A 124,012-nucleotide genomic window follows, 5' to 3' on the forward strand; every position below is an offset into this window, starting at 1 on the left:
TATCTTTATAATATTAGTCCCCTGAAGGCAAGATCATTCAAATCACCAAATCAAGTGTTAGATAAGTGATTCCGATTATACCTAAAGAAGGTAATCCGTCACTCACTACCAAGATTACTAATAATCTTCGGCCTAACTAGAATTCAACTTACAGATATAGATGCCGAGTGTACCCCTTAAACAAAGAATACGAGACTGGAACATTAATAAAATGGTATAAGACGAATCCTCGAGTACACGTTGGGTATTTAGTTGGGTATATCCCTGGCATACGGATCTACCGCATCTGGATACCAATGCTCGATTGGGTTATTGTCTTTCGGAATGTTGTTTTTGATAAAATGTTTATTTATAAACAGGATTACTTTAGTTAACAGGTTAATGCTATGCCTGCGAATTAGCTGAGGCGGTTAGCTAGACTGTTGAATATTATTAATCATATAGATATGGATGGAATCCTTATCGAAAACAATAATAACAATACAGATATCTTTACCATATTGGTAGGCCAACTATCATCCCTAGACTTATTTATTGCGTGCACTTCAGATAATCAATCATCTTCTTTATACTCTGAGAATTCTGAAAAAAATAATCATTTGGGGGGTGGAAAGCAGAAAGTGGGCGAAACACTAAGCGAAGGGAAGTTCATCCAATTGTTCCCCGGATCATCAAACAGCTCTCCGGTATCAGGAGATAGTGGGGACTCATAGCCACATATTACTCCGATGTCAGGAGATGTGGATAAAAAACCGGCTTTTACTACTTCTACGGATTACAACACCCAAGTGCGGATAGAACATAGCGAGTCCGTAAATTTAGCTACTCAGAAACAGAAGGTAACGGTACCTGATCCTGGGAGTTTCATCGAAGAAGGTAATAATAGTTTGGAAGCAATAAACGTAGAGGACATAGGGGTTCCGATTGTAGTACTCAGAGCGAAATATGAAAATAACCCTGGCTCTCCATTGACTAATCATTCACCCCACACCCGATATTGTACAAAGCCTTCTCGAAAGGTAGTAGACTGGAATCCAAACCCAGAATATACTATAAAGGAGCTTGAGTTACCAAAGCGATCATTTAATCAAAAAGCAATCAAGCAATCAAAAGAAGTTTCAATCTTTCAGAATAATTATTTCTAAAAGAGAGTTTGCAATATAATAATAAAGATTCCTAAAGTTAATTTGGACTTATCTCAATATCAGTCATTCACAGATAATTAGCTAGACTAAGCATGATTGAGTTCTTCTCGGAAGAGATACAGGCGGAATAGTATATTCTATACCAACATTTCTGAATTTGTTCACTCAAGAATCAATCCTGGAAATTATAGCAGGATGTACAAATCCCTATATAATTTCCATTTTACCTTTTAGCCTAATCTTGAGGAGATTAAGAATTAAGAGAAGAAACATTTCTTCATAACAATATATAATATGATCGTTGCAATAATTACAACAAAGAATATTCAGCTATCCAATCCAATGATTCTAAACTCAGAAGATAATTCATATATTCATCTCTCTCAAACACCCAAATACCCAAGTCGATATCAATAGCTTGACAAGTATATCCTAGGACCGTAATTCAAGGCTGATTGTCAAAAGGAGATTGATAATCTGCATTCAAGGGAAACATAGCATAAATAGATTTTGGATCAGAGTCTACCAAACCTATTCCACTAGTTTAGATATTCAACTACAAAAGTAATAATCAGAGCTTTATTATTCGATACCAATCACATCTTATAATAAAAGGAGATTTATAGGAGAAAACTATAATCGAAAGTATATATACAACAATACTTGCAAGTCAATCGTTTCATATTGTAATATCTCTAGTTGCGAAGTATAATCTTGAGATTAAGCAATATAATATAGTTAACGCTTTTGTGAATACATGGCGCAATCCAACTGGCAATCCTGTAGTATACTTACTACCTGATGGATTCAAGAAACCAGGAAAGGATGTAATCATTGATAAAGCTTTGTATGGGCTTCATGATTCACTATCCATTTGGTTTAAGGATTTCACATCAACCCTGAGATCAATTGGAATGATCGGATACACAAAAAAACCGTGCATTTATTTCAACAAGAAGTACACCATACTAATTCTTTTCTTTGTCGATAACTTCCAGATCATATATTATAAGAACAACGAACCTAGTATTACAAAGATCACTAATCAGATCAAGTCAGCTTACAAGCTTAAGGATCTAGGTGATACTAAGTGGTTTCTGAAGATTAGAGTTCTGAAAAACAGATCTGCAAAGAAACTTTGACTAGCACACAACACCTATATTGAAAAGATCACTAAGAAATTTAAACTCAATAAAGGTAGTGTATATACACCACTACCAATTATCGAATTTATCAAATTTGATAAAATAGCTATCATATCAGTAATCAAGGAATACCAAGAAAAGATAGGATTAGTACTGTACACAGCAATCACAATCCGCCTTGATATTGCATTTACAGCCTCTCAACTAAATCATTTCCTTACCAATCCATCTCCTAATCATATGAAAGCTGTTGATTATTGTATCATATATTTATAGAACACTCGCTTTTTATCCATAGAATACAGTTTCCAGCTAATCCCTCAACTTCTAGTATTCTCAGACGCATTGTTTGCAGACGATAAGGAAACCAGAAGATTATCTCAAGGGTATATCATGTCACTCTTCGGGGGACCAGTTTCTTGGAAAGCATTACATTAATCTACTGTGATCACTTCTACAACCAAAGCAGAATTGTTAGATGTGAAACGAACAGTAAAAGAAACAATGGCCACTCTACATCTTTTGAAAGAGATTGATCTTATGATTTAAGAATCAGTAACCATTTTCTATAATAACGCACAATCAATACACCTAATAATCGGGGAGAACAAACGGATCACTACTAAACTCAGGCATGTTGATATACAGAATATATGGTTACATCAAGAATACACTAAAAGAAGTTTCAATATCACCTACTTACCCACTGCCGATATGACAGCAAACGGATTAACCAAGAATCTATCTCAACAGAAATTCGAGCGCTTTCGATTAATGCTCAATCTACAGGATATTAGTGTGCGGATCAAAGAGTTAAATTAAGAGGCTAGCTAAAAATACATTCATCTCTTCCTTTTAACCAGAGATTGAACTTTTTCAATTGACCCAGCACGCTTCCTGGCCTTTTCCTTTTTCAAAAGCAAATCGAGTTCGCGCTGTTTGTCCTCGGCAAGCCTCTTCACTTCACAAGCCTCGTTCTCAAGATGTTGAATGAGGGCTAGCGATTTATCTTTGTCCACAGAAGCCTTCGGAACCGAATCCTTAGAAACATACTTCTTGATGAAAGAATCCTTTCTCGTAAGATCGATTGTAATGGTTTTACAATTAGCAGACTTGTAAGCCTCAGACTCTACTAGAAGCTCTCGAAGAGTTCTGCAAAGCTTTTCCAATCTCTAGCTTGGCTATCAACACCATAATCGATTGGGAGTGAAAGTAAGTACATACCTTTTTATCCTGTACCTTATAAATATCGGCATAAAGTTTTTTTACAAAGATTATAACATCCGAAGCAATTTTACACACATATGTTTTACAACTCCAACAACAAGTACTCTTAGTGCAACCGAGATTCTTGTGGCAATCACCTAAAGTCTTCGTTTACCCAAAGACTAAGGACTTTATACAGTCAAGACACAGACAATCATTTACTAGCCCTTTGATAAACTCGTCAGATTGTAAGAATCGAGCTTTGGCAGATACCCTTGACGGATCACTTTCAATTCTTATATACTGAAGATCTATAAAAGACAAGTTATTATCAGAATCACTATTGGAAATACAGAGATTGTAAAACCTATGCTCATTAGAACTGTTGTACAAAGAAAAAGGAATACAAAAGTAACTATCCGGATTGCGAGAAGGATAATATTTAACAAACACAACAGTAATCAACCCAGATCAGCCATCAAGAGGATTAGAGATTCCGAAATTATCTGGATCCTTATATTTGATTTTGATTAATTAACAATCTTCCCTTAATCCTACAAGAATTACAATAATCTTTTGAGAATTAAGAACAATTACTCCTTCCAAGCTATAAAAAGAACACAATTCAGGATTGTTACAACAAACTCTCAGGGTAATATCACACAAGACATGCTTTCAAGCAGACCATATCTAGTTTCAAATCAGCACATAATCAACCCAGAGGCAATAACAATACCTACTTCTAATAGGGCTACAAACAGAGATCCTTATTATATAGTAACAGAAACAGGAACAGGGGGAGTAACAACAATAGGGGCAAAAGGAAATACAGGGTTAATAGTACTTCCTAGTAGAGAGTGTTGGTAGGCTTAATACATCCAAGCAAGGAAAGCAGCATAGTTGGGATTGGCAAGGCTATCATTCGACAGCAGAGCAGAAGGGAGCAGTTGAGGAAAACCAATCGAGGGATTTCTAGAAAGGTTTTCGGGAAAAAATGGCTATTAAATCAACAGTCAATCAGCAGCAGAGCTCACAGTAGTAGGGACAGGATCAACAATAATAAGATTACTCGAACAAGCAGTCAATAGTATTGCTGGAGGATTAGTCATTGTTGGAGCAGGAGACCTTGGAAATAGAAGTAAACTATATTCAAATGTAGATTCAGAAAAGAACTCATTATAAATAAAAAGAGAAAAAGGAACAGCAAAGGGATGCTTTCTTGGCCAATCACGGCGCCCTGTCTTTTCAGGGTTTTTGGGCCGACCAGAACCATATTTGTCAGAAGACAGGTGATCCATTCGAAAGGAAATAAAACATAATGGTATTGATATCTAGAAAAAGAAGAGTTCGAAGGAAAGGGCATATATTATAGATCACATCTGCCCTGCACATAGACAAGATCATTTGATCAAAGATTGCCTGAACCTTTTGAATGTTTCTGACAACCTAACGCTACCATTATTATAATTATCAATTCAATTACCCTATCCGGATAACAATACTGACATTGCAATATACATTCACGGATATAAGAATCAGAATCTGTATTTTCTGTTTGTAACGGCAGATCAGTAGGTATACATAGCGAAGTGAGGCTTTAAGAAAGCATTTACTTGCAATCCTTTGAAAATTTTCAGGCAATATAATGGAAAATGAGAGATATCACCCTATAATGCCTGAATCAAACGACTTACCGACAACTAGGGGCACGTCAAAATTTCCTTTGTATTATACTCTTATACCGATTATATAGGGAATAGATATCAAAGCCCTGCTATGATAGGGATAAGATGATTTCATTGTATGATCTAGACCACATTGAGGCTCCAACAAGACGCAACTGTATTAATTTCCTTTGTTTGTTTATACAGATCATTGTAATCTGGGGGGTATATAATGGAAACAGTATTGTAAACCATATGGATTAGATTATGTAATGGTTAGGTATTCATTATATAGAATACTCTGGAGCGGAATAATAATAACCGGATCGGCTGCAGGACCGATCACCGCTTCTGTGATTGGTATCCGAAGATCACTCAGTATATAATCCGATCTCTTCTCTACGAGAAGAGATCAGTTCTAACTGTAGATGAGGAGATATACACATTCTTATACTTATACTATTATTGTTCAATCATTCCCCTCCATCGTGATATGCTATTGTCCTGTACGATAAATATTAAACTGTAATAACTCTTTATTAACTACAGCTTATCTTATTCATTTAGTATCCCTTAACAATCTCTATAAATAATTCAGTATAGAGATTGGACTTTTCCCATATAATTATTAATTGGAAATATTAATATATTATAGGATAAAGTGTTAAATATACTTTCTGAAAATACTAAAGACTTGATTTCAATAAATCCCTAAAACATATTTAATTATTGCTTAGGATAAAATGTAGTATGGACATTATTATTATTACTATAATTATCTTAAGAACTGTATTTCTAGAAATCATTTCGATTATAAGATCCATCTCGATTATTAGGGTATTGATTAGAGTATTGATTGCCTCGATTAGTGGGAATACCTTGATATAAGTTATAGTTATCGAAACCTTTTTGGGAACCTATAAATCCAGGGCCTTCTTTAATTGCTCATTATATATCCATTTGTTTTTTTTAGTATTATAATTTTATACTGAATAATCAAACAAAAAGACCATTGTTCTCCGTAAGGAGTGGCTGGCTCAGTGGTAAAGTGATTGGTGCCCACTTCTGCTCAGAGCCATATCCCGATCGATATCTGTCTTTTCGAAGCCTAGTCACCTACGAAACCACAGCTCATCATCCGCATACGATCAAAGAAGGGCGTCGTGCCCCCTTCCCGATCCTCTAGCCCCGACATGGAGGAGCCTCCGCTCCACCGCCACCCCACCTCCCCACCAAAAAGTGGTTCCACCCGCACCCGAGCGGGCACAACATACCTCCCTCTCTCGACAATAATGATCGCCTGCTTACAGCAGCCTACGATCACCTCGGCCTTCAACAGTCCGATCACTCCGGCCTTTACCAGCCTATAATCACCCCAGCCCTTACCGGCTGACAACCCCTGCCTTTTCACAAAGGCCCCGAACAACCCCTGGACTACTCAGCATGAAGTGAGTTGGACAGCCCGAACTTGCAAGTTGGAATGAAGTGGAGCGGCGAGAGCGCTTGTAGCGCGGCCGCCCCGCTCGCCACTAGCATCACAGCCGTAGAAGAACGGAACGCTTGGCTATGCCGGCAATTGTATGTATATAGAATTGTTAGTTTAGTCCATCCCTAGTACCCCCTGGGAGGTCGTGGCGAGCCCCTGTGGCTTGCCCCCCGGATGTAAATTAATATAAATAAATAAAAATAAATAAATACTGAATAATCAGATTTCTTGTAATAATAATAGAGATCAAGTTAATATTCCTCTTCTCATTATTAATCTTATGTTTTGAAAGTATTAAGATCTATAGAATCAAATAATATTAATATAGTAGATAATATATTAATCAGGGATATATAGAGTTATATAAAGTTCGAATTCATTTTTGATTTCAAAAGATACTTATTCTTTTGTAAATTCTAATTCCAAATTTTAAACTTTTGTTTTTAATTATTGATATCAATAAAAGAATAAGGATTGAAATCTTATATAAATAGTTATTAAAGGTTATAAAAAACTTTTGTTTTTATTGCTATAATTATTTTATATAATTACTTATGATATACTATATTGAGATATTCTAATTGAATATAAAAAGTCGAAAAAGATATTTTATTAATTATCTTGAATTTATTAAATCGAATTGAGGTTTTGTATGCTATATCAATTAAAATGTAAAGCCTATCAAACTTATTGAAAAAGGAATCGCTAATAGTATAAATTAAGATTTTATTAATAATATGTCACGAGAGAATTAGCCTATATAAACCCAATTAGCTTAATGCTATCGGTGATATCACTTTTAGCGTGATAGTTATGAGCCCGGTATGCGTTTATAGCGCAGTGGCATAATTCTTCACTTTACCGTGCTCTCTTGTAGTGGTTTTTCGTGGGCCCACTTATAAGAGGGTATTTCAACAGACCCACATTAGTCATCTGATCTTGGCCTATTGGAGCTAATGTGAGGACCCTGCTCTGTTGCCCCACTATCTCCGCTCAGCCTATTAGATGTATCCAGAGAGAACCTAATACTAGTTGTATCCAATCAAAAGAGAACCTAGATTTGGCATCACATGGAAATAGGAAGAGATTTGCGCATTTATGACTCAATGAGGCTAGTACAGAGATTACTGCCTATACCCAGCTAGTCAGCAATCTCGGGGGTGTGTCACGAGAGAATTAGCCTATATAAACCCAATTAGCTTAATGCTATCGGTGATATCACTTTTAGCGTGATATAATATCATTTATATCAATCAATCTCTCTTAATATATATAGCCATCAATAAGAAAAACTAAATATAAAAACTTCTTTTTTTCTATATCAAAAATAATCGGATTGATTATCCAATAAATTTGTAAGTCTTGTTTTCAGATAGTATATTCTTTTTATTGAAATATCAATCCTATCTTCTTTTTTCAAAAGAATTCAGAATTCTTCGAAATTTATTGTTAGTTAGTTTTATCTTGAGTAGAAGTATTTGATAGGTTTTATACGAATTGAAATTATAGCAATTGATTTAATTGAAATTAAATGCTTAATTGATTATCTATAATAATTTTGAGGAGACACTTTATAATCAAATCTTATTTAAATATTTATTGAATAATAAAAAGTAAATCGAGTGTATAATTTGTCACGGGATCACTTCTGGGAGTATTCAGAAGCTTTACCGCTGAGCTAAACGCCCAAAAGACTAGGAGGTAGAACTGGAAGTTCTACCTTACTCTCACATATATAGCAGGACAGGACAGGACAGGACAGGACAGAAAGGGCTTAGTGTCACCCCGTGACACCACCCCCCTCCTTAAGGTATGGTCTCCATACCATCACCTACTAGGAGGTTTCAGGATTCTGGATTCTAATGCCTCAGGCATTCAGACAGGCAGACAGGATCTATATATGCTAGCCCCCAAACCAATGAAGGCTTGTAAGCTATAAGTGGGCCCCCCACACAGCTCCACTTATAACCAAGGGTAGTTCTACCTAATGTCACGGGATCACTTCTGGGAGTATTCAGAAGCTTTACCGCTGAGCTAAACGCCCAAAAGACTAGGAGGTAGAACTGGAAGTTCTACCTTACTCTCACATATATAGCAGGACAGGACAGGACAGGACAGGACAGAAAGGGCTTAGTGTCACCCCGTGACATAATTAATAATATTATATAAATAATTAAAGTAATTCTATTAATTTTATATTAATATCAATAAAGGAAGGAGACTGTAAAGTTTATGATTCTAAAGGCTAGATAGTTTTTTTATAATCTATTATTATTGATTAAAAGTATTATTAATTTCAGTTCTAAATGTTTTAGGTAAAACAAATAGTAGTAAATTAATACTCGAAGTATTTGATATATTAATTATAATAGGAAAAGAGAATAAAATAAAGATAAAAATAAGAATGAAAATAAAAACAAAAATGAAAATAAAAGCAAAAATAAAAACAAATAAGTATAAAAGGTATAAAAGATTGTGAAAACTATAAAAAGATTTATCTTGAATAAATAAAAACAAAAACAAAGAATTTCTTTTCAAAATCAGATTATTTTTATTATAATAAGATTCTTTTGTAAAGTAAAATATATTATTATAATATAAAAGATAGATATTAAATAAGATATATAATATTCTATAAGGAGTAAAGAAGGAGGTGGAGAGACGCCGACTATATGGAGGGCGGATGCCTAAGGCATCCATATAACTACGTATTGAACCTGTGACACTGGGGGCTAGGTTTTGTAGGTCGCGAGGACTTTGTGGCAGTGCACGATATGCTCGGGGGATTTGTATGTGCTACATGAGCAATGGATTGTTGCTTCCTTGTATTTAAATCGTCGGTGATAGCTTTCGAAATCGCTGGAAACTTAATAATATCAAGACTTTTCTATCAACTTATATATAATCTTTTAACAGGTTATGAGCCCGGATTTGTATGGTGTTAGGATTAGTTTTCTGGAATTACTTGATTAATACTATAACAGATAATAACAACTTCATCAAATCCGGAGGCTGTTGTCTTTATAAATATAATCAAATCCAAAAGACATTCAGGTGGTATCTAGTCCAATACGATTGAGCGATTAAGGAAGCATGGCTTTACTTGACGAATGAATCTAGCTTTAATATTATTGTAAGATTCCGGTATTTTATATAATGTTGTAAAGTGCGCGGTGTTATTACAATAGAGATTGTAATAAATACTCAGGTATACAGTACTATAACAATCCAATCTACAGGGTTGAAGATGGTGGAGACTATATGAAATACTCAGGTGCATAACACTATAATGATCCAATTTATGGGGTTGAAGAGAGCGATAAAGCTCTGATAGACAACTGCTATCTATTCTTATCTTCTTTCGACAACTCGAGAATTCTAGTTACAATATAATTCCCTCGATTTCCCATTTTTCGATTCTTTTCTTTGTTTCGATTCTTATAAGCTTTATATCAATAATAACAATACAATATAAACAATCAATAATGCTTTACAAATCGATTAAATTTTATATAGTTGAGGATTATTTATAGAAAACCTTGAAATTGAGAATGCTTTGGATATAATTTATAGGGAAGCTACAAAAACCTATCTGATTTAATAAAGATTTTCTTCATCTTAGAAATGTTTCCATTATCCCCTCCCATTTCTTTGATAATTTTCCGATTATCTATATTTATAATCTAATGAATGTAATGATTATTGAATTATTATTTTATTTAATATTAGTTTTTATAATATTTAATTTATTTCGCTTACCAATTCCACTATTTTATAATATCTCAGCTTTAATCTTATTTCTTTTCAACTTCGATATTTTTTTATTTATTTATAGTTCATATAATATACCTTATTTTAACAGATCAATATATATTACTAAACATAGATTAATTATCTTTCTTTTCAATTACTGTTTTTATACGATTTTGATTTCGATTTTCTATATCGATAATAACTATACTAGCAATCAAGGGGGAGGAAAAGTATATAAGGAGCCGGAGGGTTTGTAGAGACCCGAAGGTATTGAGTATAGGAAACTGAAGGTTCTAAAAGGAATCGGAGGCAATCCGAAATTATATATAAAGAAGGAGCAGATAATTATAGTAATAAGAAAATATATATTATTATATTTGGATAGAAGATAATAGAATTATCTCCTATATTCCTTATAATAGAAATTAGTAAGATTAAGGTGATCAAGGATATTACTATTAGTCTTGTATTCCTTTTTGAATATATTCAAAAGGAAAAGAAAAAGTTATAGGATATACTCTATAAGAGAATATTCTAATATTTTATTATATAAAAGAGATATACAATATCTCCTATACCCTTATAGAGGAAAATAAGAATTAAAAGATTCTATATAATCAGAGTAATTATATAAAAAACTGTATCCCAGCTTTTCTACTAAGAAGAAAGAACTATAAAAGTATAGGTTCTATAAGTCAATAGGTATCATACCACTAATACAATTCCTATACCCTTAGAAAAATATCTATATTAGATATTGAATAATCCTAAAGAAAAGGTTTTTCTTTAAAAAATTAATTAAAAATATTAGTTCTTAAAAGAATATATAAGATCTAATTTATTAATCCCATAGCGATTTTAATAATTATAATTTCAAAGTGTTTTCTAGTATCCATTGGAATCAACTCGCTAGCTCCAAAGCACTTGTTAGCAATCCTCAAGATTTATCGAATGAGAGTGATCAAATGCTATACATATATCTATACGATATAGATTATATTATTTAGCTTAATTAAGATCAATTATAGCCTCAACTTACGATATAATGTCCTATAGCTTTCGATAGGCTATATAGCTTTAGATATGCGATATCAGTATAAGGGAGTATTAGAAAAGGTGCTTATACTGTATATTATGCTATATTGTATTGAGATTAGCCTGCATGTGATTCTATCGAGTCTATATATATATATTGTATCTCTATGTAGAACTTAATAATATCAAGGCTTTTCCATCAATTCATATATAATCTTTTAACAGTTTCAATAATATTCTAATCATTTTCAAATAAGTTTGAAAAAGGATTAGTATTTTCGTTGCTAATCCGCGCTCTTTTCGAAGCAATAATTAAGGAGCGGTTATCGAGATTGATTGGGAAATCTGTTATCTCTATAGGTGACGGCTGGTTCTCCGGCTCTTTCTGATTCTGCTGCGATAGCATTCTCGAGCCAAACAGCTTGGAGCGCTATAGCGATCGCGCTGGTATGTATTATATAATGTGATTTCGGGATATCTGTAGATATGGTTGTTATAAACTCGTGTGTATATTCTATAGTATATATATTATATTATATTTATTAATTAGTATTTTATTATCATTATTGAATAATCTCTATATATATAAAAATATATTAATTTTGTTCTTCAAATATATAGTTTTCTTTTCAATATTGAATCTGATATATATTATTATAGTATTTTCAGTAATCGAGAAGACTTCAATACTATCGATCTCCATTCCAGGTTTTCCGATCTTCATATAATCCTGAAGTATAAATTCAATTATATAAAACCAATCTTTTCCTTTCAATTATATTTTTATTTATTGAAATCATTTCTTATAAATCTTTTGAATAAAAGTTAGAATATATTTGACTTACTTCTTGATATTATTTATTTTGATATCTATATAGAGAATTTGCAGAGTTTTTCTTTTTTCTTTCCTTTTTCTGTATAAATAATACTATACAGATTTGTAATTATAAATATATAAATATAGATAATATTATATATTCTTCAACTTTATCAATTGATAGTATTGATTAATTATAATACTATATACTAATTGTAAGATAATATTATACACTCTTCAACTTTATAAATTAAATATAAGATAGTACTATATTTATTTATTTATTTATTTATTTATTAATTTATTAATTTATATACAGAGTATAGGCTGAAGGCCTATCATAATCTTCCAGGGGGTATTAAGGATAGACTATATTATTAATTCTATTTATATATAATTATCAATATAACTAAGCATTTCGTTTTTTTATAGTTATAATATTGATAATAAGCGAGCAACTGTGTTATATATACTCTTACTATTTTACTTCTGCTTATAAATTCGATATTATTCAATTCACTTTATATTAAATAGTTTTAGGGGTTATTTGGAATCTTATACAAAATAGGATTTAGAATTAATAAAAGCAGGTTTTTTCGGATTATAAAGGTATTGAATAGAAAGTTATTTTTAGAGAAAAAGTAAAATAGAGTTTGGGGATTATTGATAATTATTATGAATAGAAATAATTAAGGTTATTGAGGTTTATTAAAGGTAAAACGATTTAGTAATTGTTAGAAACAAAAGCGATTGATTATTTATTTATTTATTTATTTATTTATTTATAGTGATTAACGTCTAATATCTGACCTCCCAAGGGGTATTCTAGACGTACTAAGGAGCGGGCCTACAGGCCGCTAGCGTTCCAGCCGCTTATAGTAGTGTAATGTTAGCTAATCAGGGGCTTGTTGCCTTTGGTATTCCCCCGCTCAGTACCGCTCATAGCAATCCTGCGGCTGTTCTGTCTAAGGGTTTGTAGTTCTATTCTAGAGAACCTTGTTTCGTATATCGTCCGAATGTCGGCAGATGATCGGATCGACCGCTATCAATCGGGAAAGCGCTCGGAGCGTTTATGGCTGGTCGGTGCGGGTCTTAGGTTGATTGGGGTGGAGAGTTTGTCCTTGGGATACTGGAGCAGGTTGGTATCTATGTGATTATATATAGTTTGAGTATATCCTAATATAGAATCTGGATCTAATGAGAAGGTCAGTAAAGCTATATTGTGATTGCAGGATGCAATTAATATATACTATCGCATCCTATTCGAATTGTAATCGGTTTGATACAAGTAGTCAGTTGTTATATGTCTGATTATTGATTGGATATCGAAAGAAGTATAATGGGTTTTTCTTGATCTTGTATATATAAATATTTATACTATTTTTGTAATTGAATTTAGTATAATAGATTACAAAGTCATTGTATTTGGTTTGTATTGTTATAAGTCTGTATAGTATTCTGTGGGGAAGCTTAAGGTTCCCTGACTTCGAGATGTTATATATCGGTTTTCATATATTATATATTTCGGAGATCAGATCTTTTTTTGTATTCTATTATTTATTCTTTAAATACTAACATTTGGTATATAGAATAAAACAGGAATTGCTGATAGTGGGGAGGTACGATAAGCCAGAATCAAGTGATTCAGTTGTACTCTGATCAGCAAGGCAATCGGCTGTCTCGTTGCCCTCTATCTCAGTATACCCAGAGGACTACTTAACTGCAACATTATAATATCATATTGCTTGATGGTATTTATAATAAACCTATTAGAAGAAATCAGCAGCACTCTTTTGTATTCCCCAGATCACTAAGGTGCTATCAATATATAGCCATATTCAACCTTGATAAAAACATTTGATAATATTCAGGAAGCACTCCAATCCCTGCCACACGCCGATCGCCTCAGCATCAAAGACATGCGACTGTTTGCGTACGCGGCCGTAGCCGCTGTCGACCTGTTGCTTACCGCGGTAAAAAAGCGATTGATTATATAAAGCTTTATTTAGGGATGAGGTAATCAGCGATTATTAGAAGCGAGTGATCAGGTATTGAGATTTTAAGAGAGAAAAAAGTATATTGTGATTGCTTGGATATAATTAGAATTATTTAAATAAAATAGAAAGATATAGTAATAGTGAAGTAAAGCTTTTCTTATTGAGATTAAAGGGAAAAAAAGGGATTACGATTCTTTTATATAATTGTAATCGGTAATATAGCTTGTGAATTTATAGGTCTTATTTTATAGATTCAATAAAATAGGGATTAGCTTATATATATAAAGATATTTCATTAAGTATATTATTCGAAATAATTAATAAAAAGTAGGTACAAATCACTTTACTATTAAATCAGTCACTTCTTACAGAGAACAATGGTCTTTTGGTTATTATTTATAAATTAATAAAAAAAAAATTAAATCAAAAATATAAAAATTTAATTTTTTTTTTTAAAAAAATACATTTCATATTAATTTTATAATATTGTAATTAGATTTTTTTTAATTTTTATTAAAAATAAATTCTTCTGATTGAAATATATTATAAAATTTAAAAATTTATAATTTCTTTTAGAAAACATTATTTTAAATTAACAAATGAATTTGAATAATATTAGATTTTTCTTTCAATTTTTTATTAAAGCAAATTATATAATTTAGCGATTAAAAATTTATTTCGAGATTTGTGTCACGGGGTTGACACTAGCTCATTCTGATCACCTGATTCCTGTCCTGTCCTGCTATATATGCGAGAGCAAGGTAGAATTTCCAGTTCTACCTCCTAGTCTTTTGGCTTTGTGGCCTAGCGGTAAAGCTTCTGAATGCTCCCAGAGGTGCCTGTGACAATTTGTTATCTAACCCCTGAGCCAACATCAATATAAAATCCTCTACTCACACCACAACACATCATGTTATCATAAAATAAAATAAACAGAGATCTGTTGAATCTCACTTGTTATTTCACTTCACTTCGATTCGATTCGATTCGATTTATCGTTTACACACATATGTATATACTCCCATCCCCATCTGTCTATCAATCGATCGATCTATCCCTTTCAATACACTATATACCCACTCACTCACTCTCCTCACTCCTCACTCGCCACCCCCAACCCCCAATCTATCAACTATAAAATTTATCATAAAAACGGTGGTGAAAAGACAAACAGGTAAAAAGTAATCGCTCAACGCCATAAGCTATGCAAACATATATCCACCTCTCACTGCATTTTTCTCCCTCCCTTTCCTTTCCTTCCTTCCTTCCTTCCCTCCCTCCTATAACACACCAATAAACAAATACAAGCAAGAAGGAAATATATCCTCATCTCATTCCCCTCATATTACAACAAAGTGAACAAGTGAACGAGGAAAACAAGATCCAAGTCCATCTATCTTCAATTCCGATTCCAATAAAACTCCTCCCTCCATACGCCTCTCATCCCCAACCAGAGTACCTATATATCCAATGCCTAACTCATTTAGACCCTTCTCTTTTCCTTTTGATTCGCTTAAGCCCGCAACTCCATACATAATCCTTTACAGTGTATGTGTTCTCCTTCTCCTCAATAATACATAAACACTCCTCACAACCCCTAATTCCCACCTTTACTACTTCTCCTTGTAGTGAAACTCCTCCTGATACTCTCTCCCCATGCTGAATTATCCAACACTTCCAAGACGTTCTCCGCAGATACCGCACTATTCCTTCTACTGCTTGCCGTACTATTAATTGCACTCCCATCACTAGCTCCTACACCCACCCCTTCAAACGAAAATGCCGATCCACGCGGTCCATGCGCTTTCAGCGGACTCAAAGTTGGACTCACTGCAGAGCTTACTGAAGGGAGCGAAGTATTCAAACCCAGTCCGATATCCGCATCCGTTCCTCTTCTCTGTCTAAGTGGTGCCCCATCAAGTCCATGGGTAATAAACGAATTTCTCGAATCCGTAATATCTGTTGGTGAAAGTAAAGCCCCGCTTCCTGAAGCAGTTGATTTATGTTTCTGGGTAGATGAATCTTCGTCGTCGACGTAAACTTCGGGACCTAATTGAGGAATATCCGTCATTCGGCCAGACCTTTTCCTTTCCATGTGTTTGCGGAATCTTCGGGACCAGTACCTATGTTGGTTAGTAAATTAAAACATATGCACGAATAGAAATTTCAAAAACTTACATAGTATCGAAGAATCCAACCACAATTCGTCTTCGGACTTCTTCTTCCACTCTTTGAAGACGTGCGCGGCGACGTAAAAATTCTTCAAGTCTATATCAATCATTAGCTAAGTACCAAAAATCACCCAAATAACTTACTTCAAGCTCTTATTGTCACTAATAACATTATAGTGAGCTAAAACCATCAATACTGTCGTAAAAGAAATACCCCGATCAGGATCCGCCGAGACTAAAACCTCTTCATAGAAAAGATTAAATCTCGCTCTGTCTCTTCTGACTCTACCGGCATCAATTTGAGAAATTCTTTCATTCAATCTCTTCAAATCAATACCATTAGAAGCGCTGGGGCTTGAAATAGAATTCATTCTACCACTGCTTGGTTCCGTTTGTATATCTTCGAGAATTCTGCGAACCGAATCTTCATGTGAATATACACGCATCTCAAAGACACCAGAGAGTTCACCCAGAAGTCTTGGGAAATGTTCCTTTTCGATAAATCCTGTACCATCCGGATCTAACGTAGCCCAAGCCTCTTTGAAGCGTCTGATCTCATCACGACTAACTTTAGATAAGCCATTGGATCGTTGGAAGACATAACTGAAACTCTCGTAGATGAGCGACACAAATAAACTAGTGAAGATATACATGCTCACGATGTTCCACGAAATGAATAATACTCGAGCCCATGTAGGGCTTCCGCAGTCGCTATCAAAGAAATCGTCACCTTGAGTACAGAATGGAGGTGTGATAGTCGCATAGTCTTCCATGATTTGATTCCAACCCTCTCCACAAGACATACGAAATAGCATCATAAGCGTTTTCGGTACTGTTCGCATGTTGAGATTGTCGGTTTCTTGTTCACCAAATCGAGTGAGTCCAAAGGTTTGAGTCATAGCGATGGCAAAGACCATAAACAGGACAAACCAAGTTGCCAACAAATTTCCAATGGCTGTCAAACTAGCAGCTGCAGTTTTGAATAGCTGATCCAGAGCATCATTTCGGGGAATTAAGAGTAGAACGATAGAAACAAGAAACAATTTGTGTAGTTGAACGTAAACTCGAGATTTGAAGTTGGTGAGAAGGAGGATTGTCGTGACCAGTGTACCGAAGACTGCAAGAATCGAGAAAACATCCCATGAACTTCGTTGAAATCGAGCCCAGCTCAGACCAGTTATACGGACAAAAATGTTGAGAATATAGAAAACTGTGCAAGCCAAGAATATATAATCTCTAGTTCTATCCCACCATAGTGGCTCGGGGTAAAATTCCACTAACAATAGGATAAGATGGAAGACAAGAGTTAAGGTCATAGCTGAATGCCACTTTCCATGCTTTCGAGTGGCTCTCTTGTAACACCAGTCTTTCCACCGACGTGGATCTTTCTGGGAAGGTCGTTTAGATGGAGAAACCTGCCTTAAAAGTTTACGCAATTCCACCCAAGATCTCTGATCAGATGTCAAAAATGCGATTCCCGTTTGTTCCGTGTAATTTCGCATGAACACAGAGATGAACAAAGTAAGGATGAAGACCGTGGCAAGAAGGTTGAAAAGGACGAAGAAGACTGCATTGAACTCGCGCGATGTAGGATCACCCGGATTAAGACCACGGCCAGTAATGGACATTGACTGAAACATTACGTCGACCCAACCTTCTTGGGATACGATTTGAAAAAGGATGAATAAGGAGCCTCCGAAATTATCGAAATCGTACCAGGGGTTTCCAACTTGTCTAGGTGAAACAATGTTCCAATCACCACTAAACGGCTGATTGTAGAATTCACCAGAACAATCGGTCAAATTAGTGATGTCGCCATCATTGCACGCCTCCAACTGGCCGTTGAAAAGGTTTACCCCATAAATTGCAAAAGGAATTAAGAGGGACATGGAAACGAAGGCCGCCTATTAGCATGTTAGCAGAAGCATTAAACAATATGGAAACAGATTCCGTACCGAAAGAACTTTAAATCCACCGACAAGAATCACAGAGTGGAATGTATTTCTTGCACTATCACTGACATTGAGCAATCGGAGAGCTCGCAAGGCTTTGAAAGCTCCAACTGCTCGTGCAATTGCTCCATCGTCCATCAATGAAGTGATGACATTGATCCACAAGGTGATAAGCACTAGACCATCTATGAGACCCCATGTACTTCTGTAGTATGCGTTTGGAGTCCAGAAGAATCCATCTGCAATGACTTTTATGAGAGCTTCGACGGTGAAAATGATCCCAAAGATGAAATCGCAAAAGACGAACCAATTATTCCCGGTTGATTTCTCAGGATTGGCCATGAAGTATTCTCTTTGGTATAGAGGTGTGGTTATACATGCCAACAAGACCATTGCGACAATGCAGAGGTACAGGAATGCCGAAAAGCCATACCAAATGGTCAAATCAGGCTCAACACCATCAAAACGTTCACTTCCACGCCCAGGCCCTACGCATCTTTGACAAAGCCTTCTGATAGGGCTATTAGGTTTAAAAACGAACAAGGAATTATTGTAAGATGGGTGTTTTGCCAAGTATTCACGTTGGGCTTTCTTGCGCTGAGATGAGGCTGAGACGGCTTCTTTCGCCATTGCCCTGGTACCTTTAGAGTCATCGGTCTTGAGAGAAAACGATATGTTGGAATAAAAGGGATTTGGTTCCCTGTTCCAGATTTTAGACACGAAATTACCCCAGACGGAGGATAAGTATCCAGGCTTTACACCAGCTGCCTCTGCAGCAGCATTTTCCGCATTGTGTTCGTGCTGTCCCGGAACAATTTCATCATCGAGAAAGTCCTTAACAACCGCATCTTTCAATAGCATCTCCATGGTTGCCGGCCCATAATCGAGGGGGTCTTTTTTCGCTTTGGAGCGACCAAATCGAACGATAGACGATAATGCGAGATTGCTAGAAGAGGTATCGACCTCTTTCCTGGTCAGGAAAGCCTTCACTTGTTGCATGCGTTTTTCGTCCTCTGAAACATCGAAATTTTCTTGAATGACAGCTATGAACATATTTACCAGAATAGAGTTGGCGAGAATAAACCACCCAATGAAGAATGCTGCACCGATCCAAGCAGTGTTTCGTGACTTATCAATGCCGGTAACATTATAAAGAAGTGTGGTCCAATTCTCGCTCGATAGAATTTGATACAAACCCAAGAAAGAATTGAAAATCGTAGAGAAATTGACTTGTATATATTCTCCAGAGTCATCATGTGAGGGGATCTCGCCGCGAAACAGCTGGACTGCGAATATCGCAACCAAGAAAGTGATGAGAAAGACGAAGAGTACAAGGTTTCCAATACCACTTGCATTTCCCAACACCAACATGATCAAGGATCGCGTGATCTCGACACCCATGACAACCCGATAGATTCTGAGAATCTGGAATGCGGTAAGCCAAGCATAAGGTTGACCTGAATTTCGAATGGGTGGCAATAAAATCACCGTGGTAATGATCGCAAGTCCCAAGTCAAATAAATTTCTCTTGTGCTTGTGGAAATCCCGCCAATCGGAGGCAAATCGCAAACCGATGTCGATTAACAACAAGAATGTTACCGCCACTTCCGAAAGATCGATGAATCTTGAGCGAGAATCCGTCATATCGGAACTCCGGAAAGCTTGAGCTATGAGATCATAGACAATAATAGCGATCCAGAGCCAATATGTTTTATCGTACATCTGTCTTAGCTTGCTCACCTGTCGTGGCATGTTTACATTTGGATCGGGATGATCATCATCAGCATGGGCAGCGAATGCACTTGTTTTGCCTTCTCCTCTGATAACCTGAAAAGATGAAGTAATGACGGCTATCAGCAAGTTCATAAGCCAAAGCATCATAATAACAATTCCTCCTGCGAAGAAGATTGCGGCGGCGAGATAGTCTGAATCTGTGGTGTAATACATGAGATCTGTAAACGTGTTACCTGTCATAATAACGAACACGAGTTCCAAAGACTGTGCAATGTTATCAAAACTGACAGTTCCATTGAAAGGAAGTTGATCAGGAGGCAGTTGAAGACAATAAGATCCCTCGGGGCACAAGTAACCTTTGGACGAAGTGGCTCCAAAGTCTAAAGGGTAGAAAGGATTGTTCACGTCGGTTGATTTCATCCAGGGATCATGAGACGAGTTGTCCTTGTTGAACTGTCCTCCGCAGTATTGGTTGCTATTGACGAATGCTGTATTTTGCGCATTTTGGATGTCGTCAGGGTCGATCCATACGCATTGACGATCAAGACTTCCTTTGAAACTTTGTATACCGATGATGGCAAACAACAGCCAGAAGAATCCAATAAGAAAGGAAACATTGAGTAGCAATGGAGTCGCTTTTTTCAAACTTCGAAGAATTATCTAGATGCTATGTTAGAAGTGCACATGAAAGCGAGAGCAATGTAAGGCTTACAGCAGTACCGTTTGTAAGGGCAAGTAATCGAAGAATACGTAAACAGCTTAACATGCGAAATAGGTAAAGATGATAGCCATGCTCTACTCCAAGAAAACTGATGGCAAACGCTGCCCAGTAAGATACGACTGCGACGAAATCGAGTCGATTGAAAGAATGTCTGAGAAAAGCTCTCCTAGCTAGTTGCAATCGCTGGGCTTGCTCGACAGTGCTGGTCATTGCTTGCATTTGAGCGAAGGTATTGACGATAGGCATTTGTGTATTGGTGGTTTCCTCGGAAGATGATGTTTGGGCTCTTCTGACAGATGATTTTCGCTGAGGTGCAAATATCGATCGGTACTTGTCCACGATTGCTGCCCTGGCTCCACGTTGCCGGTCTATTGTACTGTATTCGGCTGCATTAATAATGAAACCGGACACAATAACACGTGCAATCACTTCCAGCGTGAAAATTATAAAGAGGCCCAGTAAAGCCCAGTCGGTTTTAGAGCCCCATCCAGGGCGCCGAGGGTGAGTATAAACAGAAGGAGCCGCATCTATCGCAAGGAGAATTGTTTGTATGACAATCAATATGAGAATTGCTGGTTCAGTGATAGGATAAACCAGAAAATCGCAAAGTTTTCGCCGAAGCTTGTTTTCCGGTGAAAAAATTCCTAGTGTTTTTCCTCTGAGAGGGTTAGGAGGATTCTGTGCCTGCCATTGATCCGTTCCAGGTCCATCCAAAGTCCTTGACGGGGGTTTCTCAAATGGAGGAAACATCGTATTCGGCCGGTAAGCTGTATCTTCGACATTCGGTTCGTATGATCTCCGCGAAGGGAAAAATGGTTCCTCAATACTGTGCGCTTGTCTCCTAGCGCTTTCTTCGATGACCTCGGCTTCACCACTCAGATTAACCACACGTTGCGACATAGCCCTCACCATCGACCCAGCTCTGGATAGAGCCCCCACAGTAGATGGAGATCTAGATCTGCGTCCACTGGGTGACAGGTTAGCTCCATAACTTTGCGACCTTGACCTTGTACCATATGATGAGTAACCTGCTTCCGCATTAGGAAGATCATCACCTAGTCTAGACCCTCTGTAGTTTGAACTTGGTGAGTTGAAATTGATAGATTGAAAGCTAGACCTATCATGTCGCTGCCCATCTGGAGTAGTGGGTTGTGTCCCGCCCATGGGCTGCAGATGGTTCGAATCCGTCAAAGGTATCTGGTCAGAATCGGAGGGAAAATATGAATTGTCGTTATCTCCCATGTCCCCATAAGAGTGCGCATAAGGTGTGAGAGAGTGCTGAGATCCAAAAGACATGGACCTTTCTCGCGGAGCATGAGATAAACTGATATCCGGTACATTTAGACCAGCGAATCCCATTGCTGCTTGAAAATCTGCAGGGTTTCCCACAGGCGATGTAGGGGTTTCTATTTCATTTTCGTGCCTTTCCCCAATAGTAGATTGTAGTGTCAGAGGTATCGCTGAGCTACCTGTTCGATCCGGTCTCCCTCCTGGACTGGGAGAAGAATCCCCTAGCCTTTCATACCCAGTACCAGCATTTAGACTTCCCGTCGGACGAAGACCTCCCCCTGCCAAAAGACTCCTCCCTCGTGTGTGCCGCCGCGATCCATCTCCCAAATCTGCAGAATCAGGTGGCCGTGTTAGATCTCGTAAAGGTATCGATTGAGGAGGGCTCGATAAATTATTGGAACCATTGGTGTTATTTGGAGGCATTCTGCCTAATCTCCGTGTTCAGAAAGCCAGCCAATTATCCCTATATATTTTCGAGTGTGCCGTTGCAAAAATCTGTAATCGCAATCGCAACGTAGTAGTTCGCAAGATTTCCCCAGGGACCAACGCGTGGAGCGGATCGTTTTAATTTTCAAGTCGTTATCATAATCGCTAGGATCGTATCGCTTTTCTTTCAATTCGTTGGCAATCTGAAAGACCTTAGATTCCGTGTTCCTCGATTACGTCGTATACTTTGAATTATTCTGTTTTTCTTGAATATCAAAGATTGCGGTTGACTTTTTGAAATGGCTTCTGTAACCAATTCCTTACACGAGCTTCAGTTGCACTTATACTACAAACGGTAAGATTCGGAAGCGACAGGGGTAAGATGCTATTTTAAAACAAGGCTATTGTGGCTGATAAAGGTACGGGGCTGAGAGGGGAGGGGTGGTTGTGCATGGATTTGAGAGAAAGTGCGGACTTCCTCTTGTTCCCAAAGTCAGAATAAGATTATAATAAAGAGACAACTCGTATTAGAATATTCGGAGTTTATAGAAGAATGAAGAGAAGGATATCGTCGTATCATCCATCGTATTCATATTGCAGGCTGGACCAACCCGACTACTTTGAAACATATGAGACAATGTTACAAGTGATATCTGTCCAGCAAATATACGGCACAGACTTCCAGATAATGCACATGGATTCTCCATACCTAGTACCAGTTTGGAGATAGACGCAAAGGTGTATATGCAAATGAACCAAAATGAACCAATGTTGCTCGACTTGAACGGCATTCGGCAACACATGAATATTAAATGCAGTGAAAGTGGCTAATGCAAATGGAAAGAACGGTAACTTTATGGTCACGTGGGGAACTTGAGACATGATCGTCGCTACTAAATTTCGGTTCCTCCGGCACATGTCAGAAGTATTATTTTATTTACATAAACCTCATCAGCTTTTCAGCCTTATTTCGCCCCATATTTCATATATTGACAGTATAATGTGTGAGAATCATTCTGACGTGTTATGAAACGATGGAATGAATGCACATCGAGCTACATTAGACGAACTTGCATGTGTATCCCATCAATTGGTCTCCCTTCTTCTTTCACCACCTTCCTCCTTAACGCTCCTTTGCTTTGCGGATACCCAATTGCTCCCTCTCTTCAATTCCACATTAACGACAAAGTCAAGAACTGCGCCGCCGTAAACCCAATCAGAATCTTCATTTGCAGATCATATCCCTGTCCAAACCCCTCCAGAGGAGAAATTGCTGAAGTAGATGACAAAACACTGTTAAGTCGGGCGTTGTTGAGAACCTTAGGAAGATAGATGATTAATGAGAGCTGTGGTTACGGATGCTAAACCGAGTGTGCTTCTTGTTATGCGACATCATTGCGCCAGAAGTTGATACCTTTAATCATCGTCTCAATATTATCTACCGACCTCTTGATTCTCAATTACCTCAAGCCACTGTGTTTACGACTAGGAAATCCTCCATGCCGAGAGTAGTACTGAATCTACCTTGATGACTTATCTTTATGCCTTCCATCTCTACAGTTCAACATTATTAGCAATCATCTCATCAGGGTGGGGATCTAATACGAAGCTTGCCCAGACTCTAATTGGTATGCAGTAGCGAAATCTTTTTGCAGGTCTTGAATAAACACGGCTGATGATAGCCCATACTCAGTATTGTTTGCCATTCTCATCAAACGGTTTCCAAAAGGTTTACAATATGCCACCTTAATACTAGTCAGATCCCCCATCAAGCTTATCTTTTCACTTGGCGTGTGGCCACTCTTCAAAGTCAATAAGCAAGAATGGATAGTAAGAAGTTTCATACTGTTCGATATGGATGACGAGACTTCTGAGTATATTTTCTTTTATCCTTGCTGGCTTGGGGACAAGTGCCTCCGACAACTCAAAGATGGACACGGAAAAATAAATTTCCAGTTTGAGATCTAGAATCTACTCGTATGCATAACTACTGTTGTATCCGTTCATCTATTCTGGGGATATTCTACTTTATAGAAGTGCGATTGCCAGTCACCAATTGCGCTTAATCTTTAGCATTTTCTGATGCCCATCATTACAACAATGGTCCTATAAATTTCAGAAGCCCTATAAGGCCCTGCTCTTACATTCCCCCTTCTCCATCATCCATCCACCCCACAACTTAAGCAATCCCTCCACCCGTTCCATTAGCCCACTTCTCCGCCCACCCCTTTACATCCTCGAAACTCCTACAAACCCTCTCACTCCCCCACCCCGTTGTATCATCCGTAACTGGATCAACATATTCCAAGTTCGTATCTGCAGCACACATTATCGCACGTCGCAAATAATCAAAACAATGTTTTTGATGCGCAGTCTCTATATGCGTATGCGCGGCCTTTTGCTCAAGAAATGGATCGATGGGTCCCCCGGCTGCGCGCGCAATTTGATAGTGTAGATCGTAGTAGGAGGTACGGAGGCCGTGCTAAAGAAGTGTCAATCTAGTTATGCGATTGAGATAGGGGTAGAAAAGAGAGGAACGGAGAAGGAGGAAAAGGGAAGGGAAAAATACCAGACAATGCAATTGATGGAATACTGAGACACTTTTTACAATCGGTGCTATCTCAGGTCGATATATAAATCCTCTGCCCACTACAAAGTTATTAGTGTAATTCAAACGAATGCTGATAAAACATGTATATAGAAACTAACCTGGCATTAAAGATCCCCAAGCGGCTTCCGATTCCGGCGTCGGTTTCATGGAAAACGTAGTATTAGGATACCAAGTTTCTTTTATCGATCCTGGAGGTGCTATATCTCTCATCAGCAAATTTTCAGTCTCTAAACTCCAGTCTACTCATCCACTCATTCAGTTCCCACGCTTAACCAACAGCAAAACCTAAGCCCAGCCGTCATTACAAAACTGAAAAAACTTACCCAACATCCCCCACTTCCTGTCTCCCCTCGGAAACCTCCTTCCAACCGCTGTCCCCATCCCAAAAAATATCAGAGACAAAAATGCAACGATAAGTATCTGCACCCATCCACGATTGCGCAGTGGGGTTCGACTCGTCTCTCCTCTTTTCATTGGCATGTGAGTGTCATTTTTATCACTATCATTATAGGTATTAAACCCCTTTTTCCCCGGGCGTATTTCTTCGTAGCCGGCAGGACTGCGTGGCATTTTTTCTCTTTGGTTTCTGGCGTACTGCCCTGGTTTATGTTGGATTTTGGTTTCAAGGGGAGGTAATTTGGTTTGTATTTCTGATCTTGGGATAGGATAGTGATTTCTTGCTTAAGTTTAGCAGTTCGATGTGCGGTTGATTTCGGATTTTCAGTGGCGGCTTCAATATCTCATTCCAGCTTCGACCTACAAGTCCAGGTCGTGATGTTGTGATGGGAGGATGGGAGCTTGGCAAGTAGAGTACTAGGTGTAGTATATTGTAAATGATACATGAGGATTTTCTTGGCAAGTGTAGGGAATAGAGATAAAGAGTTGTTTTTCGGTGGGTAGATTACTTGTTGATGGATTTTAATTCTCACAAAGGGAGATTTGGTATTATTTCCTAATGGAGGGATCAATAGGATTCTGGAGTGAAGGATAGACTTGTTTAGTGGGGTGGGGATTATTAGTATAATGTTTGCGATGGCGGTTTGATGCTAGGTCATGATAAGACAGATTATTGTGATTGGGGTAACCGTTGGTTGGGCTCGGTAATATTAATATGGGGAAAGGGGTAACAATCTCGTGCTACTTTACTATCGTCAGCAGAACGACCAATTTATCCACGTATTATGACCTGAGGTTTTAACAAAGATTAGTATTACATACATACAGGTTGCGCCAAATTTTCATAACCGAGTCAAATTAAAATACCATGATATGGTTCCAAACACAAAAAATCTCATGCAAAAACATCTGCAATGTAAAGTATATGTAACGAACGCATGTAGCACAACCCAAGAAAATTCCGCGTACCATCTAGAACTCTCGTATCGCTATTAATCACTACAGTAGCTGATATTTACCAGAACATCTCTCTTTATCCATCCATCCATGCTCGAGATATACCAACATGGACGACTCATGCAAATTCCACTATCCAGATCTCCTCGCATCGCCAATCTTCCTACCAAACTCCAAATATACCACTTGCACGTACTCCACCTCGTTCTCCCGATAGACTCCCTATCTTTTCTTTATCCAATTTTCATCTCAACCCAGTGACTTCTTCTTACCACCAATCTAATTGGCCTGTCCCCCCATTCCGAAACAAAGAATCACAAGCCCAGAAACTGTTTTGTTGCATATCTGAAATTTCCGCGGATTCGCAAACATGGGATCCCTATGATATCCAGCGACTTTTCTTGACCATCAATCTAATTGGTCTCCCAGCATTTCCAAAACAAAGAACCAGGAGTTGGAAAAAAAGTTTTGTTGCATATCTGAATTGACCGCGGATTCGCAAACATGGAGATAGACAAAGACATAGATAGATGTACAACATGTATGTATCTAATCCACGCCGTATTAATCGCCTCAACTAGCACTTCACCGTACCTAGGTATTATTCATCACGATATGTGTAGGTATCTGGTGAAGATATCCATTTCGCCTCTTGATCATCTAGAGCATTTGCAGATTGCGCAGTTCACGATTGTAGTTCACAAACTACGATCTGGAAAAACATACCACAACGGAAAATTCCACAATCTACTCCTCATCCCATCCCCACTCACAAAGAAAATATTATCTGTATTTCCCAAAATAGCCGTAACATACCTACTTCCTTCCCTGCCCAAACTAAAAGACGGTAAACTCCACTACCAATCCTCGCCTACTCCACCCTCTAACCACGCGCATCACGCTTCTTTGTTCCGCCCCCGCTACTGACAAGAACGACAGCAGTTCCTGACGCTAGAACACGATTACTCTATCCATTTCATCTCATCTCTTGTTGTATATCGATCTTTTCGCGCTTGATATCTATCATGTGTGTTTTGACTTGGCATATGAATGTCACTGGCAGTTGCTCCGTAGCCGTGGGAGAGTCCAAATCTCTTGGTATATCTTTACCCATCAAATCAAGGTGCGGCAGATACATCTTTTTTTGCTAATGCAAATCACTTAAATGCATCTCGACCTCATTCCAGCAAGCTCATCCATTGCATTCATGAAATAAACAAAATATCAGTAATCACCTCTTGTTCTTTCGCCCTTCCTCGACCTAATCCAAGGTCCACATTCCGCAAAAAGCAGGAAACAGATTTTGACTTCACTATCTCTCCAGCTCGGCGACTAGAAATCAAGGCAGATATGGACTTCTATTTCTTTGTTACCTAGTTGCTTCAAGGTCAGCTGCTAGGAAGATAATTAGATATTGCTCGTTTTTTAACATCAACGCTGATGCAAAATGATGTGGATGTGGTTTCAACCACGGGTACTGTTTATTTGTAAGTTTGAATATCATCCGAACGCGGCATGAAGCTGAGATAGATGTATGTTGATTTCGGTATCCGTAGTTTTTGATTTGTTATAGATGATGGTGGTAATGCCCAAACCAGATATCTCACCGCGTCCCTGGCAAAATCTGCAATCTTCAACCTTCAATCGTCATGTATCATGTATCATGTATCATGTATCTCTCCTCATCATCGATTCCAATCCAGTTATACACAGACATAGACACAGCTACATTTTTATCATCTTGATATCGAAATGCGATATTGAAATACGAATGCGGTCCCCGTAACCTCTAGAGTCATCTATCATTCCAAACTTTCCTCTTCTCTCTTCCCCCCCTCACACATCTTCTTTTTCTCTTGGCGCAAAGTCTCTTTGTCGTGTAACTTGTAACTACTACTCGTTTGTCAGCTACTCCGTCTGCTCTCCTCCTGGTATACCGTTAGCATACCATACCGCGCTCACAAGATATCGCCTTACTATCCGTGAGCCCCTTTACTTCTCTCTCATCTCATCACCAAATCTATCCCGTCATACCAGTGCTTCCCTTTACTTCTCCCCAACTCATCTCTCCACAACTCCTCTCTCCCCACTCAATGCAAAACGAAACAGTAAAGCGACAGTCAAGATCTTCCCAAGCAAATAATATCCAATGATTCCCGCAAATCTACCTCCCATCTCCATCTGAGTAGCACTGCGCATCTTGGTAAATCATATCGCACCCTCAAAATTACTCCCCAGTCCACCACCATCCACTCACATATACACACACACACACAACAATCCACTCACCCATCTCGTTAAATCTCTCCTCTCCATCCTTTTCCTCTTTACTCTCCGCACCCAAACAAACCACCTCCCTCTCCTTCTCCCTCTCAACCTCACTGTCATCCCCAACCGGAGAAACCCGGAAGCGAAATAACCTTATTTGAGACACCACGTTCCATCCGCTCGGTGAGTTTCAACGAATATCCAATTCCAGGAAGAACCGTGTAGAACAGATACTTTTCCAACTACAAGCCAATCCATCCATTACTCAATCAGACATTCTTCAATCAGCCATCTATTCATCAATCCGTCAGCCATGATCCATAATAGTTGGGCATGAAAATTATCATGGTCCGTGAATGTGGATGTGGATGTAAAACAGGAGTGAACAGAGACGAAGCACGCACCAACCTATACGTGTGGTATTATTACGACAATCTGCAGCGACAACAATTTATCCCTACCTAGGTATATTGAGGAGGAAATATTTATTCAATGAATGAATGAATGGATAGATGCCCAGGTGGATAGATGAACGTTTAATAAATTTATGAATGAAACTCCTCCTTTCATTCACGAAATTCCAAAAGACATCCATACTACAAGAGAAAAAGAAAAGAAAGAGGAAATGGCTAAAGATAAACAAACCCCCTTCATTCTATCATTCAATCATCCATTCATTCATCCGAAGTTTGTTTCCCCAACCCATCAAAAACAGACCCAAAAATCAAAAGAGCATTCATTCATTCATTCATTCATCCCCTTCAAATATTTCCTTAAATAATTCCATCTTTATAGACCGACAGACTACAATCAATCAATCAAACAAACCCATCCCAATCCTCTCTTCCCCAGTCTACCCAAGCAACCGAACCGAGCCGAAGTTCGAACCGGAAGTACAGTAAGTACCTACCTACCTAGTAATACTGAATAAACGAAACAATCCCTCACCAAACAAGTATCCCGAATGAAAATGAAAATGAAAATGAAATAAAATGAAATGAAACCAATGCAGCCACCCGATAGCGATAGCCGCGAACCAATCTTTCACTACGTAGGTAGGTGGTAACCTTATTTACGGGTACGTAGATACATACATACATACATACATACACATAGTAGCTATTCTTCTCTATCTGTGTATCCACTTGCTATCTAGCTACCTGCCTACTTACCTATTGCCCCGTGGAATCATTACTACTATTCAGCATTGAGATTATATACTGTAGATTTCAAACTGTAAACTGTAAACTGTAGACTGTAAACTGTAGACTATAGACTGTAGAAAGATCGAAACGAATAATCAAAAATAGATGAACGAAGTACTTCAAGGCCGACACGCTCTACACATATAGATACATACATACATCACAACACAACACTTTCTATACTCAAATATCAACCCAACTATAGTATACTAGGTATTAGTCACCGAGAAGAAGTTCCATTATCCATCTCATCACAGAACGTATCAAACTTCCATCCGTCATTCATCCATTATTCTTATGACTGCTTTCCCTCAAGAATCATTATTGACAGTCAGTCAGCCAGTCATTCATTCAGTCAATCAATCTAAACCGCGTTCCAAAACTAACTTCCCCCTCCCAGAGAAAAAAAATATATAAATTCAAATCTCCATCCATCTTCAACATTATCCACACCCTCACCCACACCCTCACCCTCATCCCCACCCCATCCCCCACAATCCAGCTGAATAAAGAACTCCAACTCCACTAACCACTAGCCACAAACCGCTAATCTACTAACCCCAAACCCAAAACCCACTAACCCCAAACCTCCATTCCACATTCCACACCACATTCCATCTCCCTCTCCCTCTTCCTCCCCCCCTCATCCCCAAACCAAACCAACCCACCATTTCGTGTAACCAATCCAATCCAATCCAATCCAAGCTACCTCCTACCTCCTACCTGCTACCCACACCCAGATCCAGGCCCTAGACTCTACCCACAACATTACATTCCTCGCAACTTACCGCCACTCCCCGCATCTTGAATCCCGTATCCAAACTACCGCGCTACTAACCTTACTACTGAGAAACACAGAAACCTATTGTGTAATTCCATTCCATTCCACCTACCTAAGTATTTGAAGTTAAAGTTGCTTTGCTTGCCGCTGGAATATGTACTTACTACTTATTACTAGCTTGGCAATCGATCCATCTATCCATCTATTCGCGATTACGAAAATGTCATTTACCTACTGTGTACCTACATGTGCATGAACTGGTGGGGAAGTGCACTTACCATTTGTTCGTGAAATTAATCAATGTCTCCGTAAGAGGTTTGTTTGTATGGTTTACCTCGATATGCAATCTGCAATCTTTTTATTATTTGTAAATGTGATGGGTATAATTGAATAATTGAATTGAGCATTTGGTAGCGTGGTAAAAATCAAAGGTCACATCATGATACAACATCCATGACATAAATTTCCGAGACAAATACAACCATAATATCATGCTTATTTTCCTTTTCAACGAATTTAGAGAAGAGACACTCTAACAATTGAATGCAATTCATGATGGAAAAAATTAAGATGTGCTTCTGGAAGGTTTGTAGAGAGTCCTCATGAAAATGTATGAAAATATACAAAGTGATCGAAAGCAGTGATTGGCTGAAAACGGTTCTTTACTCAATTTCTTCACTAGCTTTCATCAACACCCATCTCTCGAATACATAAAGACCGGATCAAATCCTTTCTCTTCATTTAATCCTTTCAAAACAAAGACTCTTGCACGGCTGGATTATCGTGTTGTATGGTGCTCAGATTTCATTGCTTACTTCAACAACAACTCAGCACAGCTGCAGCAACATCAAGACAAAGAAAATAATATTTTTTTTGATACCATAGCAACATTAGAGCCTCTGCATTGCTATCAGGGGTACTCATCACTGGACACCTACATCTAATTTGCTTGACACCACGGTTCCAGAACATAAGCCTCCGAAGGGAAGACGGCGCGGTCTGCAGGAAGCCACAGGTTCATCCCAAACTTTTTGATACTGCACGGTCCTGAGAGAAAAGAGAAAAAGGTCCCACTTGAATCAATTTCTCAGACCTCAACCTAGCATTGGAACTTCAGATGAACCATTTACTCTCCAAAGAACTTCTTTGGAATTTCCAGAACTTTGAAAAGGAACACCTTTTGGGTCTCACTTGCTTCTTACAATCCTTCTCCGTCCGAGGTTGGGGAGACATCCATCATCAACAAAAGCAAAAGTAACAGCAGGTAATTCATATATCTCATCACAGAGCCACAGACACAAGTCGAAAGCGGGGCTCCAACAATCCGACAAATATTGTCGAAAACAGATTGGAGAAGAATTCACCTCACTTGAATTGTCATAGAGTCTGTGAAGTCGGGCCTTTCACCTTCAATAATAAGCTGATCTATGGTGAATATTCTACACTGGTAGAAAGCCCTTTATAAGCCGGTGGCCCTACTTCTCCGAAGTACAACTACCTCTTTCACCAAAAGTTCCAAATTTCCTATCAGCAAAAACCATGACCTTATCACCACCACCATCAAGGAATAGCGAAATGTTCCAACACGATCTTCATCATTTGGTAGCGCACAACGCCAATACATCTTATCCGCAACCAAAATACGACCCAGATGAAGGTATTCACATGCAGACACATTACGATTCACCCATTTCGCATGAAGATCAATACATGCGCAGACCGCAACAGACTAGCTATCCATATCTGCATCAACACCAAGACTCTGGATTAGGAATTCAATATGTGAGTTGCTGAACAACTTGTGTCTGCCTTCCTAAGCTAATAGTGGAATTAGGAGTATCATGATTTTCAGGGACCCGTGTATCAGGATCAATACAGCACACCAGCCAGTTCGCCCACTCCTCCATCCCAAGATATGATAAGAACGAGAAGTGGCCTTACAATTCAACGAGGTGGACATCAAATTTTGAGACCCATGCCTGAGGGACGTCATCGAGCAGAGAAATCGCCAAAAATGAAGAAGGCTAAGAAGGAGAAGGTGAAGGCCGAGAAGAAGGTGGCAAAATTGGATAAACCGTTGAGTGAGCTCACCAAAGATTGGAAACATGTTCCAGTTGCCGATATCGAAACATACGTGAATAGGTCGGCCGACGAGAGACGACGGGAGGTAGATGAGGGCAAAGTTCCAGGGAAAGTCAAGAGACCAATGAACTCCTTCATGCTCTATCGCAAAGCGTATCAGAACCGAACGAAAGATTGGTGCCTACAAAATAACCATCAAGTTGTTTCTCAAGTCTGTGGTGATAGTTGGCCGTTGGAACCCGATGCTGTAAAAGAGCAGTTTAGTGAATGGGCCAGGATTGAACGAATCAATCATCAGAACGCGCATCCGGGATACAAGTTCTCTCCAACAAAACCTGGTGCTGGTAAAGCCGCTAAGAGGAAGATGTCTGAAGACATTGCTTCTGATGATTCTGATTTGACTGATTTCGATTGGCAAGGAGGAGGTCAGTCAAAGAAGAGACGGAATCTTCGCAACCAACAGAGACCCATGCAGCAACAGCCCGTTTTGTATCCTACGACCAGGTCTGCTTACCACTACTCTTCGCGCGAACATTCTATGGAGCCAAATTATGCCAACTATAACAAATCCTCGTATCAAATTGCGAATCCGGGAAAGCAGCCTCCCGCTCAGTACAATCAAGCAGGTATGCAACCTGGAGAATACTATCAGCAGACCATTCAAAGTAACCCCTTAGTAGCCGGCGTCGAAGATGTCATCATCAAAAAGACCCCAGCTCCAGGTGTTCATTCGTATCAAGTTAGTATTCCGGGAGGACAGGATTTCGATATCATGCACCCTCAACCGCACTATACACCCTCGCCTCAGCCAGATTTCAGAATAGATCCTTCTTTGATGACTCAAGACCACGGTCATTACGAGAATAACAACTATCATGAAGGTCATCCTGATGGAGTGTATTTTGATAGTAATCATGATTCAGAGCAAGCATGGCAAGCTGGGTACGGAATGAATGATAGGGAGATGGATCCTGCTCTTCAATATCTCCCCGAACAGCATGCCGACAAAGGACAAATCCATGATCAACAGATGGATGTTTTGCGAGGACATCAAGAAGGATGGCAGATTGAAACACTGGATAGTGGTCGAGAGTTTGATAACTGGATGGGAGCTGGTGAGGAATAGAATGATCTAATGAGTTGATGGAGTTTGGGTGGTCGCTCGTGTACAGGATGGATTCGTTCAATGCATTTGGTATGGAGAAGGAGGTTTTCGTTATGTGCATTTCCCGGAGTACTGGTGTGGTTCAATCTTCTGTCAATTTCCTTCTGTATGGAAAAGTTCGGCGATTGCTGAGAACATAAATCTGCCCCATGATGTATGTAGATAGGATTGGACGTTGCATCTCATAGCCAGCCAAATTTATGTAGAGCTGGTATGAGGCATGTCCTATTTAATAGCTCTTCCCGTGAAACTTTCACGAACCAATGTAGTTATTAGTCATGTCTTGCTGTGTTGTATATGTTTGAGGATATAATCGTGGACAAGGGGTTTGTCTAATAAGGAGGGCAGTCGAGCCTTAACAAAGGCATTGTATCATGCAAATTGCCGTTCCAGTACCAACTTTGTGTCACTCTATTGTGATGTACCTTGAATACCAGACATGAATATATACCTAATCAAAAACTTCTCATTGGTACGGCTCAGTTATTCATTGGTAATTATTGCCTAATAGTACGACCATGAAAATGGTGAAAATATGAAATGAAGGAGAAAGTCCATTTGAACTTTGAAGTTCCAAGGTAAAACTAATTTAGCCATCATGGCCCACTTTTTTCTACCGTAACTTTGGAGGGGTCAATTGGTTCATTTTGCTCTACGCGACTTCAAATATGTGATACGCGATACTGAGGACATGATACTCAAGTAAACTCAGGGCGAGATCTAGGGTGAGATTTGATACACAACTAAACAAGGCAGATCATTGAGAATGTACGGAGATATAGGGAATAAATTGGTCAGTCAATCCACTGTCACCTATGAATCATTCTTCTAATCAATGATCAGGTTCAACATGCCAAAAGAACTCAAAAGCTCGAACATCTTCCTCCATATCAGACTGAAATGGTTCGCGCCGTCACTAGGGAGGTTAGAGACTTAGACAAAGACGCATCGAATATTTTACAATCCATCGGTGGCTCGTTTGATCCATCTGCCGACCCTGCGACAGCATGCACTCTCCTCGTTGATCACCTGTGTATGCGAAGGAACAAACGATGTCTCCTCGCATATCATCGTACACGAACCGACAAGCTTGAAGAAATGGCATGGAATGGCAGTGATGTTTTGGATCTCGCTGCACAACAACATCGCATCACAAGTGAGGGGCAGAACGGAGGGTCTGATTTAGGAAATGGTGAGGGAAATACCAGTAGTTTAAGCCCGGAAGAGGAAGAATACGTCAGGCAATATAGCGATTTACTCGCTGCGTTCAAAGGACATTGGACCGATATTGATCTGACTGGTAGTCTTGAACCTCCCAGAGATTTGTTCATTGATGTTCGGGTCCTCAAGGATGCCGGAGAAATCCAGACAGAATATGGGTAAGTAATAGCACACCAATTAGATGGAGGTTCGTTGACATGATCATAATGCAGTACCATCAACCTTACCAAAAATTCGCAATTTTATGTCCGCCAAGGGGACGTTGAACGTTTGATCGCACAAGGATACCTTCAAAAACTCAGCTAATTACGAGCTCCAACCACAGCAACAATTGTGGACTTAATAATAACGGCGGAGTTGATGGAAACTCGTCAAATTGACGGAGGGGAACATCCATGAGACATTTACGGACGGTGAACGGAGCCACCGTCAGTTGAAGACATGAGGTCCAGAAGCACATACTCTCCACACAGGAACAACGCGGCTTTGTGTTCTGCCACGAAACCCAGTCCACGGAGAGGAGACCCGGTGCAGCCGGTCCCGGAAAGATGTGGATTTGTGGGGGCCCCTATTCTCATTCGGACCAGAAATGGCGATAGTCGTAAGAAAAGACGACGAGGACTGTGCAATTGGAACGAAAATATCTTGTTATTTCTATTACTACATAAATACCACGCGGGGAATTGATGTACCATTGTAGAGGATCAGGTGAGATACAAGACCAAAACTTTCGGTGACCAAGCTTTTCGCGGGGTAACTTGAATGGAAGGGGTTTTTTGAATGTATCAGTCTGGCAGGAGATATTCGTATTGAATGATTAAGTTCATGGCCGGATGATGCATGCCTCGAGTTGAATTGGAGGGTTCTATTGGTCTTGATGAAAATTTTCAATGGCACGGTGGCTCTTGAGGGGAATAATTTTCATCGGGTCGTACAATGCTATGATTTATTACTTGCTGCAGTCACACTGTAGATTGATTATCCGGCCTGCATCGGTTTGACAGGTCGATGGTCGTCTCCAGATTATGATTCCATATCTTGGCTTTACCTAAAGATGATTTGGCATTGGAACGCTGATTTTTACGTTGGGGATTTTATACTGGGGACACTACTGCTTTGAGCTGTCGTATAATGATAATAAGATTACTAGATGCTTATTCAGGAGGGGGAGACGTAGATGGGGTGCTTAGAATGGACCCTTATGTGAATTGAATTGATTAATGATGGATATGTCAGTTTGTGGTGGGGTGGAATGTATGGAGTATGTACTCGAGTAGTTAGTGAATGGATGAATGGATGGATAGATGGATAGATGTTGATTAATCTGTATTTAGTTTCGAGTACCCTTTCAACTAAAATATATGGAGACAGGAATCGTGAAACCGAAAGCGAACAGAAGAACATGGCGAGCATGGTCCAAAACTTGGCTGTGGTTTGTGGCGTAAAAGAAGCCGTTTTCGCACCACCGTCACCATACCACACTGGCATGCAAATGAAGGGGTAATAGCGACGGGAGCAGTCACATGATATTTGAGTTGAGTGAAGATAGATAGTAGGTAGTAAATGATGAGGGATAATTGTAAGATGATTGATCGATCGATCGAATGGACATCTCGAGGAGTATATGGGTAGGTAGGTATAAATGAACCGGTAGTAGACAGATAGGAGAGATCGAGAAGTGTGTGAATTAGATATAAATTCTTCTAATAACAATATACATCGTAAAACACTTTCTCTCTCTCGTACCTGCAACACTTGAATCCATACACATAACATGATTGGTGAAAAAGGGATACCGAATTCAGAATCCTGGTTCAATATGTCAAAGGCGAAAGTGGTAACATAAAGGCCAAAGGCAAACATTCCGGTAGTGACGTTGACCCCACCTTCTAACCCTTTTGGGCCACGGATGGTGATTGATCAGATAATTTTCATCAGGAGGAGAAATTTCAACAGGGGAGGGGTTGACGACAAGGTGTTTTGGAGACTGGAGAAAGAATGAGAGGACTTGCTGGATAGCTGGATAGCTGAACGGCGTGAACGGCTTCACGGACTTGTTACCTGCGTCTATGTGGTCAAGGTATAAGTGGAGAATATCAACTGTCATTGGCTTACTCTCCTCCTTTATATGCAAACTATAATAGTGCAATGCGTCCGAGGCATCCCCAGTCTTCAAGATCCAGGAAAAGCTATCTTCCCCTAGCAAGAAAAAAAGAAAGTCTTGTAATGAGAGATAGGTGAGCACGCAAACATGCACATTTACATTTACATATCTACATACATTTCTTGATACCATCTTCTCATTTTGTCATTCTTCTCAATGTCTTCTTAGGAAAACCTTCATTTATACTATTAGGTAGATTTTTCAACTATTACCTCTATTCAATGTATTATAGCATGTTATATTCCTGCTCTAAATTTAACATCCAGATTCCTCACAAACTAACAATAAACTTTCGTTTGTTCACTCAATTTGATATCTCCACTCCACCTCCAACCCAATTATTCTCATACAAGGGAAGTCCCAGATTTTCCACCCATCAATCTACAATTGCACTAGGGGAAACTAAAAATTTAGTAGCAAACATCTTATCTAGACTTTCCAATCTTTTCCATATTTCATTTTCATTCGTCAAATTCCATTTACATCATTATATTATTCTTCCCCGTACTCTTTGCTTGGGCGCTCTGCGTGCGTGAGGCAGATACGGATTGGGAATATAGCTTACCATACAACATACAACATACACATACACACACATACATATACATATACATATACACCTACCTTCCATCCCTTTACACTTTAGCTTGTACATAGCAATTGGAATTGGAAATAATGTCATTCCCCTCACCGGCCTCTGCGCCATCCCGGCGTCGTGGAGATTCCGTTTCATCATACTCAAGTCCCCGTCTGATCCCTCATGCTTCAGCTTCGCAAGATGGTCTCTCGAACCTGCCATCCGATTTGAATCACGGTTCCTTTCGAGGCCAATCTGCACAGCAGAATTCACACACTAATACTTCCGGCGCTTCACACCAATACCAACCTACACGTTCTTTCGTTCATCTTTCCTATCGTGGAGATCCAGGTAAGTACTACCGGATAGATTCCGATGGGCTTATCCAAAGTGAATCTGATCTGATATCGTCATAGTCCTCGTAGACAGCGCACAGTATGCCCGCAGCGTTAGAGAAGATACGGCCGAACTTGCGTCATATGCCCTGTCCGACACACCAGCCCCAGGTCCTCCCTCCCCGACCCGAACCCGCACAAACCATCAGATGCACCTCGAATCATACTTCAATGGAGGTGAAGACGAGTCAAGATCAAATCGAGATATCGAACAACCACGTCACGAAACGATAGAAGAAGTGTCTGAGCCAGTTACCCCAGAAGAGGGCTCCACAAGCAGCCTTCCACATAGCGCATCTGCCATAACGAACATGCTGAGAACTTCTCCTCCTAGTACATTACTGCAGAATGAAAATGGAACGCTGGGCTATGGGGCCATTGAAAGTGAACAATGCGATTCCAATTCGAGAGACGGCCGCCTCATAATTACATCGCAGGGCGTCAAGATGGACTCGTCAGAACGTACACCCTTGTTGTCCAAAGTCTCATCTTCACATTCTCACCCCGATTGGATAAGGGGGGATCATGATATTGAAAGTTTAAAGACGTCAAGAAATCCAACTTGGCCAAAGCTACGGAATGTCCTGAAATCAACCAGGGAACGAGGCACAGTCGTTGTCGAAACTGCTTTCAACCCCAAGCGCTGGGATAGAATGGCGATATGGCAGAACTGTTTTATTGCACCCGCTCAATCTCTTCCATCAGTACTTTTGGGAATGTTGCTTAATATTCTGGATGCATTATCATATGGGATGGTATGTTTTTTTTTACTTTTCATCACAGTTTTGTCGCGATTCCGAGACATGGTGACGTGGGCTCCAATTTTGGAGTTCGCTTCCGGCCATTACTCGCACCTATCATTCTACCTGCATCGCAAATTCTTCCTCCATAAATTCCGAAAACCTTTATTAAGATCAAAAGTATTATATGCTAATATTCCTTTGCTATAGATCTTATTTCCTCTAGGACAACCAATTTTCGAAAAACTTGGTGCAGCCGGCATCTCTATATTCTACGTGAGTACAATAATTTCGCAATTGGTGTTCTCATGCGGCATGAGTACATTCAAAGGAGGTATTGGTAGTGAAATGATAGAAGTTGTGCCATTTTTTCATAAAATGGCGTTTACGATAATGGAAGTGGTTGGCGAAGATAATCCCGAAGCCGTCATCGCGACAACTATCACGTCATATGCGATTAGTTCCATTTTAACAGGTATTGTATTCTTCTTTATGGGAACTTGTGGCTTTGGTTACATCGTTGGATTTATTCCTAGACATATACTCATTGGATGCATTGGTGGGGTTGGTTGGTTCCTCATTGCTACTGGATTTGAGGTTACAGCACGCCTTGATGGAAATTTGAATTATGACATGAGCACTCTACACAAGATGTTCGAGCCAGATACAATTGCCCTATGGGTCATTCCTTTCTCCATTGCTCTTTTCATTGTCTGGTCGCAAACTAAAATTACCTCGAAATTTTATTTGTCCGCCGTTATCATGACTATTCCAGCAGTATTCTACTTTTTTGTCCTTTCATTGGATGAACTCGAAGTACCCAATTTACGTCGAAATGGCTGGATTTTTGAAGGTCCTGAAGCTGATGAACCATGGTGGTATTTCTGGACCTTGTACAAGTTCCACCTCGTTCGTTGGGATGCTATTCTCGAAACGGTCCCTGCTATGTTTGCTTTGACATTTTTTGGACTTTTGCATGTTCCTATCAATGTTCCAGCATTGGCCATCAACGTTGGCGAGGATCATCTTAACTTGGATCGAGAACTAATTGCACATGGCATCTCCAATATGCTATCTGGATTTGCAGGAAGTGTTCAGAATTATTTGGTCTATACCAACTCCATCCTATTTATGAGATCAGGTGGTAATCGTTTAGCTGGTATTCTACTTGCTGCTGCTACTTTTGGAATTTTGATGTATGGACTGATTTTAATCGGCTACATTCCGGTTATGATGGTTGGGGCTCTCATCTTTGTGCTTGGTTTCGAACTTTTGGTTGAGGCTGTGTGGGTACCAAGGAAGAAGTTGAAGCCCCTTGAGTATTTGACAGTAAGTTTAGACATTCTTCGGGTTCTCATTACATTTGAGTCTGCCACTTTCAGATGAAAAGCTAACTCCTTTTAGGTATGCATAATAGTTATTACCATGGGTATCTATGATTTCGTTGCTGGAATCTTCCTTGGTATTGGTCTTGCGTTTGTATCCTTGGTAGTCCAGACATCTAGAATCCCCGCAGTGAGAGCGTCTTACTCAGGTGAGATAGCTGGATCTACTGTTCGTAGGAACGCTACTCAGTCTCGCTACCTTCGAGACGTGGGCCAGCAAATTCATGTCACAAAGTTAGCTGGATATCTTTTCTTTGGTACCATCGTCAGTGTCGAGGAACGTATTCGTGCTTTGGTTGAGGATGAAGCATTTACCGAAAGACCAATACGTTTCTTGATATTTGATCTCTACCATGTTACAGGAATTGATTATTCCGCTGCCGAGGCCTTTTTACGATTGAATCGAATCTTCAGCAAGAAGGGTGTCACTTTATCTCTTAGCGGTGTGGATCCCGAAGGTCCTATAGGGAGTCATCTTAGATCCGTTGGTCTTGGCCAAGGTCTAGCGATTGATGATGGTAACGAAGTGACCTTATTTCAAGATCTTAATTCTGCATTGGAGAGTTGCGAAAACGAATTATTGAAAACACTTTACGCCAGTCAACAAGCTCGCGCCAACCGCAATGGCGCAACTGATCATCTAGAAGTGCCCTCAAGTCGAAGCCGCGGCAAATCATTCTCACATTCTTTCGATACTCAATTCAGTTCTCCAAGACGCAGTCAACTTTTCCGAATGGCTACTAATGCTTTGGAAGAAACTACCGCACCTGATATTAAAATATTCTAATTTCAAGAACCCCTTCGCTTAATCCGTCAAACTTTCCAAGGTCTCACCAATAAAAATGAAGATTTCTGGTTCCGTGTCATTACGTTCTTCACTCGTAAAGAATATCTCGCAGGCACAATACTTTACCGTCGTGGCGAACCTGCAAAGGGTTTCTATCTCCTTGAAGAAGGTATCCTTCGTGCTGATTATGAATTACCTCAAGGTCGCTACTTTGAAAGTATAGTTGCTGGAACGACATGTGGAGAATTACCATTTTTCTCGGAAACTGATCGTACGGCTACCGTTATGGCGGAAAGAGATTGCGTGGCATGGTTGATGGATAAAAAGGACTGGGAGGACCTGCAAGAAAAGGATAAGGAAGTTGCTCAGGAGTTATTGAGGATTGGATTAAAGTTGACAAGTGAGAGGATGAGTGCTATTACAAGTTATGTCTTGACTACAGCTGGATAGCGAGTGAGGATTTGATTACGAGGGTATTGAAGTGGAATGAAGGATTTCTTGCTTTAGATGGGTGGATGATGGAATGCTATTTCTATTGTTGCATTGGGCTACGAGATGGTGGTTGTATTTAATGGACGAATGGATGGATGCGTATTATATTTATGTATGTATGCATTTATGAAGGAGATTTATCGGTCTACAGTACATTTATATTTTATTTTGAATTACCTAGTAGTAAGTATAGTGGAAGAACTTCGATATAGTTAATTTGATTGGCTGGTGTGGTGGGGGTGGTGGTGGGGTGTGGTCTTTTTGCTTTATGGCGTTTGGAATGGGGAAATGGGAAAATGGGACAAATGTATAGGAAAATAGGGGGGAATAAAAGATGGAATTTTGGGGGAGGTATTAGTGTTGGGTTGAGTTGGGTTGTGGTGAGGGGGTGGGTTGTGGTTAGGGGGTAGGTGTGGAGATGTTGGTAATAGATTGGAGTGTGGGAAAGAATGTTGGAAGGGAGAAGGAGGGGGAGAAGGAGAAGGAGGGGGAGGGGAATGTAGAGCAGATTGTAGAATTGCATAATTTAAGAGATTTTGATGTGGTGATTTTTATCTTTTTGGGTATTTGGGTATCTTGGTGTTCGTGAATTCTACATACCTAGGTAGTTGTAGTGATGTATAGGGGGTGAGATTAGTAAAGTGGCAGGATGAGGAGGTGAGATGAGATATAGAGGAGTGAAGTAAAAGTGAGTGAAGTAAAGTGAGTGAAGTAAAGTGAGTGAAGTAAAGTGGAGGGATGAGATGAGGTGAGGTGAGGTTTGGAGGGGTGAAGTTTGAAGAGAGATATGAAGAGTTGAGGTTTGTAGTAAGATGAGCTGTAATCATACGATTATAAAGAAAACATATTCCCAAAAGTGATTGGTCCAGCTCTGTCACATGATACCAACAATATGTCACCTCAGGGCATCTTTCCAAAATCACGCTTTGCTGGCATTCATATCCATCTTGTGGTACCGCTGCGCTCGGAGAGAAATTTGCAACCTATGATCAGTAGCCTTCGACTATCCAACTTACTTTCCATATTACATGCATTTTATACAAGTAATTCAGAGACTACATCGTACTTTAGATGACGGCCCAAGCAGATCAAGATCACTCACCACCTACTTACTCATCATGAGCGAAACGCTGACGACATGTGCAACATGTGAACGAATTTTCGAATTCTCCAACACAGGTATTAGACAACAAATTGCCATATGAGGAAACTGTTTCCTCACTCATCGACACGGAATGTCCACACGGAAGATGGATCACAAAATTCGACGCAGACGGCCCTGCGATCCAAAACTTCTCCAAGTGGAAAATTGGCATGTCCAAAAGGGCATCGTCCACAGTGCTCAGATCGAGTAAGTAGGGGACAGCTTCATTAGGCCGTCGCTTTGAATTCGTTCGTGAGAAGAATGATGAATATCCACATTCGAGACGTGCGCGTATTCTTGATCCTATGTGGATTGATGAGGGGGTTATTCTGAATCGGAAAGATTTGTGTGATAAACATCATGGAACTGCATGTGAGTATCCTGAGAAACTCACACGAATGGACGCAATCCAGCCGACGTGGTTGATTGATACTGTGGCTGCATGTCTTGTACCTGGTCGTGAGCATTCGAGATTTGTTACATTGAGCTATGTTCGGGGGAAAACTGTGCCTTTCTACAGCGAGAAAGGTAACATCGCTCGGCTTTCAAGAAGTGGGAGTTTTATCGAAAGAATCTGTGGCAGATCAGTTACCTATGACGATCAGAAATGCTATTGACGTTGTTCGACTCATTGGAGAGCGATACTTGTGGGTTGATACATTATGCATTGTTCAAGATGATCCGGAGACTTTGCAAGCCTAGTTGAATTCTATGGCTAGAATATACACTACTTCTTGTGAGTTTGATTCTTTTGATCGGAGATCCTACCTCGGTGGTTCAAATTTAGCTTTACTCCATTCAGGTATCACAATCGTAGCTACCGATGGCATTGACGCCAACCATGGACTTCGAGGATTCAAGGGAATCACTTCCCAACGAGACTTCAAACAAAACGTAATGTCTATGGGACCACCAATAAAGTTGATCAACCACAGAAGCAGAATTGAAAAGACTAATCGTGTATATCATTCACGGGCTTGGACTCACCAAGAGTATCTTTGCGCCAAACGACGTCTTATCTTTGAAAATGGAACTGTTTATTGGGAATGCAGCGCGTCTACTTGGAGTGAGGAATTGATCCCCGATATAAAACCATACAAGCCGCGAACAATCGATCCACTTTTACCTCCAGAACTATTTGCAGATCCCACTTTTCCAGATATGAAGAACATGAACTATCTATTACGGGAGTTCAATCAGAAAGATCTTACATTTCCTGATGATGCCTTAGCGGCCTTTTCTGGTATTCAATGGGGACTCAGCCAGATATTTGAAGGCGGTTTGTTGTATGGTATTCCTGAACTCTTCTTTGAGATTGGTTTGATGTGGAATCCAATTGGTTTTGGAGAGAGACGGCACTCAACTAAGAAAGAGATATCACAGCTTTCCGAGCTGGTCGTTTCTTGGATGGCAAGTAGGCGCCGGGTTTACAGATGATTGCGAATTTGAAGCTTCTTCGTGGAAGAGAGCTGAATATATAAAAGGTGTTCATAAACCTCTTACCACATGGTACACAATGAACCATCCCAAATCGACAAATAGACGAAAAATTGCGTCGACTTGGTACAAGTACAAAGTTCTAGCCGAAGACATCACACAAACGCCTCCCAAAGGATGGATGCGCACTCGATTTGGCTGGGATTGTGGTAACCCTGAGCATCTAAACACATTTGCGTATTCGGGTGACGGGCAAGAATATGCCTATTGGCATTCAAACTCTTCTGACAAATGGTACAAATATCCAGTTCCGGTTCTAGACTCGAAAAAACAGCACCCTGTACAGATGCAGACGCAATTCCTTTACTGTCAGACCTCGCGAACATTCATACATAGGGTTCCAGATATTTATACGAAAGCAGAAAAGCGGTCTTCATCTTCGCCTGAACTGAAAGATGATGAAAATTTCACAGACGTCAAGCTTCAAGATTCGAACGGAGAAGTTGTCAGTTTCCTAACGCTCATGTGTGAAAGTGATAGAGCTCATTTTACGCAAAACGCAACGACCAGGACTCTCGTTGAATTTGTTGCCATTTCTCAAGGATGGTTTGGCGTCAACACGAAGAGTGGCGAGGAGGAGAAAGAAGTCAAAGATTGGTTTCCTGACCATACGACGCGTCAAGATTGTTATCATGTGTTATGGGTGGAGTGGGAAAATGGTATTGCGTATCGAAGGGGTAATGGGTGCGTAGTGAAAGAGGTGTGGGAAAGGGAAAGGGAAAGAGAGGAAGAATTGTTGGATTTGGTTTTGGGGTGAGAGAAGAGAAAGTTTCTCTTTGATTTGATCTGATAAGATGAATTTGTGACACAGTAGAAGACTGTACTATTCTGCTACGTATGAGGTGTGAGGGTCACTCGGTACGAGCCTTCATACTTTCGAACTCACAAACCACACCTACCTCATATTCACACACACATAGCATCTCAGGCTCCTTGGACGGCTATATCTAAATAATAAGCAGATCCGAAGGACAATCTCGCCCTCAGATCCAGAGATGATAAATCTAGCCAACCATCAGCTCACACTCGCATACCTTCCAACTTCTAATTTCCGACTCCGAACTAAATTCCAACCTATAACATGTCAACACCCCATCAGGAGGAAAAATAACAGCACCTCACCTAGATACAAACAACATATCACAATCACAGCAACCACCAAAGCTTCAACGTCGCATAATATTCAATAGATAAGTATACAAAAATACCAAATCATCGACTAACATCGCCAACAGCTATTTCATCACACCCCCATATCTAAACTTTTAGATTTATCAACAGAGAAATCAACCGAATAAATCATATTAATAATTGCATAGAAAGAAAGAAAGAATCAAAGAAAGAGTATAATTCAAGAGGAGTAGAGTAATACAATACAATATAGGTAATCTACGAAATTCTCGAGAAATAGAGATTCAGATTATCCGAGTAGATTTAAGTTTAATTTTTTTATTTTTTAATCTTTGTCTTTATCTTTATCTTTATCTTATGGTCATCTATTATACATAGTATAATATATCAGATTTAATCTTCAGATGAACTTGTAAAGCGGGAGCTTATCTCATCTCATCTCATCTCGTTGAACGATATATAAGCTCACTATAGGAGCAGGAGGTGTAGATGATAATATGATATAATACAATATAATATAATAGCTATAGATATAGATAGATAGAAAGATATAGATTTAATTAATGAATCGAGAAATGAATATAAGATTTTATATAAAAGAAGAGAGATAAGAGATAAGAAATAAGAAATAAGAGAAGAGAGTAATAAAAATTCAAGAAAAAAAAGAAAAGAGGAGAGAGGGGAGAATGTAGTTATAATATTTTCTCTACATACCTAGGTAGGTACCTAGATAGGTAGGTAGGTATCTATCTACATTGAAATCTCATCTTCTGAAAATTGAAATAGTGATAGGTATCGCTCTATACCCTCCACCCTCTACCCTCTATTCCTCATCTCTCTCTCTCTCCTAGCGAAGGAGATAGGAGATACTGTATCAGATATTCAAAAAGCCTGAAGAATTTAGCGCTAGTGGTGATAATAATAATAACAACCATAATAATACATACCTAGGTAGGTACTTATACATACATACCTACATCTATCACGTTAAAAGATTAAAAGTCTATATAGCAACCTAGATAGGTAGGTATAGATAACTATCTAATACTCACCTACTACTCGATAAAGACCCCCAAGGCTACCTACCTACCTACATTCTTCACATCCATTCAGGCTGCCATGAACTCCAATACTGATTAATCACCCAGACGCGTAAATATTAGACAAGTTGTAACTTACCTCTACCTAGACACAATTCAATACTCGTAGATGCACCAGGAGACAAAATGGAACAGAATCAGAAATGCTCTCTCTACCCAGGGAATCATATATATATTATTCATCTCGTACTACCTACTGACTTACTGACCATTTGCATATCCTTCTACTCATGAATCAATGAATACCTTTCTTTCCTTTACTCAACTATCATATCATATCATAGCAGATCATACGTAGCCAAACAGACAAAGTCCCAACGCCATACACATCATCTTCATCAATGCATCTACCCACACCACCCGTCCATTCCTAGTCTAAGATTGACCCGTAACCCTCCTAATACTTCTTCTCGGCCCTTCACCAAGAATCATAACCTTCCCTTCTAATTCCAAGCCCCTAACCGCCTCTCCAAATTCCGCCGCATCGACTTGTAAACTACTTTGTTCCCCAAGTTTCCTCACCACCTCTGTCCATCTAGCATTTCCACCTGGTCCCGTCATTTCATCCACTACTCCCAATACCGCATTTTTCAAATCTCCCTTTCTTCTCCTCTCACTTGCGGATGTTCCTTCTGTCAAAAGACTCATATCAATCAATCCCGTTCTCGCATCCGTAGCTGCTTGTTTGAGCGCACTCTTAATTAATCGAACTGCTTCTTGAACATCTTCTTTGGTGACGATTTCAGAAAGACGCATTTTGGCGTGAGCTTCGGAAAGACGAATCATGGATTCGAGTTGACGAGTAGTGGCTGTGATACGACGTTCAGCGGCACGAATATCTTCACCCAGTTTACGCATTTCAACATAAGCGGAAACAAGTTCCGTAGATGCTTCTTGACTGATGCGTGGCTGACACTTTGCACGAGCGTATGAGATATAGGAAGTGAGGAACTCGATGGGCTGAATTTGTTAGCTTTATACTTGTGCATGGTTGAGAAAGATGTGCTTACCAAAATTTCCATTCCTCCCGAAGCACTCTGTGGCTTATCATCTAGGTACATACTGAGAAGATGACGAGCCAATCTACGATCAGCAGTCTCGTCAATACGATCTAAAACCAAGTAGACAAGATCAAATCTGGAAAGTAAAGTAGGTGGTAGATCGATGTTTTGAGGTACTGGTAAGTTTGGATTGTATTTGCTTCCAATTGGATTTGCAGAGGCCAGAATACTTGTTCTGGCATTCAAAGTAGTGATGATTCCTGCCTTAGCAATAGAGACAGTTTGTTGTTCCATGACTTCGTGTAAAACTGATCGTGTAGCATCGGACATTTTATCGAACTCATCGATACAGCAAACACCACCATCCGACAAAACGAGAGCTCCGGATTCAAGAACAAGTTGGCGCGTTTCTGGGTCTCGAGTGACGTATGCTGTTAAACCAACTGCCGAAGATCCTTTACCACTAGTATATACACCACGAGGAGCGATTTTATGCACGTATTGAAGAATCTGAGATTTCGCAGTAGAAGGATCACCACACAAAAGAATGTTGATATCTCCTCTGTATTTTGGACTTCCTCCTTTTTCGAAAGACTTGTTAGTTCCACCAAATAACTGAAGCAAGATGCCCTTCTTAACATCATCCATCTCAAAAATACTAGGCGCAAGGGATCGAGAAAGAAGTTCGTAAATATCAGGTCTTGCAGCTGTTTCTCTGATCTTTTCTTCCTCCTCCTCGGAAACCTTTCTAGTTTCTTCAATGTTGCCTGTTAATTGATCGGATATTTCTTGCTCAACGGTCGAAGCATCAATTCCCATTCTCTTCTTGTCAACCTTTTGAATATGTAAAACATCAATGTATGTTTTATAAATACTCTTAAGAGTTCGTTGGCGAGGATTGACACGAACTGGACTAGCCTTGAAGATACCAGTAATCTCAACTCTGTCACCAGCTTTGCAAAGATCCACCAACTCATCATATGCGCACATTGAGACGGAATGGGGTGTTTGACCAGCAGGAACGGAATCCGGAGTTTCTTGAAGTTTAATAACTTGCTTGTCCATGAATCCAGACCTGTTGTGTACAATTTGCATGGAATTTGGAGATTTACAAACCGGACGAGGACATTCTGTAGGCTCGGCAATCTTACCACGGTCAATATCAACCTTGACAGTATGATTGCAAACAGAACATTTGAAGAATGCATCTTTCATGTCTGGAATGATTGGCGTAGTTCGAATAACGAGACCCTTGATAGCAATAATCTTATCGACGTCAGATGGATCAAGTTCTCTCATATTAATAGTCTTGTCCAATCCAAATGGTCGAACTCTATATGATCTTTTTTGTACCTCCGCACACAAGTCCACTTCATTAGAATCTTGTGCTCGTGGTGTTGCAGCTTCTGGCTCGCTTCTCTCAGAACTAGGAACAGGGGGTTCTGAACTTTGAATCCTGCTTCTTCCGGACGCCTGTCCAGCGGAGCTTTGTGATTGCCTTTGAACTGCCATTTGATTTTCCGCGATCTCATACATCACATCTTTAATACCTTGATCCATAAGAGTGACAATATCTTGAGGGTAATCCTGTGCTTGTTGCCAAAGTTTCTTGGTTGGAGGGTAAGCCTTGAGATTGCCAAAATCTAAATTGAGACTTGTGATTCCAAGAGTTAACATATTTTGCATCATCTCCAAGTATTCCTTTGAATTCGATTCTGGATCAGCTTGGGTGTCTTCCTCTGACATTCCTTCACCCCACATTCGGTATTTTTTGGTATAGTTTCGAAGGAAGTCCTTGAATGTGGACAACGTATCGTTTATAGAAACATTCGTACCCCAGATACAAAGTGTTGAATTTCCTCCCATTGCTTGCGCATCTGAAGTTGTTGGATCGAGGTTCGAGAACGATGGAGCTTCCGCATCTTCAGGTGGAACATCTCTTACAATTCGACCACTTTCATCCATGAAAATACGTCTTCTCGCACGGGGTGTGTTAAGGTTGTCAGAAGTAATATCTCCTCTTCGCGAATTATTAACCGCAGACCCAGGACCTTGGGAACGAGAAGAGCGAACGAAAAGACCACTGCTATCACTTGGAATATTGGTTTGAGGATCATTGGCATATGCTCTACCAGGACTAGAACTTGCTTCATATCTGATGGGTGAAGAGTCTATTGTTGTCAGCCGGTATCAATTAATTTGTAAACGCAGTACCTACCACCGATGAGTGCGCTAGCACCAGCTCTTGGAGTACGATCGCCATCTTCTGTTGTCTGGGTGTTTGTCATTTGTCTCAGGGGTGAGCTGATTTCTCTATTGAATCGTGCAGCATCTGCCGGAGAAGATCGATAATTCATAGGCGACGACGATGGAATAATACCCCGCCGAGGAGTACCTGTAACGCCTTGTGACGAGGCTGCTTCATTTTGAAGTTGAGCAGCAGCGGGATCTGGTGGACTACTTGGTACAGCTTGTGAATTTCTCGCTGATGTACGCCTAGGAGTCGCAGATTGAGAATTGCGCTGCCGACGACCGGCAGGGGACGACATTTTGAGTTCTAATTAATGACGCTATGCAAGTCCAATGCCAAAAGAATTTGATTGTTGCGGTGGATCTGACTTTGACCTGGTACGGAAGTGTAAACAACGGAGTAAAAAAGAAAAGTGGATAGAATACAAACAGCCGCAACCACTAGGTACCTGATGTCGCGTTCACGTCCCATTTTACGCGTAAAGTGGTTTTTTGAGCAAAGTGGCTGATTGTGGCTGAGAGACTAGCCAATTAAACGACTTTTTAGCTTCGTTTGGGTTCCTGACTTCCCTCCCTATTAGTCTTTATGACTATCACACGAGTGCGTACACTCAAGCAAAACATTCGAAACTCGGACATCTCCCATACTTCATCTAATCTATGTTTTTCCTCTTCATGAACATCGCGAAGGTTATAAATCCTTTGGCCGGTCGTAATCCTGCCATCTTCACAAGGTTATATCTCTGAATATTTCTTAGCTATCTCACCTAGGTGACTTTTGAATTTCCACATATATTACCCTTCAATTCTGATGAGGTAAAAGAGAGACAAACCTATGTTCACTGATTGGTTAAATACTATCTTGTCATGTTCGTTATTTGTAGCGATCCTAACTACCACCTGGTCGCAGCCAAGTTACAATCAATTCGCATTTCCATTTTTCTACCTCAGATATCAATCATTTTACGATTCCTAGACTCCAACACCCCTGATTACCTTCTCAATGCTAATGTACTTTCTCCGCTACTCGATCCCCATGGTCCCTCTCCCAGACAATGAAACCTCCTTCTCAGGTTTCACCTCCTCAATAACCTGAATCATTTTCTCTCCTACCATAATTCCTATCTCCTTATATCCTTCCTCTGTGAAATGCAACCCATCGTCCCAGAGACGTTCTCGTTTCTCCAATTCCATGTTGTGGTAGGGCATCGCACCGCGGAGATCAAATGTGCTACTATTAATTTGAGGGTGATTAGCATATAGTATGTTACACCCGTCCTTATCGTATCTTGCCGATCGTTCTAGAACTCATTTGAACGTAGAAGAATGCAGTATTGGGAGGAGAGAGTGGGGGGAGAGGACTAGAGCTGACGTGGAAGAGGAAAACATACACGTTATCCTTTCTCCCCAAACTATAAACCAACATATCGTTTAACTCCTCTCTCTTCTCGTCTAAAACCTTAGACCTCACATGACATTCAGGAACCGTCATAATCAAAACTTTTGAAGAGTTGCTAAGGGGTGTAAATACGAGTGTCTCGAAAACAGCGTAGAGGGTTTGGACGGGTCTGTTGTATGCTAAATCGTTGGTACCGCCGAGAAGAATTGTGTGAGTTACTGGGGGGTTAGATGGGACTTTGAGAAAGGTCGTCAGTAAAACTGATTGATGAATATAGATTCAGATGTGAGAAATGTGGGTCAGATCTAAATTAAGTATGAAGCTTGTTGAGACGGACCCTAGGACTTGAAACGTCCCGTGATGCCAATAGAAGAGTACATGAAATCAATGAATGACCAGATTCAGTCTAAACTACGAAGCTTGGCCTTAAATTCATCACTCGATGATCTGATCCCTTCTCCTTCCTTCAGTGTTCCAAGATGTCTTCACTCAGTCTTCCCAGCCCACAAACAAAGATAAAAACCTACAATGCCTCTCCATTCTTCTTTTAAATCCTCCGGGCGGAGTAACTAGATCTCCGCTGACTCCATCTGTGATAACCTCAATTGCTCTATCAGGCCATTTTGCCACCAAAACTTCTTTCATCCATTTGCTATACGGGGAGAATTTAGTTCCAAATTGCGAATATCCTTCTGTAAGAGAGTCGCCCAGGCATAAGATCCTGAGCGGCGAAAGTTTGGAGGCAGTCATGGGAGCATTGGATGGCTGGACTGGATAAGGTTCAGAGATCATACTGAAGATTTACTATGTGGGTAGTGAGAGAAAACACACGGGTATCAAGAAAACGTGGAGACTAAAGAGTGTGGAGAGTACAAAAGTACAAAGTCATTGTAGCATTGGTGCCTGCGACACGTGGGGTACATATGTCAAGCGGCTATGTAGGTGCTTTGTCAGCCGAATTCATGATTTGTGGAATGCAGAATGGAAACAATAATTCAAAGAATGTAGCTGGTCAGTATTGGGTATGTATCGTATTACTCTGAATATACTATAATGACCACCAAAAAAACCTCATCCCTAAGAATGGCATGGAAATTCGATCAGAATTTAATCTGTCTTCCTTTAACATAAACCTCGACAATATTTCGATCGTCTCCGCTCATCAAAAATTTCTCGAAAAGAACCGGAAGTGTGTCTTTGTCATCAACCATAGTCATTGCTCCATCCTTTTCTGTGTCAATAATCAAAGCATCAAATTGCTTTCCATTGGAAAAGTCGCCAATCTCATGATCCAGACAACAAACTCGAGCACCACCAAGCGTAGCAAGATAGAAACATTCAGCCAGTGACAATCTTGGATCAGCACCTTTAGTGAGGAAATCTTTCGCATTAGATACTATGAAAGCTTGTCGCATAGCATCCAAGATTGAGGAAGAGAATCCACCACCACTGTCAGTTCCTAGACCAACCTTGATACCACGACGAAGATATTCGCGAATTGGTGCTGCCATGAATCCACCACCAACCGTGGTATTAGAAATTGGACAATGTGCTACCCCACAATCAAGTGCAGCAATACGCTCTATCTCGTAGTCTGTCATTATGGTACAGTGTGCAAGAATGGAACGCTTAGAGAGCAGGTTGAAACTTTCATATAGATCCGCTTCGTTTGTAAACGATGGAAACAGAGATAACGTAGTAGATTTTTCGGACTCCGCCTCGCAAAAATGAGTTTGGATGGGTAATGTAGGATTGGCTTTCGCTATCTGTCCAATGCCCGCAAGAAGTTCATCGGTACAAGAAATTGCAAATCGAGGAGTAAGAACAGGGCTGACCAAATCAAAATTGGGATCAATGTGTCGAACGTAGGAGATAAAGTCCCTTGTAACTTCAAGAGAGGATTCAGCGGATGCATCTGTGTAATAAGGAGGTGAATTGCGGTTCATATTGCATTTCCCTACGAAAGCTCGTTGTCCTTTTTCGAAACAAATATTTGCTAATATCTTTGTCGCTTCACCATGCAAAGACCCATAGTATGATACAGTGGTGATGCCTTGCTTAATGAATCCGTCAACGCACGAACTGTAAATACGTCGAGCATGTTCGGAATCTTCGAACTTCGCCTCATTTGGAAATGTAACTTGATCCAACCAATCCAGAATCTCCAGTCCCCGCCCTAAGCCACGCTGAGCCCATTGAGGTGCGTGATTATGAGTATCGACGAAGCCAGGAATAACAAATTGACCTCTTTTCAGATGGCGAACACTGGGGAGAAGGGCTTTGAGGTCAAGACTTTCAAGTATGCTAGGAATGTCATCCTTCTTGACGTTCTTCTGATAGTGAAGGATCTTGCCAGATTGGATAACTAGAAAGCCTTGTTCGACATATTCAAGATCGTCCACACTAGCTGACTGAATGACGGAACCATAGATTAATAACGGTGTGGTTGGCGCAGTAGTAATTGCAGTCATTGGTGCAATGAACAGAATGTGCTTCGATTTGGTAATGATTTGATATTGAGTTCGTCAAGTCAAATCGAGCTGAAACACCTGAGTTCAAACAGATGGATACTCTCCAGCTATTGATAAATTTGACAGACAGATCTCAAAGTCTTTAACCGTGAAGAACTTCGACTAATGAACTAGTAGTGAAGAAGTAAAGAATCTGAGTATCGAGGATGAAGTACCAAAGACGAAGTCAATCACATCAAATGATAGAAGCGGAGTAAATTCAACAATCCCATGTTTGAGTAGTTTGAGTACACATGTGACATTAGACCAATCATTTTAGGACAATAATCTCATGTAATACATACACCCTACCTACTCAGTATGTACACCTACCTGCGTCGGCAATATCCTCCGTAATGTAATGGATGAAAAGATGAAAATGATAAGATGAGATAAGAATCCGGATTAAAGATGCACGTGATGCTTTACTCTACTTTTATATTAGAGTAAAATAGATTACAATAAGCTAAACCAAATTGAGTACTAATGCTGACTCTCACACGTTCCGCGATACTACTCTGTGATTGGTCAATGAAGCTCTTAAGCTTTCCATCATTACTAGGTCGACTTATTACTATACTTTCACTAATAATAATATAAACATTTCCTACCTACCTACCTGGGCAAAACTACCAGCTCAGCTGTTGTAAAATTCATAATTCATACCTTTAATTATGCAACTTTTTTAACACAATTTAATAAAATACCAACAAATCTGCAAAGAATTGACTCCCACCACCGAATACTTTCACCCTGTTGTCTCACAGGTTCTTTCCTCGAATCAAGCGCAACTCACAGTTTCCTGTGTTCAACCAGGTATATCTTCTTTATGCGCCCCTTACACTACATCCATTCGCATTCAGATCAATTCTATTATCTGCTCCTGTGCAGATAATGAGGCATCTCCCCTGCTCATAAATGCTAATTGTTCACGATTTGAAAGCAGATACTCAACGTTGGTTATCACAAACCAACGGCCCTCCAGGTCACTACAACTTCCAACCAGGAACCATCATCATGAAGTTTGGCGAGCAACTCCGATCAAGTGTGATCAAAGAGTACCAATGGTACTACATTGCGTATGATGAGCTGAAAGAGAAGCTCAAGACCCCCTCGACGAAAAATAAGTCGAATTCGAAAGGAGTAAAATGGACCGAAGCAAATGAAAGAGAGTTCATTGATCTCATGGAGGCAGAGTTGGACAAGGTACATACCAAACAAAAATTGAAGGCCATCGAAATCAGTCGGAGAATTGCGAACGCGGATAGAGAGGTTAGCGAAGTCGTGGGAAGATTGGATTCAAGAGGGCCCGAACGCAGCAATGGATCAGTAGATTCTGATGCTCCCACAGAAGAAGAGTTCATGCTATTGGAGGAAGACTTGAGTGACATTATCGCGGACGTACACGATTTGGCCAAATTCGTTCAACTGAATTACACTGGATTTCAGAAGATCATCAAGAAACATGACGTAAGTTTGCTGATTATAAACTTATCAAGCCCAACTAACGATTACTAGAAAACCACCAAATGGATGCTAAAACCTGTGTTTGCGACAAGACTCAAGGCGAAACCCTTCTTCAAAGACAACTATGATGCCGACATCGTTAAGTTATCCAAATTGTATGACTTGGTCAGAACAAGAGGAAACCCAGTGCAAGGAGACAGCTCGGCAGGTGGAAGTCAAGCTAGTTTCATTCGACAAACAACTAAATATTGGGTGCACCCGGATAACATTACCGAGCTGAAGCTTATCATCTTGAAGGTGAATTCAATCTAGCAATTACCCATAATCTCTGCTTACTCTTTTTATAGCATCTACCAGTTCTTGTTTTCAATGCCAGCAAGGAGTTCGAAGCGAAGGACTCTGCGATCACGTCGATTTACTACGACAATCCCGAGACTTGGGATCTATACGAGGGTCGACTCAAGAAGAGTGAGGGAGCCGAGGCAATCCGTCTTAGATGGTATGGCGATGTCGACAATGAACATATATTTGTGGAGAGAAAAACCCATCGTGAAGATTGGACGGGAGAGAAGTCAGTGAAGGCAAGATTTGGGATCAAAGAAAAGAACGTCAATGCATACATGAAGGGAGAAATGCTGCCTGCTGCTATATTTGAGAAGGCTCGCAAGGAGGGCAAGAAGCCATTGAAAGCCATCGAGGAGGACGAGAGACTTGCTAGGGAAGTTCAATACTCGGTTATCAAGAAGGGTTATGTACCTGTCTGTCGATCTTTCTACAACCGTACAGCCTTCCAATTGCCCGCCGACGCAAGAGTTCGTATCTCTTTAGATACCGAGTTGACAATGGTTAGAGAAGATAATCTTGACGGAAGAAGACGCGCTGGCGATAATTGGCGAAGAATGGATATCGGTATTGATTATCCATTTAGTCAGTTGCCTGCAGAAGATGTTGAAAGATTTCCATATGCGGTTCTCGAAGTGAAGTTACAAACCCAGGCTGGTCAAGAACCACCAGAATGGGTCCGAGAACTCATTGCTAGTCATCTTGTTGAAGCTGTTCCCAAATTCTCAAAATTCATTCATGGTACCGCGACTCTCTTCCCAACTCGCATAAACCTTATACCATTCTGGATGCCACAAATGGATGTAGACATCCGAAAGCCAGTTACTCAGTCGTTCGGTATCAAACGACCAGGTCACTCAAATCCAAGTTCCACAAGTGACGATGACGACGACGATGATTCTGATGATGAAGATTACAACTTCAATCAATCTGGGGCTGGGAACATTGCCACTGCGTCCGAGACCCTACGACGACGCAACCATGGAGCACCAGGAAATAGTCTTGATATCGAAGAAGAAATTGCCAGCATGCCATTGGTGGAAGAGGACTATATCTATGATACTGATGACGAAGATTCCATCGACAATCGACCATTTGAGGAAGCTAGAAGAGTTGGCGGTCTAGCCTTTATAACAGAAGGCATTAGATATTATGCTAAAACTACGGGACATCATCTATCTCGAAAAATCCATTCTATAAGCCCTGCCCCAAGAGATCCCATGGATAGTAACAACGCTACATTCTCAGCTCTTCGAAATGGGGGTGGTAAAATCGTGGCCAAGAAATTCAAGGCACCGCCTGGAAAGAAGATTCACGTACCTGTTCGTGTCGAACCAAAGGTGTATTTTGCCGCTGAGAGAACATTCTTAACTTGGGTATGTATTTTCCTCAATTATACTGTTTAGATGATCATGCAACCTTCTAACACACTTTTATAGCTCGAATTTTCCATCTACATCGGTACAATTGCAGCCACACTCGTCAACTTTGGAACAAAACCTACTGCTGTATCCTTCATTGCTGCAGGTTTCTTTTCCGTAGTCGCCATTATGAGTTTGGCCTACAGTGTAGGCATGTACTTGTACAGAAGTAATAGCATTAGGGAGAGGAGAAACATTAAGTACTATGATGCTTGGGGACCGAGTATATTGTGCGCATCGCTCTTTGCGGCGGTCGTTGTCAATGCTTGGTTCCAGATGAGTACTAAGGAATGATGAAATTGTTGACGTGAGTCGGAGAGGAGCGCTTTGAGCAAGATGTGCAATCAAAGTGTACAAAGTAGTTTGTCTATATCAAGATTGATGCTAGTAAATAGACGTCGGGGCTAGGCGGTAATTGATGGGTTCAGGAAGCAGAGCAAGTGAGACGGCGCCTTTGAAAATTTGTATTTATATAGGCAATTGGCTTAATTCGTATATAGTTAATCTGTATAAACCAAGTTCCATGAAACGATGAGAAAATGAAATTGAATGAATAGTGCGAGGTCGAGTGTGAATAACAAAGCGCCAATTTCTGGTTAATGCGAGGACGCTATCACATCACATGAATTCAATTGCAAGGTATATTGATCTTCGTGCAGGTGACATCATTGGCCAAAAGTCTTATTTAGATGAATGGTCGAGCGGGGTAAGCAGTGAGAAACGAGTGTGTTAGATGGAAGGCGAGAGAGGTGAACGAGGTGAAGAAAGTGCTATGAAAAATATTATCTGTGTCTTGATGCGTGTGAGATGCTTTTGAGGATTTGAAGATAGTTTTGGTTGGGTTTGGGGGTTTGGTTTTGGTTTAAGTATTTGGAAGGGTTATTTGAGAGAAAGGACTTCATTGGATGGTTCATCTAGCAGTACGGTTCTAAGTAGACAGCTTTAATACCTTGCCTTGCGAGCTTGCCCCCTCCCTACCCCTCTCGATTTCTCGCTAAAGCTACATGTTCTTCTGACAATGATATTCTCACCTCTTCAACTTCAACGCGTGTGATCTTGGATCCTAGTAGCTACCATGAATCATTTGATATACTCATAGCCTTACCACTCTGCTGATCTCGAGATATACCTCGATGAGACTTTCACACACGCATCACGTGGTTACAATTCGGTCAGCGCCAAGCTCGAAGTTGTTAGATGTGTATCTGCGGCTGAATGATCCCTCATCTCACTATTATCCTTAATTCTTCTTCTCCCTCAGATCTTCATCCAGGATCAGGAGAAATACAATGTTATGCGCAACTTGCAGTACTATATTTTCCGGGGATCGGCCTCCTCTAATCTCTACCCCCTCGTCAAATATAGATGATATCATCCGTCCTCTTCATTCTGATATCTCAATTCTTTGTGATGGCGCGATAAATGGTTGTCAATTGTGTGATATCATCTGGAGAAATTTTTTCAGGGATAAAACGCCAGAGGACTATAGACAGTATCCGTTATTTTTGAGAGATGGCGCGCTGCATATTATTAGAAATGGGACGAGGTATAGGGTTAAGGGGTTGGATCAGGAGTCTGTAGGAAGCGCAGGGGATAATGAGAAACAAGAGGTCGGAGATGGTGATAGTCATGAGGGATTTGAGATTATGGTGGAGTTGAATGCACAGATGGATAGAGAGGTGCCGCGATGGAAAACTATTAATGTGTCGGTTTTGAATGGTATGTGAAGAAGTTTTTGTATAGCAATTAGCAGGTTAACAATGGACACCTAGCGGAAGAATGTCTTGCACCACTTCGAGAATTGCCAAAACCGGATCTCAGTATCTTCTCTGAGAATACCTGGACAACAATGCTGCAATGGGCCAATGATTGTATTGAAAATCATCCTAAATGTAACCCCACGACTGAAGAAGCTCCATGGTATCCTACGCGTTTAATCGACGTACAGTATCTCATCAGTCCTGACCCAGTAGCGCAATTAACAGCTCTGATGTTCGACATGTCAACTGGTCATTTCCCTGCAAATTGCAGATTGATAGAGACCAAAGACACACCACCAGAAGACCCCTCCTATCTCACACTCAGCCATCGCTGGCCCGCCCAAGGAGGTATCAGTGCGCGACTCGAAAAATCCAACATCGAACAAATGAAAGAATTCATCCCCTCCGATATCCTACCCTCCAGATTCCAAGAAGCGATTCTAGTCGCCCGACGTCTCCACGTCCGTTATATCTGGATCGACTCCCTCTGCATCATCCAAGATTGCGCCGAAGACTGGAATCAAGAAGCGCAAACAATGGGTGACGTGTACGCGCATTCTCTCCTCAATCTCTGCGGTACCGCCGCCATTGATACATTGATCCCCGCGCGAAATCCAGAGCTGATCCATCCCTGTATCGTGAAGTCGGCTTGGGATAATGTCCCCAATCACGAATTCGTCATTACCGATTTCCAGTTCTGGAAAGATAGGATCCATAGTTCTCCGTGCAATAAACGGGCTTGGATAACGCAGGAAAGATGGCTTAGTCCGAGAATCTTGCATTTTGCTTTCGATCAGATGGTTTGGGAATGCAGAACGCTTGAAGCTTCGGAGACTTTTCCGTTGGGATTGCCGAAACAGGTGAGGCTCAATAAACACACGGGGTTTAAATTTCCTGGGAACGCTCGAGTCTTTGGACGTCAGCAGGATAAGAAAGAAGAAGGAGATACATATATACAAGATTGGTACCGCGTCCTCGAAACCTACGGACGCTCCGAAGTAACTTTTGAGAAAGACCGCCTCGTAGCCATCGCAGGGGTAGCCCAAAAATTCTCCCTCCTCCTCCAAGACACCTTCCTTGCCGGTCTCTGGCGAAGCCATCTCCCAGGCACTCTCCTCTGGAGCGTGCACAAAGGCCTCCGCTCCAACCATCCCTTCCCGCTCCCCAACCTCGCATCCCGCGAACTCGTCGGAACAAATCCCACATCCCACATCACTGAATCCAGTCGGCTCGCGCCCTACGAAGCTCCCTCCTGGTCCTGGGCTTCCGTATCCGGGGACATCGAGCCTGGATTTCCTATCTCCCTCGCAAGTAAAGATTCTATGATCGAGCTGCTCACCGCGCAAGTAAATCCACTCGATTCCACTCTCCCCTTCGGAAGAATCCACTCCGCGCATTTGATTCTGCGCGGAATTCTCTATCCCCTCTCCATGGATCCCCCCAATTGGCCTGCCAATCTCCCGTCTTGGAATCGCGAAGAGCCTACCATTTATATTTCTGGCCAACCGAAAAAGAATGTCGAAATCCTCGAGGGGATTCTCGTGGAGAAGTATAGTCATGTGGTACATGTACGGGTCGATCAACCGGAGGAGTATGGCGATATTGCACGCGCGTGTTTTTTGCCGGTTGCGAAAGCGACTTTTGAGAGAGAGGGACATGAGATGAATGGGTTGAAGTTGGTGTATGGATTGTGTGTTTTGAGCACGGGGAAACGGGGGGAGTATAGGAGATTGGGAAGGGTGGATTTTAGTGGAGAGCAGTGCGATTTGTTTGAGAAGGGACTTGAGAATCTGAGAGGAAGAGAGGATGGAGAGACTGAATTCGAGATGGGTGGAAAGGATTTCTATTTGCCTGAAGAGATTGGCACCTTTAAGCTTATATAGCGATCACTAGATTCGCGGATTAAAACGCATGTTCTTTGAACGTGTAGGGAATGAATAAACGAAGCGAAAGATTAACAATCAAGACTTTTCTCATTTTACATATCTTGCTATCTATCTATACATATATTTCAATCAAACTCTTACAGCTAGATGCCTCATCTTTTCTCAGATTTCTCTCTAACTGATACTTAAGCCTTCTTTCCCTTGATACTAACATTCAAAGTACCAACAGCCCAAACTGTAACGAATAAACTCAAAACGGAGCAGAAAATAACAATAGGTTTGCGGAAACCTGCAAGGAAGGGGTAGGTATATGTAACAATGAGTTCACGATCACGGAGGTCGTCAACCAAGTTATGAGAATGAAGTGTGAGTGTTGTACGGCCAATAGTATCCATGAAAGTTTTGTGGAGAGTGATTGTAGAGGAGGCGGTAGGGACGAGAGTGGAGAATTGGACGTTTCTATTGAGAGAGGGGTTAGTTGTGTTATAAACAAAAAAGGGTAGGATACATACTCGGCTCCTTCTGGAAGGATGACACGGAGTTCAACGAATTCATATTCAACTCCCTCAGCTTGTTTTGGACCTTCCAAAAATGGGACATTGAGAACATATTGTTCTCCTCCGCTTAATTTTCTCAAGAATTTTTTAGCATCAGCATCCCATCCTACACGGAAAGGATAATTCCAGCCTCCGAAGATTGGGTAACGGGGCTTGATCTCGAGATTTGCTTCGCGTTTGTTGCTGCGGAAACGAGAGGTAGAGACGTTGCCAATGACATCAGTGAAGTATGGTGTCAAACTTCCAACCTTCAATGGGAATTTGAGCTCCTTGATGGCAGAAGTGGGAGTGGTTGCATAGTATGCGGCTTGGTTCCAGAGAGTGCGGGAGAAAGGTTGAGAAAGGTTAGCAGCACGGTTGGTCAAAGTGTAACGTTCCTCGAAAGCAACATTGCCTCCCCAGTGGCTAACTTCAATATCACGCTCTAATCTAGAGACGTGAATGAGGGGTTTGGTGAACTCATATCGAACTCGGACTGGTTCCACTGCACCAGCCGGTACCTCTCCATAAGAACCGTAAGTGTATTTGGAACCTTGCTTCTGTGGCGATTCAGATGCACCATCAGTTCCTGGGATAATGGTGTGTTCTGGAATATTGGTAGTTGGGAATTTAACCTCAGTCTTTTGCTTCAAAGTGACGTATGATGATTGGGCATATGCGGAGAATTCGTAAACGACGTATTGGTTCTCGTTCTGTGCAATTGAATTTGGAAGAGGGTTCAAAGCCGAAAGGTATGAATATGAAATGCCAATTGTTTGTTGTGCTTTGGGTGCGAGGGGTTGTGGTAGCTTGACCAGGTAGAATTGAGTGTCACTTGTGAATAATTAGCTAATGATTCGAGTGACAGTCCGAACATAAATTACCTGTCTGTGTCTACCTCTACTGCTCGTACTTCGAATGGTCCGGAGTCGGCATCCTTTCTATCCTTTACTTCTAGAGCTCCAATCGTCTCCATTTGCCTCGACGTGAATGGCAGATAGTATTCATCTTGAGGTTCGTTCGCAATGTTCTCAATTACCACGTTAATTGACTCTTTTGGGTAACTTTTTTCGAGATTGATATGATGGACCAAATTGGCATTTTTGAAGACTTGCGGAGGTTTGAAATTCGAGGGCAGAATTTGTTTCGAAGAAAGTGGTTTTGTCAAGTTACTCTTGTCTGCGCCGAAAGCTGTCGATACAAGAGAAAGGACCGCAGTCGCAATCGTGAATGACTTCATTTTGAAGAAGTAATGGAAGCCAGCCTGATGAGAAGAAATCGAATCACACTACAAAATGAATTGAAATGTGAGCAATCTAAGACGTGGTGTTGTCAATATTTACTATTCCTTCCCAAATAGCTGTCCCCCGGTAATATTGAAGCTTACGTTGCTCCAAAGTGTCCTGAACAATTAGACGCCATTTCGCGATGTTCACTAGTTTCACACCTCTCCCTCACTCCCCACTCCCCTCTTTTCATTTCGTACTTCACTTATCAATAATCGCGAGCGCGCTTAATTTCGTCTTCTTATCGGCAAGTAGGTAATCATAAGTAGGCCCGTGCTTATTAATCAAGCTGTTACTGGGCGGTTGAGCTGAAATCTGATCCACCATGATGAAGTCACGGCGGGGAGTCGAGTGAAGTCCGAAGAAGACAACCCATTTATTTAAGTTTCACCCAACACAATTTCAATCCTTTCTCTCCAGAAAACTTTTGTAAAATCAGCAACAGCGACTTCTTTATTTTTCTGCTCTTGTATTGCTTTATATCCTCCATTTCGCACCTCAGATCCTAGAATCTCTTCAACTCTTCTTTTATACCCTTTATTTACAAATCTATCTTTGAAAATCCTTCAACATGGTGGGGTTAGGTCCAAGAAAGCCCCCTTCCCGTAAGGGTATGTATAACTTCAACTTTCCCTTTGTCAACTCAGAATTCTTTTGGCTCGGCCTCCTCGGTTTCGATGAGAATCTCAGAATGTGATCTACATTCACTTTTTGTTTGTGAATGGACAGGCTGTGCAGCTTGATACAACCTATTATGATACACCTTTCAATGCCTCCTCTCATAAAAGCGATGTCAGCTTGAAAGCAACCAGCTGTTGGCATTTCAAAGTCAAATTATCACACTCAAGAACTCAAAGCTTTCAAATCTACGAAGTTTCTAGATAAACCATTTGCAATATGTCGACAACTTCATCCCCTATTCTATCTTCAGTTCCTCTCGAGGAGCTCCAAACACCATTACCATGCAAAGGTTGATATCTCCTGATCCCTGTCTTTATTTTTACTCGGCCTATTATTATTTCAGTCTAGTCTAGTCTACCCGACAAGTGTTCTGCTTAGATTGGACTAAAATTTTAGCGTGTGCTTTCTGAGCAGCACCAGGGTGTCTTGGTTTTGATCCTCTTTTCAAAAAACACCAAGATCTTCTTAGGCAGAGCTTTATTGAAATCGTCAATAACGGTTGATGTTGTTTATGTCGCCCTTGTCTGTACGGTTGAGGTTATAGACTCCAGCCCTTGATATGGACTGCAAAACAACAAAAAACTTTATTGCATGAGTCCATCTCCATGACAGAATACATTTTTGATCATAATTTTATAGCCTTTAAATAGAGATTAAATTTGCTAACTCATGGCATCACATAGGTTCCATGGCTGATGTTCCAAAAAATTACTTGGAACAAATCAAGAAGCTTGAGCAACAGTTCACTGTTGACACCAAGAAACTCAAGGAGATCACTGAACACTTCGTCTCTGAGCTTACAAAAGGTAATTCTTGTGTTCTCTAAATGCGATACGAGCGCTGTGCTAATTTCAAATCAGGTCTAACTGTAGAGGGTGGAAGTATTGTATGTTCTTCGGATCCGAAGTATGAGTTATGACTAATTTTGTTTAGCCCATGAACCCAACTTGGTGCATGACATTCCCAGATGGTTATGAAACTGGTACATTCCTTGCCTTGGACATGGGAGGTACCAACTTGCGTGTCTGCGAAATCATCTTGACTGATGAGAAGTCCGAGTTTGATATCATTCAATCAAAATACCGCATGCCAGAAGAGCTCAAGACTGGTGAGGCAGATGAACTTTGGGAATATATCGCCGATTGTCTTCAGCAATTTGTTGAGTCCCATCATCAAGGTGAGAATCTTGGAACGTTAAGTCTCGGTTTCACCTTCTCCTACCCAGCTACCCAAAATTACATTGATGAGGGTATTTTGCAAAGATGGACCAAGGGCTTCGATATTGCAGGTGTCGAAGGTGAAAACGTTGTTCCAATGTTCGAGGCAGCTCTTGCCAAGAGAGTAAGTTGTTTAGTAGCATTCAGAAGATAACGCTTGCTAAGAATTCATCAGGGCGTTCCAATTAAGCTTACAGCTTTGATCAATGATACCACTGGTACCTTGATTGCTTCCGCATATACTGACACAGCCATGAAGATTGGTTGTATCTTCGGAACTGGTTGCAACGCTGCGTACATGGAAAACTGCGGCTCTATCCCAAAATTGGCACACATGAACCTACCTCCTGACACCCCAATGGCAATCAACTGCGAGTGGGGTGCTTTCGATAATGAACACAAAGTTCTCCCCCGTACTCCATACGATATCATTATTGATAAAGATTCTCCACGTCCTGGTCAGCAAGCATTCGAGAAGATGATTGCTGGTCTTTACCTTGGAGAACTTTTCAGATTGGTTCTCGTTGATCTTCATGACAACAAAGATATCCACATGTTTGAGGGTCAAGATATTGAAAAACTCCGAAAGGCTTACACCTTGGACTCTTCATTCTTGTCTTTGGTCGAAGAGTATGTTCCCATACATTCATATCTTTTAATAATTAAATGATTAACATCTATCTAGGGACCCATGGGAGAACTTGTCAGAGACTGCTGATCTTTTCCAGAATAAGCTCAGCATTAGAGCCACTGTTCCAGAACTCGAGCTCATCCGTCGCCTTGCCGAGTTGATTGGTACCCGTGCCGCCCGTCTCTCCGCTTGTGGTGTTGCTGCCATTGCCAAGAAGAAGAACTATGAGACTTGCCACGTCGGAGCTGATGGATCTGTCTTCAACAAATACCCCCACTTCAAGGCTCGTGGTGCTGCCGCACTCCGTGAAATTCTTGATTGGCCTGCAAAGAAGAATGCTAAGGAGGCTGACCCTATTGAAATCTTGGCTGCTGAGGATGGATCTGGTGTCGGTGCAGCTTTGATTGCTGCTTTGACCCTCAAGCGTGTTAAGGAAGGTAACATGGCTGGTATCTTGCACCCAGAGAACTTCAAGTAAACAAGCGTGCCAGTTCTTGTACCGAGATCTCCAAGTTAGAGGGTGTTATGAAATGAAGCGAACATGAATACCATAGACAATAAGTTATGGTCAATGTTTTGAGAGAATGATCCTATCGCATAGGAATGCGTATGTAGACAGATGACTTGCATGGCTTTTTTTGCTTTTCCCTGGTTGCACATGGCATTCGTGTTGTTAGCAAATGATAGCTTTTACAAATCACATACAAAGAACGATATATTTGCAATCTATCTATCATCTGAAATTGATTTCTATAACCTGGGTATCATGTATGCCCCTTTTACCCCGAAAGTCAAAACCCAAAACTATAAAAACCCAAAAAATCTGTATCCAGAGCATCATTATCAATCACATCATAAAATATATCTAAAATTCGGCCCGTCGTTTTCTCTCCCTCCATTTGAGTCCTTCAAACTCCCATTTCCATTTCTATTTTCATTTTCATTATCGCCGTTAACGCCATACTTTTCATCCAATTTTCGATTTTCATGTGCAAGTCGGAAACGCAAGGTCATTGCTAAAGCGCCGTTGAAGAGCATGAAAGCTGCGCAAACCCACTAATAAGAAAATGACGATTAATATATTTTTCTCAATCCCCCGCTTTCACGTCGAAGAATTGGTTAAGAGCAGAGACAGAGACGAAGATAGTGGAAATAAATGAACATACCATTCCTTTGTGATAATAGGGTCCTTCACTACTGGGATATAACCTCGTTCCCAGAAGGGGGTCGCATTGACCCACCACATTTAGAATCGCAATTCCTGTACCTCGTTTACTCTCACTCCCTTGATTGTTCATTACCCAGGGAAGGATATTTCCAATTGCTGGGAAAATGCCCGATGCGGCTAGGAATACTCCGGCGTAGCGAACTCCTGTGCTGGTTGATACGGCGAGCATTATATATCCAGTTGCCCCTATGAGAGATAGGATAAGGATGGTGTATCCGCGTTGTGAATACTTGTCTGCAAGCCATGTTGTAAGAATAACAACTAGGAATGCGAGGAAATAAGGCGGAGCTGAGAGTCCTTGCGCAGTAACGCTTGAGAAACCCATTGCGGCAAGAATGGTAGGTAGGAATACTGGCAGAGATGCAAACGATACGTTGCAGGAGAAATACATCAATGCTGTGGTCCAATTTTTGATATCGAGGAACGCGGCACGCACTTCCTGCCATTGGATTCCGTGTGGTCGATTGGAATCCGTGGTACCTACCTGTCGAACCTTGCGTGCTTTCGCAATGAGTACTTCCTCTTTCGTCAGAAACTTGGCCTTTTCAGGACTATCGGGCATGAGGAACCAGGTAAGAACACCAGCAAGAATGGCTGGCAAGCCTTCGACGAGGAAAAGCACACGCCAGGCCGCAATGCTTTCGAAATGCCCAGAAGTAATACCATAAGCTAAAGCACCAGCAAAACATGTTGCCAAAGGAGCTGCCCCAAGGTAAAATCCACATCGAAGTCCGAGTTCATTTCTCAGATAGAAGAAAGATAACAGGAACGTGATGCCTGGTGCAAAGGAAGCCTCAAAAGCCCCTAGGAAAAATCTGGCAGCCATCATTCCAGACCAGTTGTACGCAACAGTTTGCAATGTTGCTGATAATGCCCATCCCACTACTGTTATGGCGCCCCACATGTGCGGTGGGATGATTTTCCACATTAACACCAATGGCTCGAATACAATGTATGATATATAGAATATAGTGAGGAGCCATTCGTAGCTATCAGAATCGAGATGCAAGTCATCCATCATACCAGCAATTTTCGCATTGCCAATGTTCGAACGATCAAGATATGCTAGGAGATCTTTTGAAAATGATTAGTTTGATGCCATTGACTCCATCAGAGTTCCAGGAAAGACATACATAGCCCAATGATCAGAGGCATCAAGTGCCTATCTATTTTCCGCACAACTCTTCTCTCCATCTCAGTGTCAATTGCTGGAAACGACTCATCTTGCATCCACAAATCCAATTGACTTTCAACATCCATCTTCGTACCCTGAACATCTTTCATGGTCGACATACTCTCGTTGTTTGTGTCGACACAGTGCGAAATCGACGACACTTGTATAAGCTCTCAACTGGAGTAGGACGATATATCTGTATCACATCGGAACACAACAGAAACTGGACTTACCGTTTATATGGACGTAGAAAGAATAAGAGTCATACTCACGGTACACATCATTGCTATTGAAAACTAGTCATAATTGTATATGCACGATAGCTTCTTGAGCTTATATTTGTGATAATCATTTGTAGATCCTTGTCTGTTCGCAGAGCTAAAATGGGGTAATCGGCAGTATGTTTCCGGTTCCTGGATGGTCTCTATTCATCTTGATGGGCTCGATGAGAGGGCTAGAGAGGTCGAATTCATGTCTTAAAGTCTTGTTGTGTCGTTCCTAAATCTTTCGGATAGATACATAAGATAAGCCGAGACATTGTAAATTGCTGATGTTGCTCATCAGGAATTGAGTTCACAAGATTAATCGGACCCATGCAACACCGATCTGCCAGTCCCTACCGCCCTCTCTCCGCCAAATCCATTGACCCCTCCAAAAATTATTTCCCCAGCATTCTGAAATCCTAAAGATTTCAAACATCTTATAAAGTTATAAAGTTTACATAAAACTAACCTTCAAAATGGATGACCCAGCATTTGCCCCCGAAACCGATACAACTACCCAGACTATCCTCCTCGCAGCCTCCAACCACGATCTCGCCGCCCTCAAACCCCTCCTTCGAGTACCCGGCGCTGCTTCAGTTCAGGATCCCGAAACTGGTTTCACACCTCTTCACGCCGCAATTGCATCTTGTGAAGATTCCCCCTCTACTGAAGATTTAGAGGCTGCGAAAGCGACTATTAAAGAATTATTTTTGTCGGGAGCTATATGGAATGATTTAGATACGAACAATGAGACACCTGGATGTCTGGCGTGGAGATTGGGCAGGAAGGAATTATATGAATTGGTTGTGGAAGCTGGTGTGAGAGCGGAGGTTTTGATGAACTTGATGGGTGGGTATGAGGAGTTGAGTGATGGGGATGAAGACGAAGAGGACGAAGTAGAGGGGATGGAGATAGTTGTAAACGAAGAAGCCACAGACGAAGCAGCAGAAGAAAATGAGGCAGAAGAGCCAAAGAAAGACGTCAATTCCGCAGATTATCTCAAAAGCAAACTCGAATTTACAGAAGATGCACTTCTCGACGCTGATGCTAACGGTGTAATGATGGCATGGGAAACATCCATCATGCAACGTACTGTCGATCTTCTTATCCCCTCCTCTTCACCTCCATTACGAATCCTCAATATTGGTTTCGGAATGGGCATAATAGACACGATGTTCGCATCCACGAAACCAGCCAGCCACCATATAATAGAAGCCCACCCTGATGTTCTTACACACCTACAAGAACCAGGTCATAAATTTGGAAAAGAATGGCAAGCATCTGCACCCGAAGAAGGAAGCTATAAAATTCACGCTGGTCGCTGGCAAGAGATTCTACCAAAGCTGCTTGAAGAAAATCTTCAATTCGACGTTATTTATTTCGATACATTCGGAGAATCTTATATGGAGCTCAAGAAATTCTTTTCCGAATACGTCATCGGCTTATTGTCTGAAACTGGAAAATTTAGTTTCTTCAATGGACTAGGAGCAGATAGAAGAGTTTGCTATGATGTGTATACCAAAGTCTCGGAGCTGGATCTGTGCGATGCAGGATTAGATGTTGATTGGGTTGACGTGGAAGTCGAGGAGCTTGGGGGAGAGGGTGAGGGTGAATGGAAAGGCGTAAGAAGGAGATACTGGGTTTTAGACACATATCGTTTACCAATCTGTACTTTCATGGGATGATATAAAGAGCAAACTGCGGAAAAGTTTAGATGGGAAGGAAAATAGAAGTTGATACCCTCTTTGACTAGTTTCAATACAATTATCTAGTTGCTATATACTACATGGCAATCTATTATTATGAGATTTCCTGTACATCTAGGAATACTCGTTTAGCTTCTCGTAAAATTCATGCATAAAGCGCTGTTTAGTAACATCCTCTCTCGATTCGCTAGTATCGGTTCCGTTATCAGATTCATTTAGGCTGTAGATGTATTGTGCACCTCAGAGCCTCTCCGCCAAAAGATCTTTTCTCGCATTTCAACTATTCTTTACATTACACCATATTATATCCTTCACACACTTCCGTTTGTTGCCAATCGTAACTCCTGTCATATTACCAGTAGACTCTGAGCTTATGATTAATAGCCCTTGGTGGTTATTAGCAGATGTTCATTTCCCCTCAGTGCCCAAATAACAGCTTTCTGTTGGATATCTCAACATGGGGTAAGATTAGAGTATACTTTGAATAGCTCTCTAGTCTTGTTCTAGTGGTTGTGATTCCTGCCTTTAATTGGACTTCCTGATTGGTCTTAAATACCCAGAAGATAGTTGTTGCACGTCGCTAACCCTTGCAGTCTTCAAGTAATCAGTATTAGTAGATGTTAGTTGATATTGATCGACGCTACTCGATCTTGGCCTCTTTTTAGTGCTTGGCTAATTGGTGAAGATGATCTTTATTGCACACCGTCAATCTGGCACCTATAGTTAGATACTTGTTAGTCGCAGTAGTATCCTCTGTTCTCCTCAAAAGATAAGAGAATGGCCTATCAGAGAGTAGTAAAAGGGGTTTCGCATGCCGTAGCCCCCTGTACGTTTGATAGATTGCTTGTGAGGTGGGAAGATTGGGTCGACGTCGTACACTCCAAAATTAATTTTGGCTACGAATGCAGGAATGCAGGAATGCAGAACCTAAATTCAACCACGTGTAGCCAATGTTCATTTGTGAAGGCGACAACGATATGACTTATATGCTTCAATTGGAAAATGGTGCAGAAATAATGAAAAAGGTACATGAATTCTTTGAATTTTTCCTCTGACAACGTTCTTCGATGTTTGAGTCGGTTGATAACACCAAGCTTGGAATATTGGCTTGTACTAGTCATCTCGTAGAAAATCGTGTTAGATAGACTCACTTTTCTATACATGTTGGCTATCGATATCTCCTCATACTGTGAGATCTCTCCTGATTCTGACTGGTTGAATGTTTCCTGGAGATCTCTTCTGCTGCTGTGCATGCTGCAGAAAATATATGATGCAATGACGTTGCGATTTTTATTCGTGGAAATCTAATATTCTTCACGGGTGAATGACCAGTCGCAATTTGAAAGTAGCACAACCATTAATGATCGATATTCTCAAATCACTTTCATCATATCATTGTTCGCATTCAGGATGATTCGAATTCTTTAAAATATAAGTGCATTGGTTAAGAAATTGAATCTAAAATATGTAAACGACCACGACGAACTTCCAGGAATCGTGCTTCGGCAGACTCGGCTTCACCTGACCATTTATATGACCGAACCTTAAGCTAGGAACTAGTTTGTCCTTAGTCCAGAGCTAAGCGATCTTACAATATATAACTCCCTCTCCCCATGAACTTCATTCTTTTCTACTTATCGTTCGTCGTAACATGAGAGTACACAATTCCCAGAACTTTCAGGCGCAAGTTTTCTTCCCTCTCAAGTGAGTGAGTCCCAAATCATCAAACATACAATGCACCTGCAGGGTTGGGCTTACTCAAGGCGTCATCGAAAACGAGAGAGAATGAAATGGGAATTGTGAGAAAATGACGTCTAGGGGCACATAGGTCTATGATGAAGAAAACCAGTCCATAGAGATAATCGTGCCGCGGATTATATGGCTCTGTGTTTGATGTTCGTGAAAGCGGACAGATAACCTGGCTGTGTGATCCGAGGAGATATGACGTGGATGACTACTGGTTTGTTCCTGAGATCTGTTCTTTTTGTTCTATTTTGAGTTTTTTTCTGGGGTGCAAGGGCGCGGGAATTTTACGTCATATTTTTCTACAGGTAGATTTTGTGAGCCAGTTTGCACATTCTCGGCTCTGAAGTTCTGCATAAAAAATTGAGGACTAGTATTGAAACATCATGGAAATTGAGCACATTTCAAATGATTGATCATGCTCGACGTCGGCACTTGAACGAATCCTAAAAGGGTTGAGCTTTAGTCGGCGAGACTGGTATGTCATTACAACAACTTTGATAGGCAATCCAAAGTCATCCTGGAACTTAGACAAAAAGCGTGTTTAGAGATTTGAAATTACCTACAGATTTACTTTTAAAACACTAGGTAAGTTAACCGACCTGCATATAATATAGCCTGATCTGAGACAAATATTGCTGACCGACTCGAGTCTTTTGTTATCTAAACATCGCTAACGTAAGTCTAAATAGAGTTGAACTCAATGTCATTGAATTACCACTCGATTCGAAAAACACAGGGATCAGGCCCGTAATTTCAATATTCAGATGGGCAACAAAACCATTCAATAATCACAATTGGCCTCTATAAACATGATTTGAACATGGAGATCTGATATAAGATTTGATCTGCTATTAGCGTGCCACTTATTCGGTTAATCAAACCCGCCCACAACTTAGCGAACAAAAATGCGGCTAAAAATCACGCCATTGAGACCATCTCTAAATAAATTAGTAGCATTCGAAACACTTCTACGTTTATCTGAAGCAAAAGGTTAAACATTAGTCTGCCCACTATTATCCCAAATTCCATGGCCGAAGCAGCAAAAACATTCTATAAACCATTCTTTATCCTCTCCTTGATCTCTGGTAATCTGCGACCCAATATTTGTCTGGTGCTTTGATTTAATCATTGTTAAACCGAAGATAAGGCCCATCCTGAGCTTTAACCAACGGAGCTTTCTTTCCGCGTTCTTAACTTGCAAGAGCAGGAAATAAAAAGGATGATTCATAAATATCAGGAAAGGAAGGTGGAATCGATGATGGGAATTATCAGTACCCATTGATTCGAGAATGCTCTAGATTTGGTTCGAAACTTAGATTGATTACCAGGCTAGAGTGTTTGAGATCGGCATATGATAGAAGCTGATTATTTCCGAGATTCTTTTACTTTCTTCGCAATTTTTGTTTTCAATCCTACTCGAATTGCGATTGAATGTAAAAAGAATGTGGCCTTATCATGACAACTAATTATTCGGCTTACATACTTAGTGAGCTGGGATAGTGCATGGATTGGATTTCAACACCAGCATGCTCGATAATGAAATTTTAAAATAAATCATGAAAGGATCAAACGTAGGTAATGCACTAGGTTTTGTATCTAGGTTGATAACCACCTGACACTAATTTTCAAATAACCCACTTCCATAAGTTTAGTTTGCAATAGCTCTATAGTAGCTATACCAAAAAACCCCAGCAAAGAAACTCTACAGTTCCTCCGTGCCATTATTGAACGGACTCCCATTGTTGCTAAATAAATGAAAGAATAAGAAAGAAATCTCGATAAAGTCTTTGTCCCACCATTGTAATCAAAGAATCTCTCGATTCTTCTGATAACAAAGACAGATAAAAAAGACAATGTTAACAAAGAGGCTTAAGCTCTTTGAACCTTTGAATTAGCACCTTGGAGTCTGGAGATCTCATATTCCAAATTCGAAATCCACATGTCATGCACTTGCACCTTGTGTTGGATCACTTAACTCGGAACTAATTTGACATTTCAGCGTGAATTTATGTTTACATCACGAGTATAGATCAAAAAGTGTCGTTCGCAAAGGGGTTTTAATCACGGAAATAAGAATAGGGAATCGGATGAAATGGAATAAGTCAGTTTTTTTGTTGAATTTTTGAATTGAGATAAACCTACATTGAGACAATTGGAAGATAGAAAGTGACGGACCAGTCTTATCTTGAAAGAAACCACGAAACTTACCAAAGTCTTGCAGTCGGCCAGTGAGCACTAGGTGGAACCCAATCTCTGCTCCCGTTGGAACCGTTAGGTAGATAAGGTTTTGGGAATGGCGCCACATTCCTCTCTCTCGCGAGATCATAACGTTCAACCCAAGAAAGAAATTTGGCAAACGTGATGAGACGTCCGCTGATTCCTATTTTGTCGAAGTTTGGGTAGAATCGTTTGTTTCGATCACAATGTGCATATAGCGTTTCTTTGTTAGGACAGCCATAGTACATTGGTGAGCGACGACGGACTTCTGCTGTGAGAGTTTCATTGATCATGAGTCCAGGAACATGGAGGATTCGAACAAAACTATCAATTAAAGAGTCAGGGGGCGAGAGGTTATTCAGAGGGTAGTAAAATGAGTTGTCAGCACCTTTAGCGGGATTATAACCTCTGAAACCACTAACGTGGAGAGTACTGCAGATACGAATTCGACCGTTCTTCATTTCTTCTCCGTGTCGTGCACCATAAGATAACTCCCATCCAAAAGCAAGGCACATGATGTTGCATATTGTGTATATGCCGCAGTCAGGTTCCTTCTGGTCTTGTACCTCGCTTCGGCCGGTTCGGAGTTTCCAATCGCATGGATTGAATCTTTGACTCAATGGTGGCTCGTCTCCAAGATATATTGTAAGCATAGCAAGGAAACTTTCAACACATTGAGCACCTTCACCGCGAATGAGACCATCGTCGTCGGCGCTACAGAGATAGTCAATGGTCTTGGCTTCTGGAGAGATAGCACAGACAGCTATATGTCCAAACTGGCCCGTTTCTTCTGAACCAGTTTGAACAAGGAAGAAATAATAGCGCAACTGCCAAAATTCTTCTCGCGAAAATCTCTTGGCAAGTTCCGCCGCAGCGTGCTCTGGTCCTTGCTCCATGACCTCATGGAAGTCAGTGGACCAATAGACAAACATGGGAACAGTCCCAGGAAGATGTCTATTAGGTGTTACTCTGCTTGGATCATTGGATGGGAGAGCAGAGTGCCAACGATTAGCATAGTCACAAATGAATTCTGTCATCGCGTCTACACTTGTCTTAAGCATTCCGTTACCTGGTGCCAGAGAAAAGGAAACATCGCGATCAGATAACTTCGTGTTGGTCCCTACATTTGATTCGCTTGGCCGTGGTGTCCTCGCGACTGTCTTCATGGATGGAACAGGAATCTCAGTTGCTCCTGGTACACTATTAGCACGAGTAGCTTCGTAGTAGTTTTGATACCTGGTTAAGCTATCTGCCCATTGACATTGACAATCTTTGATAAGTTGCCCTGGAAGGGGGTGGAACATCTTCGCTCTTCCTTGACGTGAAATTGAATGCGTTGAGGTTGTTTGCGGTTCATGGAAAGGTGCATTGCGCGCGGGCAAATCATCGTCAGAACTCATGATAGCTAAGATCTGGTTTGATAAGTTTAGTGTTTGTGTGTGTGTGGTAGATGTATCTAATGAATGAATAATGTTCGAAGGTAATCTGTAAAGACGAGCTATATCTTCAACTACAATGGCATTGTTCACCTATATTATATATGCTGTTCAACTTTCATAATCAAACAAGGAACAATGAAAGGCGACAAATGGTTCAAAATCAACAAAGAAGATACATAGATGGAGAACAATCAGATCTAATTCTGCTCTATGGTTGAAATACGTGAGCTAATAGAAGAAGAGGCTCTCACTTTGTCAGTTGGAGCAGCTATAATTAGGAGTCATACGGTAGACTAGGAGATCGAAAAGATGCTTCAATAAATGTGCCGATAGAAAAACTAGCAACAAGAGCATAGTGACATATAGAAAAGACCTCAAATTGACAACCACCGCTGTGATGTCACCTAAGGAATGATTGCCACGCCATTTCTGTTGATGTACTGGTATTCAATATAGGGTTCCATAGCTTTGAAATACCTAGATGTAGACTCGCGAAGCTAGCGCAGGGACTGATCACTTGATTCTGCCTTTGCTAAATACTAAACTCATGTTGCGCCGAGCACTGTCTTTGCATCATGAACCTACCGGATATCAAGCGCCCTTTTGTTTGATGGGGGCGCGTTATAGATAGGTGATAAAATATGCGGGAATCAATTACAAAAATCAAATCTTCATTCAAATATCACGAACTAATTCAGTCATAAACTCAAAACAAATGAAACGTGTGAACATGAGATAATCAAAACAAATGTCACTGTAGCTCTGAGATCTTACAAAGAGATACATTTGTATAAATGTTAAGAGAAACAATTATGTTGTTGAAGACAGCTGCTGCCAAGTTTCGATCTACTCTGTGGTTTGTCTCCGGCGATGCGATCCCGGGATGCGGAGCAACTAAATTCCGTGTTCCCCAAACTCAATGAACCCTGAGGCACCCATGACATTGCGACCACGATTTCCATACCAATAGCTTCATTCTCACCAGCTCCAGAAACTCCCCTCATACACCGCACACCGCACACATAATCTTCCATTGAAATACTGTTGCCAATCGGCCCCAAATTATCATCATGGCGCCTAATATGTCTCTTTTCTCCGTCAATGCCATCATAATCCTCAATGCCGAAGATGGCTCCCGAGTATTCACCAAATACTACGCACCACCCCACCACAACTCATCTTGTAGGCGCCTTTCTACATCCGTTTCTGATATTATAACTTCTGACATACTCTCTAGCTCCAGCACCACCATATCCCGATCAAAAATCTCAAAAAGCATTCGAGAAAGGTCTCCTCGAGAAGACCCAAAAGCAAAACGCAGATATCATCCTCTACGACAATCGCATTGTGTTATACAAGAGCGAGAGCGATGTTATGATGTATGTAGTTGGAGGAGTAGACGAGAATGAGATTATGCTTTATAATGTTATCTTGGCTTTGAGGGATTCTTTGCATCTGCTATTCAAGTAGGTCTTATCCTTTTTGAATTATGCCCTGGAATTATTCCCTACTTCTTTCTCTCTATTGCTCGGGGCTTCGAATGAATCAAAACTAATATGTTACAGACAATCCGTAGACAAACGGACTATAATCGAAAACTACGACCTCCTTTCGCTGGCAGTTGACGAGATGGTTGATGATGGTATTATTCTCGAAACAGACCCCACGATTATCGTCCAAAGAGTTAGCAAGGCGCCTACGCAAGATGTGGTACAATTGAAGGGTATCGATTTGAGCGAGCAAGGCATGAACAATTTGGCACAATTCGGAAAGGCCAAGTTGGGGGATTGGTTGAGGCAGGGGCTGTGAAGGGCATGAACAACGAAGATCGTGTCATTGTGGATGGGCAACATTATATTTGGTTGGGAGCCATAAAAGGAGTTTAGATCGTACTGGAGTTGGGGCATATCAGATTCCCAGGCATAGGAATAGTGAAATCATAATGGGACGCAGCTTGTTCTATGGAATTGTATCTAGATATAATGAATTTTGGCAGTGATTCTTTATCTTCTATCTTTCAATGACCGTGGCTGCTTTTCGAAGCCTATTCATGACTGCGGCTGCAATATCCCCTTCATCTTTGATGCCTTCGACAAAAATGACATCACATCCTTTTTGATCCAGCTCTCGCAGCGCCGAAAAGAGACCATGGGCGATATCTTTAATTTCACTACCCAGGGCAATTCTCAAACAGTTTGCAACATGCCAGCCTGTCGTCTGACCACTCGAATCTTTGATCCAAGGTTTATGCTTTCTTGCGTAGAGCGCGAACTCGTTTGACTGTAAACCCCCTTCTATGTCTATAGTTCCCTTGTCTTTATCTTCATCTATTTGAATATCATAGCCGGCATAATCTTCACCCCCGCGTCGAAATCTCCAATTCAGAGTAGATATAATGCCAACTGTGGCTGGCTTGTCGGAAGATGAAGAATTGCGCCCAGTGTGTTCCGTCTCTTCAGCTCGTGCTGCTACAATTGAGAGCGCTTCGTCCCCGAAAAGAGGTTCAATGCCGCGCCCATTCTCGCACAATATAACCTTCGCTTTGGGGCTGTAATGTTTGTATTTCATTCCCGGTGCTCTGGGTGCCTTGTCTCCAATTTCACTTTGGTCTTTGTATCCTTTTACTACACCTTCCCAGCCATGACACTCTCGAATCTCGTCGATGCTCACACCACCAGGTCGGAGGACAACTGGAGGATCGCACATGCCATCCACAACTGTACTTTCTACTCCGACCTGGCACGCACCACCGTCGAGTATTATTTCGATCCTACCGTCAAGATCGTGAGACACATGTTGAGCGGTTGTGCAGGAAGGTTTCGTAGAGGCATTCGCAGATGGGGCGGCGAGTGGAACACCAGCGAGTCTTATTAGAGAAAGCGCAAGAGGAGAGCTTGGCATGCGTGCGCCGAATGTTGGTAAACCTGCTGTTACTTCTGGTGCCAATTTGCTTGGGGATGGATTCGGTAAAAGGACAGTCAAGGGACCAGGCCAGAAACGTTTAATTAGTGGCCTGTAGATCTCTGGGATTTCGGAAAAATCAGTATCGACGTTTTGCTTATCGGTCGAGGTCAAGAGACTGCGTAGCATGGTAAGATCGCAAACATGTATAATCAGTGGATTGTCTGAAGGTCGCCCTTTAGCCTTGTATATCCCTTTCACAGCATCGCTTCGCGTCGCATCTGCACCCAATCCATAAACAGTTTCTGTTGGAAAGGCTACAGGTATGCTTTCCGTCTTGAGGTACTCTGCTGCTTCCGCGATAGATTGTAGTCCAGAGAGATCCTTAGGGAGTTCCCATCTCTCGAGGGTTTCTTGATTATTGAATTGCCCAACCTCAGACACATTGACCGGGAGAATGCGAGTTTTAACGGCGTTGCCGTTTACTTCAATAGAAGGCATTTTGATACTAATTCTGAGAAAATTTGAGAGGAGATTTGTAGCGGTTCGTGGAATTCGAAAAGCCAGATTGAAAACGGTAACCTTTAACGTTGTATCCTACGGCTCCTCCTTTTGAATAAACCTTTGAAAAATCCTTGAGATGTCTTGAACATACTTCCTCTTCATTGAATCTTTTCAAAAACTGTGCAAATGCATTTGTCTTCTGAAGAAGTGGTGGTGGGGCAATGACTCAAAATATTTCTTAAGCCTATCTCGCTATCAATTTCTTTTTGCATGCGCAGGGCTGATTCTGAGCTTGATGACGTAAGGTCATTGCACCCATGAGAGTTTCAAGACAACAATGGCACCTGAGCACGTGCGCGTCAATAACCGTTTTTTACCGAACATCTAATGGAGGCATGTGGGAAAATGTTATATCCTCAAAAGATGGACGACATTAACGAAAGGAACGGTGACTCTCATACTATTTTCAAGTGATGTGTTGAGTCTTGAATAATATATGCGCGTCATGATAACCATGACCTAGGCCATGGATCCGGGGAAGGTCACCACATGGAATAAGGTTAGTTTGGTCACGGGATGAAAAGCCATCACTTTCTCCTAATTGATTTGTGCGTACGCACGTGAAGTACAGCAAGTGCTGGACCTCCGAGCATGACTTGTGGTCATCATGACCCAAAACGACATCGGTATGATATTGGGACCTGATCGGAACCTGTCTTCATTTCTTTTTTTGATAGTTCACTTGTTGGAAATTTCCGTAGTTCCAAGGCTTTTGATGTCACCAGTCTCATGATTTAGCCTTTAACCGTTGACGAGAGTAATGTTTTTAACTCCGATGTCAAGTTGTTTCATCTTCTTCCATGCGTGATTGAGATCAGTCGAATGTCAAGAAAGTTTCTTGGCATGTCAAAGTGTGGAGTTGGTAGCGTAAAATAAGCTTTTTGTATGTAAGACGAGACGAGCAAGAGAACCCTATGTCTATTCATGGCAATCACCTGCAAATATATTATCAGCTTGCAATGAACTTCAGAATTGACATCACAGAGATACTTCTGCTCTGAGCGCTCTTTGAAATATATATAAACGATTTCGAAGCCCCAAAAATCACTTTTTAGAAGCCATTCAACTTTAGTGTCTCTAGCATCTTGACCAATTTCTCCCATCCCTTCGTTGAACTAGAGAGTCTAGCCTGTAAGCTAAATTGACCATCTTTTTAGTAGCATACACTGGTCTAGATTCTCACTATATAAAGGTCACACAATTTTGCTCACAAGACTTTCTCTTCTCTTTCGACCTGTATACCTATTTACCTATTCACCTGCCTACTTGCCATCTTCGACGTCAAATCATTGAATAAATCATCTACAAAGATAACAATGCCTTTCCAATTCCTCAAGTCACCGCTCAGCCACAAGAGACACAACTCGGCAATGGTTTACAGAAACCAGTCACTCAATAAATCGGAGGACACCCGTAAGTACCAAGCTTTCTTTCCGACTCAAATCATTTTGATCATCTAGATGTTTGAAACTCCTCTCGTTACTTTGCTTGATTCAAGTGGGCGAGATCAGACGAATTGCATGAAAAACTCTTATGTGATGCTCTGCCGCGGCACTTGAGTTGTACGATATAAACCCAGGTTAGCTGACAAACAGAAGTAGTAGTCACCGATATCTACGAGGGAGACCTTCCCACCAAGGACCCAGACTGTACTGAAAGAATAAGGTGGACGACAACCCCCAAGAAAGACTACACCAATGCCGAGTGTCGCATGTGGATTGCAGCACAGCTTCGGGCCTGTTACGTCTTTCTTCCACGATCCTCGGCCACATCCATTGCCAATAACTTTGTCGGTTCGGGATACAAATTATTCGCAATGGAAAAAGAAGATTGGGTAGAAATACTCGGGTTTCATGGTTACGCCATAAGATTCTTGATTCGAAGAATCTTGTGGAACAAGAGTACAGCCATGAAAGCGGGCTTTTCGGTGGAAGCCATGTATGAAATGAGGGGCGAATATAAGCCAGAGATAGAGTCAGAGGAGGATTTAAATTGGAGCGGGCTATATTCTATTAAGAATGATTCTATTTGAAATTGTCTTCTGTGAAGAATTTTGAATATGGAGTTAATTGGATTTGGAGTTAGTTGGATATGGGAATACCTGGATGTGGATACCCGGGCACGGAGTTATTTGGATCTGGTACTTTATGGATTTGTAATTATTTGTATATATGACAGATTTCTCTTTTTGATACTTAGATCGGAGTATTTTAATACTCAGTTTGGCTAAGTAACTACTGTATGGTATCACATAGAAAACTTGCGTGAAGACATATATGCAAACTAGAATTTCTGTTTCATCGATGCCGTTTCAATTGGAAAGAAAAGAAAGTTGGGATGAACCTTTTCACACCCCTTTTCCTTGAGTGATGACCATGTTGCTTCTCATGACAGTGAGTGCTTGCAGGTTCAATAGATCTAGTATTACATTTGAATTTCAGTGGATGTCGTGAGGTTATTATGGTTTCATCATGGTTAAAAGTCTCAGTTTCTACAGTAGTCCTGAATGTAGCCGATCCCAAAACTCGTATAATGCCTGAAGAAAGCTCAATAGTCGACATGTGTCAAGACTGTCAAGAACCTGGGTGTTTCACTTCCATTAGGAATCGAAAACTTTCGATTGTTAGAGTGTCAGGTGAAATATCGTTTGTAATATTGTAACTCTTGAAGGCGCTTCTTTGCAGAGAGGGGCAACGACTACTCTGTTATTCTGCAGAGTTTTAGATTGGTCGTGATTTTTGGAGAAAATTTCACCGTTGAAGAGAAGGAATAGAGAACTCTTAGCTTGATTTATGATAAAGTTGGCTCCTTCCGATTTCCCTTCTCGTACTTTCCCTCTGAAAGCTACCATATCGCCCCTAATCGAGTACTCTATTCTCTACTATCTCCAATTTCGAATATAAATCAGCAACACTCCATTCTATCATTATGAATCACGGCTAGTCATTTGAAATTCTTTGAGAATTTTACAGCCATTGCGAAATTCACAGTCTCTTACATTTACTTTACTTCACTACTTGACAACGAGCGACTTTTTCTTTACTCAATACGACAATGAATGTCAATACCAATCTGATACAGTTCTCACCTTGGGAAGATGCGATTATACTACTCGCCATCGACTCTATACGTCAGGGGGAATTGCTGATGGATACTAGGGGCATACCGAAGCAAGAAGATCGAGGCATTTGCGGAATTTTGTGTATCATAAGAACATGGACAACATTCATCCACACAGAAAAGTCCACTGACTTGGAATCCATTCGGTTGCGATCCCATCGAATCCGTTATGGTTCCTTGCGCGGTGCGTTTGACTTGGAGTCTGCTTGGACTAGACACTCTGACCTGCAAGCGAATTATGAGGCTCAAATCGATGCTATTTCTGCACTGAACTCCCAGGTTCTACCATTGAAGCCCCAAATGGAGAAGGAAATTCCCATAATTATCTGTCATTCACAATCAGATCCATTGATCGGAGCCAAAAATGAGGAATTTTCTTTGGACAAATCTTATACGGGTGAGGGAACATTGGGTCGATATAAAACACGATTCTTCTTGCCGGATTTTGAGAGTGATATGAAATTCATTGGCATTAATAAAGCACAAGTAATGAGGCGAGACTTGAAAGGCAGGCCAAAGAAAGAATCAAACGAATTTGAACAAAAAGGCCCTAAGAATGTATAAGGCATAACTTCTGGAGAGAAGAAATAGGGAGAAACAAAGAGATTGGAGTTACTCACAGTGACATATTTAAGCATTCAAGTTCAATCACGCCTAGTCGTCTTGAGTGATAAAAAGCTATAAAATAATTACCAGGAAAGTCAAAAGTCTTATTGTGTATAGAATCAATGGGTTTTGGGATCCCCTCATCTTTAAGCCATAAGCGCAATATATGTAGTTCTCACTTAGTATTTAATTCTCTATTCGTTGCGTAAATCATTGTCAGTCAAATAATCGATGCACATGATACTCAGTAGCGACAGAATAATTCTGGTAGATTAATGGTGACTGGATATGGCATGACTATCAATAATGAAGTGAATTCAAGAGTTGTGCGCAACGTTCTGACTCGAAACATACTTAGAATCCTCAATATGATACATGAAACCGTCACCAGAGTCATCAATGAATGGCAATACTGAGCAAAAATACCATATTTGACTCGAAGCCTTGTCATGGTCGTTAAAAATAGAGGTTGAATTGCGTATGAATGGTAGACTCAAGTGACTCTACATCCCCAGCATTAGAATTTGACTCGAAATCAAGCGCTTGGTCAGTCACAATAAGTCAAATCTTGCTTTTTCATGACTCTTATGATATGCAATGGCCATCAGGATCTATGCACAAAATGACTCGCTTCCTCCTCGCTGATTTTCTTTCCTTTCTTTTCTCCATCAGCAAACGACCAAAACCAATAAGTTACCTATCTATCACTTCAGTACACCCGAACAAATCTCACACCCTCCCACACCTTGGAATAATAAAAGCTATCTTTTATTCTCACCATCTTGCTCAGGCCTGCAATCTCCAGACCCTCTTAATATTAATACCATCGCCGAAATCATCACCGAAATCATTCGACGCCTTTGCATCTGATGCATAACCTACAAAGTCTTCAACTGAGATTTGTAGACCAGATAAATCCTCCAATAAAGATCAGATTAGTCTCTGATTCTACCTCATATTTCAATCATACCCGCCCAAAGAACCCTCCACATTCGAAGTGTTTCGACCGTCGTCAGGTTAAGAAATCAGAAAATTCTACTCTAGTCAACCCATTCAGTCAGTCTAATAATTGTTATATCTGCTATCGATTATCCTCCCAAGATGTCTGAAATGCAGCATGAAACGGATCTATCTGGAGTGACACACTTTCCTGAGTTAGATTTCACTTCTAGCATTTTGACTGAAAGCGATGCCACGTTTGGTAAACAACATACCTCGACAACATGGGAATGCGGACTACTTCTTCTGGCTGTAGACTGGTACAGTGGAGGTAAATCTGCGGGATTACCGTGTTTGGCACAATGGGAAGTCGAAAATCGGATTGCAGTTTCAAGTGTCTTCTGTAATTGGGCAGCATTTCTTAATAATGAGAATGAGCTCAACGGACTGGAACCTTCAAGGGTTCTGGCTAATGGTGGGGCATATAGTAAAGCGCAGCTGGTTGCTCTTTGGCACAAGATCACAAAGACTGAATTTCGAGACCATGCCATCGCTACGTTATATCGAAAGATTTTACCACTGAAAGAGAAACTGGAAGTTGAGTTTAAAGTTAAAATATGTTATTTGAAGCATGAAATTCTGCCAGGATGTCTGAACAAAGATCACACCTCACACGTGAATGATGGAACCTTGGGACAATACAAAGTGGAATTTTCAAGATCAATTAAAAATGGCCCTAATGCTGAGCGAATTTGGCAAACTTTAGATGAGAAGAGGAAAGAGAGGGAGAGACTATATGATTTAGTCCTACAACGAACGAATCAAATCATGGAACCAACATTCACATCACACCCACATCCCCTATACCCTGCTTTCCGGGGCGGAACCAAACGCGATCAAGGAAGTAGCAGAATACAAAGGGGGCGCATACGCAAGCCCTGAGTTTCACTTCATCTCCATACAACGCATTGAACCTTTCCCTTGAGGGATCTTACACTCTTTTTCTTTTTCTTTTTCTTTTTCTTTTGTCAAATCAGTTTTTTACTCTGTTCGCTTCGGGAACATTGGCATTCTTTACACTCATTGAGGATTCTTGGCACTTGCCACTTTCTCAATCTCTAGCTATCTAGAATAAATCGTTGCTTTACCCAGATATGTGTTGATGGACTTCCATCATGTTTTTCATGCTCAGGCATGCGAAGTTTGGTGAAATGTGAAATATGAAATGTGATATAGGGATGTGTAATGGTAAAACAAGTTCCGAGAACGAGGAAGTGAGAATTGAAACAGTATGATATCTCTTCCGCGTGTTAATAATATATTATCCATGTGTTTTCACCATTTCCTTCTTTTTCAAAGATACCGTATACGCCCTCCCATTCTATATCCAAACTTTCAATTAGTCACTTATAAATGTAATCCTACTCAATTATCCTCAATACTTAGTCTTCCTGTGTATTCAATTCAATCTTTAAATTGCCCTCACAATACCACCATCAAATATCAATTTTATTATGCTCGAGTCAACAAATTGGACCCATGATTATGAACCCAGGTATCCCCAGTCCCTCATCAGCGTTTCTAATCTACTAACCTTCATCGGCTTTGTGTAGAAATCATCAACACCCGCCGCCTTCGCTATCTCCATATCTGCATCTGAATACGCGGCGGAGAGTGCCACAATACGAGTTGGTGGTAATGGGGTCGGACTAATACTTTGTTGAAGTTTATCGAGCGATCGAATCAGTCGTGTAGATTGGTAGCCGTCGCATATTGGCATACTGATATCTTTGGTTTGTGAGAATATTAGCTAATTGTGGATTATTGGTTTGCATGTATATTGAAGTGGAAGGGGGATACAAAATTAAAGCCAAGAGAAGAGTTCTTCACGTACCCATGAATACAAGATCAAAACCATTGGGCTGATGTCGATATTTCTCGAACGCTACGGCTCCATTTTCCGCGCACGTGATATCGAAATTCAGTTTGCGAAAGTACGCTCTGAGGAGGCGAAGGTTGATAGGATTATCATCGACGCAAAGAATCGTTGGCCGACTTGGATTTAATAGAGTTTGGGAGACATTGATTGACTTTTCAGTAAGTGCTTCCTCTACTACGGGTTTGGTGACGGTTGTCCCAAGTTCTTTTCGGATATCAGCGGTCGGAGAGGGCAAAGGGCTGGTATAGAAGAATTTATGATCGGTAACAGGAGACGGTTTTGGTGATATCTGCTTAGGCGATAGACAGGTGCATAATGTTTTCAACAATTTCCAGGGACCGAACGGTATCGTGAGAGTTTCAAGGGGTATGCCAATAGCCGAGCTCTGTTGGGATGTATGGCTGTGACTTGGAACATATCGTACCACTATTATAAGCGAGGGCTTGGATGCACCATCTTTCGTCAGCTCTGCAAGGAACAAGTCGATTTTTTCTTCAGTGACAAAAGCAATATCAGCAGCATCATCGTCAGGTTCATGATTCATACCAAACCACTGAGTAAGATAGGCGTGCAGGGATTTCTTTAGATGACAAGATGAGCCAGACCGGAAACCGTGAGTTGAGAACTTGGAATATTTGGATTGTTTGAGCAATCTTTTCAATTCTTCGACTTGGTCCTTGAGAAGAGCATCGGAGGGTATGATAGAAGTTAGATTAGATACTGCTTTTTTCAGGGGTAGTTTGACTGTAACAGTTGTTCCGTGACCGATTTGACTTTGAACATCGATAGTTCCGTTATACATCCGCACGAGAGAATACACGATGTGAAGTCCAAGTCCTTTACACAGCACATCAGTATATCGACGAGATTAAAGCAATAGTCGAGTTCTTACCAGTACCCGGTGCCAACGACGACTCCTGAGAAAAGGCTATAAAGAGTTTGCTTTTCAAAAACTCACTAGAGATACCCTTACCACTATCACTGATTCGAAGTACAACTAAGTCATCAGTAGCAATATTTGGTCTCTTTGATATCTTGGCATTGTCATCTTTGGGGGATTCAACAGCCAAAGAAATATCTATAAAGCCGGCCGATGTATACTTGAGACTGTTACCGACCAAATTCATGATGATTCGCTGCAAAGATCCCGGAGAGCAGAAGAAGTGCCAATGGTCAAAGGAAATGTGCAAGGATACAGTGACAGAGTTAGGTTTGCACAGGGTTTTATTCTCTTGCGTTTCTATCGTTCCTGGAGGTTGCATTACTCTGTGTAGAAGCTGTTCCGAATTCGTTTTGTGGTGCATATATGCAACTGCAACAATTGCCACTGAGTCTTCACACATTCTAGCAAGATCTAGGGGTTGAGAAAGTAGATCGTCGCTCGTGAGACTTTCGCCGTTTGTTTGCTGGCAATTGGAAGAATTTCCATTCGTACCTGGGGTTTTCACGCTAACTCTTTTGTGTTTCATCAAATTGTTTAGCTATACGTGTTAGCTTTGTGTGATAGGAGGGCTGACGATTCAGGGGCTCCTCGACCATAAAATTAAGGGAGGAAATCGAGTTCATACCTTGGAATATTCAAGAACATCCATTAGAGTTTCTTGAAGGACTCGTCCACATGTTTCTATTGTCGAGCAGAATTCAAATTGACCATTATCAAGATTCGTCTCGCTTAAAAGCTCTATTGGAGTTGTTAAAAATATATACTGAGTGCTCCAGACAGGATATAAATACCGGCAGATCCCAGAATTCCGTGGAGTGGACTTCTCAATTCCTGTTGACGATAGAATCAATCAGCTTAAATTCGCAAAATTAGATGAACCAATGACTGATTTTACAGGTAGCCGTCGTGATTGACCTGTAGGGTATCCTAGCTAGCGTGTAAATTCAACAAATAAAAATTTGAAATCTTTGAGGCTCGCATTTGAAGGCTCGACCTTAAGCACCTCTTGTGAAGACATATCATACTAGAAATATTTGCAGATGAATAGGATTGGTTTTCTTACATGTGATATGCTTGATATGAAATCTCCTTTTTGACGATCGGCAGCGGCAATGGATATTCGATTATACTCAATAGAAACACTGTTCAGAAACCCACGAACAAATGCCTTTTCAGTATCGGAGGTGAAAATCGCTATGTCCCGTAGAGATACTGCAAAGCATGCCACTATGGGTAATCCAGTCCCTGCCTCAGAGAGTGGAGCAAAGAGAACCTCTCGAGCATCTGGAAAGCACTGCTTCATTATGCTGCGATCAGATTTTCTGACTCGATGATTTTGTTGATGAAGCTGCATAGCGAACATTTGTTTAGATGGTGGTGAGTCATCGTCTTCTGAAGATTCAGAATCATAGCCACTGAATGTCCATACTTTACCTTTAGGGTATCTTCTTGAAAGTCTTTGTAGATCTTTTTCATTTGGCGCTCTGTAGAGTGTACAAGACAGTGTATCTCCATCCAATGACGAACAAGTTGATGTGGAAAAACTTCTAACTTTAGCAGAACCTGCTTCATTACTTCGCCTGTTAAGTGATAAAGGCTGGGCAGATTTATTCAATAAATCGATATCGTTGTCCTGGGGAATATAGGCGGGTGTTGTGGTGAAGTTGTTTGCATCATCTAAAAATGTATCCTCAGGCGATCTAAAATCTCCATTCTCTTCATTTTCGACACTGGTTGAAAAGCCAATACTCATATCGAAGAAAATCGTATAATCGACATCGAGAGATTCTCTCAGTAGATTGGCACCTCGTGAGAGTATTCGATCATGGGTCGCTGGGGCATCAGCCAATGCCAATTGATCTATAGATGTATTAGGTGAGATATCATGTAGCAAGTTTTCCCCAACCAGTGCTTGTGGAGGGCCCACTATATTTTTCAACGACTGCTCGGCGACCGTCACTAAAGATGTGTCAAAGGCAACCAAATTACTTGTTGAGTTAGTATTACCCATTTTCGCTTCATCCGAATGAGAGCCGTTGGCGTCTTGGCACTTGACGACCATATCTGTCGGCAACTGCCGCGGGATCCTGCTTTGACCCTCAACTAGAGCGGCCAATCCTTTGGACATCACATCGTTCCGCCGCAACTGCACACTTTCCCGTTTCATTTCAAGGTATTCCATGACGTTTTTTGCCATTATTCCCAAGAAATCGACCTCCGCTCTCGTGGCTCGCTCACGTGGCCTTGGATCAATGACAAAGACACTTCCAATTGGTATTCCGGTGTTACTGATTAAAGGTGTCCCTGCATAATATCGAAATTTCGGTCCGCCTGCAACATAAGGCAGATTACAGAACCTGGGATCGGCCGATAAATCCGGAACACTGAAACAGGCATAATGATTTGGTTCAGGGATAACTTCTATAGTGTACTAGTCACAAGTTATTAGTGGTGAGCGACAGGTGGTCTGGAAAACTCACCGCACACAAAGCTTCTCTACGAATAGTTCTGGAAAACGTGGCTCTCGTCAGAAAAGGTCCCGAAAGTCTTATTACTGCAAGAGATCTTACCCTCCACAACCCATCCATAAATCATCACCTGGATCATGTTTTGAAGAGTCTGATAAATCCAGTGTTTTTGTTGCTTCCGCGAGAAAATACTGTAGAGGCGTGAGTATACTTCAAAAGTAGTATTGATAGGAGTCACAAATACTTGTGCATTATCATCAACAACAGATACCATCGCTCTTGATGCACCAAGACGCCACGTGATCAATTGCATCAACGCAGTTAGTGTACTATTGGGGCTACTAGCCTTTTCTACAGACCGAACTGTCTCGGGACTCTCGGCCGGTGCGCTTTCACCAGCGATAGGCGGATCATCGGGAGATCTTTTGTAGTAGCGGCGAACCTCGCGAATTCTTTTGCGTTCTGAGGATGACAGCATGTTGAATTAGGTCTCATCAAAGAAAGGGATGAGATCAGTACATATAAGCTTGAAAATACGGGAATGGATAAATCAGTATAAAAACATTTCAGTCTATCATCGGATACTAGAACTGATAATATCTGGGACGGACACACGACTTCTACGCCAATATTTCCGATCTGTGTTGATGAATTTCGACGATAACGTCACACTGGTACAAGGACGCACAGATGAATCTGTTATCGGTAATTGACCGAGAACACGATAGTGAAGGTACCCAGGGTGAACAAGTAGGGATTTATGTTGAAGGCAATATGGTGTTCGAACACTCATGAAAATATTCGGATTGAGGCTTTTAGACACGGAAGCGTGATAGCGAAGCGATGTTCCCAGAGATGCGTAGTGAAGTATTGAGAAACAGATTATATGACAAACTGACGTATTTTAATCACCAAGGTAGATTTGGAGGCTGAATGCAGTGATTTAGGGTAACCTCCTATTGACATCAAAGGATATGTGGATAGATCGGTGAACAATGAGATGAATATATATTAAGAATGTCAATGAGCGTGGTCGTTATTAACATTGCATCGCAAAGGTTTACCGTCCAATAAATCTTGTTTAAATGAATCTCGGTAATGAGCCTAGAACATGGATAAAATTTGGAGCTGGGTGGATATACTGCTTGTCCACTGGACAGCTGAGAACTTGAGGGTAAAGATTTGCGAATCAATCCTTGTCGCAAGCAACAGGGCTGGTATTTCCTTTTGCTCAATCCGTCTCGCGATGCACAGATATCTCTGAACGTCTTCGACTGCAGGATGTTGTGAACTTCGCAACTCGAGTGAACATGGATGGCCAAAAGGAAGTAAAAGAGCATGCCAATGATAGAGCATAAAAGTCTTCACATGTATCCCGTTTGATGCATAAGATATATCTAATTATGCCTCACCTTACTGCATTCGAAACTTCCACGGCTTATAGAGCTGAGCTCGACATTCAGCTGATCATACACCCAGATATATGGTTAAGAGATCTTATACTTAAGTATATGGTTGAGACTGACCAGCAAATCAGCGTGGAAGAGAGGTAGGTAGATGTACCAGTGGGGTCCAAGTCGAAAGTCCTCTTCTCGTGTTCCTGTTCGAGAGTGTACAGGACACAATACTAATTAGTACCTGCGACTTCTTTGCACGATAAAAGTTGTGATAACGTGAGGTTAACCTGTGTTTCCCCATCTTGTTCGCACTTAATATTGAGCTCCTGACGCATCTTGTGTGTACATTCGTGCGGAAGTCACAGTTCCGAGTCATGATACCGCGCCACGGTAAGGTTATCGGGCGATAGAGGAAGAAAAGAGGAATTGAAATACTCCTTTGACAGAAGTTTCTTGTCCAAGAAAGACAGTAAAAGCAATACAACAATTGTGAGGCTTGTCCTCTGTATGCAGCTGGGAAAACTTTATATTGATATCGAAAGATTACCTCGATAAGATACAGTTGACTGATGGCGCTAGTCTGTATTAAGTAAGGCCCGGCAAAACGAGCATTTACCGCCCGCTGACGCGAAACTCAAGCTGCCTAGTAAGCTACCATTATTCAATACCTAGTAACTGGGTATACAACATCAACATTAAATCCATCAGCGACGTCAATCCTACAACTCTGCTTCCGCTGAACTTTTTAAACCTCAAACTCCAATTTGACCTTTGAAAATGGATTCTCTGGTATCACAATACAGCACACCTGCTTACGAGCAGGAAGCACCTCAAGAAGACCAGATGGAGTTATACCAACCAGCTCCTGGCTTATCTTTGAAATTCGCCATGCCTCCTGTCGCACATGTACGTTAGCCTTGCGATTATCTATTCACAGGCTCGGGGTTCTGTTCACTATAAAACATTAATATGCAAAATGCTAATCAATCCATCTTTAGCCATCTGCTTGGCTCCGAGCAGCTACCGATGACCATGCGAACCCAAACTGTCCCATCAAGATCGCACACGGTACCACAACTTTAGCATTCAGATTTCAAGGTGGAATTATTGTAGCGACAGATTCAAGAGCAACGGCAGGCAACTGGATCGCAAGTCAGACTGTTAAGAAGGTCATTGAGATTAACAACTGCTTATTGGGCACAATGGCTGGTGGTGCTGCTGTAAGTTATTAAATTCATCACTGATCTGATCGTTTCACTGGTCGTGACTGAGATTTGAAACCTAGGATTGTCAATACTGGCTCGCATATCTTGGTATGCAATGCAGACTTCACGAACTTCGTCACAAACGCCGCATTTCCGTCGCAGCTGCTTCTAAGATTCTTGCAAACCTCGTTTATAGATACAAGGGTATGGGATTGTCCATGGGAACTATGTGTGCCGGTGTTACCAAGGAAGAAGGACCCGCACTTTACTACATCGATTCCGACGGAACAAGATTGAGTGGGAACCTCTTCTGTGTTGGATCCGGTCAAACCTTCGCATATGGTGTGTTGGATGCCGAATACTCATACGATTTGAGCGAGGAAGCAGCCTTGGAGTTGGGAAGAAGAAGTATTTTGGCTGCCACACACAGGGACGCCTATTCTGGAGGTTTCATCAATTTGTACCATGTCAAGGAAGATGGATGGGTTAAGCACGGATTCAATGATACCAACCCAATATTCTGGAAGACGAAGTTGGAGAAGGGTGAATTTTCTAATGTTACTAGCGAGCTGGTTTAAGATGGCGGCATGATTTAATGAGCGAAGGAAAGATTTCTTTAAAATGTGTCATTAGCATGGACGCAGGAGCATGGTTGGCCTGAGGCCTGAGGCCGTGTATACTATTGCTTCACTCACGAGTTTTATCACCCACGAAGATAATGTCAAGAAGCAAAGAATCTACTCAGTCGCATCGTGAAAATGAAAAATGTTTGTCAATCGCGGGATGTGCTACCTAGAAGGCAAGTGCCACATTCAAAATTGCAGTATCATCCTTAATTGCATCACCTGTTAGAATTCCGGTTGCACTTCATGTAATGGAGGATTTCAACATCATCCAGTGAAGAAGAAACATGATTATTTAATTTAAATAACAAGGTATATAGCACCCCAGAGAAAGCAGACCACACCAGCGAGGGGGCATAACTATTGATTCAACGAAGTTCCAACCATTGCTGCATCGAGCATGGACATTTCCTCGTCAAATCGCTTCGTACTCATTTCCCAAGAACTTTGAGCCACGTTACGCTTTTTGGACAACCCCCACGGGTCCTCCTTGACATCGTATCGAATTTCCCCCCCTCCTCTTTCAACAAGCTCGAAGAAGGCACTGCTCAGAATCCTACGATCCTTGGCAGAGTTGTCGCATTTCCTCTTTGAAGCTCTCTGGTCTACTGCGTTGTCCTGCTGTCCTTTGGAGGTCATGTTGCCTTCATCATCGCGACCTCTCTTGGCCGTAGGTTTTAATGCAAAGAGAGACGAGCCTTTCTTGGGTTGCAGGGCATTGACATCAACGACGTTATGACGGTGCTCTCTGCCTTCGTTTTTGTCATCTCGGCCTCTCTTCGCGTTGCGCTGCTCCTTTCTCTCCACTCTGTGGCCTCGCTCTTCTTCCCTGTCGCTAACTTTTGTTGAGTCGCCCGACTTCAAGGAATTCAAATCGCCTGAGAGAGACTCGGCGGGTGACTAAACATTGGTTAAATTGGATTATTGAGAATGCGAGTCAGGACAAGTAGGAGAAAGAAATACGTTCATAAGCGATGTGTGAAACTTTCGTGTATGAATAGGCGAGAGACAATGTTTGGTTCAAGAGAGGAGATTACTTACCCAATCCATGGTGATGTTCATTGAATCCGTCATTTTGATTCGTTATTAGACGGCAGTTATGCAATTATAACGAGGTTATGAGATTAATACGGTAATGTGGTGTGTAAATAAGATTGAGGATCGTATTGAAAGCTTTGATATTTCTTGGAGAAAGTACGGTAATTGTGAATGTGTCGATTGCTGTCAATGTGATTTACGTCTGAAGAATGTTTCTACGAAGGAGAATTAAAGGTATTTAAGTAAAACCTGGGGAAAACGTCCAGTTCAAAAAGAAATCCCCTAGGGTGGTAATGGTATGAGTAGCTTCTACATTAGCGTAGCCACGAACGAGTTTTAGTTAGCCATTAGACTGGTGCCAAGCGATCTAGTATATTGATAGCCATGATTGTTCTGTCAGAATCTATAAACTAATTTTATTTTGCTGTTAATTTTGGTTGACTGACGTAGAGAGTATGACGTGCATGTTTTAGCTGATGACTGTTGCTAGTATTCTAGGATTATGACAGTAAGGGTGACACATTATGGGATTTTCGCTGCCTGTGAAGATGCAATTTTGTTAATTGTAATCGTCATAGCATATGACCCAAGCTATCATTACAATATTAGAAGATACCAGAAAGTGATACATGCTGGCTCAGTCCTCATGAGCCTGCAATTCATGAAATCTCTGAGCTAATGTAGACCCCAAAAGCGTAATACCTCTTCCAGACTCAACAAAAGTACACATCAAAATTTTGTCTTGAGCATCCCTAGAGATTGCAAATCGGATTTTTCGTCTCCGCGACTTCACTGTTCTTCGCTCCAATGCTGTGTGGGAAATTATTTCCTCCTTACATCCCACCACCGTTCTCTGTCTGACACAACTCGGCTAGCCATATACATTTCAATTTCGTTGTTTGGCTTGTGGATATAAAGTGTATATGGGCGAAGATATTCCGCTATTCTAAGTACAGAATTCTCACTTCCAGTAATAGATGCCCATTATCCAACATTGTAGAGATGGCCAACAGTAAAGAATTCGTCAAACCACAATTTGCCCATGAAAGCTTCAAAGGATTTGGTGACAGGAATCTCCAAGATTAGTCTCGGGTGACCTAATTCTTCCTCTTTCTCTGCTATTTCAGTGAAACGTCAATCAACACTGTGGATCGCAAAAATAAACACATCAACTTTAAGATCTTCTGGCAAGTATTTGAGGTATGTTTCTATTTTCTGGGTAATGTTACTAGGAGAGTCGAGGTAGTAAGTCAGATTAAACCAAAGAACAATGTTCTTGATCTTACGATTTAGTATAGCATTTAGATTCACCTACAGTTACCTCTGTTCATGTGTAGAGACTTGTTTGACAATATCATAAACTGAAGAATCGATGCGCATGAGGTTTGTCATTCACTCAAAATATTTATAGACGAACTTTATGACCACCAATATAACTCCGTATACAATTCATGCCAACATAATGTTAAAGAATCACACGTAACCTTCAAATTAATGACTCCACACAACATAGTCAAGTGAAAAGATGTCATAGAGCCCGCGCACATCATCGTAGGTTCATTGAAGAACTCTGACAATGCATCCTAACTGATTCTCTTTGCAAAACTGGAGAGCTCCAAGGATTTATATCTCCTTGCTCATGGACTGAGAGGTACTGCAGCTTTCTAAAGTCTCTGTAGTACCACAAGGAAAGAGTGTCTCACTGGATCCGTTAAACACGCAGGAAAGATCGAAAGGTTATAGTGCACGTTTAGTACAAGGTGAAATATTCATTGGCTAAAATGAATCTCATGGTCTTTTGTGTGATGATCAAGATTATGCTCCGTTTTTCAGAATTCACTCGACCTTTGTATTACCCACCTGCAAGCGATGACTGTCTTATTGTGAAGCGCCTGAGCGACCTAAGTATTAAGTCCTTCGAAGACCGTTCAACTTGTTCTTCAAAATCCTCTTATTACATCCATCAATAACAACTACGCAACCATGGACACGGAGATTACAAAGAAGCAAGAGTCCGCGGTCGCAAAGACGCCAGCAGAGGGCGGAGAAGAAAGTGAGTTACTAGTTCAGCCTTTGCTTTGATAGAACCTTCTAATCAAGTTTTTCTTTTCTTAGCACTCATACCCGTGATTAGCCATGGTCCAAGGCCTCTTCAATATAAGAGCAAAGTTCCCTATGATTTAATTACTACGGAGATTTCTACTTCGCTTCCTATAATCATCGCAGGGAAAGAATCAAAGAAATACGAAGCGCTAAACTTGGAACGGCATATGATAAGTCTGGTGAAATGGGTGACAGAATTGTTGCCTATCAGAAGTAAGGTGACTTTCAGTTTGAAGTGCTTGTAGCTAATTGATTCCTAGACTAGCTCCGTTCAGATTTATGGATTTGCCTGCCGAAGTGCGAAAAATCATATTTCAATTGATCGCCTCTACATTTCTCTATTTTGACCCTAAATTGAAGGCTCATGTCAAACATATTGCTCTCGGGCGCTATGATCCGTGGATAGTGCACTACCGGTCGTGTTACTCAACGGGATTTGAAGAATTCTTGAAGAAAGAGTATCCCTCAAAACCTCACTTTTCGCCAGAGGAAAAAGCGAAACTGTATACGGAATTTGTCAAGGACGCAAATGATCTTGTGTGGACCTTCAAAGATCACCCGAACAGAAATGAAAATCATTTGCAGGTTGTTGATGTAGAAGAGTCCTTAAACAATAATGAGTATAAATCTCAGGAAATGGTTGATTGGAAGTACCTTGATTGGTTTCGACAATTGGCAAATGTTAGTAGGCAATTCAGGTTGGAGCTGGGTTCTATAATATGGGAGAGATCTAAGATTTACTGTAGGGGTGATAAGAAAGTTTTGGTATTAGGTCAATTCTTGGAAGCAAGTACAGGAATAACGAAAGGAATCAGGGAGCTCGTAGTCTCTGTTTTTCAACTCGTTGAACATTGGGATGATACATGTGTTGAGGATGAATGGGATTACATTATGAATGAAGGTTTACATGGCACGCAGGCGACTTTTTTTCAGAATTTCATGGAAGTGGTTTCACAAAATTTGAACTTGGATTATTTCACGCTAAGTATTGGCGGTCCGAAGAGCTCTATTGTTGACCTCGCTGCAGGGGAAGGTGTGATGAAAGTCTTGACCGAGACTCGAGCGCTCAAAGTGACTAAGGGGTTTCGCGCTGAAATCAGTTCGATTAATCCGGAAAACAATGATGGCAAAGAAAATGCCAGAAAACTCGCCGAGTTCAGAATCGAATGGGAGCCAAAGATCACAGCGGCACTCCTACCTGATGTTTTGCGTCCTCAAACACCGAAAACAGACCGAAATCATTACCTTGAGTCTCGAGCCAAAGAACAAGAGATCGGCGCTATCTATTAGAGAGGATTGCTATTCTATGCTTGGATTGTGGCTGGGAACAAATAAGATTATTGGGTCAAGATGAGGTACAAGTTGGCGGGCTCACTTTGCATTCCATGGAGGGGGGATAGTTTATCTTCTAAACTCAAGTTTTCGGAAGGAGAGAAATATCAGAGTTAGTAATGGCGTTTCGCAAGTATAATTCCCTCTGGAAAGGAATGAATGATTATCTATGAATCTACATCTTATTAAACTGTCTTCAAAGGTTCAATCGATTGTGACACTATGTTTGTATGAACCTGGTAGTCCTTTACCTAGCTCACCTGATGTGATATGATATAAGTAGGTAGTATCTATAAATGAGTGATTGGAGTTTGGAATTGTCTTGGTGCTATACCCAATGACGTTACAACGAGGTGGAAGTGTCTATTTCGATTTCTGGGTGTCTCATATGATTTCATTTGCAGTAGAAAGTCAATATTTGCTTTGTACCTACAGTCTCCGTAGAATGAAGAAAGATGTATGATGGACAACTCCTTCCTCGGTCAATCTATCTAAACTATGATCCATGTATTCTACGTTTCGGATACCATATCAGAGGAAAACTGGCGTGACGGGTGACCCGAGAAACAATCAAATTTCGGGTGATGACATTTACAAAGTCCAAGAATGCTACTACCAAGGCTAACCAACATGCACCATGTGATCTAACAACCCATTGATTGATGATAGGCTCAAAAAGGTTCCTCCCCGAATCGCCTGCGAGTTCGATGCAACATGAATAGGAAATAGTAGTATCTATTGCCCCCCCGCCATCTTCTCCGCATGTCCATCTATGCTTAGGTATATTGAACCAATGAAGCTATAATGCGTCGAGTTTTGCCGCCAGGAACTGTGCTTTGCCGCGTCGAACTAAAAAGGAAACACAAGAAAATATCAGAACATCGCCCGTTTTTCCATTTGCACAGTACTTTCTGTGCTGTATTTCTGCGTCCAAAGACCCTCCCCAATGAACACAATTGAAGCCCTTTTCACAAATTCCAACCTCTCTCCGCATACCAACCTTAAGCGGTAACGCTAACACACGAACCCCCAAAAGTTCCTATTCTGTTCCACCATATTCCCATGCGCCGACCAAAGCTTACTGTTTGAGTAAAAGCTACGGTCAGATATGACAGATCAGTCACCGTGAGAAAAATATTGGCCGTTCAGAGCCTCATCAGAGAGCACTGCTTCAAAGCGCCACCTTGAAGTATATGTTTCCTCGAAAGACATATTTCGGATGTTTGTGGTTAGTGATGTAACACAATCACATCAGAAAATTCGAAAGAGAAGACACATATTTTGGTTGGCGGGTTTGGTTCCTATATCATATATACAGCATCTGGATTAGACTATGATGTGTACAAATTGAGGTCAATGGTGAGAGGAGGCGATTGTCGGTGGGCTTTAACGGTGAGATCGTGAGTCCATTGACACCTTGGGATGGGATTTCCATGGGACAGGTTAAGAAGCAACAAATATATGAACTGAATGACTGCCATACTAATGGTTATAGTAGGTCTTTGTCATCACTTTCTAAGCTCAATATTTGCAATTCTCATCTATTCCCGGCCAAGAAACATCCTCGGGGTATATTCCTGGTCGCAAGTGGCTCCTTGGTTGGAATTGATCTCGGACGCAGGCGTGATGAAGTGTAAGATGGTCTGGGTTCCGATTTTGGGGCAGTCATGTCCTTGTGGATAAAAACTCCGGAAAAGAGCACGACGTTCGAATTTCCAGGGGTAAAGTTATAGTGGTCCCATGGTATAAAGCACAAAAGAACAAAAGAAATACTGCACATGGAAATATGCATCCGAGAAATCTATGGAATGTGGATCCATTTGCAGAATGTTTCTATCGGCTTGGAATCCAACTGAAAAACGTATATATCTCAGGACATCCACAGCTCTGGGGCTTTAGGGCTGAATTCGGCAGTAGAGAATCTGGACAAACTGACATAGTGAGCTCTGGTAACCTCTTGCTGCATATAAACGGATTGTTCATTATATGTGGTCGCTGAATTCCGACCCGATTTTTGAGTGGTGGCCTATCAACGAATCATCTGAAGCCTCCAGGGAGTTTGTGAGATTATCCTGTGAGTGGAACCTCAAGTTATCCAGGAATTGAATGGATTCACGATTATCCTCTCGAAAGTGGGACAGAAGTCTGGCGCCTACCAACCTTGCGGTCGCATTACCTTCATCTAAATCAATATCACTGGGAGTTGTGCTTATGATTGAAGTAGGACGACCCATGAATGCAACCTCGTGATCCATAGTAGACTGCGATACACGTTTCAGGGGCTCCTTTTGATTAAAACCAAAGCTTGGGGCTTGGTCCTGGCCTTCCTCGACATCCCAGATAAAGTTTTGGATATAATGGCCATGTTTTGGTGAATCCAGCCTGGCTCCTCTGAGGACTTCTTGAACCAGTGATACCGTCGCTGGGCAAGAGTAAACGGTGATCAAAAGCCACATGGAAAAGGCAAATGGTATCCAAGGCATAATTTCTAGTAGCGATACACGACTTGTGAACACTATCATTACCAAGAATAAGCTGGCTGTCGGCAATACCACAGGGCCAAACCTATCAAGAAAAAGTCAGAAAATAATTCTTGTATTGGGGGGCCCTTTACGGAGTACTTTTTAATTTCTTCAGGATGTGACCGAACGACAGCTACCATGAGAGCGACAGTGCAAAGAATATTGCTAGAGCCGTGTTAGTATATGGTCAATTGATAAAATATTTCGATTCACTTACATAAGCCAAGCAATGAGGGAAGATTCATGAAGAATGGGAGAAGCTATCGAGAGAAACATCATAGTGTACAAGTACATCGTTCTAAGTTTCTCAGACTTTTTGTCTTCATTGACATCGTGTCGGACAGGTCTGCGCTCTTGCGTCGGTGTGACAAGTAGATTAAATTTGGCAGTCATGATTAATTTGATGTTGTTTGAAGTATACAATAAATGAAAAGATTCAATAACGCAAATCAGGTTAAATTCTTTACATACAGTTGAGATCGAAAATCGAACAATAAGAAAGAGCAAGTAGATAGAGTGGATCTGGAGAAGCCTTTTATTCCCCGCGAAATCAGAATACTCGACCATAGACATAACATCTCAGAGTGGGGGTAGGCTGATTTCAGGCATGAATGCATCTAGACTAGACCTTCTATTCGGTGTGAAGAAACTGAGATAGAAGGTTTGTCTTGGTTCGCAAAATCAGCCTCGCTTACTGACAATCGTGGATGTTCGTAATGATAGGCTGACGATCAAGATTCGGTGACCAGTTTCGGATGACTGCAGGTTGGGTATCAGCCTTGCCGAAAGCCTATAGTACCCTTGGAGCCCAATGGCTTGGAATCGGGATATCTCGTATGGTTGACAAATGTTAATACTCTCCAGTTGCAGGCATTTCGGTCAGCGCATTTGTCAAATACACCATGACGAGGATATTTTACTAGACTCTTGATTCGAAGATTTCAAGGATCCTCCGCCCGATGGGCGCCAATGACTTTGTTAAGGCTACGATCTGATCACAGATATATTTGTACTTGGGTATCGCTTTTCAGTCTTGAGTAGATAAAGATGTTCAAAATCAGCCGTCCTTGAACAAAAAGCTATAAGGATTTTAAATCAGAACAATTACTGATAATATGGCTATAAATGACATCGAAAGTGAAAGTTCCTACCGGCTATTCAAATGTCGTTCTGGAGTATGTCGAGCGTCAAAAATAAGACCAACAGACGAACAACCACTCCCTGAATACCTTTCTGCATATTATCCAGTCCGCGACTTGGGAGCGATCTTCGAACCATTGATTGCAATGATATCTGCAACAGTGACTACAAGATATACTCTTTATCATGAGAAAGAACGAGTTCGCACCCCCAAATCTAGACCTAGATCACGGCTAACATTCAACCGCAGATGAACTCGAATACTAAACCTATGGGCTATACCTTCAATTCGGGAAGTCTTGGTTTAATGTTGGATCCGTATGCATTATCCTTACTCGCATCGTGTATCCTTCTGGGTTGTTCGATTTCTTCGTTCACGCATCGACGCCAGGGGCAAGATAGATGCCAGTCGCTTATTCTTGTATTCGCCATTTTAACGGCCACCACAATAGGTTTTGGATTGGGAATAAATTCAAATCTCATAATGCTAGGATTTGTTCCTTGGGCACTGATACTCGCAATGATTCTCAGTGTCTTCGTTCATTGGACTGTCAGACGTCATCGTAGATCTCGAAACTGTCCTGGAGTGTTCTTCCTTGAAAGAATTGGAAAAAGCGTAATGACTTCAAGGCTTGGAGAGACCCAGGGCTACTAAGATCACACGATGGTGCTTAAGTGGGTGCCCCCGTGTAGCAATAGCAACGTAAAGGTGACCTTGTTGACATGGCATTCTATAGATACGATTATAGATCTTGATTTGGTGCAAGATCTACCACTTGGTGCGATCAAATCACACAAGAACAGGCAAAGAGAGGTTACCTGAAAGTGGCTTATACTTCGAGAACCACCACACGAGAGCGTTGAATCACCATCTTTCTGTACTGTATAACATTGCTGCATACTTGTCTTACCGAGCCAATTATTGAAAGATTCCGATGCGCTATCATGGGTCGGTACACCATATATTTGAAGCAAGAGCATCAGTATCATTTGAAAGTTTGCTTGGTGGGGAATATTGGTGGAAGGTCTCAGAGCATGGATAGCTAGCGATTCCATACTCATACTGTAAAGATGTCAAGACATCTCACGATGAAGAAGCTAGAGCTGCAAGATCTATGTTTGAACGCAGATTTCGGCAGGAATTGTCGAGATAGACTGCTGATTTGCGACAAGCTGTTAATTATTGAAGCTGTGGGCTATCTATACTTCCAATTCATTGCTGTTACATGAAGGAACGAGCCACCAAGAATCTTCTAGTTCCATGTTGTTTTGAAATTGGAAGATGTAAGGGCTAATCATCTTAGGAAAGGTCTAAATCGTTATAAGTGCCGAAAAATTGCAGAGAATGCACATATATGGAGATTAGTATACATATAAGCTTCAGGGAAATGCAAGTGGCATAACCAGCCCAATCCGAAAGGCGAATATGAGTAGCCAAAGCAAGCAATTACGCAGAATTTCTCGGCCTGGGTATATTAATCGTGAGAGGCTCGGAGGCTCCAGTTAACTGATGCTGGAATCAGTGATGCAAGTGAAGAATGGAAGCGAAAAGGGTTATTGAGTCCGAGGGGAATTCATGAGGACGAGGATACCAGATAGAATTGAGGAAAATATGAGATTTTAAAGAGAAAATATCAGCACGAAAGATTACAATTCCACCTGTATATAGAGCCATGAAAATATCGAACAAGAAAGAATTTAACCCAAGGTATATGAAGTCATAAATAAAACAAAAAGACACGAAAAGGATAGAAGGGTCCGATGAATTCAGACCCCTGAGTGAGAAGACATAAGCTGAGGAGAGTCTCTGCACTCTTGAACCGATGAGCATTCAAGGTTTGGGACACTACGTGTCATGTGGGCCTCAACGTCCTGTTTAGGATGATTATTGGTAACAATTCCATGCAGCTTTGTGGATGGCAGATACTATTCGTTATATTGATGTTCCAAGCCCCCAGGGAATGAGTGCAAGTCGTGTTGCCACACAGTCTTGAATCCTTGACACCATGCCGGTAGGAAACTGTACATACAAGAATTGGACAAGGGTACCGAGTACGCTTCGAAGGTTAGAACAAAGACAAAAGAAGAATTCATGAGAGAAACAGGTGCTTACAGAAGCAACCAAACGCTTGAGGGTATATTATAATTCTATTTATGACTCCGAAGCAATCTTCAATTTCTCCAATGTTTCTTCCGTGCTTGATCCAACGGTGACTTTTTGGGCATCTTTTCCTTCAACATGTCCATCTGGCTGTGCAACGACATTTTTCCTTGCTGCTAACGCCGCGGCTTTTCTTGCTGGATCAATTTCTTTCTTTGCCTTCTTGACCTTGACTGGACCTGGTACAGAGTTAGCTCAAGTATCTATACGAGAAAGAGACTAATACAAACCTTGTTCTGGAGGGTAAGCTTGTACTTCGATTGCTTGCCATTCTGGAGATGCTTCGAATTCCTCTCTAATTGGTTTTAAAATATCGTTGAGGTGGGCGGTGAGACTTTGTTTAATAAGTTGAGGGGTGAGCTGCGCTTGATATCAGTGACTGGCCAACAAGAACTGTGCCCACAAGTCTACTCACAATATCTGCTATGTAATCTTCCTTCAACTTCTCCACAGACTCGTAGATCAACGGCTCCTGATCTCTTCTCTCAACAACAAATCTTGAAGTGCCTCCGTTCTTCAGAGCGAGAGCGCGGAAAATAACATGCTCGACGAAAGCGATGACACCATTACCTTCAACTTCCTTTGGCGTGCACTTAGCCTTCTTTAATTTCTTCTCAACAGCCTCTGGGCCATCGATCAGGTCAATCTTCGAGTCCGCATCACTAGAGCTCATCTTCGCAGCCTCTCCTAGACCAGGAACCATTGTGTTCATTAAATGTGCTCTGACTTTGTAATTAATCTTTGGCAGATTTTCCTTTGCGAAGGTGAAGATTTTCCTTTGATCAACACCACCGAATTGTGCATCAACGTCGAGATATTGTTCGTCTAGAGCCTGCATGAGAGGGTAAATTAAGCCACCAAGTGTTGGATCATCCGTTTGCTTAACGACTTCGGCACCAGCCTTTTGGGCGACGTTAATTCTGGTGATACCCTCCAACTTAAATCGGTCCATTGTATATTCCTTGTCAAGTTGGTAGGAGCTTCCTAGCACAAATTCCAGACGACTCAAATCAACGCCAACCGCTCTCAAAGCTGATTTGATTACTCGTTCGTAGTACTTGGCGCGGTATTCGACGAGTTCGAGAGGTGCTTTCATATTGTCCAAGTAACCGTGGATATCTGCGAGGAGAACCTTAACATTACAACCCGCCCTCAGTAACTCTGCTATCTTAATCATTGGTACGAAGTATCCACAATGAGGTCTGCCAGTCGTTGCAGTTCCCCAGTAAACTTTGAGAGGACGCTTCTCCTTGAGGATGACATTGTCGATAATATCTCCGTCGAGAACCTCGGCAAGGTTTGCCTTGATCAAGACAATTGATTCCTCTGGACTCATGCCGGAAGCCATGTTGTGACGTTGCTGAAAGTAAATTGTTGAAAAGTAAATAGACGCGAGACTCAAGAAGGGGATACTTTGACTCATCTTCGGCGGGGGATAATTTTGGCGGGGTACCGACCATATCACGTGTATATATTATGTAAGCTAACCTTCCTTGAGACTGCTGTTAGCAACAAATAGATTCAAAGAAGGAAGCAGTTCGTGTATCAACACCTCATCTATGAAGCCCTTCTACGATCTTCTCTTCGCCCTGCACTCTAAATAATTTCTCAGCCAGATCCGATTGTAGATTACATACAATTATTTGCCAAGGTGTGAGGGCTTATGGCATATTTTCTTTCTTCATCCTTCCTCCAATTATGTTATATCTTCTAGAATGGCATTATCTACTACACAGTCTTGTAAAGGTGATAGAATATGATCTTGTCCGTGGACTCAGAGATAGTACTATTTCCTACCGAGAAAACGATGAAACATTTCAGCAATCGAATGACTTAATTTTTGTATTTGATTGCAAGCAAGCTTTACCCTTGATGCTCTAACTTTATCACGCAAAAATCCAATAAATGTCGAGAGCGCGACGTGGGAAAGACATAGTCGACAGCAAGTATGGAACTAAACTGAACCTTTAAGGCGAGGGGGCGCCTGAACGATGAGCGAGATTGAAGCGAAGCGAAATCAGAGCTTGACATCCATAATTTCATAGCACCAGAGATGCTTCCTGGATTATATTGCAGTCTTGGAACAAAAAAAGCCATGGATGTGTGACCTCAACTTCAGTCGTACACTATTAGTGATATCACAAAAACACGCGTGCGAAGTAGAAAGTAGATTGAAGTAGATTGATGGAGAAACCTGATGTCCCAAAGATGATAGCCTCGATCAAATGGTATTACAGCCAAAACTCGACGGATTCGGGCTGTAGCATGGAACGAATTTTTTATTAAGGATTGTGTGCAAGGACAGCAGTGCTTTTGCTTTTGTCAGATCCGAAACAATCATACAGCCTCAGCCAGCTCCTCTATTTTCCTTTCTTGACCCAGTCCTCTACCTTTTCTCTTCCTTCGGTGACCTTGCCATCGACTATTGAGATTGCTTGCTTTGAATGCACCCGTGCCATTCTCCATGCGTTCTCTATGCTCTCCCTTGTCCTGATATGTGTGTCCGCAACCACTGGAAATCTTCTCTCATATTCCCATGCCAAATTGGCAACATTTCTCATCGTTACTGGAAGAACAACCCATCCTGCTCCAATTCCGACTGCGAATGGCACAGCAGCTCTCAGCACGATGTTTCTGTTTCGTGATATAATTGAACCAGTCATAGCAGCAACCAAAACGTAGATAGCTCCGGGCATTAACTTCTCCCCAGATTGTTGGGATGGTGCAAGTGAAGCAATTGTAGATGTGAAACTGGATTCAAGGTTGAGGGCAGAGTCCATCATGGAGTTCAATTTGTTTTCGGCAGCGACGACATGTGCATAGAGAAATAATCGACTCTTTCCTATTTGTACAGCGAGCCTGTCGGTAGGAGTTGGACCAGTGTGTTTCCTTGATATTTCCTCCGACGCGGGGCTTGGAGATTTGGATGATGGGAGAGTTGGAGCGGATGTGGGAGGGAGCTCCTCGAAGTCATCATAGATGGGTTTTCTTCCCTATAATCATGCGATGGTTAGTGAAAGAAATGTGAGTGGGTTTAAACGCTGTTCCGTACATCTGGTGCTTCGGCATGTAATGCTCTCTGAGGATAGAGAGCCATTCCGATTAAGGCTGCGCCAGTTGCTACAGGCGCAATGCGCTTCGAGTTGTTAGCTAAGTATAATTTTGCGTATTTGATTATACTGACCTGCCGCAGGAATACTCTGGAAGCCATTGCTCAATTGACTTGATCCTACAATTGATATGTATTGGGATCGAATTCCGCGGTCGTTAAAGCTTCGTTAACTTCAAGGTTCCGTTCGTGTGATTTTTTATGCAAACATGCTGACGTAATTATTCTCATCCAATGTATGTGCATAATTTATGAAGCTACCAAGGTACCTACCTACCCAAGTACTATTCTCCGCATTACATACTATGTTATCGTCTTCCAATAACCAACTTTCGTGCCATTGACAGTTCGGATGAACGTGCCCTGGAGTATGTTGAAAGCAACTACGCCCAGGCCGTGGGTTTGTTCTCGGTGCGTTAGGAGACAAATTCAATCACGCCGAAGACTTGCAACAGCTTCTTCACAATACCGCGAATCTCGACCTGTACCTGTCGACAACTCTGCTCCAGGCGCAAAACATGATGACAGAACGCTACGGCAGATCTTTGACTCCCCAAATTTTTGGGCTGAATTCTCCCAATCCTCGAAACAAAGTTACAATAGACCGGCTGTTGGACTTTTTCAGAATCGGTACCTTGTCAACCCCCAAGGTTTCGAAATTTTTGCGAACACAAGTTTGCGAAAGGCACAAAGAATTGTGGATAAAGTCTTGAAGGCTTCGACAATTGAAGAATACAGACATGTTGCTAGAGAACTAGATCGTCTTAGTGACCTGTTGTGCCGAGTCATCGACTTGTCGGATTTTGTTCGAGCTACACATCCGAATGCAGCCATACAAGCAGCTGCATCAAGAGCCTACGCAAAAATGTTTGAATACATGAACATCTTGAATACAACCACTGGGCTGGATAAGCAACTTGAGATCGCCATGGGAACACCAGAGATTGTAGCAGGGTGGACAGAGGAAGAAGTGGTGGTCGCAGATATTCTAAGGAAAGACTTTGCAAAGTCAGCCATTGATCTACCTCGGGCCCAGCGAGAAAGGTTTGTAGCTCTCTCGCAACAAATTAGTGAAATTGGTCCTGAATTTGTTGATTATATGACACCCGCAAAACCTTACTTGACTTTTGAAAGTAGTAAGTTGAAGGGAATGGATCCAGTACTGGTGAGGCAATACACGACATGGGGACAGACTAAAATTCCAACCATTGGTGGTGCAGCAGCAGCAGCTATTAGATCAGTCCAGAATGAAGAAGTTAGAAAAGAGATATTCATGGCTACTCGCACAGCTTCGAGAAATACAGTATACAAACTGGAGGAGCTCATGCGTAAAAGAGCAGAGCTGGCCAAACTCTCTAGGTACGAAAGTTATTCTCACCTAGCCCTAGGAGACAAAATGGCCAAAAGTCCAGCATCTGTATCACAATTCTTGGAAGCACTGGCAAAGGATAACAATCAGATTGTAAAAGGAGAAGTTTCCGAGCTCCTCAAGTTTAAGATTTCGAACTCGCATGGCTCTTCTCCAGGTTTGCAGCCATGGGATAAAGATTATTACATGTCACAGATTTTGGCTTCGGTGCGTTCGCACTCTCGCAATTCCGATTTTCTTTCAGCATATTTCTCGCTTGGTACAGTCATGCAAGGACTTTCTAGGCTATTTACACGTCTCTACGGTGTTAGACTTGCTCCACATGAGACAATGCCAGGAGAAACATGGAACTCAGACGTTCGAAGACTAGACGTAATCTCTGAAACCGATGGTCACGTTGCTGTACTTTACTGTGATCTGTTTTCCCGTCCCGGAAAGTCCCCGAATCCCGCGCACTTCACCCTTCGCTGTTCTCGAGAGATTACAACGCCTGAGCTCGAAGAAGCTTCATCATTGTCTCAAAATGGCTTGTTCGAAACTGACGAAGAAGCTGCTAATGATGGTATGGCCACCTCAAGAGCTTCGGGAGTCCTCAAGCAATTGCCAACCATAGCCCTCATTTGTGATTTCGTCACAATGTCCGGAAAGTCATCCCGCCCTGCACTTCTCAGTTTTAATGAGGTGCAAACTCTCTTCCACGAGATGGGCCATGCCATTCATTCCATTCTCGGGCGAACATCTCTTCAAAATGTTTCAGGAACTCGTTGCGCAACCGACTTCGCAGAGTTGCCTTCAGTTCTCATGGAACATTTCGCAGCAGACCCATCTGTTCTTTCTTTATTCGCGCGCCATTATGAAACCGACCAACCCCTTCCATATGAAATGGTAGCTGAAAAACTAGCATTAGACAAACGTTTCGAGGGCTCTGATACTGAAAATCAAATTATCCTCTCTATGCTCGATTTAGCATACCATTCTGACCTCCCTCTCTCTCCGTCTTTCAACTCGACAGCAATATATCATTCTCTCCAAGAAAAACACGGTGCTCTCCCAGTTGATCCCCCCGGAACATGCTGGCAGGGTTTCTTCGGACATCTCTTCGGATACGGTAGTACGTACTATAGTTATCTTTTCGACCGGGTCCTCGCAAGGAGAATCTGGCAAGTGGTATTCAAGGACGGAGAAGACGGCGGTAGCACCCACAGAGACAATGGCGAGAAGATGAAAGAAGAAGTTTTGAAATGGGGTGGAGGAAGAGATCCTTGGAAATGCTTGGCGGGTGTACTAAATGATGGTAGAGTAGAGAATGGTGATGAAAAAGCCATGGCGATTGTGGGTAGTTGGGGTGTGAAGGAATGAAGAGATCAACTCGTGCAGAGATGGACCTTAACGAATAGCTTGTTTATATATGTATATACCCTTGAGCTTAGTTCTGATGATTTTGACGAAATTCATCTTGCATACGAAAACCCTGTTTGTTCAACATTATCAATTCGCCCATCTATGTGGCTTTCGATGTGAAAATACATGTGGAATACATGGACGTATGGATAGTAAACCACAATTTCTAAGTAGAAGGATTGAAACACAGCTCCTGGATATGGACCGACTGCTGCGGATGTTTAAGACAACTTGTGAGACACAGAGTTGAAGAAACCAGTCGGCCGCTAGAAGAGCCTATTAGTTCACGACTCCTCGGGTTACAAAGTATTGACACGAAACAGATTAATCAAGGGTTTGAATTAACATATTCAGGGTTCTAAAATTGGAGTTTCTGTGAGAGGATTCAGAGGATAAAGCCCGAGTCTATTGTGTTACATCACATTAAAGATCGACTGACTTAATCATGAATTTATTAATACTGTTACATTATACTTTTGAGAGTAGAGGAAAGCTAATTATCTAATAATACTCATGTTTATACATTCTCCAAGAGAATACCAACGAGTCCTAGCCACTCTCGGTCACATCCTCAGTCCCGTTGTCGATGGTCCAAGGATTTCCAATATGTATAACCAGCCTTTTTCTATGTTCCCATTCCTACATAAGAAGTTGTCCTCCCCGTCTCTGGTTCGCCTCTAGAATTGGCGTCTTTGGTGATCCGTTGTACGGTGTCTGATAGTACTATTCAGAATGAATGAAAGAAAACTAATCGTCAATACCAATCCAACAATATGAATACTCCCATTCTAGTTTAGACATTGGAAAATCTGGTTGTCAGACTGCAATCCTAGTCATCTTGACAAATAGTCCTGAAATCCGGAAAATCATCCTCGGACACAGTTTTCGTAATTGAACAGACGACTCCTTTCTCCTGAAAGAGTCGCTTGACAGGCTCCAAGATCTTATCCCGTTCTAATGTATAACTATTCCAAGAGAGCGAATCTCTAGGCGCAATCAGTTCTACTTTTTCAAGAAATCTCATTGATGTGGGTAATGTGTTTGCAAAACTTGTGACTTCGTCTGACCAAGTCTGCTTTCGAACGGAGTAGGCACCTGGGTACAGTTCTGATGTATGTCCTGGTTCACATACTAGTCCTAGATACGTCAACGATTGTGGAAGTAAATCCTCCATATGGTGTTTAATTGGTTCTCTTGGCGATCGACCACTGAATACAATCGGATCGATTGTTAGCGAAGTCATTTTTGGGAAATCTGACAAGTCACCCAGAAACAATGGTTTCTCCTTTGCGTTTGATTCGTCGCCTGGTTTCCGAAGAGGTCCAAAACAAGCGCCTTTGTGAAATCTTAAATCAAGTTCTTTCAAACTGCCCCTATGTTGGTCCAGTATCATCCGAATGTTTTTGCTCTCCAAATCCAGTGTTCTATCATCATTTGATACGCTCGAGGGAAACGCGTATGTCCATCTGAATCTCACAAGCTTCTTCAAAGTCGAAACAAGTTTAAAAAACCCTAGAGAATGATACGTAACTGCGATCAAGCGAAAAATCGGTAATCGCAGAATACTTGACCGGTTGTGCCTCTAATGGTGATTTATCCTTACTTCTTTTGTCCCACCTCTGTTGGTCCACTTCGCTACTCATAAGATGTGATGTGTACACAGATCTCATGTTTGGCAAATCCCAAACCTCAAAAGTAATGATGACCTGGTAATGCTGAACTTGGTATTGTTAACAACCCTCGGGAAATATATACCGTTCGAAGGTTTTGGAAATAATCAGCTGAAAGCGAAGGTCCAGGATGCGCACCCAATTCATAAACTCGATTCATTGATGTAATATGAAGTTTTTCGATATTGGGGAGATGCTGTATTATAAGATTTAAAAACCGCTAGAGCGAAATTCTCGAACCCATGGGATTCAACTAGTGATGCACCTGTGCCCATGCGAAAAACCAAACTATACTCAGACAGGCCGTTTGTCCAATTATCTAAATACCTTAAGACCCAGGGCTGTAGTCTACCATTCTTTAAGACATTCAAATCATCTTTGTGGCTCTTTTTCCACGCCTCAAACTGTTTAGCTGAAACGGCGGACCGAAGGTCTCTATCCCAGTCTTTCGTATCTGGTGGCTCAGATTCACGGAGATCCAATAATTTCACTGAAGCAACAGACTGTGGAAATTCTATAGCAGTTCGAAGAAAACACCATAGACCATATCCCGAGTGCTTATACTTGTCAAAGCTCCAGGACTCATATACAAGCGGCATAGCGTGTTTGTACAGAATCCTCGAAGTTTTTCCAAACCGCACTCGATCGCCAACTCTTACAAGATGTAATAGGATTCGAGTAATTACTTCTCGTGGTAGTCCTCCAAGAACATTCTTACGTCTTTTTGGACCCATTGTATTAATGTCATATTCCGCCGAATCAACTTCCTCCTCTTTTGTTAGCACATCTTCGAAAACAGGTTTAGATGGACCAGGCTCACGTCAGATTCTGCAGCGACTCTCCTTAAAAGAATCGTTTATGACAGCTTGTAGCGATAGAACTGTGGGGTAGCCTTGGTGTTTGAAACAGATTGACCATTAATCATCTGTATTAAGTTAGATTTCAAGTTTGTGTAATTGTCTGAAATGAAAGATCTCATGTGAATTTAATGAATCATTGTAAGTGCTATCTAATGGGAGAACTAAATAAACACATGTTAAGTGTGTAGTTCTTTCTACATTGAATGTGATACTTCGATGACGACCCGCTGCTTCCTTCGCTTCCACTAACCTAACGCCAATTGCTCGGCACAATAAATGACAGAATTACCGTGAATAGTCACGTGAAAGAGTAGGAAAATACAATTCTGTCCCAAGGTACTCAACTCGAGAACAAACAGAAACACAAATCATGGGACGAGATGCATTCACAAAGGCCATTGCACTATCATTAGCCGTCTACACTTTCCTTCTACAATCTCCGATATGTTCGAGATCTCATTAAAATTGATGATTGTAGATCGAAAAGTGGTCTCTATTGCATGTTTCGGTAAGAACCACACAAATACTGGATGCTTATTGGAAGGATTGAGCATGCAGCCAATTCGAGTGTGCAGGAATGCGATTACAAGAGCTGAACAACGCAACTTGCTTATGAACAATATTGTTACACATAGTTGTCGATCTTTCGATTCGTAGCTGTGCATGAAGTCATGTAGTGCGGTGACGAAATTTCCGCTTTATGGGGAGCTTTCATTGGTTGGTGATATGTCTAGAAGGGGATCTAAGATTGTGGGGATGTAGATGAGGGCTCTTTATATCCTCATCCCCCGCGCAGAAGAACTTTCTGCTTTTCATCTTTCAGTGAAATGCTACATTGGTCAAAATGAAAGTCTTCACTGTTTTATCTGGTCTGCTGTCTCAAGTCAACCCATTGATATGCCTGTGTGCCATTGCTGTATACACATTCACTTTGGTTATATATAGACTATATTTCAGTCCTTTGGCTAAATTTCCTGGTCCAAAGTTGACAGCTGCGACTGAATGGTATGAAATATACTATCAGCTTGTGAAAGGTGGACAGTTCTTTCGAAAACTTCCTGAATGGCATGAAAAATATGGTTCGTCTCGAGATCTAATTTCCTTCCTATACTAATAATTGAAAGGCCCAATTGTTCGCATCAATCCTACGGAGCTCCATATCAGTGATCCTGAGTTCTATGACACAATATATACTACCGATAGACGCGACAAGCTGCCTCTTCACTCCTCTCTTCCTACCGTCCCGTTATCTGGTCAATCCACCCTAGATCACTTCCTTCATCGAAAACGACGCGCCGCGCTCAATCCTTTTTTCTCTAAACCTAACATTCAAAAATTTGTTCCATTCATCCAATCCCGTGTCGACACTTTGGTTAATCGTATTAATACCGAATACAAAGGAACCAATAAGATTCTTGATCTTGGAGATGTTTTCTCTTGTTATACGACAGATGTGGTGATGGAATGTAGTTTTGGTACTAACTATAATTTTTGCGAAAAAGGAGAGTTTACCTCGGATTTTATGGTGGCTGTCGCCGGTATGTTATCTATAGTGCACTGGACAGAGCATTTTCCAAGTATAGCATGGTTGATGAACATGGTCCTTGCTTTGCCATACAGCGTGCTGAAGAAGATTGTGCCGCAAAAATCAATGCCTGTTTTGGAGTGGCTCGAGGTGATTTATGTAATCGTTTTAAGAAGATATTGATACTGATGTTTGAATAGGACCTTAGACATGAATTGAGAGCAGTGATGTATGGAACCAAGGAGAAGAACGATGCCTCACGGCCAAACATATTTCACGAGATCATAGAATCTAATCTTCCTCTTGAAGAGAAAACAGAGCAGAGGCTTCATCAAGAGGCACAAGTAGTGGTCGGTGCCGGTGTTGAAACAACAAAGTGGACGCTAGCAGTTGCAATGTTCCATCTCCTTGACAAACCGGACCTTCTTTCTAAACTACAAGCTGAAATACTTGAAGTCTTTCCAGATCCCTCCTCTCCGCCTTCACTAACAACCCTTGAAAAACTGCCCTATTTAATTGCAGTCTGTCAAGAAGGTATTGTAAATACCGAATCCGATGTCCATCACGAGTAATTTCTGACACGATTGGTTTGAATAGCAATTCGTCTTTCCATGGGACCGGTTCAACACCTTCCGCGACTAGCACACAAACCTCTCCCATATACAGACCCAGAAACAGGACACACTTACACAATTCCCGCTGGCACTCCACTATCCTGTGCTACACCAATCATTCATTACAACGAAGCACTCTTCCCATCCTCTCATTCTTTCATCCCCGAAAGATGGCTCCCAGATCCCATCACTGGTCTACCGCCCAAAGTCACAATACCTTCTTCAGGAGAAGAAAAACCACTCACAAAATATCTTGTCAGTTTCTCGAAAGGGAGTAGACAATGTTTAGGAATGAATCTAGCTTATGCGGAGTTATATATTGCACTTGCAAGTTTTGTCCGAAGATGCGAGTTTGAGTTGTGGGAAACGAATCAGGAAGCGGTGGAGATTTGGTCGGAATATCTCATCAATGTTCCTAAACCGGGTACTGGAATTAGAGTGAAAGTTCTTTAATAGAATGGGAAGGGATTGTGTGAAAAGCGGTGGATGTTAATTATGTGCATGTGGAATGTTGGAACGTTGACAATTGGCGGTGGTTGCTATGTATGGTCCACGATTCTTCTGAACTGCCACATGGTATCGGTCAGACAACCTGAATTTACAACTTGAACCTACTTCAGGATTCTATAATGTAGATTTACGATCCATGAATCCAAAATTCTTCGTGCGCTTTCCACACATATCACTTTCGACAACGAAAAAGACCTCACAGTTTGCTGTTCCACCTGAATTGTCAGATCACTGAAGCGATTGTAGCTAAAGAAACAGCCATGATCATCGAGATAGATGTGCTTGACAAGAGACTAGTAACTCATCAATCTCATTGGTTGAATCTCCTGCAATACTCGCGTACTCTCAACACACGACCAGTGATGCCTCCATCACATTTTGCTCCATTCAAAGTACAAATCACACATGATCGCGTAGAAAATTGCACAAAACCACATCAAACCCAATCAACCATGACTCACCAAAACATCATTCCTCTAGTTCTAAAGTCGACTATCAATCCAAGATTCACACACACCAAAAATAAAGGGGTTTTAATAACCCGATACATTATTGATAATGCTGATTAATGCCATATCTGAGCTTTCTGATCACAGAAATAGCGCATGCTCCAACCGGACTCCTCGAAGTATGATTATCGCATTACGAAGCGACTGACCGTCGTCCAATCTCCTATCCTCAATTACCGATTTCGACTCGCTTGTATTTCCAATCACTATTAATTACCAAACTCCATTTTCCATGTCCCCATCTATCTATCCCAAATTCCAATCCATTCCTTTCCTTTCCTTTCCTTTCCTTCCAATCCATTCCTTTCCTTCCATTCCCTCCCTCCCATCGCATCTTAACACAAAGCCAACAATCCTCCAAACGCTACCCCCAACGCCATCACCGCCTGTTTTCCCGCGCTTATCCCCCTCCCCTCTCCTGCATCTCCTTTCTGACTCCCTTTCTGCAAATACACCGACAGTGTCCACGATCCGCCACATATCTGGCTCGTGTTTCCTTTACATGGGAGATCGCATTTTGCGTCATCGACTTTGGAGGCGAGGGCGGAGAGATATTGTGCGCAGTAGCATTCTCTTTGGAGGTATTAGTTTATATCTTGTGATGTGGTCATATGCTATTTTCGTATTGGGAGGGGAGGGGGGGTCGTCGCAAATAAAATCAAAGAGAAAAATAGCACAAACCAACCTCGTATATTCAATCCCCGCATACGCATAGCCGTTTGATTTGCAAAATGCCATACACAGCGGTACCGTCATCACATCGAGCGCTTCCGTGACGCCTCCGTTGAGAGAGCGTAATCCGCCCGTGGTATTCGTGTGGAGGGTTTCGGTGTAGCAGCCGAGATAGGTGTATGAGGATGCGCTGGGGATGATGGTGGCTATGGTTGTGGAGGGAGAGGATGCGGGGGTGGTGGATGTTTGGGCGAGGGTGAGGGTGGTGAGGGCGAGGATGAGGGCGAGGAGGGAGAGTGCTGGAGTCATTTCGTTGGTGGTATTGTATTGCATTGGTTTGATTGATTGGTTTCTTTTTTCTTCTTTTGGGGGAAGAGGTATGTTTGTATGTATGTATGTATGTATGTATGTATGTAGTACACAAAATAACACAACAATATCCCAAAGCGAACGGACAGCAACGATAACTCGAAGCAAAGCAGAGTCAATAATATAATATCAGAAGAAAAACACTCAACAAGATGCAAACCAAACCAAACAGAAGAAAGAGAAATATATCAACCCTAGCAATTAAATCACAGCACAGCATTTCTTTAAACTTCCCCATCCCGATTCCATTTTCTGGCATGGCAAGCTACAAACAATGTGGAAAGTGTGGCCGAGACTTTCTGTTCAGCGCGGGAGATCGACGGCTGGGTGCTTGATTTATTTATTAAACTCTATGCGAATTGGGAGTTTAGTGAGGGCTTGGGCTTATCGATAGTGGGGTATGATGGCGAGGTTTTGGGGTTTCAGGGATGGATGATGGGTGATGGGTGATGGGTGATGAAGTGCGGGATGGGATGGATGGATGATAGGAGGGCTGGGTGATGAGTTTTAATATAATGATGATGATGATGATGATGATGATGATGATGATGATGATGATGATGATGATGATGATGATGATGATGATGATGATGATGATGATGATGATGATGATGATGATGATGATGATGATGATGATGATGATGATGATGATGATGATGATGATGATGATGATGATGATGATGATGATGATGATGATGATGATGATGATGATGATGATGATGGTGATATCGTAGGATTCTTGTGAATTGGATGGAGATGTTAATCACATTCCGAAGAGTTTTCACATAATTTTATATTCCAGTACCTAGCTCCCTGCTGTAGGACCCAAACACGGAGAGAAATCTCTTCAACCCTGAATACGAAGACGCCATGTGAGCACAGAGAATCCGAGCGTACGACCATATATATCCAATATCTTTGTAATTCCCCCAATGCGCGATGCGTGGATGTATTTTGGGATGTTTGCTAGGGAATTCGTGGATTCTATTTATATTAAGCTGGTGGTAATTATAATTTATGAGTTCCCCTGGATTTTGCTGTATTGGGATGGGGTAGAAGAGCGGATTGGGAGAATTGAGGATGGGTTGAATTGTTGATATGGTGTATGTTTTAGACGGGTTAGGTGTTGGCGTTGTTTTTATTGTGGAGTTGAGCTTTTAGATTAGAGGTTTATATTATGATTTAATTTTAGTAGAAAATATCATGTTGACGTGAAGAGTACTCGAGTATATTATATAGGTCTTATGTCACGGGGTGACACTAAGCCCTTTCTGTCCTGTCCTGTCCTGCTATATATGTGAGAGTAAGGTAGAACTTCCAGTTCTACCTCCTAGTCTTTTGGGCGTTTAGCTCAGCGGTAAAGCTTCTGAATACTCCCAGAAGTGATCCCGTGACATCTTAGTATGATTATTATTATTGGTCTTAAGAGTTAGGGCCATCGCTCACCGTACATATAACGCTTTTCTCATTAAAATATAAGATTATTCGCTATTTTATATCCTAATTTATTCATTTTAATAAAAAAATATAATCAAGAATCATATTATAAAAAATATTTAGAGAATTATCAAAATTATCAAAAAAAGCATACCAGTTATTTTTAAATATTTTTATAATAATATTTTTAAAAGATTAAAATTGGAAATTCGAAAAAGTTTGAAAAATTAGTTTATTTTGTACGAGTAACGTGGTTTTATCAGTAATCCGCCCATATTACTAGTCCGCCCACTTTTTTGGTATTTTTAACTCTCTCATTTCAATATACATTTTATTAATAATTATTTATAAAGAATTATTTAACGAAATATAAATAATTTTACTTATTAAAGCTTATTAAATCGATCCGCAATTATCGATTTGGGAAAATAGCAACACTCTATAATATACCTCATCTATTTTAAGGAATAAAATCAAAGATTGTACCAATATAATTGAATATCGATAAAAAATCATAATTTTGATTAAATTAGAAAATAAAGTATTTATTTAATATATAATTAATATAGATAATAAAGGATTTTCATTTAAATTAAATAATATTAAAGATATAACAAATTATATACTCGAAATACAAGGTATAAAAAGGTTGGAAAGCTTTAGACTTATCGATTCGTAAAGTATTATATAGAATTAAAATACATTTTAATTATATTTATATTTTCAAAGAGCTCTCTATAAAGATCCTAAGTTTATTAAAAAATAATTTCGATTAGTTCGAATATACAGATAAAATATAATATTCTTGATTGCGATTTTATAACTTCGATAAAACCGGCTTTATAATGGATATAATATACCCCGGAATGGTGATAATTAATACTGAACAAATAGCAGAAGCAAGGCAATACAACTAGGCAATAGAGAATGGGCTATAGCGATTATATATGGGAATGGGGAGGGTAAGACTATACCACCATTCTTAATAATGCAAGAACAATATTATTTTTCTAATTGATATACAGAAAGTGGTTTTCCCTACAGATTGGGCTATTAAATCTACTTTTAATGGATAAACAAATAATGAGACAGGATTAGAATGGATAAAGCACTTCGACAAGTATATTATTTATTGAATAAAAGGCAAATATCAAATGCTAGTATTAGATAAACACGAAAATCATGAATCGATATCTTTTCAATTATATTGCAAATTATATAACATTATATATTTAAAGTTACCACTGTATTCAAGTTATTTAACTCAATTATTCGATATTGGCTGTTTTAGTATATTGAAATAGATATATAGTTATCAAATTGATACATTTATTAAAGCTTATATCATTATATTATACAGGTTGAATTCTTTATAGCTTTTAAAGCTATATATCAAGATTCAATTATAGTTTAGAATATAAACGCTGATTTTTGAGGAGCAGGTCTAATATTATTTGATCCCCAAGCTATACTCTCAAAATTGGATATTCGAATTTATATATCTATCCTTCTATTTATTGATTTAGACTTTTGAATCTTTTAAACACCTCGTAATTTAATTGAAGCTTTTTTATAATTAACTTTAATAAAATCTTGAATAGCTTATTATTAATCAAGCTCCTCTATACTTATATTCGAGACTGTATTAACTCTAACCAAAAGTATAGAGAAATTAGCTTATAAGAATACACTTTTAAGTGTGTCACGGGATCACTTCTGGGAGTATTCAGAAGCTTTACCGCTGAGCTAAACGCCCAAAAGACTAGGAGGTAGAACTGGAAGTTCTACCTTACTCTCACATATATAGCAGGACAGGACAGGACAGAAAGGGCTTAGTGTCACCCCGTGACAAAGTGCAAAGAATTGTATATTTTGAAAAACAAATAAGGCATTAAGCAAGTGTCGATATATTAAAAAGATTCAACTATATAATGAAAAAGTATTTATTAGATAAGAAACTACAAATATATTTATCACGGTGCAAGGGATAGGTACTAGATTGGATATATAATATTTTATAAAGAGATTGAAAATAATACAATATAACTTTGCTATATAATGGCAAAGATGACTAAACATCCACTACACTAATATATTATACTAATAAACCCATAACAATACCCCCCCCTTTAAAACTTACTTATCCCAAACAAACTGAAAGAAAATATATTATACAAACCACACTTTCTTTTATTGTAATAAACACCTTCACTCCCCAAATTCTTTTACAGCTTTTTGTTTAGAAATCAAAATTACCTTAGTCTCTAGATTTTCCAGTATCTATTTTGGTGGACCTGATTTCTTTAGGTGTAAGTGATGGTAGTGAGCTATAATCTTTTTATTATCCTTAAGATTTGAAGTTGGTGTTACGTAAGCGGACAACAATAGGAGTTGTAGCTTTACACTACGCCACACACGCAATCTGTCCAAAAGGCACAGTATCGGGATTGTTTCCTGATAGCTTACTACTATATATATATCCATATACAGTGGTTGTTAAATTGGGTGTAATGTTTTTATTGATTAAATAATAATATTTATTCTCATTATGATTATCTAAATGGCTTTCGAATACCTACTTCTGGACTGGTTTCTTTTTGTTGTTTTCCCTTTCAAGGATTCTATTCTGTGTAATAACAGTTTCTACTTTATTAATCTGGGATTGTATCGGGAATCGTTTATTGTTATGTGCTGGTAGGAATAAAGAGTGATGAAAGATAGGGAAGATTTGTATAATTCTTAGTACATTGAATAAAACAAGATCGTAAATAAACTTTAATGACTTGTAAGGTCAATCTAGTTATTATCTTAATTTCTTTGTCTTTCGAGAGGTTTTTATATTTTTTGTATTAATGAATACCTTTTATTCTATACAATATTGGGACGAGTCGATTCGATATCGATTTGTATACTCCTTGTATATATCTATAACTTACCTAGCAGTGCTTAAAGGTTGATCCAGAATCCTCTCCATTCTATCCGCTGTTTTATTGCCCTTAAAGGAATTCACGTTTTTTAAGCTAATATCATTTTTGGTAAGCAGAATTTACTTGGCTTTATACCAATACTTAGATTAAAAATTGTAATTAGCAAAGAATGGAGAATATCCTATAGTTTTCAAAACCATATTGTTAAAAGCAAACTTTACCAATAATAACCATTCCATCCAATCATCTTGGTGAAAGTTTAACAAAAGCATATAGGTATTACTCGAGAATTGAATTAATATACTCTATCTGCCCATCTATCTGCAATAAAAAGGCTGAAGAGTGTTTTAAAGTCACTACTAGTCTTTCCAATAATTGCACCTAGAATCCCTGATACGAACTGTATGTCTCGATCTGAGATAATATTATCTAGTATGCCATGAGAATATATATCCGATTAATAAATATATAATCAGTTCTTTTATAATCAAGATTCTATATCAATAAAATAACACATCTTTATCAATCTATATATTATTATTAGAATATGCTTATATATTGAGTTGTAGTATTTATTCTCTGGAAAAGGTGTATGTATATAAGTTGATTGATATATCAGATTATACTCGAAATAGGATTGGGAGAGGTTTTAAGAACCCTGGTGGAGCTGATTTTGATGATTTAGTACAAGTATATAATGTACATGCTTACATATATGCACCGATCTCCTAGTATATATTTAGCCACCAATAGATTCGGGAGATAATATCAATAGTCTTGGTATGTTCAGGATAACCAACCGGACCGGAAGAGTGTATCCTATAGATAATTTATACTTTCAGCTCATCATCAGGCAGTATCCAAGCTTATTATAATAATATATTCTATTATTGGATACTTCATAGTCCTGTATAGCGATTTTTATAGTCTTTTGGAATTCTACTAGCCATTTTTGTATATATAGATCTCTAATTACTGCTAACAATTATTATGCCATATCAGATTTCATATAGATATTGTTAATCATTTGTTAATAAACTTGTCTCCCATAAATATTATTAAATCCATAGATACCAGCATTACTTCCCCTATCAATTCTTTATACAAATCAATATCAAACCTTTATACTAATAAGACTATCTTTCTTTATTCTTTAGCCACTTATTATCAGAATTCGAAAGATCTAGTTTATCTTTCTGTTTGTGGCTCAAGGTATTCGGATGAATAGCTTTAGTACCTGATCTATATACAATGCAGAAGTTGTATTGAGATAGAAACTCGGATTATCTAACTTATTGTTGATTGAGAGCCTTTATTTATAATAAAATATTCTAAGTTCTTGTAATCTATAAGAATCTCAAACTTCTATTGCAAGTCCTGAAGTTCAGATTGCTATTTTTTCTATTGACTTGATTATTACTAAAAGCTTTTTATTGTAGATTTTGTAATTATACTTTGTTGCTAAATGCTTCGATAAAAAGTAGGTTACTGGTCACAAAATATTCTCATTATCATATTAAGAAAGCATTCCCCCCAAAAGCCCAATTCGAAACATTAGTCTCTAAAACCATATGTTTGTTATAATCAAAATATATAAGGATAGGTATAGTTATAAAAATCTGTTTTAGTATTTCGAAAGTATCCTTATATGTTTGATCCTATACCCAGGAGATATTCTTGTGTAACAAATCATTCAAAGGATAATAAATCTTCAAGAAATCTTTTATAAATTGTTGGTAGAAATTAGCAAATTCTAGAAAACGCTATAGGTCTTTTATCAAGAGGGATTGTTCCCAAGATATAATTGCTTTGACTTTATTAGTATCCATTTTGATATTGTTTGTGGTGATAATTAGGCCTAGATATTGTATAAATGTTGTTTCGAATTTGTATTACTAATATCAATCTATAGGCCTGTATCAGTAAGTTTTTGAACAATTATTCGTACATGCTCTCTATATTCCATTTTATTACTGGAATAAATAAGAATATTATTAAGGTATACTGTATAGTATTTATCGAGTTCATTGAAAAGCATATGGTTGATATAATACTGGAAAAATGCTGGCGCATTGTATAACCCAAAGGGCATAACAAAGGATTCAAACAACCCAAAAACATATAATGAAAACTGTTTTTTATTTATCCCTTTTTGTGATATGCAGTTTATTGAAGGCAGCGATAATATTTAGTTTAAAGTAAATCTTAACATTGCATAATGTATTAAGAGTTTTTTATATAATAGATAAAGGATAGCGATTCTTTATTGTAATATTATTTAATCCTTGATAATCTTAACAAATACGAACTCCGCCTTCTAGCTTTGCTGCCAAAAGGAGTGGTGCTATATTACGAGATTTTGATTCCCGAATAAATCCTTTAAAAAGATTATTATTAATCCATTTTCAAACTACCTTGAGTTCTAATAATAATAATGGCCGGTTTTTGAAATAAGGTGATTCTTTACTTAATATTAGTTTGATTTTATGGTCCTAAGTTTGTTGTAATGGTAGTACCTTAGTGTTTCAAGGAAGAAAAGCTAATAATTTGTTTCGAAGTTAATTAGGAAATGTATTTTGTATCTCTTTATTATTGAGATCTGATTTTTCTATTAAAAACTTTAATATATCAGTCTTAAAGATTCTTTATAGGTAAGTCGGTTTATAGTAATCTTGAATAAAATTATATAAATATGATGGTATTATAGAAAGTGCTTTTGTTAAACTATTATATCCTTAAAGTATATTTTTATAACTTTACTCATTTTTGATAAAGTTGTTTACAAAGATATAATCAAGCTTATATTTGGATGCTATAGCCTAATCTAATTTATCCCAAATAACTTGTATTATACAAACATTATCTTATTAACAGAAAAAAACAAAGCTTGAGGTATATAATCATTAAATATCCTCTATATTTGGGCTTGTTTTGTATTCTCGAATTATTAGTAATAATATCGAAAAGAATGATAATAATTTCCTTGCTGGGTTTGGTTTTCTTTGTTTTTGTTTTACGATCTTGTTTATTGCTATTGGGTGTATCTTTGGCTGATTTTGTATTATTTGTATTTATATATCTATATTTCTATTACAGACCCTTATACAATAATAATTTGTATTAAAAATGAGTATTGCTTTAATAGGCATATCTTATTTTGTATTAGAGTCTTTAGATTCATAATCATTATCAAGTTTGTTATTGTTCTTTATATATAATAACCAATAATCTTTTATCTTATAAGCTTTTTGGGAGACAATCTTTAGTAATAGTAATATATCCAAGACCCTTTTGATTTTTGGATCAATACTTTGAAGAATTGAGGTATTATTAGATTATTGCTGGATCGATTTGATTATAGGTGTTTGAGGGCATAAGTTTCCCTTACAACAATATTATGTTACATAGTATCGAGAAGTAAAAGAAAATATTATATTCACCCAATCTATATGTAGATTGTAGCATTGTAATTATAGCAAGCCAAAAATGATTGGTGTATCGAAAGAGAGTTTGTAATAAAGAATATCCAGATTTCTAAATGTAATCCTATTGTTATAGGTATAGTAAAGTATTCTATAATAATATTTGTTATATTACTATCAGCTAGGTAAAGTTATCAGTGATGGATAAGAGTTAAATATGAATTTTATATTAATTAACAAATAATCGATTAACAAATACTTTATTGAAGTATTTGCTATTAATTAGACTGGTTACATTAAAGGGGGAAGTGTATATTGGAAATATAATAGTTTGGATAAATAGAGATTTGTTATTTATAAAACTGAGTTATAACAGCTCAGTACTATTTACAATATATTTTATTTATTTCTTATTTTTTAATAACCTTTACAGCTAATTTATTACAGAAATAATATATTTCCTGGAAATTTGTATATATTATTGAATAATAATGATAATATTATATTATTATATGAAAAGATATTAGAAACACTTTCCAAAAGTGCTAAAAAACCATTCTCAATATAACTATAAAACTATATTAAATTGTTATTATATATAGAACTATTATTGATAACTATATTCCTGAAAATTATTTTAATTATAATTGCTATTACTTTAATATTATCTATCTCAACCGAATTGTTGATTTCCTTTTCCAATATTGCTGTGATTGTATCCTAATACCCCTCTTAAGAATTCTGTATTGTATCCTTTGGTTATTTGCTGTATATTGGTTTATTTTTTTATATTACAATTCCAAATAGAGTGATCTAGTTTCTTATAGTAATAATAAAGGCCAAAACAACACTCCTTCTTGTATTATTATACCTTGTTTTGGAATTTGATTATATTGAGCTCCATAAGATTATTATATAAAGCAATAACAAGTATAGGGAGGGTTATATTGAATTGAGGTTAATTGTGATTGTTTTTTGATGAATTTATATTGTAATAATCATTCTCCCAACAATTCTAGCTCCAAATTATAAATTTCTTTCTCCACCCTTCAATATCATTTAGTATGTAAGGGCTTGAGTCCATATAAACCATAAGTTTTAGTTCTTTAGAGACTTTTTGCTTTAAAATAAAAATCATTTTTCGATTAGATTTGTAATATTGATTACCTAAATATTCCAATTATATATAGAATATTATAAAGGTCTATTTCTCCGGTATTTTGAGTTTATTGAATTGAATTACTACTTCCCACTCGAAATCGATTATAACATAAAGGCTATTAAGCTTTTTAAGGAACAAATTGGTGATTATATAAACCAAATTATTTTATAAAATGTCATTAATATCTTTTAATTGTTTTTGATATACATATCCTTTAATAAAGAAAACTATATATAAAAGTTTTTTCTTCTCAATATCAAATACAATGATATTAAATATTCAGTAGATTTATAATCCTTATTTCCAAGCTAAATACTCATTTTGTCATACTATTACTGTCACGGGGTGACACTAAGCCCTTTCTGTCCTGTCCTGTCCTGCTATATATGTGAGAGTAAGGTAGAACTTCCAGTTCTACCTCCTAGTCTTTTGGGCGTTTAGCTCAGCGGTAAAGCTTCTGAATACTCCCAGAGGTGATCCCGTGACAATTACACCAGTTTTCTTTTCTTTAAAGGTTTCCAGATTTTTGGAAATTTATCACCAAACACCAGTAAATAAGTTAAGGATTTAGACTAATATATTTTGTAATAATTAGGAAAGTTAGTTTTATAATACTACATTCAATTATATCTAGATTTATAAATGGATTTGTATG

General features: G+C 40.3%; 34 protein-coding genes across 34 annotated transcripts; 18 read left to right on the top strand and 16 right to left on the bottom strand.

Moving 5' to 3' along the window:
* Positions 1-15,200: 15,200 nt before the first annotated feature.
* On the bottom strand, positions 15,201-23,054 carry EAF02_004584 (uncharacterized protein). Its single transcript, XM_038900632.1, has 5 exons — positions 20,818-23,054; positions 18,375-20,765; positions 16,564-18,323; positions 16,427-16,516; positions 15,201-16,371 (listed from the first exon to the last, which is right to left on the bottom strand). Exons 1-5 carry the CDS (start codon positions 22,537-22,539, stop codon positions 15,846-15,848), a joined length of 6,489 nt encoding a protein of 2,162 aa, XP_038759144.1. The 5' UTR covers positions 22,540-23,054; the 3' UTR covers positions 15,201-15,845.
* Positions 23,055-24,721: 1,667 nt separating this feature from the next.
* EAF02_004585 (uncharacterized protein) lies at positions 24,722-25,723 on the bottom strand (the record flags this gene model as incomplete). Its single annotated transcript, XM_038900633.1, has 4 exons — positions 24,722-25,024; positions 25,112-25,191; positions 25,252-25,350; positions 25,477-25,723. 4 exons carry the CDS (start codon positions 25,721-25,723, stop codon positions 24,722-24,724), a joined length of 729 nt encoding a protein of 242 aa, XP_038759145.1.
* A 6,576-nt stretch (positions 25,724-32,299) lies between these two features.
* EAF02_004586 (uncharacterized protein) lies at positions 32,300-33,968 on the top strand (the record flags this gene model as incomplete). The annotated part of the gene is made up of 2 exons (XM_038900634.1): positions 32,300-32,542; positions 32,595-33,968. The coding sequence occupies 2 exons, from the start codon at positions 32,300-32,302 to the stop codon at positions 33,966-33,968; spliced, it is 1,617 nt and encodes a 538-aa protein (XP_038759146.1).
* An 805-nt stretch (positions 33,969-34,773) lies between these two features.
* EAF02_004587 (uncharacterized protein) lies at positions 34,774-35,534 on the top strand (the record flags this gene model as incomplete). The annotated part of the gene is made up of 3 exons (XM_038900635.1): positions 34,774-34,800; positions 34,851-35,386; positions 35,441-35,534. 3 exons carry the CDS (start codon positions 34,774-34,776, stop codon positions 35,532-35,534), a joined length of 657 nt encoding a protein of 218 aa, XP_038759147.1.
* Positions 35,535-38,067: 2,533 nt separating this feature from the next.
* On the top strand, positions 38,068-41,726 carry EAF02_004588 (uncharacterized protein; the record flags this gene model as incomplete). Its single annotated transcript, XM_038900636.1, has 5 exons — positions 38,068-38,320; positions 38,386-39,119; positions 39,315-40,433; positions 40,509-41,208; positions 41,284-41,726. The coding sequence occupies 5 exons, from the start codon at positions 38,068-38,070 to the stop codon at positions 41,724-41,726; spliced, it is 3,249 nt and encodes a 1,082-aa protein (XP_038759148.1).
* A 1,897-nt stretch (positions 41,727-43,623) lies between these two features.
* EAF02_004589 (uncharacterized protein) lies at positions 43,624-44,349 on the top strand (the record flags this gene model as incomplete). The annotated part of the gene is made up of 1 exon (XM_038900637.1): positions 43,624-44,349. The coding sequence occupies one exon, from the start codon at positions 43,624-43,626 to the stop codon at positions 44,347-44,349; it is 726 nt and encodes a 241-aa protein (XP_038759149.1).
* Positions 44,350-44,428: 79 nt separating this feature from the next.
* On the top strand, positions 44,429-45,166 carry EAF02_004590 (uncharacterized protein; the record flags this gene model as incomplete). The annotated part of the gene is made up of 1 exon (XM_038900638.1): positions 44,429-45,166. One exon carries the CDS (start codon positions 44,429-44,431, stop codon positions 45,164-45,166), a length of 738 nt encoding a protein of 245 aa, XP_038759150.1.
* Positions 45,167-46,776: 1,610 nt separating this feature from the next.
* On the bottom strand, positions 46,777-50,275 carry EAF02_004591 (uncharacterized protein). Its single transcript, XM_038900639.1, has 3 exons — positions 49,860-50,275; positions 47,651-49,812; positions 46,777-47,600 (listed from the first exon to the last, which is right to left on the bottom strand). Exons 1-3 carry the CDS (start codon positions 50,188-50,190, stop codon positions 47,016-47,018), a joined length of 3,078 nt encoding a protein of 1,025 aa, XP_038759151.1. The 5' UTR covers positions 50,191-50,275; the 3' UTR covers positions 46,777-47,015.
* A 639-nt stretch (positions 50,276-50,914) lies between these two features.
* EAF02_004592 (uncharacterized protein) lies at positions 50,915-52,082 on the bottom strand (the record flags this gene model as incomplete). Its single annotated transcript, XM_038900640.1, has 3 exons — positions 50,915-51,125; positions 51,283-51,526; positions 51,818-52,082. 3 exons carry the CDS (start codon positions 52,080-52,082, stop codon positions 50,915-50,917), a joined length of 720 nt encoding a protein of 239 aa, XP_038759152.1.
* A 308-nt stretch (positions 52,083-52,390) lies between these two features.
* EAF02_004593 (uncharacterized protein) lies at positions 52,391-53,761 on the bottom strand (the record flags this gene model as incomplete). Its single annotated transcript, XM_038900641.1, has 1 exon — positions 52,391-53,761. One exon carries the CDS (start codon positions 53,759-53,761, stop codon positions 52,391-52,393), a length of 1,371 nt encoding a protein of 456 aa, XP_038759153.1.
* Positions 53,762-54,607: 846 nt separating this feature from the next.
* Positions 54,608-57,565, top strand: EAF02_004594 (uncharacterized protein). The gene is made up of 4 exons (XM_038900642.1): positions 54,608-55,270; positions 55,319-55,564; positions 55,615-56,985; positions 57,049-57,565. Exons 1-4 carry the CDS (start codon positions 54,719-54,721, stop codon positions 57,322-57,324), a joined length of 2,445 nt encoding a protein of 814 aa, XP_038759154.1. The 5' UTR covers positions 54,608-54,718; the 3' UTR covers positions 57,325-57,565.
* A 754-nt stretch (positions 57,566-58,319) lies between these two features.
* On the top strand, positions 58,320-60,673 carry EAF02_004595 (uncharacterized protein; the record flags this gene model as incomplete). Its single annotated transcript, XM_038900643.1, has 2 exons — positions 58,320-58,749; positions 58,803-60,673. The coding sequence occupies 2 exons, from the start codon at positions 58,320-58,322 to the stop codon at positions 60,671-60,673; spliced, it is 2,301 nt and encodes a 766-aa protein (XP_038759155.1).
* A 188-nt stretch (positions 60,674-60,861) lies between these two features.
* Positions 60,862-62,452, bottom strand: EAF02_004596 (uncharacterized protein; the record flags this gene model as incomplete). Its single annotated transcript, XM_038900644.1, has 3 exons — positions 60,862-61,135; positions 61,189-62,046; positions 62,097-62,452. The coding sequence occupies 3 exons, from the start codon at positions 62,450-62,452 to the stop codon at positions 60,862-60,864; spliced, it is 1,488 nt and encodes a 495-aa protein (XP_038759156.1).
* A 403-nt stretch (positions 62,453-62,855) lies between these two features.
* EAF02_004597 (uncharacterized protein) lies at positions 62,856-65,768 on the top strand. The gene is made up of 6 exons (XM_038900645.1): positions 62,856-63,109; positions 63,863-63,985; positions 64,040-64,065; positions 64,113-64,520; positions 64,572-65,026; positions 65,082-65,768. Exons 1-6 carry the CDS (start codon positions 63,070-63,072, stop codon positions 65,503-65,505), a joined length of 1,476 nt encoding a protein of 491 aa, XP_038759157.1. The 5' UTR covers positions 62,856-63,069; the 3' UTR covers positions 65,506-65,768.
* Positions 65,769-67,637, bottom strand: EAF02_004598 (uncharacterized protein). The gene is made up of 3 exons (XM_038900646.1): positions 67,389-67,637; positions 66,194-67,329; positions 65,769-66,083 (listed from the first exon to the last, which is right to left on the bottom strand). The coding sequence occupies exons 1-3, from the start codon at positions 67,546-67,548 to the stop codon at positions 65,880-65,882; spliced, it is 1,500 nt and encodes a 499-aa protein (XP_038759158.1). The 5' UTR covers positions 67,549-67,637; the 3' UTR covers positions 65,769-65,879.
* A 531-nt stretch (positions 67,638-68,168) lies between these two features.
* Positions 68,169-69,377, top strand: EAF02_004599 (uncharacterized protein; the record flags this gene model as incomplete). Its single annotated transcript, XM_038900647.1, has 1 exon — positions 68,169-69,377. One exon carries the CDS (start codon positions 68,169-68,171, stop codon positions 69,375-69,377), a length of 1,209 nt encoding a protein of 402 aa, XP_038759159.1.
* A 3,971-nt stretch (positions 69,378-73,348) lies between these two features.
* Positions 73,349-74,761, bottom strand: EAF02_004600 (uncharacterized protein; the record flags this gene model as incomplete). Its single annotated transcript, XM_038900648.1, has 1 exon — positions 73,349-74,761. The coding sequence occupies one exon, from the start codon at positions 74,759-74,761 to the stop codon at positions 73,349-73,351; it is 1,413 nt and encodes a 470-aa protein (XP_038759160.1).
* A 1,109-nt stretch (positions 74,762-75,870) lies between these two features.
* On the top strand, positions 75,871-76,609 carry EAF02_004601 (uncharacterized protein; the record flags this gene model as incomplete). Its single annotated transcript, XM_038900649.1, has 3 exons — positions 75,871-75,982; positions 76,038-76,266; positions 76,366-76,609. The coding sequence occupies 3 exons, from the start codon at positions 75,871-75,873 to the stop codon at positions 76,607-76,609; spliced, it is 585 nt and encodes a 194-aa protein (XP_038759161.1).
* Positions 76,610-76,810: 201 nt separating this feature from the next.
* Positions 76,811-78,202, bottom strand: EAF02_004602 (uncharacterized protein; the record flags this gene model as incomplete). Its single annotated transcript, XM_038900650.1, has 1 exon — positions 76,811-78,202. One exon carries the CDS (start codon positions 78,200-78,202, stop codon positions 76,811-76,813), a length of 1,392 nt encoding a protein of 463 aa, XP_038759162.1.
* A 1,379-nt stretch (positions 78,203-79,581) lies between these two features.
* On the top strand, positions 79,582-80,297 carry EAF02_004603 (uncharacterized protein; the record flags this gene model as incomplete). The annotated part of the gene is made up of 2 exons (XM_038900651.1): positions 79,582-79,678; positions 79,867-80,297. 2 exons carry the CDS (start codon positions 79,582-79,584, stop codon positions 80,295-80,297), a joined length of 528 nt encoding a protein of 175 aa, XP_038759163.1.
* A 1,022-nt stretch (positions 80,298-81,319) lies between these two features.
* EAF02_004604 (uncharacterized protein) lies at positions 81,320-81,949 on the top strand (the record flags this gene model as incomplete). Its single annotated transcript, XM_038900652.1, has 1 exon — positions 81,320-81,949. The coding sequence occupies one exon, from the start codon at positions 81,320-81,322 to the stop codon at positions 81,947-81,949; it is 630 nt and encodes a 209-aa protein (XP_038759164.1).
* A 1,143-nt stretch (positions 81,950-83,092) lies between these two features.
* Positions 83,093-83,872, top strand: EAF02_004605 (uncharacterized protein; the record flags this gene model as incomplete). Its single annotated transcript, XM_038900653.1, has 1 exon — positions 83,093-83,872. The coding sequence occupies one exon, from the start codon at positions 83,093-83,095 to the stop codon at positions 83,870-83,872; it is 780 nt and encodes a 259-aa protein (XP_038759165.1).
* A 601-nt stretch (positions 83,873-84,473) lies between these two features.
* On the bottom strand, positions 84,474-88,758 carry EAF02_004606 (uncharacterized protein; the record flags this gene model as incomplete). Its single annotated transcript, XM_038900654.1, has 9 exons — positions 84,474-84,718; positions 84,825-85,706; positions 85,762-86,350; positions 86,438-86,550; positions 86,604-86,643; positions 86,876-88,243; positions 88,293-88,320; positions 88,383-88,471; positions 88,525-88,758. 9 exons carry the CDS (start codon positions 88,756-88,758, stop codon positions 84,474-84,476), a joined length of 3,588 nt encoding a protein of 1,195 aa, XP_038759166.1.
* A 1,589-nt stretch (positions 88,759-90,347) lies between these two features.
* EAF02_004607 (uncharacterized protein) lies at positions 90,348-91,712 on the top strand. Its single transcript, XM_038900655.1, has 3 exons — positions 90,348-90,583; positions 90,676-90,897; positions 90,963-91,712. Exons 1-3 carry the CDS (start codon positions 90,455-90,457, stop codon positions 91,458-91,460), a joined length of 849 nt encoding a protein of 282 aa, XP_038759167.1. The 5' UTR covers positions 90,348-90,454; the 3' UTR covers positions 91,461-91,712.
* A 153-nt stretch (positions 91,713-91,865) lies between these two features.
* Positions 91,866-92,579, bottom strand: EAF02_004608 (uncharacterized protein; the record flags this gene model as incomplete). Its single annotated transcript, XM_038900656.1, has 2 exons — positions 91,866-92,405; positions 92,547-92,579. The coding sequence occupies 2 exons, from the start codon at positions 92,577-92,579 to the stop codon at positions 91,866-91,868; spliced, it is 573 nt and encodes a 190-aa protein (XP_038759168.1).
* A 1,947-nt stretch (positions 92,580-94,526) lies between these two features.
* Positions 94,527-95,936, top strand: EAF02_004609 (uncharacterized protein; the record flags this gene model as incomplete). The annotated part of the gene is made up of 3 exons (XM_038900657.1): positions 94,527-94,596; positions 94,659-94,859; positions 94,912-95,936. The coding sequence occupies 3 exons, from the start codon at positions 94,527-94,529 to the stop codon at positions 95,934-95,936; spliced, it is 1,296 nt and encodes a 431-aa protein (XP_038759169.1).
* Positions 95,937-96,384: 448 nt separating this feature from the next.
* EAF02_004610 (uncharacterized protein) lies at positions 96,385-99,009 on the bottom strand. The gene is made up of 3 exons (XM_038900658.1): positions 98,718-99,009; positions 98,600-98,665; positions 96,385-98,543 (listed from the first exon to the last, which is right to left on the bottom strand). The coding sequence occupies exons 1-3, from the start codon at positions 99,005-99,007 to the stop codon at positions 97,961-97,963; spliced, it is 939 nt and encodes a 312-aa protein (XP_038759170.1). The 5' UTR covers positions 99,008-99,009; the 3' UTR covers positions 96,385-97,960.
* A 606-nt stretch (positions 99,010-99,615) lies between these two features.
* Positions 99,616-100,463, top strand: EAF02_004611 (uncharacterized protein; the record flags this gene model as incomplete). The annotated part of the gene is made up of 4 exons (XM_038900659.1): positions 99,616-99,840; positions 99,891-99,958; positions 100,287-100,315; positions 100,378-100,463. The coding sequence occupies 4 exons, from the start codon at positions 99,616-99,618 to the stop codon at positions 100,461-100,463; spliced, it is 408 nt and encodes a 135-aa protein (XP_038759171.1).
* Positions 100,464-101,792: 1,329 nt separating this feature from the next.
* Positions 101,793-103,149, bottom strand: EAF02_004612 (uncharacterized protein; the record flags this gene model as incomplete). Its single annotated transcript, XM_038900660.1, has 3 exons — positions 101,793-101,980; positions 102,032-102,161; positions 102,217-103,149. The coding sequence occupies 3 exons, from the start codon at positions 103,147-103,149 to the stop codon at positions 101,793-101,795; spliced, it is 1,251 nt and encodes a 416-aa protein (XP_038759172.1).
* A 1,012-nt stretch (positions 103,150-104,161) lies between these two features.
* EAF02_004613 (uncharacterized protein) lies at positions 104,162-105,012 on the bottom strand (the record flags this gene model as incomplete). Its single annotated transcript, XM_038900661.1, has 3 exons — positions 104,162-104,794; positions 104,854-104,937; positions 104,986-105,012. The coding sequence occupies 3 exons, from the start codon at positions 105,010-105,012 to the stop codon at positions 104,162-104,164; spliced, it is 744 nt and encodes a 247-aa protein (XP_038759173.1).
* A 268-nt stretch (positions 105,013-105,280) lies between these two features.
* On the top strand, positions 105,281-107,638 carry EAF02_004614 (uncharacterized protein; the record flags this gene model as incomplete). The annotated part of the gene is made up of 1 exon (XM_038900662.1): positions 105,281-107,638. The coding sequence occupies one exon, from the start codon at positions 105,281-105,283 to the stop codon at positions 107,636-107,638; it is 2,358 nt and encodes a 785-aa protein (XP_038759174.1).
* Positions 107,639-108,509: 871 nt separating this feature from the next.
* EAF02_004615 (uncharacterized protein) lies at positions 108,510-109,073 on the bottom strand (the record flags this gene model as incomplete). Its single annotated transcript, XM_038900663.1, has 1 exon — positions 108,510-109,073. The coding sequence occupies one exon, from the start codon at positions 109,071-109,073 to the stop codon at positions 108,510-108,512; it is 564 nt and encodes a 187-aa protein (XP_038759175.1).
* Positions 109,074-111,054: 1,981 nt separating this feature from the next.
* Positions 111,055-112,802, top strand: EAF02_004616 (uncharacterized protein; the record flags this gene model as incomplete). Its single annotated transcript, XM_038900664.1, has 4 exons — positions 111,055-111,289; positions 111,335-111,885; positions 111,936-112,269; positions 112,333-112,802. 4 exons carry the CDS (start codon positions 111,055-111,057, stop codon positions 112,800-112,802), a joined length of 1,590 nt encoding a protein of 529 aa, XP_038759176.1.
* Positions 112,803-113,703: 901 nt separating this feature from the next.
* EAF02_004617 (uncharacterized protein) lies at positions 113,704-114,349 on the bottom strand (the record flags this gene model as incomplete). Its single annotated transcript, XM_038900665.1, has 2 exons — positions 113,704-113,941; positions 114,054-114,349. 2 exons carry the CDS (start codon positions 114,347-114,349, stop codon positions 113,704-113,706), a joined length of 534 nt encoding a protein of 177 aa, XP_038759177.1.
* Positions 114,350-124,012: the final 9,663 nt, after the last annotated feature.

This window comes from Botrytis sinoallii (assembly GCF_014898435.1).
Source record: "Botrytis sinoallii strain Bc 23 chromosome Unknown BSIN_007, whole genome shotgun sequence".
Taxonomy (NCBI): Eukaryota; Fungi; Ascomycota; class Leotiomycetes; order Helotiales; family Sclerotiniaceae; genus Botrytis; species Botrytis sinoallii.

Bases quoted from the DNA above. Each gene is read 5' to 3' on its own strand.
- EAF02_004607 (XM_038900655.1), top strand. From the start codon at position 90,455: ATGGATTCTCTGGTATCACAATACAGCACACCTGCTTACGAGCAGGAA. The intron at 90,584-90,675 runs GTACGTTAGCCT...ATCCATCTTTAG, and splicing joins CCATGCCTCCTGTCGCACAT to CCATCTGCTTGGCTCCGAGC. The intron at 90,898-90,962 runs GTAAGTTATTAA...TTTGAAACCTAG, and splicing joins CAATGGCTGGTGGTGCTGCT to GATTGTCAATACTGGCTCGC.
- EAF02_004594 (XM_038900642.1), top strand. From the start codon at position 54,719: ATGCTAATTGTTCACGATTTGAAAGCAGATACTCAACGTTGGTTATCA. The intron at 55,271-55,318 runs GTAAGTTTGCTG...AACGATTACTAG, and splicing joins AGATCATCAAGAAACATGAC to AAAACCACCAAATGGATGCT. The intron at 55,565-55,614 runs GTGAATTCAATC...CTCTTTTTATAG, and splicing joins TGAAGCTTATCATCTTGAAG to CATCTACCAGTTCTTGTTTT.
- EAF02_004584 (XM_038900632.1), bottom strand. From the start codon at position 22,539: ATGCCTCCAAATAACACCAATGGTTCCAATAATTTATCGAGCCCTCCT. The intron at 18,324-18,374 runs GTACGGAATCTG...ACATGCTAATAG, and splicing joins GTGGATTTAAAGTTCTTTCG to GCGGCCTTCGTTTCCATGTC. The intron at 16,372-16,426 runs GTAAGTTTTTGA...TAACCAACATAG, and splicing joins GTTGGATTCTTCGATACTAT to GTACTGGTCCCGAAGATTCC.
- EAF02_004591 (XM_038900639.1), bottom strand. From the start codon at position 50,190: ATGTCGTCCCCTGCCGGTCGTCGGCAGCGCAATTCTCAATCTGCGACT. The intron at 49,813-49,859 runs GTAGGTACTGCG...TGACAACAATAG, and splicing joins TGCTAGCGCACTCATCGGTG to ACTCTTCACCCATCAGATAT. The intron at 47,601-47,650 runs GTAAGCACATCT...TAACAAATTCAG, and splicing joins CGGGAGGAATGGAAATTTTG to CCCATCGAGTTCCTCACTTC.
- EAF02_004598 (XM_038900646.1), bottom strand. From the start codon at position 67,548: ATGTCGACCATGAAAGATGTTCAGGGTACGAAGATGGATGTTGAAAGT. The intron at 67,330-67,388 runs GTATGTCTTTCC...CATTTTCAAAAG, and splicing joins GCCTCTGATCATTGGGCTAT to ATCTCCTAGCATATCTTGAT. The intron at 66,084-66,193 runs GTATGTTCATTT...TTTTCTTATTAG, and splicing joins CCTATTATCACAAAGGAATG to TGGGTTTGCGCAGCTTTCAT.
- EAF02_004597 (XM_038900645.1), top strand. From the start codon at position 63,070: ATGGTGGGGTTAGGTCCAAGAAAGCCCCCTTCCCGTAAGG. The intron at 64,066-64,112 runs GTATGTTCTTCG...AATTTTGTTTAG, and splicing joins CTGTAGAGGGTGGAAGTATT to CCCATGAACCCAACTTGGTG. The intron at 64,521-64,571 runs GTAAGTTGTTTA...AGAATTCATCAG, and splicing joins AGGCAGCTCTTGCCAAGAGA to GGCGTTCCAATTAAGCTTAC.